Here is a 112921-nt window from a genome sequence, read left to right on the forward strand (position 1 = left end):
GGCGCTAAAAGTCAGGTAATCATCAGAGTCTGTGGGATTCATCTTCTGGGGATCATGATTTCATGACCATCCAATAATAGTTGAGATATTTCAGTCTGGACCAAAGTGGTGGACCAACGGACGGACCGACCGAATGTACATTATGGTGGATCATGAGCATCCACTCCATCTGCTTTCCATGCACATAAAGTAAAGAGATGAGTATGTCAGTTTTTGTCTCCTCTCCACTGATGGTAGTAGAGATGTGATTTTCAAGGTAGAGTCAGTTATTAGCACCAATTCAGAATGTGGTGTAAATGATCTGCCAATTTTATATATTAGCATCACGTTTGAAAAAAAAAACAAAAGACACACTGCTCAAGTTTGAATAAAAACAGTAACATTACCAGGATTACAGCATTATTTTATATGAGGTTTGAATGTACAGCATGCAATTATGAGACACTCAGTGGTGAAGCTGTAAATACTGTGCGATCATTGATCATTGCAATAATTGTGTGTGAAAATTCCATGTACTTTGGAGAGTGGTTTGAGGAAAACAAACCTGACCAAAGTTCTCAATGTGATGCACTGTAGGATAACAGCCAGTCCTTGAAAACTATATACATGTTGCTACAATAAAGTCAGTGCTGCATTACATAGATGTATTTCATATGGATCAACAGCAAAGACCTCACAAAGCAATCAGGCATTTAGAATTTGCAGCAAAGTGTTTAGGACCTCTCTGTTTTGCAAGAGAAAATGAAATAAATACCAATACTAACAAGAGGACACAACTGATATTGAATTACTGGGATAAACTTCAAGGATATTCAAAAGGTCACTCAGGAAAAAAATCTCAAACAATGCTGGAAATGAGACCCTGCTAGGAATGAGCGTTTTTATTTGGATAGGAAATGAGATGGGCAGGAGAGCAGGATTACATGAAAATAAATATGCTCCAACTGTCCCTTTATTGGTTGGTTATTCCCAGAAGTGTTTGTAGATTTGCAGCTTCCTGAATCGTGCACAGCTGAGAGGAGAAATGGATTAGGTAAGAATAGTTAAAAACAAGATATTCTACATACCAGTACTATCAGCTTACGCAGCTGGAACAAAAGTTTCAAATACAAATTGATGCTTGAAATTATTGCTATCCTAACTGCATTACAGTATGTGGAAGATATTCTGATAACGAATGTAATAATTGGCACACAGAGGATTTGCCAGGTAAGTATTGCAAGTGACTGAATGATTGCAATGGCTGCGTTGTCAGTACTGTATGTTGATATTTGGTAATATGAAATGAGCAAAGCAAAACACCAAACAGTTAAAAAGAAAGAAATACTTGATTCTTGCAGTCCTTTCAGGTGCTAGCTGGGTTAGGATTATCAATGAAATGCAAGAACCTCCCTTACCTGTTTATGTAAAGCATGAGACATAACACGAAACTCAAAGTTTGACATTGTTAAGAGGCTCATCCTAAGAGGAAGCTCTACTGGCACCTGTAATATGTACACTGAATTACCTCTAAGTAACTAAAGAAATTATTATGACACTGAGGTTTATTCATTTTCACATCACCTTAATTTCTAAAGTCACTCAGTTTGAGAGTGAAAGTTTTCCTTTGACACTTCTAAGCTCTTTTCTTTCACTTCTAAGAGTCTACTTTCTTATGTCCCTCGTCGTGTGTTTCCTTTCAAGGATAAGTACACCACAAATCTTGCACGACTGATTGCGAGTGACAACCACAGCAGATACCAGACACATAAACATTAGACGTACTTGAAAAAGGATGGGATGATTAGCGTGTGTCTGACGGCACTTGTTGCCTACTATACACCTGCAAATAAGACAGAGGACTGTCTGTGACATCACTTTGGTTTCTGAAAAGACTATCTGCCTGATCATATATTCATTATTTTAATAATATTAATAATGTAAGACCCATGATTTAGTAATAGCTTAATCATGGTTTTGCAATGTGTTTATGTTCACATAATAAGCCATTTCAAGGAATCAGATAATTGTTATGTTAGTAATAAGATGCCAATTATTACTTTTTGGAAAACAGCTTAACTAACTCCACAAATATTCCACTCTTCAGCTTTTAGCTTGAGAAAACCTAGATCTATTTTTTGTTGTATCACATTTAATACCATAATGCAGGAGTTGTTTGTAAAATTTCAGTTCAAAGGTTGATGTGTTTCTCCTACTGTTAAATATATTGATTAACATTTATAGAGCTTGTTTATTTCAGTAAATTTGGTTTATTACATTTTTGACAGTTTTGAGAAAGTGCTTTATAATCGTTATGATAAACAATGTTATGCAATTAGTATATTTCTAGAAAAGGAGCTCTTGATTATTTCGTCTCTCAACTTTCCTTTTTGTAGTCCTCTATGATATGCTAATCATTTCATATTCAAGGTTTGCATTATTCAAAAAGGGTCACAGAAGTTATGTTAATTTGGGTTTGCTTTAATACATTTGGCCCTTTCCTGCAGTATTTTCTGAGATGCACTAACAGGAACTACATGGTGGGGAATTGAGAGGTGGAAGGTGTTAGTGCTCCTCAATGCCCTGGAGAGCTGGCCTGACTTCTTTTATCTCAAATGAGCGGATCAGAGGACTGCTGATGGATTGCTGACTGCGTGTGAGAGATTTTCAGCTCTGCTGGCTGCACACCAGGTAACTCATGTTGTGGATTTGCACTTGCATATAAATAGGCCAGGATTTTTATGAACAAGTTGCGAGATGATGAACATACACTGAGCGAATAGAAGAGCAGTAAGTGGACTAGAATATTTTAATGTAGCATTCAGAATTTAATTTGCGGATGATGTGCAAAAGACTGACCTTTTTACCATATAGAGACTAATCCACAAGCTTACAGTGTCAGAAAACATTTACTTTGAAGTGCATCTGCTTTGCCAAAAAGGAAATAACCACTGCTAATTGCTTATTATCACTACTGCCACACGGTATACAGTTTTGACTTCTTGTAGATTTACATGGAAAACAAATCATCACAGCCATCACTTGCGCTAATTACATTATTATCTGCCACACAACAGTCTGTGCTCATTGTTCTCTTTTTGTCGCCCTTAATTGTACACAGAGATTTCCATTAATATTTCATGGGTTGACATGACATTGCTCAGTGTTTTGATGACTGGCACTGCTCTCTGCAGCATCGGCATCAGTAAACACGGGGTGAAACCCTGCAGTAGAAAACTCTAAAGCTCAGAGGAGGATGAATTAGGAAATGTCAAGACAAAAATAATAATAATAATAATAAAATCCAGCTGGCTGAAGCTGATTACAATCCAGATAGTGGCTGTCTATAATTGAAAGACATTTTAGAATTATTAACTTGGTTCAGCATTGGTGGGACTAAAGTCTAATATTGCTTATATTTCAGTCCTTGAAATGTGTCATAATTTCCTGTTGGCTGCTCTTGTTAACAGTCACACTGACATTAGCAGCTGCCAGAATGATTACAGGTCAACCTGTGATTGAAGTCTATTATGTGAGAGAATTCACTAGAGCGCAGGCCACAGAATTAGTTGTTTGGTATGCAGACAGACACACTGTATTCCAATTGAGGCATCACACTGTGATCCACAACCCCTAATCCGTGTTGTTCATGGTCACGACTGCGCAGGAATGTGCTCCTCATAGCAACCAAGTGATTAGGGTTTTTTGAAACATCTCAAAATTGTATTCTGTGTCACGGACAGACAAACCCTCCATTTTAATTACACTCTGACTCATGCCTTTTCTCTCACTTGTCAAATTCTGGTATGTTATCGCTACGTTGACACGGCTACCATAGTTGTGAGTATGTGTTCATTTCATTCACTGCTTATCTATCCATTTAGTTTCTGCTACGTCCCTTGTGCAGGCAAGCAAGGCAAAATTGTGCAAATCCATTTTGTAAAGGGATCACAAACAGATGCTCTGTGTCCTCATTGGAGACTATGTGTATCTCTCTGTAAACCTTGTGTCTATTGTCTGAAAGTTAATCTGTTCACAATGAGACACAGTACGACAGGACACTGTAAAGGAGCTATTCTCATTTTGAGGGATAAATTAAATAACATAACACAGTTTCTATTTTAAGTTATGATGCAGCTAAACATGCTTTTCCTGCTATGGCAAGTCAAAATCAATGCTATAAATGCTGTGGTATGTGGCACTGATCCATGCTATTTACTTATCCCCATGAAAAATAAATAAAATTATTCTAAAAGCAAAAACCCCAAATTTCCATTAAAAGGGTTCATTGCACTGCAGAGCCACTTCCTGGTATAAACTACCTAACCTTTACCATAGTTATGTGCACATGAAGTTTTGTTTATGGTAGTACAGTATGTTCACTTTGACAGGAACTACACATTATTTTAATGGTCTGGTGAATAAGTTAATAATAAGAGTCACTACAGCAGGTTTAGTTTAGGATTTTACTTGATGACTTACTGTAAATAAGCCGTAGCTCTGATGTTCTCATGTTCTATGACCTCAGTAGAGAAACCATTGTAAAGCTGTGACGTGAGTGTGAGTAAACTGTAACGATAACTCAAAGAAACGATGGCCAAATGCAAGAAAATAAGACCAAGATTGCTGGAAAGAAACCTGAATATTTTTTCCAACATTTTATAACTTCATATAATTTTAATAAATTATGTAAGAACTTTTTGTAACACCTGCATTGCATCTTGTGACTATTGTTGTTCTCTCAGTAATTGGACTGTAGATGTTTCCTCTCGTACAGTCGGCCTACATTGACATTCTCTCAGCATCTCACCATCTACCAGTTACTCTGCAGCTTCTACACCCTTCAAAAGAACACTTTCCTCAGTTGGGATGCATCCTTCAATGAGCTCCACAGTTTGATCAATTTCCTCTCTATTTTGTGTTTGTCAATGTTTGCACTCCTCCTCCATTTGTTACCATTGTCTCTGCATCTGCTTTCCTCTCTCAACCCTCCTCTCCCCTCTCCAGCACCTCATCAATCTCTATTCTGCAGCACTATCTCTAAATCTGCTACAGTGCTTTGCCTCTCTTCCACTGGCCTCTCTCCTCACTTTCACCTCAGTGCTCTTGTGTTCCCTTGAGGAAACCACTTAAAGTGATGTTTTATTACAACTTTCAACAGACAGACTTTTCCCACAGCTGCCTTACACCCTCTTTCCTAATGACATTGGCCCATTTAATGGCCCGTGCTGTATGGTTGTGTGGTGTTATCTTAGCATGTAAGTGTTAATGTTGTACAGTGGCACTTCAAATCTAGTGTAATTCCAATATCAAAAGTCTTTTTTTTCATCTACCATATAGCATGATTGTATATGTTATGTTAAAAAGAAACTGGATTGCTCTCTTAATAAAGTGAGCCACAAAGTGCAACATATTGTAACAAATATATAATCATAAAGCAAAGTATGTGATTACTTCACTGTTTGTTGAATTTAGTTAGAATCAACATTGATGAAAAACAGCCTTAAGGGTTGAGAGGATCAAGGTGACAGACTGACAGGGTGATAAACTTACTGACACTCGCTGTTATTATGAAACATCTGATTAATGGCTGTTATCTAGTCTATTCACAGCCCTTTTCACTTGTGACCCATTAATACAAAGCAATTTCTAATTGTAACCCCTTGACTGTTTCATTTGAGTAATTTTTAGAGGCTTGTAGAGATAAAACTACACAGTAGTGTATTTATGTAGGAAAATAAATGGGCAAAGATTAAAGAAAAATCCTAAAAGTGAACACAAATACATTTATGTAGACAAATATTGTTTTTACTCATTTCCCACCACAGTAATCCTCTCATGACCCCTTATATTCATTGTACAACCAGGTTAGGTAATAATCTAGATCATTTAGCATTTACTGTTCATAGCAACTCATATACTTACAAAGACCAGGATAGGAAAATGTACCAATATAAAATAAAAGTAACACTTTATTTTAAGGTTCTGTAAATTCCCAATAATTTCCAAGGAAATTTCAATTTAATTTCAATTAATTGCCAGTGTAACCTACAGTCTTTTCATCAGCTTAGCATAACATGCAAATGTTAAATTTTACTGCGTGGAAATCTAACAAAACTAAACTAATTAAACTAACTGTCTCTTTCTCTTTTACTTTGCGTATAGTTAGCACCAAATTAATTACATAGTTCTTTCCAGGAGACTGTCAGAAAATTATTAGGACATTTTTAGGAAATAACAGACCTGTAAAATAAAGCATTACTGAACCAAGAAAAAGGAATAATGTGGAAGTGGAATATTGAATTCAACCAAAGAGACCTAAATCTAAATGACATATTTTGCTGCCTGGTCAACAGTTTGCATAGACATGCCATTGTAAAGATCTGTGTAGAATGGCTACAGCATTCACATTACATATTCATCAAACATAAAGAGATTAGTTTCAGCCCTAAAGAAAAGCTGTACATACATGTTATCGTATCTATTTTTTTACCCATTACCGACCTCCATCTCATTCCTGTTCAACTTGAAAGGGCCATGATCCTATGTTTAATGTAAACAGAGGTCTTCTCGGGGGCAGGGAGGAGGAGGGTGTATCCTGCCCCTGCTGTGCAATGGATTAGTAGCAGTGGCAGGTCATTACATACCTGGAAGCTGAGGCTAATCAGAATGTTGGCAGAGCAGCAAGCCCTCTGAAACGATCGCCTCTTTTTTACCTTTCAACGCTCATCTGTACTAATGGTGTTGTCACAGCGCTAGCATTTTTATGGCCACCTATAGCACATTTCCAATGCAAACACTGCAAGAAGGTGGCCATAATTCATGGGTTGTAAGATTCTTGCATAAAAAGGGCATAAATTAAGCACACGAGGACAGGAAAAGCAAGAGCAAATCTTTCAAGCAAAAAGGATTTTGCTCCAGCAGGAAAACTGAGAGGTATATTGCTGATCCACGTGGCATTATGATGGGATGTACAGAATTTAGCAGTGCTTGGCATCCTCTAAAGCTGTTCTCTCAGTACACATGTCTGGATAAATCTGCACATACAGCATCCTATTAACATTTTAACATCAATAAATGTTGTATCATTATTTGATACTATACATGCAAATAGTCATATTTCTCATCGAACTGCTTGTATATTATACAATTGTAAATTATGCTGCTGTTTTTGCCTATTTTAATCTTCAGATATTTACTCACGGTAATATGTCCAAGGTCTAGGAACCTCTGTGAGGGTATGTTGATATAATTACTACTTGGTACTTGGAACATAACAGTATCATCTATTCCGAGGACATAGCTATTTTACTAACTCATCCCAATTTCACATAGACTTGTGTATGTTTATCTTATATGGGACTGGGAGTATTGTTCTTACTCACTGGATAAACAGTGATATATATGAATTTCTCCAAGCTGAATCTTCTGAAATGTATGTAGTTTTAAGTTCGATATGAGTGTGTGTGTATGCTATTTTCTACTAGGAGTTGGTTCCTATTTTTGACCAAAATAAAATATAGTAAAATTAGACTTTAAGATACTATTTTGCATGTAAAAAATACAAGCAAATGTTTTGATCTCATAATTAACAAATATACAAACAAGTAAGATTACGTAACCTCGGTATTAAACACCCATATGGATTTCAATTTATTAGTTCTTGCTCCACAACCTAACTTTCATTGTTTATACTTCTCTTGAGAGCTTTACGCAGAAGTGAAAACAGCTTGACAGGGAAGCAATTAACAAGATTTTGTTCAGAATCAGTTAGTATGATCGAGGATGATGAGAAAACAGGGTCCAGGTCAGAAATAGTGGGAGCTAAGCTTTCAGTATTTGCCTAATAAGTTCCCCTGGGCAAAGTTTACTTTCTACTAAGACATCTACTGTAGATAGAGTCTTTTTAAAGTTCTCTTAATGGATTAAAAACTGTCTTGATACATTAGTTACCATTTGGTGTCACTCCATGGGTACAAATTCTATACCTGCAAATGAAAACAAAGAGAGATTATACACCATAAAGCACTATGTTTTTTCCCCTCTGCTATCAAATTATGAGAATCCCACTGAAATCTCAACAAAATATTTTTCTGCATGCATTATGAAGTTGCCTGCTCACTGTTCTCCTTCTGCCTAGTCCCAATGGTTCCACTTAGCACATATTGCACCATTTATTTTCATTATACTCTGACACTGTGACTACAGCCTTAAACCAGCATCTCATCATCTCAGTGCTTTCTTTGTTTGAGCCCTCTACGGTCCACAAAATGTTGGTTATTTTATTTCATTCTCCACTTTATTGCACAAAAACATCTTTCTGGAGCTTTCATTTTATGATTCAGAACATGGCATTTTATTTATAGTAATATAATGAACATCTTTGGAATGTCAAAGGAATAATGACAGCGTCGAAAAACTTTGATTACAGACTTTATTAGTTTTAAACTACATTTTTCTGCAGCTGAGGTAAACAATGAAGACGATTGTCTTTATCCTTGAATAATTGTTGTTCTGCCAAATATCAGATCAAAGTTTGTACATTTGGTCTTTTATGATCAATGTATGCATGAAATGAGCTTAGTGTCCAACAAATCTTGCATCTCACAATAAATAATTCATATCTCCCCCAAGGCGTATATGTAATCCTGCATGTGTATGACTTCTTGCTCAGTCTGAATGAAGCTTAAGCTTTTCCATAAATGCACTCAGTAGTCTGCTGCTTTCATCCTGGAGAGCAGAGCCGAATCCCACAGAACCTCTGAAGGAGCAATTACAGGACCACAGAAATGCCAACTGTCATGCTCCTCTTAGGGATGATGGCCAGATGTGGACGAACAAGAGGCAACGACTGCGAGCTGGGATTCAAGAAGAATAGCACATTATGCACTCTCACAAATGTCAAAACACAAACCTCAAACACATTACAAAGTATCCTCAATGTGTATATATATATATATATATATATATATATATATATATATATATTATTGTCCAATCATAGTTTAGCAAACGTAAATAGGCACAGCAGGCCTGTCGATCTCAGGATTCTCCACACGTTGAACTCGTGTGTATAGGCACTAAAAGTAAGATACTGGTAAAATACTCTCCATTTAAAGACTTTGGAGGGTGATGTATTTCCACTGTGTATTTCCCCACTGTGTGGAAGCCAGTTCTAGATGCTATCAGAGTTAGCAGATTTGACATGCTCTTGGATTTGGGTTGGAAGTTTATACTCCATCAAACATTACCCAAGATAGTGTTACATTTGCCAATGATTTCACTTAGTCCTCATTCTAAAAGCCTTCTCTTTTTTAGGCTGCTGTTTTAAAATACATATGTTACTTGCATGTTAGCTAACAGGGTTATGTTAAAACAAAATATAACAAAAATAACAAGATTTTAGCACCATATAGTAGCCATCAAATACATATTCAAGATTTGTCCTTTTAAAATTAGTCAGCTGGAAACAACACAATTCATGTAACTGCTAGCTAACATTAGGTGAATTAACTAACTACTAACTAATAAAATCCACCAGCAGCAGTTGTTATTTCAGCCCAAAAAATCTTCAGTCACTGGCTATAAATGAAATTAAGCCCACTTTTGTCTACCTCTGCCTGAAATCAAGAACCCATTGTTTCAAAAATGACTACGAATTTAGTTTAGTTAAATCTGCCACAGTTATCATTGTAAACTGCATATGAACCGTGCTAGCATGGAAAGCTTGACATGCATAGCAACAGTAACTGGGGGGGGGCATAGCCACAGCAATTGCTTGTGATCAGTGTTTACATACAGACAACATACACAACTGAGACAGCTATTGTAAGTATGATATCACTGTCCCCAACCATATCTTTTATTCTAATAAAATATAATAATAAATTATGTTTTACCATGAGTGTTATGCACAATTCCAGGTGTATGAGACATCACAAACCTTTATGACAAACCTCTTTGTGGTCATGAAATGACCAAAATGAGTAGCGCTATCAATTAAGCAGCTCAGACACTTACGTTTCTGGGACAAAATACAAAACCATCAACTTTCAAACTTGGAACAGAACAGCTTGGCTGTCAACAACCCCCTTGCCTGTTTTGTGTTTTATCATCACTATAAAGTTGGAACCATACCGATCGCTTCTCTGCCCTGCTGTTAAGCTGATTTTTTAGAGCTTGGCACACTACACCAGAGCCCTTGTTGTTCATAAGACACATGAATTCGCCAGAGGGGCGGTTTGGAGCACATGCCAGTTTATTTGGTGAGCTTGGCACCGCTGCACATGAAACTGTAATAAAAACCCATCTGTTAGAAGACTGACGCTAAGCCAGGCCACTAGAACTGCAGTGTGTTTTTGTATAAGGTGTGTGTGTGTGTGTGTGTGTGTGTGTGGGGTGCATGTATGTGTACACTTGAGGATTTGGCTGACAATTTCAAAGAGCCCTCTTCTCTTTCTTAGGCTCTGATTAGGATTTTTAGATGTTTTTCTAAAATGTAGAAGTATGCTTTTTCAGTTTAAACAGATACATTACATATGCATTACACCAGTGCTGCTGCCAAAAATACAAGAGAATGTTTTCATGAAGATTTCATGTAAGACAGAAAATTCAAGCCATTGAACACACTGACATGGTCCACATTGTCCTCACACACTGTCAATCTACCCAGTGCATTTCAGCAACTGTGAATGCTCAATGTTGAACCTCCAATTTCCCTTTGAAGGCAATGTATAATAGTGTTGTCATGACAACAGGGTATAATGATGGAATTAAGTAGCTGCACACACAAGCAAATGCAAAAGTGATTGACTCTGCATAATGCGGCCTGAATCATGTGCTCTCTCTTTGGGAATGCTGATGAACACGGGACGAGTCTCATCAGTGAACAAACTCTCTCTGGAAATCCCATCATCTTGCAAATGACATAATGCATTTTTTAGCTGGCCATGTGCAGATGGAGCTCTGTCTTTCTTCGTGTGCTTCTTATTACGCACTACACCTTTATGTTTCTTTTATGGAGCAGGTAGGTGTCTTGAAACTGGAGATTTAATACAGGTACCCATTTGAATGTGTGATGGCAACAAAAGGTGTTGCCACAGTCCCTGGACTGATTTCTCCCAGTACTCTGACTGTGAGGCCTGTTGGGTAAGGGGGGATATTGAATGTGAGTGATCTGCAGGAGCATACATTTACATTTAAACCTTATCACTGTGAGATGTGGAGTGGGTTGTAATGAACTCTACATACAGCAAATGCATGGAGATAGGCAGGCAGTTCAACGTGTCAGTGTGGTAAAATGTTATTAAAATACTCACATTTCAGTGTGCTGCTGCAGAAGAGTTTGCTTTACAGTTACTAGCAGAATGGGACAGGAAACATCATCCCCCAGGGACATTTTCAAGTACAAGTTTAGTTTTAGAAATCTATTGTTTCATTTTTCTTGAAATATGAAGAGAGATAATAAGTACAAGTGACAACAAAGCTCCCAGAATTGTTTGAAATAAGGACTCACTCCATCAATATGTACAGACAACTATATAACCAGCAGCCCACTGTAGCCAAAACAAATAATTTCTCATAAGAAATGACTGTCTTCCAGACAACTTGCTTTATTAGGTTTTTCTCTATAGAAATACCTATAAAGAACTTACTACGTTATTTCTTGTAGCCTACTATTTTTTTATGAGTGTGCTGTTTTTAGTTACATTGGCCAGAAGCATGTTCAGGTTTGTTCAGACTCAATTGAAGATGCAATGATTTAAAACAAGATGATGAGTTAATAAATGTTCTAAGATAATGCTGAGGGCTTAACATGCGCCACATATGGGGCTGGATGTCTAGTCAGTGTTGCTTTCGCTGGGCTGACCAAAAGGTTGGTCACTTAGCTGGCCGGTAGGAAGCTGAATTAGACTTGGTAGAAGATTAAAAAGCAGTTGACTGCAATCTGCGCCCACTGTGTTAAAATGCCAAGGGCTGCTGAGAGTGAGAGTACAGAAGATTGCATCACCTCCTGTGATGAAGAGCTTGCTCTAATGAGGGCTTATTAACACTGCACTTTTCAATAGTCTTGCTTGTCCAGCTCCCCACAGACTAGCAGGCACTGTGAGTCCACAGAGGTGGCATTTATCGTAAGTGATCACAAAGCTACTGACTGCTGAGTCATTTGCTTATAAAGAGCAATTATTAAGTAGAAGGAAACTTTACATTATGTTCAGTTTTAATATGTTTGTAATCACTCAATAATGTTTTCATAAGTTAATAATTAATGATCACAACTCATTCCACTGCTCCATCATTTGACAACAATTCCATTTTTGCAAATTTGAATTTTCCCTTAATATTCAGCATCATGGCATCTACATGTGATGCACAATACACTGATCACCACCACACCCTGATCTATCTTTATTCATTGCATGTTTCTGTCAAGCCACATTAGCCTCAGGAGGAAAGCAGTAAACAGAAAGCTGGCTAATGTGCCGCACCTGCTGCTGCCGGGATGCTAGTTGACATCTTCGCTTCTCAGCGGCAGCCAGTTCAAATGTACCAGATATGAACAGCAAAGATTTACTGGAGCGCAGAGCCATATGCAGTGAACCAGGAAATGGTGGCGAGGTTTTTGCCATCATATAATTTTTCCTGAATGGTCAGTGAGATGACAGGTAGAGACAGAGGAGAGAGGCAGGCCAACGATCTGCCTGACTGGAAAGTGATGAATTCTGTGGAGTGTGAAAATACTTTACTCCTGTTGAGAACAAGTGTCATCGTGTAATGTTCATGAAGGGTCTTGTGCAGGCAAATGACATTGCATCAGTTGGTGCTACACAAGATGGGTTTGACAGTTTCCAGTCGGGTGATTCGGCAGATGTAAATGAAGAATCATTTTTCAACCACACACCCAGTTCTGTGTTGCATTTCATTTTCAAATCATTGTAAAAATGTTTTTCACTGCTGAACATCCTGCAATTTTAAAGCCAAGGCGGTTATTGTTGCATATAAAGTGCTGCATCAGGAGAGGGATTATTACAAGAATGCTTTATTTAAATGTCATCAAAATGAAAGCAAATCTTTTTTCCCTGAGTGACGCTTGTGACGTACTTTCGATGCACAGCGATTACTGAGGCTTGGCCTTATGAGGAAGGTAGAGTCTCACTCTGCTCAAGTCAGCTTTCTCCTCCACTTGACCCCCGAGAGGGACACTTTTCTCTGAGTGTAAGCCCTGCACGTCTTCACCAGGGTATGGCAACATTTTCCAACATTTGACTCACAAAATAGCCTTCCTTTTGGAGGTGATACTTGCGCCATCTACATGCTAAAAAGCTTGGCCATTGCAAAGAGAGTGAGAGAAGAACAGACACCTTAGGATGTACATGCTTTTTAGTTAAATCCCTAAGGATTCTGTAAAGGATCCAAAACAGCCTGAAAAAACCTGAAATGAGTGAGCATGCAAGTGACTGTGCACACATTTTAAGCCCTCACTTTGTACATTAAAGCTGTGGTTATATGACTCCCAAAGCTTGGCGCTCGGTTTAATATTCATGAAGTGCTGAACAGCCTGAGATCTCTGTGCACTCAAGAGCCAAAAGATATATTGTTATTTGATGTGGTAAACAGAGCATTGGAAAAAGGAGCAGAAAGGCCATTTGCCACACACACACACTGCCATTTTTCAACCATTTTAAAATAACAATAGATGTATCAGTTCAGGAGTTCAGGAAGCTAAGAGTTAATGAGCAGAGGTGAATTTCATAGACTGGTAAGGCAGAACTATGAGAACCCCCAAGGGTGTTAAGAAACATGTACCATGATTCTAACATGTAAAATGAATAGAACTTATTTTTTCAGTAGTGAAAAACTGACATTTTGTTTCACTTCATTAAAACTACCGGACATTGGGGATTTTCTGCCAAGGGACTCCAGGGTACAGTTACAGTTACTATACCTTGAGATAATCCACAAACCCATATTATAACAGTATAAGATAAAGACAAATCATTTTTCATTTGCCAGGCAAAAAACATGACTTTAATTCTAATGAATAGTACATTACTATTTAATTTATTGTGATGTTGAGAGTAACTATTGTGCATTACATTCTCTGCTGATTGTATCAATTTGCTCAGAAAGAGGAGCGTACTCTTCTCTTCTATCTGAAAACAGCAGGTAGAAGAAGCGGCTGAATGTGTCAAAGAGAACTCAATAAATAATGGATGTCATGAAGCTTCTGTGGAAGCTGTCGGCTTTGAAATCCACTCTTTGCTTGAGTTACACTCTCAGTTCGCCCCCTTCATTTTAGATTTTAACGGGCCCTGTGCTGTATAACCATCATCTACACACACACACACACACACACACACACACACACACGTATATACCTCATCTCTGGCTACTGGCTGTCTGAGGCAGTTAGTGCTGGGGAGGTGCTGAGCTCAGAGCTACCAGGCAGGTGTTGTGTCCGTCTTAGGGGCTCACGTCTGCATACATCAGCTTCAATTTCACCCTCAGTTCTTGGGGCTTGAGAGCCTGGTTGACACAGGGAGCAGACAGCAGCACCAACCAAGAGTAAGAATAAACAGCCTCTTTTGGGCCAGGCACATAGTGAAAATTGTAGGGTTTCTCAAAGACCTCTAAGGTTAACTGGTTTTCTTTTGTAGCTGTGAATTGATTTCTGAGCTCTTCAAATGGTGCTATCTGTTCATGTTCATATGTGGGGGGAGCAGGCTTTTAGCTGTGGATGTCCTAACTGTCTAAACCCCAAACAAATCATTTTCCAGTGTTGCTAACATCGACAGACGACAGCAGGTGCCTTGGAATTAAATACCTCATTAAAGTCAGAGCAAACAAATTGATTTTATGGCCCCACATGACACTAACACAATTCATATAAACCTGGGTGATCAAAATAACAGTTTAAATGTGTTCAAACTTTTATTTATTTATTTTTTATCTTCTGCCCCCCAGAAAATCTAAAATGCATGCTGTGAGCTGCACATGTCAGGCTCTTGCACAGATGGATCAAAGTCAGCAGGATAAATGGCTCTCTTCCCTTTGATAATAATTAATTACACACTCAAGCAAAAACAAATGCGTATGCAGGCGCCATAGCAAATGGGAGGGGATCATACCTCTCTTGATAAAACCCAGGGATATAGAGTATCACATCATCATTTTCTTACCATGTATTTTACATTGTTTGCCACCAAAAAACCCCAGCAGAATTGTCTTTTTACATCAGATTGAATGTCTGTTGGGATTTAGTTATTTTCAAAGTGAAAAACTGAGCCCACTTAAACATACAGTATAAGAATTTACAAATATTAAACAACAGAATTTCTATAAAAGTAAGAGAATTGCGTGAAATGATCCATGGTGAATAGTAGGTATGGAGATATAATTTGTGGTCATTGTGCAAAATGTAGGGTTTTTTTTTACAGAATACCAGAGAGACAAGGAGACAGCAGTGAATATTCTTCTTGTTTCCATGTCTACAATATGATACCACTGTCCGTCAGCTATAATGTGAATCTTCTGGCTGACACACTGGGAAAGAAGGAACACTGGCTAAAGGCCACTTGTCTTTTCACTGAGCGCAGACTGTGTATGCACTGTCAGCCCTGGACAGCTCAACACAGACCCATATCTCCCCACCCCCGTATCATGTGAAGGTGAAAGGAGAAATACTGATATGATCGGGCTTGGATCAGGGGCGTTTCTAGCCCAGACCATCTGGGCCTGAGGTCATGGTGTGTGTGCACGTGCACGTTTTTTTTTGGGTGGTCCCTGCTGTTCTTCCTGGAACACTACTGCCTAAATTTCATTTAATTTTACTACACTGTATGACTACTGCTGTTTGCTGTGTTGGCTGCCCATCCTCTCGTGTTGCTGGCTATTCTGAGAAGTTAAAACAGATAGTAACATTAATAATGAAATTTTATGTATACTAGCTACTTACTACTTTCTCAGGACAATTCTGCTACTTACTATTCTGCTACTTAATTTGCAGTATATTTTGTGGTGGTCAATGACAGAATGAAACATAAAACTTGTATTACTACACTTACCTAAAGACTACACACTACAGATAAGGTAATTACAGTACAGGGGAACTGTTACCAAAGATGACTCAGTTACCAATCAAAGCTATCTAAGTTTATCTGTTGACAAACAGGAGATGCATAAATAATGACAGACACCCAGTGCACCACAAAACTGGTATTCACCATGAAGCTATTAGTCGTATCTACGGAATTCGCAGAATCTCTAGTTTTAGGAGATGCCTCAAACTTCCCTCTAACAAACTCAACGGGTTAAGCCTCTGACAGACAGTAATATTTTTAATCCCTTTTTTACTCTACAACTTTTTTTACAAGTTTTAAAGTGTCCTTGAGTTTGTATATTTATTTCAAATGTATTATGATTATTGTAACACTCAAAGTATTATGAATATTTACCTTATAATCTTTAAAAAAAGTATCTTATATTCTATATTATATTACTAGTGCTCTTATTGCTGAGCTGACCTGTTTTCTTGTCCAACACATTTCATTGTACCACACACACAAAGAGCACAGAGGACAGGATGAAAAAAATCTTACACCTATTTTCCTTATTAAACAGAAAAATACAACTGTACACCTTCTGAAGTTTCTCTCTTTCACCGAACTAAGGGACTCCATGGAGCCACCACACTGAGCATCACACTGGCTCTTCAGAAACCTATGGGTGACGTTACAGAGACTGCATCCATATTATATACTGTCTGTGATAGTAACCCTATCAATTGAAGAATTGACATTGAGACCTGTCTCAATAAGACACGAGTATTTCCACGTATTTTCCTGTAAACCCTCTCTGATTGGTCTTGCCTCCATTCCGTTCACTTAAGATACAAAATTACAACACTGCCATCTTCTTTAATGACAAACCGCTCAAAGTGGAGAATTATTCAGGGCTAAAGGAAAAAACTTTGGGCCTACGCGAATGCCCAGGCCAGGCGATGCCTATGGTTTGGATTTTGATCACTCCCAGGTCTAAGCGGTACCACACCTGTTTTATACTCTGCTGTATCCAACTGCACCACAAATCCTGTAAGCCTTCATACCAGCGACCATTAAAAGGCAAGGATTAATTTCCATCTCTATGACCATTAAGAGGTTAAAAACCCTCTGCACGCCAACAGACCCTTTTCCGAGGAGATATTTTGCCTTGTCAAAGCAGGAAAAGCACAGGTGTAAATAATAACATTAACGATGGCTCCATTCCATTAAGTCTCCCAGTAAGCCATGTCAGTGAGGGAGCATGCACAATACCAAAGCCCTAGAGCTGGCTCACCTAAATGGAATGCAGCCATCGTTAGTGTAATAAATTCCACTTGTGCTTGCACCATGGCATGACCTGTCACTTAATTATAGTGGGAGACAGCAGTTTATTGGCACTGACATTGTAGATTTTCTCTCATACAGCAATTGTTTCTGAATTAGACTGTGTAATCATCTTTACTGTAATTGACGTATTTAAAAAAATAGTTAGGTGTTTTGGGGAAAGTGCTTATTCGGTTTCTTGCCATCTTCTTAGATGAGATGATTGACACCACGCACATATTCGTACGGCAATAGCAGGCACCAGCAGCGGGGGGAAAATAGCTAGCCGGGTTCTGTCCAAACATAACAAAATTTGCCTACCAGGACCTCTAAAGCTCACTAATTAACTTACTTGTAATAAAAGTGTAAAAATTAAGGCGGTGTATGGTGAGTTATGTGCCAGACTGTTTCTTGATCAGGAGCAGTGACTTCCTGGAATCTCCACTGGTTACCTGGCAACTGCTCCTGGAAACCACAACCTGATGTTTTTACACTTCAGTTTTTGTACAGATTAGCAAACTATATATAACATGTTAATTAAAGAGCTTTAGAGGTGCTGGTAGGTGGATTTTGTTACCTTTGGACAGAGCAAGGCTAGCTCTTTCGCCCTGTTTCCAGTTTTTATAAGCTGATGGCTCCAGCTTCATATTTAAAGTACAAACATGAGAGTGGCATCAGTCTTCTCATAGTTAAGATATAGAATGGGAGCATTTCCCAAAATGCAACTAGGTCTATTTCTTTCAACTTTCAACTTCAACTTTATTGTCCCCAAGGGGAAATTTGTCTGGCCGCCAGGTGAGGCACAGAACAGCGACTTTAACACAAAACATAAGTACATAAAACATTTAAAAAAATACTGTATTTAAAACGTATGAAACATACCTCACAAGCTCTCATGAAACAATGTACATACAACTTGTAGCATCCAGCCATCATCACCCAACCCAATCATCAATGGTTAAAACACCCCCACAGTCACCCACTAATGGACTCAAATTCATTGTACATAGTAATAACTTATGTCAACAGTGGGCTATAACTATAAATAACTATAACTATAAATAAACTTTAAATAAAATAGTCCCGCATTTTTACACAGCCTAAAGGTGTGAAAACAAACAGCAGTGACAGAGAAGTGTCTTCCCTCCTTCTATATATAGACCAATCAGAAAAACTCAGATAAACGTGTCTCCTGAGAGCCTGAACTTAAATATCATAAAGGAGATAAGTGGATTCGAATCTACTGCACAAATTAAATTCACACCGACACCAAGATCTCTGTGAGATCCCTCCGCCTAATTGACTCTCGGTGTGAGCCGCTGCACCTGTCTCCACGCTGCTTCTCCCTCCGCTGGCCGCATCATCTCCTCCCGCAGAGCCTAGTGGAGCAGCAGCGTCTCTCACCTCCACCTCCAGCTATATGCCTACGAGGGCTGCCCAGCGGCGGTGGGGATATTTTATCGATACTCTCTACCTAATGTGACAATTTTATACAACTGCTTGAAATACCGGCTGAAGCAATGGGAGCCTTTGGAGTGATAGTAGGGATTTTACAGTACGCGGGACTTTACATTCAACTTAACGCGGCTCTCAACGCCGGACACGGCGAGGTGGATAATCACATCTCTGGAAATGGTAAGTTGTTTTATGACCGTGTTTGTTGGTGGTAGCTTGACTGAAAGGAGAAGCTCCTAATATTATAATATTCACTCTAGAGGAGGACTGACTGGGTGGGGTTCAGTGAACATTGATTGTACTTGATTTGGTGGTGATTTTCTTTTCTTTTTTTTTAAAGTTTATTCTTGTTGTAATGAAAATATATGTCCATAATTTTTGCAGTCTTTCTGTTGTCTGTGATTGGCTTAAATACATAACGGTTGGGGGATTAAATAAAACTTATGACTGTAGCACTTTTATCATCTTTTAATGTGTCCACAAGAAAGTGGCTGAATAGGCCTATAGTGGTGATCTAACTGAATATGACAGATCACTTTTAATAACTTATTAAGAGCTGAGAAAGACAAGCCACATTCATACACCACATTCAAATTGATTAAGTTTCAGTACAACCAATTTTGTTTGACAAAATCATGGGCTACAGTGTAAAGGGCTTTTTAAACCTGTGTTTCAGCACACAGTTCACTGACCAAAATGTCTTCAATATTGTTGTGTTTAGTTGTTTCTGCATAAAATCCTTTATGAAAAATATCTGCTGTAATTCTGTGATAAATGTTAAGATAATTAAATAATCAGGTTCCCGTGGAAATAGTGATACAGTATCAAAGGGAGTATAGGACTAGCCTAGGCTATAATAACGTCACTACAAATTAAACAAATTATGCAGTACCCATCACATATTATAGTGTTTCTTTATAAGTTACAGTGTGATCAGGATGGAAATTAAAAAAAGCTGTTGGTTTACCTGTAAGAGTTGGTGAGGTTGCCCCTGATGTTAAAATAAGCTTTGTTAGTTACACTGCCATCCTGGCTTGGCACTCATCCTGGGAAATGTGCAGTGAAACTAATTTTTTTGTCTAATGCTACATTACACAAAGCTAGTCCTCTTGGAACAGCTCCATTTATGTATTTGAGTGTTTTGGCAGAGTTAACTCTCATAATCAGGGATTTGAACCACCAACCTTCCTGGTGCAAACATTCTTCTCTGACCTGAAGCTCCCAGAAACAGGAAAGATAAATGCTTTTCATTCATGGTTCACAGCAGGGACAGACAGTAGAGACCGGCAGGCAGGAAACCTGAGGAAAAAGCAAGGGGGGTGCTATGCAACACGCCAAGGGAAATTGTGACTATTGTGATTACATGGTATGTGCCTCAAACTGTCATCTAGAAAATACTATCTTCTATGCAAAACACATTTTGTATTTTTATGACACTTTGTAGAGAATTATGGAAAGCAGAAATCTTATCTCTGGGCACTGTATGTGAAATTATACATCATTACGTATGATAAATAGTGTGTTTGACACTAAAAACAAATACTAGTTCAAGTCACCTGTTTGAGGGTAGACGTGCAAGACCAACAGTGCAGTATGTCAACTGTCCAAACTAACACAGTGTTACCAGACTCATTTATGGTAAGAAGCATACAGCCCAGGTTTGGCTGAAGGTTTAGGCAGATGGACATGAAATGGAAACTTGCAAGCCAATGTGAACCATAAAAACAAAAACAGCCAAGGGTATGTGCCGTCTGTGTTCTCGAGACAAATTACAGCTCCTGTAGGCACCCAAAGGAGAGAGAGGATCTATGCTGCACTACAGCATGTGCTTTTTATGGAGGTGGGTGAAGGCGCGGGATGCGCTGTTACTGTAGCACCGTCACCATATTTTATATTCACAGCTGGGGGCCTCATGTTGGAACAAAAATCAGAGGGTGAGTTTATAATTGTTCAGTACTCCTCTGGGGTTGTTACTGGACCATAAACTACTTGTGCTCTTGACTTCTAGTGACTCTGATTTGTTTGCTATGATTAGGCAGATATATTGGTGGCTGATCTATCATTTCAAATTGCCTTTTATTTTTTTGACGAGGCAGTGTCATTCACCGCTGATGTAACTAAAAATAGTCTGTGAAACCTGCTGCAAGATAGTATTTTCTTTTAATTAAGGGAAGGGGGAACATATAAAAAAATGATAGGGAGTAGTCCTATCTTGATAAGAAATTAATGGGTGTACAGAGGTAACAACAGGAGGATTCAGACCCAATTACACAGCAGTAAAGCCTACTTCACATTTCTAATTAATGTCTAATTATGTTATCTTAGACTTTCCTGAAACCACTTATACCAGGGGTGTCCAAACTTTTTATAAAGAGGACCAGATTTAGTGAGGTGAAAATGTGTGGGGGCTGACCATTCAGCCTGACATTCTTTGAACCGTTAACATTAAATGCAAATTAACTATTTTATGAAATTTTCATTGCAAATGGCATACTTTTCATTTCTTCACACAGAACACAAATAAATCGAAACAAGTTTTTTACCAAAATCACTCTGCCTTTCATATTTGAAGACCACATAAAATGAAGAAAAAGTCTGTCTGGAAAAAAAACTTTCGGAAAGATTAAACATATATATGTTCATTTGAAACATTACATATTATTCACTATTAAATGCTCAATGTAAACTTATAAATTCAAAACAAGTGAACAGGAAAATAACACTAACAGTTATCTTATTCAGAAGTACAAAACATTGAGGGCCATATGAATCCATGTATCACTTGTTCTTTTGTTTTTCAATTGACCATCAAAAATCAAAAACCGAAAATATGTTATTTGATTTTGAATCAGATATCAAAAACGAAAAAGCCCGTGTTTTTCATTACTTCATATTATTGATTTTATGACAGAGGCTGCGGGCCGGTGGAAATTTGAACGCGGGCCGCAATTGGCCCCCCGGCCGGACTTTGGACATGCCTGACTTATACAGTATAAATATCACTCCAAATCTCTTGTTGAGTATATATTTTTTCCACAGTTACATGCTGTAGGTGATGGCATCGTCAAATACGTTTTTGTTAGGTAAGGTATAGCGTTCAGACAGCTGCTAAAACAACTTTATTACCGTTCCTTAAGTACATTAATTTTCAAACAGTACTAGTTTTTTCACCTCCTTTTTCAATTAAATTCTGTCATTTTTATCACTGTCAGCTCCTTTGAACATAATTGGCATTTTTACCTACTAGCAATCTTCTCCAGCAGCTCCAGACATAGATTTACTGTTATCTAATTAAATTGTGCGATAACCACTTCATCACAGTGTCTCACCAGTTGTCCCTTGAGCCCTCTCTGCTAAGCAAGCTAGCTTTAGCTCGCTCATTATAAATGAATGTGGTGTGCAATGGTTCCAAATGGATTGACTGTCTTGGACAGGTTAGAAAATCAATTAGTAGCATTTCTCCCAAAGGGAGTTAATTAAAATTGGCTATAATCATTGTGTTCTCTTTCCCACCCCATGTCTCAGACTGGCCATAAAGAAGAAATGCCTCAGGGTGTGGAGTCCTAACAAGAATGAAAACTCCTCTGGAAAAGAACTGTTCAGGTTTTTAAAACTTGATCCAGAAAACAATATAAAAGTCTTCTATTTTCATTTTTGAACAGCAGCAGCTCCAGCAACAGAAACGAGAGTTGCGGCATCCTTTGTGGTTAAGTAATCCTCTGGATTTTTTGTTTAGTTTTTTTTTAGTCTGCCTCTTTGATAAATTGCCCAAGCAGAGGGGAGCTGAGCCCTCGTGTAGAGCAGAGAGGCTGGATGCACTGTTCTGGAGAGTGCTTGTTAGATTCAACCCTGACTCATTTGTTTCAGATAAGTGCATCTGGCCAGGGCCCGGTCAGCCCATGCACCCCAGTTTCCACTTCAGCTGAAGTGTAGATTGAATGGCATGCGATGCAGAATTATATGTTCTGTGTGAAGACAAACGACCAGGTTACATGGATTAGTACCTTCACCTCATTGTGGGCCACATGTGTCAGAGTATGACTCTCACCTGCCATAGGCTCCTGGGGGTTAAGTCTCACCTGTAACAGAGGAGGAAGCTAAGAGTGAGTGTTATTTGTGCATGTGTCGTCTTGTGAGTTTTTGTTCTTGTAGACGATGTATAACACAAAGTGATGATGATGCCGCAGGTGGTTTCATCGTCACTTCTGAACCCTTCATTTCCAGTGCAAGACAAACGTTAGTGCTCTTTGGCAGCGCTCATCCTGTTATCCATCGTGAGCGTACCACTTTCACAGTGTGGGGGCGTGTACCAATTCATTAGGCTTCCAAAGTGTCTGGGATTCTCTGCCAGTCCTCTGCTTGGTGTCCTCTTAATGAGGACGGCCAGCCCAGGCAGTTTGCATTGGCTTTCAATTTAATGGAGCTCTGACTGTGCGAGGGCGTGGGGGGTGGGGTGGCAACAGATTGTACAGTCATGCTGTCATGGCGGAGGGTACTGGTGGAGGCTCGGTAGGAGAGGGGAGGAGAGAGTGAAAGGATGGTTGAAACAATGCTCACCTCAAGAGGATACTGCAGACAGGTGTAAATTTTAACATGTCACGACCTTAAGGGACAGCTGCTTCCTCTGGTGACGCAGTAGTCACTGGTGTGAAGTAGTTACGCTTGCCACAACCCATAGTTCCAATATTCGTCTGTTCCACTGATCTTTCTGTGAAATCTAAATTTTCTAAAGACAGAAATTGGGATTTTCTAAACATCTTGATTAAAATGGGTATTCAGACTTATTCACTGCTGATTATCATTAAACGGCAACTTTTGCATAAGGTTTATAGAATACAGACAAAACACTCATAAAAGAGCCAAATGCTTATTCCTGTCTTTGCTATAAAAAAAAAGCAGCATAACAACAAGGGCTGCAACAAACGACTGTTTTTATTATTGATTAATCTGCTGAATATTTTCGAATAATTGATTCATCCTTTGGTCAATAAATTTCTTTTTAAATGCCCATCACATTTTCTCTGAGCCCAAGGTGTTGTTTTGAAATTGCTTGTTTTGTCCGACCAACAGTCCAAAACCCAAAGATATTTAATTATCATAGAAGAGAAAAAAGCAAATATTCACATTTTAGAAGCTTGAATATTTGGCTTTGTCAATGTGGTGTTATTATGCTCATTTTCAGGCTCATAATTTTATTTTGGGGTTGTACCAGAATAGGTTTACATGGTTTAATTTTCAAAAAACACCATATTTTTTCTCATACTACACTTTGCTGCAGCACCTCTTTTCATCCTGTGTCTTGAATCCTCTGTTTTAGCTACCGAGTGAGGCATCTCACTCTTTATTGAGAGTTGCACATGCGCAGTACCTAGGTAAGGACTACTAGTCAATTGGAAGCAGAGTAGGGCGGGTCCTGACGAGCAAGGTAGTGTGATCCAAAACAAAGCTGCTTCAGCCGGTAACTATGGCTTCAGTTCAGCCGTACATGTTCGAACCCGAGTCTGATACTGAAACACAGGCAGAACACCCAGAACCAGCTTCACAACCTAGACTGGCGCAAGATGTTTCAGAGTGGTAAGTTATTAATTTGTAACTAATTTATCTTTAATACAACTTTTTAACTGTGCACTGTCTCTACATCACAGGAACAACTTTATGTCAATTGACTGCCTGGAGGGTATTTAATGTTATTTTAAATTCATATTTTAGTATGATTGTGAAAACTGCTCAGTTCGTGCATTATTACACGTGTTACATAATGACGTAGATACGTTACGGAAGTATAGGCTAGACTACAATTGAGCTGTTTTCAGGCAGTTCAGGGGCAGTGTTTTCTGTGGGGGAGGGTAACTCTTTGGGGTGGACTTTTTCAATTTGCAAACCTATTACATGCACAAAAATATATATAACACAATAAAGGAAAGGGAAAAATGCATAATATGACCACTTTAAAAAATGAAAAGTGTAATTGATTATCAAAATTGTTGCAGATTAATTTTCGTTTTGGCTATAACAACACCAGGATCAGCTCTTTAAATTTGTTCTGAACCACCAGAGAGAAGAAGATAGCATGGTTTTTGTCATAGGAGAAAGGTCTTAGTAAACTAAAATCACAGACACTAAAAAGGCAGGAAAGCGTGCCCAAACTGTGACACGCAGTGAGCATGAGAAATTTAGTTTTGCGTGGGCCTCTGTGTTATCACCTCTGGCTGAGATGGTCAGCTCTGCTCAGTTTAATGTGCAGTGATAGTAAACTACTCAGACACAAAAGGATAGAGAATATACTGTACATTTGTGATGAGGTCCTGATTGTATAAGCTCATTTAGACTCACTTTAATTAAAATATGTTAAGATTACATTTTATAGCACTTTGGATCGCTGCAGCCTGGACACATCGTGCCTAGCAGAGTGCTCTAAGCAGCTTGGTCACTGCTGCACTCAACTGTCCTCGCTCATGAAAACATACACACCATCACTTAAAGGTTCTCAAGGGCAACATACTCGAACACAACATAATGTTGTCAGTCATCCCTGGGGAGTCCAGATGGAGTACACTGCATTCTTGAAAATGGCTCAGAGCCCCAGTATGTGTTGTCAAACAACACGTGCTGCTTCGTGTTGCTACACACTGGGAGGAAACGCAGAAATAGCCTCTGAGTCTTGTGTCCCAAGGGCTATGAAAAATTCACTCTGCAGGTCCGGTGTATCCGCGGCAACAGGCAGACAGCTGCTTGCTTGATTACCGGCTCCATTCTTATTTCATTATTTTACCTTCCACCTTGAATGGAAGCTGAAGGTCTCGCAGCAAGCGATTATTTCCCCAAGGAGACTCCTGTCTGTTTGCCCCGCTGCAGATTCTGAATCAAATACAGCAGTATTGACTTTCTGGCAAATTACCAGAATACTTATTTTTGTTTATCAGTGCTATTGTGTTTCTTTTCCACATTTGGTCATAGGTTGTTAGCTTGCACAGTACAGTAAGTCAGGGTGATGGTAGTATTCACTGCAGGTATAACATTTGACTCATCTTTGGCTGTAAGTGGTGTAGCAACTCTATAAGAATACAATAACAATAAAACTGACTTAATCTGGCTGCTAAATACTATCTTTTTATTGGTATTGGGCAAAAACTATAGCCTCTAAACCAGTACAAAGTGCTGTAACCCCTGAAGGTTTTTCCCATATTCACTAACCAAACATTACTTCTTCCTTCAGTTGTTTATCGGCATTCAGGATTAAAGCTTTGTAAGATCAAGATAAATATCTGCAGCAGGACTCTTTATTACAGGAACTTCTTGTTGTTTCATCCATCGTTCCCTTGGGATTTCCCTGATTATTAAAGCCATTAATCAAGTTAGTGAAATACCTCTTCCAGTGTTTCCGTTATATACATTTGCAGCGGCGGGCTGCTTCCGAATTTTATGAAATGTCATGAAGTCGCAATTACATGACTCTGCGGAGCTGTCCACTCCACTCTACTCAAACGAACGGTCGTCTGCGCTCTCTCCACTTTGAGGAACAGTGACAGGATGTCAGAGTGACAAACAGGGCAGAGGATAGGATTACGTTACCAAAAAAGGAGAAAAAGGGTAGATTTAACTAGCTAACGTTAAGTTAGATAAATTTTACAGTTTAAATAAACATTCGCAATGTATTCTCTATTAATGTAGACCAACTAGTATTAATATTAATAATATATTGTGAAATAATGTTCCAGCTAACGTTAGCTAGGTGACGTAAACTTTAGCGAACTGAATTATAATACGTGTAACATTACTTCAATAAACGGTAAAGTAATTGCCAACAATGTTTCTATAAGCTATGTATTAAAATATTCCTGCAATATTATTGCATTTTCAGATGAGTTTGTTAAAATATTTCTCCAAGAAGAGAAAGGTGTCTGATGTTGATGAGGAAGATAGACCAGTAACGTTACTTTAGCTAGGAAGGGGCTCAAGGTTCTTAGCTATGCCGTAAAGTTTTGAAGGGAAAGAAATACCTTCTAGTTCTAAAATAGGGGAGACCCAGGATGGTTGTAACACTTTTTGACACAAAGTACTTCTCCAACTCTATGACAGAATTAATTAATTGATGTCAAATACAAGGAGTTCTTTTGTTACAACCTGCCCAACAAGTTGTAACACAACCTGGGGTAAGTTGTAACTATATGAGTGAAGAATAAAAAATTGAGACCACACCACAAAATATGAATCTGAAGAAATTTATTGCATGTGTCAACACTTCAACATCTTCCTGTGGTTCGCCACAGCCTGATGTCATAACATGGTTAGTTTTAACACTTTTTTAAAAGGCGCGCGCACCACCCAGGTACAACAAAACCCTTTCCCCCCACTGCTGTAAAAAATCCTAGAGGAAAGACTGTCTTACCACAGGGACTCTGTTCACGGGCTATTTACATTCACCTTGGTGGAAGTTATGGTGTTAAGCTGGATTTTTATGTCTTGGTATTTACTGTGTCTGATTTTTTCTTCTCAATGAATAATTTCTTCTCTTCAGTGCCCTACGGATGTGATTCAAATGGAAGCATTGAGTTAATGACCCTGATTTTAGTAGCTGTCCCCGTAAGGTGGCAGCTTTTCAGGTGAAAAATGATTGCACTTAACTCAGAGAAGGATTTTCTACAATTCTTCCAGCTACCAGGGCCTCATTACAAAATGCCTCTTTGTCTTATTCTTACACTACTTTTATATAACTGTAAAGTATGTGCCAACATTCTCCAATTCCCTGATTTCATGCATGGTAATACAAGCATGTGTTAAATACATTCTTCAATTATTTGTTTTTTCTTCCATAATATCAGAACACACATTTTTTACCACAATGCCAATTCTTTGTTAGAGGAGCATTTGATAAAACTCTGTATAATTTTCAACTAGTGGAATGCTGTTTTTAGCTCGCTTGCCACACTAGCTCTCACAGTTTATTCTTATAACCCTGCCCATGCTCTTTTCTTGTCCTGTTTGTTTTTTGCCTCAGCATACATTTTGCCAGGTGAAATCAATTCTGACTGTTCTGTTCATTTGAAGCCTCGCTTGAGTGACAAGCTAACGTTACTGTATGGCAGTTGCGTTTTAAGTCAGCAAACTGATGGACAGTGTATTTCAGGAACAGCCCCCACTGGAGTTCAAGGAGAATTTAGAATTTCAACAGATGATTACAAATCCAATATTTAACTTTTTTTCCCAGGTTCAAACTGTAGTTCAAAGTAGCCAAATGCCTGATATAGCTTATTCCTCTGTGCCATAGAGCTCCATTGTTGTCTAAAAACTATTAAAAACACATTGATGAGCCGCACTGTTGCAATGAATGACATTTCATAACCATGAACTCTCACATAGAGCATTCTGGTGCTGTATATACTTAACAAGCACACTAAATGTGTATAAATCTGCAGCTTAAAGTAGTCCCCAATACATGTACTATTTACTCCTGTTTAGTAACATTTACTAAAGACAACAGTGCCCAGCTGTTTTAGGAAATTATTTAGCCTTTAAAGAATGGAACCGATGTATATATTTATATATTTGTGATCTGTTAGTTAAGGTTTACATTTTCAGTAGGAATGATTGAGCTTGAGGAAAGTGTTGAGAGACAGACTAACACATTGTTGGTTTTTGTCTTTTCATGTGATATGTTAACAATAACGAAAAAAAAAAACATAAGCCTTATCCTTTAAGGGTTTGACAAAGAAAAACAGAAGCTTGCAGGGTTGCAGGAGACAAGCTTATCTCTCTCGCTCTCTCGCTCACACACATGGACAAGCAAAGATACGGGTGTCACACTTGCTTCTTGTCCATGCTAATAAGCCCTCTGTAATTTAGTCATCCTTAAACAGCTCAAGCTCCCTTCATAGCAGGGAGGGAGAGGGAGAGAGAGGATCGATGGATTGACCTCATACTGGCACTCAGGCTGGATTTATCCCTCTCATTTTGCCTTGGACCTGAAGTTAGAAAATATTTAAGAGTGGTCTCTTTGGGGCTTGAGCAGTGTACATGCATTTGTTTATATATTTATTTCCTCCACCGGATTGCTTTCTTTCATTATTTTCTCCCCTTTTCATTTTTAATGAGTCTTTGGTGGATAGCAAGCAGCCGCCTCTGTGTTCTCATGGCCTCATTTCTATCATTGCTTTCTGAGCAATATAGTTAAAAATGCCAAGGAGGACCATTTAAAAATGCATGTACTGTACTTGGGTCTTCAAACAAGGATCCTCTGCCTCTACTAGAAGACGTTCTGACAGTACTGCCTTTTTGAAAATCTATACTTAGAAAAGGCCAAGCAAAGCAAACTTTTTCTGTGCCAGCTATAAAGCATTATAAATGAGACAATCTAGTGTTCTTGAGATTTCCCTGCAAGTCAATATTCGCATCAGAAGTACATTTTCACTCTTCTCTCTGCCAGTTAGGGGCCATGGAAATTTACCATTGGAGTCAGCTTTTGTGTTGATTTAGCATTCTACCAAGGTTATGGGATTGATTTCTAGTGACGCTACTGTGATTAAAGTCAGGAAACAGTTGGATGTCTGCTGAGCAGGCTTGTCAGGTCCTGACGTCGGCACAGCACTCACCGGGAGACAGTCTGTTTGTCAACAAGTCGTGTTTCACAGGCAGGTTGAAGAGGGCGCCTGCATAGCAAACTGAAAGGCAATTTGACAACTGTCAGATCGATAAAGCCAAGAGGAGGAGGAGGAGGAAGGACAAGAGAGGCAGGAAGGTGCTGCATTTGTTTGGGCACAGCATGGTTTGGTGGTGCTAACGATTTGGGATATATGCATAGAGCTCTAGGAGTGTATCAGTCATACCTATCATAACATTTCTGCATTTGTGACATGAATACATTTTCTACTTAGCTTGATATTATTAGGGATCCTCCAATTAGCAGATTAGATGGATGGACGATGGCATCGTTCATTGGCCCAACCCTACTAACCGTACCTAGATAGATCATAGATCATAAACTTAATGTCGTTAGAATCAGACGATTCAACACAGATCACTGTTTGGTTCCTGTTCTAAATATTATATATGTATATAAAGCTTTCACGCAGAAGACCCTTTAAGCCGCCACTTGACCTCATGTTTTAGATGTAAATGAATATCACAGGTGAAATTTGAGATTCAGTTAGAAACAAGTTCATTCTCACATTTTAGTGCCACCTATAACGCAGTTTGCAATCACATTGCCAAATTTAGCTCCCAGGTGCCTCTCATGAACTACAGGCATCAGTTCACAAACACGCTTACACCACAGTGGGTGGTACCTACAAATGTTTTACATCTGTAGGTACCACAGCTAATGAAATGGAACAGGCAGACGTGATGGTGTGTGTTAGAACACTGTACAATGCTATAAAAACTATAGTTTAAAAAAGTGTATGTTACTGAAAGATAATCAACAGTCTGGGTAAGGTACACAAGTTTAAATGAAAAATTAAGAAACTGTCATATTGACACAGTTCCTTGGACTTTTGACTGCCTTGGTTTAAGCAAGAATGAAGGGAATTTTCATTTATGTGACGCTGATTCAGTCACCTCATATTTTCTCTTAATTCGTAACAAATTGTACTCACCTCCAGTTCTCTGCAGACATTGCAATCTTTGTTAGCAGACTCTCTCAACACTCATATCTAACAAATTTGGGATCTTCCCTCAGTTTCTTTACCTTTTCTGCAGTCAGCATGCACCAATATGGAGACATTTTTGGGATAATTAATGCCCATAATTGTCCCCGCCCTCCCAAAGGTAATGTTTCGTGGTGTTAGAGGATGCTGATCATTGCAGTTTACAGTAAAGGAGGTCCTCTTGCAACAGCTCAGAAAATTGCCTCCCGCAATAGAGTGAAGAGATAAAAGTGGAGTAAGTGCAAATGAGTGTGAAATCTGATTTTCTGTGTTATGTTTATTTGATTTTCACTTTAACAAGTTGTTTTAAAGTCAAAATAAGACAGATCATTTCCTTGTTTTCTGTTAGATAACACACATGCAGCATTTATCATTAAATGATAAAAAGATTTTCTGTTTTGTTACTTTCAGCTATTTTAACTGTAGTGAGTCAGTGTGGTTCTGCTGTAATGATTAGGAAATAAAGGGCTGTGCTTGCCTGACTACATGGGCCGTATGTGCTTCCCTTATCCCAAGACACCTGCAGGGTTGTAACACAAGCACAGACACTGGCAGGCCATATGGTCATTGTAGACTGTAATATAGCATAGGGGGTGGTAAGGTGTTTGATTGCACTTCTTGTCATGTTCAGTACGCAGTTAATAATGTACATTAGTGTTTAGTATAATATTCTAAGATATTTTACTTTATATAAAAATGTTTGACCACGTGGAAGGTGATTATGAGGTGACTGAGGATTGTTTTTTATTTATACGCCTCTTTTCCTTCATGTGGACCTTTGCCTTTACCAGCTTGGTCAAAATGTCACTAATAAAGTCTATTTTACAAGAGGGCTCTGTTTTTATTGCATTGATCTTTGTGTCCAACACTTGACCCACTGATTTTTGTGGATGTGCACACATTTACATTTGCTATTGTCTTTGCTCAACTACAATTTAGCAAATTTTGAAACTGTTGCATACTACAGATGAAGTATTACAATATTTGCATTGCATACTGTAATATATCACCAATATGTCTCTTGATCCTTCTCCTCTGTGTCTTTTTCTGTATCTGCATTTTGCCTTTTATTCCTAACACTGGTAATGAGGCTGTTTGCGTTAGGTTCAGCAGATTTTGGACCCAGAAGCAGACTTGAAGGCACACAGGTTTTGAATGATAAAAGAGTATTTATTGTAGAGGGAAGTGAGGAATGGAGCAGGAATGGAAGGGGGAAAAGTCCATGGCTGGTTGCTTGAATGAATCCAAAGCAGGTTGCAGGAGACGGCGTGGTGTGTCTGGAAAGAGCGGGCAAACAGGTGTGCGTGGTCCTGAGGCACAAAGAGAAACAGGATTAGACAGAGGCAAATTGCAGAGGGAACTCACGAAGCAACAGATACTCGTAACACAAGGAGGCCAGAGAGGTACTACCACGGTAGCTGATGAACCAATCTGGCGATCAGTGAGTGAAGCGCAGAGAAGGTAGAAGTACTGCAGAGTGATGAGGCTGATGAGGATCAGGTGCGCTTGATTGGCAGGCACCACAGGGAGGGAGAGAGAGAGGAGGATCGCCACCTCCAGACACAGAGACAGACAACACACAAGGAGAACAGGGGAGGGGGGGAAACACGGAAACTAGGCGTCACGCAGTAACCGTGACAGTCTACCCTTCACTGGAAACAAATCAGTGAACAAAGTTCATTATAGGATGGATTCAAAGAGCATAACAATTACATTTCATCTGTGTGATGAAAGAAAGTAGAAGGCACAGTTTGCAAAACTGCACATTTTTTTCTCAATGCTTTAAGCATAATGTGGGGAGTCACTCAAATGTATTTTCATTTGTAATTTTTCTGTCCTCCTCCTCCACCTGGTAAAGGAATTCTTACTTTGTCCTTTGATCTTTTTTGAATTGCTGTGATTTCCTGTGCTTTGGTTGTGTGGTTGGAAGACATGCATCTGTGTATGTTAGAGAGAGTTAAATGCTGCAAAATGATCAGTGGAGAGAGTGGCTCCTTTCTGCCTCATATGGCATTCTCCGTTTCCACCTCGTCCATTACTTTCTTGTATACGGACACCCTGTGCATTATGGCTTGCATAAACATGCAACAGAAACACACAGCCGCACCATTATTGTTCACTTGTGACAGGTAATTGTTACACATTACACCTTTTAATGCATTTCAAATCCTCACAGCTACATTTTACACACACACTGTATGCTGACAACAAGCCACAGGGCACCACACACAGTGAGACACACACACAGGGTAAGTCTCCCAGGATGCTGAACACCTGCCAGAGCCAGTGGGCAATGCTCCAGTAGATGTAGTGTGCTTCTCTGAGAGTTGGAAGCACCTCTTTATGCCAACAGACACAGACTGCACACTCAGCAAGAGGCACTGAGAGGAGGAGAAAGTATGGAGGGGAACCGAATTAAAGGAGGAAGGAAGGTAAGAGTACAGAAGAGGCTTGAGTGGGGAAAAAAGAGGTAGAAGGAACCTCTAATGGGTAGAAAGTAAGACTGAAAGGGCAACAGAAAAGGGAGAGAGAAGAGTAAAAATATAGAGTGTTTTCAACAAGCGGGGTAGATTTGTGGGAGATGTTACTGAGCTGGAGAAGGACAGCCGAAGAGAGAAAGAGCTAAGAATGGATTTAAACAAGAGAAAGAAAGAGGTGGAAAATTGAGGAAAATCTTGCGTTTGCAGAATTGGGCTCTTATTGGCTGGCTGGGGAAATGGGAAAGTGCAGGAATTACCTTGCAGCTATAAGCCTGTCTTACTGTAACTCTGGACTACCAAGTGTATTTGAGGACTCCCCGTGCAGCTCTCTCCTTGACTTGACTTTGACTTCATGTGGTTTCAAATGGCTGTGGAGACTCAGCTTCATTAATTCTTCACCAGTTCTTCTTTACACTCTATTTTGATTGTGAGTTGTAGAAAAGGACTGTTTCATATATTTAAAAAAAGTATCTAGGGTTGATTTTATGAGAACACTTACAAACACTGATATAAATATTGTGATATCACTGTCAGATTTGGTCTTGATAGTTAAGTCTATAAAACAAAGACAAATGGTGACATATAAGCAGCAGCCAAAAATATATTGCTTTTATATGAATCAAAGACAAGCATCATAATCTTAGTCGTTGTGAAACTAACTCCCCTTAGTTACAGTTGCTGCACCTGTCAAGCTTTTCGTACTTGCACAGCACATATGCAATGATAACAGTGGCAGACTTTCTGATAAAAATTCTTTGTAATTTTTGAAACAATGGGTCCTTGGTTTCAGACAGAGGAAGACAAAGGTTTCTCATTTTTAGCCAGCGACCATCAATTTTATTGGTATGAAATGATAACTGTCCTTAGCAGATTGTATCAGCTGTAGCTAGTTAGCTAAGTAAGCCTACTTTAGCTTCATGGTTGAAAACACTGTCTCCAGCTTGCTCATTTTAAAACGAGAACATTGTAAAAGGGGCTTTAAATATGCACTTGATCACTACATACATGATATCATGCTATGGGATTGAGGCTAAACTTCCCCAAATCCAATAGAGCAAGACAGAGCCGATAAGATTACCCTACGCACTGATATAGTAGCACCCAGGACCAGCTTCCACACAGTGGAGAAATAACATGAACGGGGCTTTTTCTTTTTGGTAGCCTGTAACCACACAGAAAAGAATAAATACACTTGGAAGTAATGCTGGGTTAGGTTACTATACTGTAGGTAGTAGAGCTCGACCCGCTATTAGCTTATTGCAGATATATCTGTATCGGTGACATCACACTGCACACAAATGAGTGCATGACAATCCACTCTGAGAACTATATCATTAAGTTCTCAGATGATACAGCCATCCCGGGCCTAATGCACAGAGAAATGGTGTGACACAAACCATCTTGTGTTGAATGTGAAGAAGACTGAGGAGATGTGTTTGACTTTGGGCTGTGGGTGATCTTAGGCTGGTGGTTATCCACAATGAATCCACCACTCAGGTCTGCTCTTATAAGTACCTCAGGGTCCATATCGATGATACACTTAGATGGAGGGCCCATATTGATAGTCTGCTCTAGACTGCAACACCGGATGTATTTTTTATGTAGACTTAGGGTCTATGGAGTTGAGCAGAATTTCATGTTACTGTTTTACCATGCAGTCTTAGTGAGTATTACAGCCTGGTATGGAAACTTGTCTGTACAGTTGAAATCACGAATTGCTCGTCTGGTACAGACTGCTATGAAAATTATGGGGGTTAAAAAATACTTGTTCTTCCAAACAATCTATGAGCAGTCAATTATCAGACAGGCACAGAAAATAGTGTATGATCCAACTCACATTCTCCACCCAGAGCGCCAGCTCTTACCTTCTGATAGAAGATTCAGGGTTCCCCAGAGCACAACATTCATTGCTGCCTGTGTCCATTAAGATTCTCAACACAAATAGGTAATGTAGGCTGTTGGCCATGGGAGTTGTGCAGTATGTCGCCATTGTCAGAAAGTGTGTGTGTATGTGTATGTGCAAACTGTTACATGGAAGCTATGTGTTGTTGAGATTTTGATGGGGGGGATTTTTTGTTTTTTTCTAAAAAGTACGTATGATTTTATTTTCTGTGGAACTGCAGGCCGGAGTCCAGAACAAATTTCCCTACGGGGACATTAAACGTATATCTTGTCTTATCTTATGTCTGCCAGTAACAAGAAATTGCAGTACAGAAATGTCAAACCAGGTTTGAGGTAATTTAGAAACAGTTTAGAAACCATTACATAGTTTGTCCACCAGAAACAAGTTTATTTTTCAACTTTCCTGCTCAGTATGTATCTAAGTCACAATTCTTTACAAAAACAAATCTAAGGGATCCTATCAAGACAGTTATTTGTGTTATGTTAAAAAAAGTACTATTAGCTGAGAAGTTGATATCAGATTTTTTTTTACACTCCCAAATATCAATAATAGCACTGGCATCAAAAATCCAGTATTGGTTGTGCTGACAGTAAGCTAGCTAGTTTGCACCTTATGTTAGAGCAGATAAGCATACTGTTTTTAATCCATTCCTTACACTTTTGCTCTTGTATTTTTGGTTTCCATCAAAACTCTTTAAATACAGAATATCACTCTTACTACACTCCCATGCACACCGTTTCAACATGTGGTTGCTTTGATTGCTAATTATGATTGGACAATCACTGTTTAAGGGAGGGGTTTAGCGAACCATCAGTTGATAATGGAATTATAATCCATTCATTTTCTCTTGGTCAACTAATCAAGTAATAAACTTCATCATTTCAGCATTGTTTTACTCAATTAAGTGTTTTTCAATTTTCTTCATCCTTTTTGTGCTCACTTGTTCTTGTGTCATCTTTTTGTTTGTGGGAACACAGCCTGTTCAAAGTGACAGATGCTGCTGTCTGTGCTCTGCCGCTAGCTGTTGATACTGTATCTTGAAGACAAAAAAAAGTGCCAGGCCCTGCATCGAATACTAAGAAAACTCAGATGATTGAAATGCCACCCTCTGTTGTTTTGCTCATATATTTTATGCAAAGTGAAGTTCTCTGCTATTCCAGGCTTCAGCTCTGGCACCATATGTTCAAAACACATTATTACAAGACATTGTTTGTAATAAGTTTCGTCATACCCTCTGTGCTCTTCATCAGGCATCCCAGAGAAGGAGTGCCAGTCTTGAATAATGATAAGAAAAAATAAGAATGTGACTGAATTAGGTGTGAGGTGAAAGAATTTTACTCATACAGCACCGTTTAAAACACTCTTACAAAGGGCTTTTTCAAACATAAAGTTAACACTGTTACAAAAACAAGAATCCTTGGCCTGAAACCATAAAGAAAATGTCTTCTCAGAAATATGTTTCAAGACACAAAGGCATCAAATCCACATTTTACCTCAACCTTGCTCACTTCACTTCAGTTTTCATTCTTTGTCCAATCAGAGTGAAAGGAATTTGTGGCAATCAGTTGATTAAGAGACATTTATCTTTTCTGTCACCAAGTATTGATTTAGCCTTACTATGTCAAATTCAAGAAATAATTAGCTGCAACATACAGTGTGTAGATACTTCTAAAATGGCTGCTACTGTGAGCTACTCTGGCATGTTTTTTCAAAGGTTATAGGTCTGGTTACATCACAGTTTAATTTCTGGATTTAACTTTAACTTTATAATAATCATCAGAACTTTCCCTCAGATGCTATTTCTTAATCTCTTGGGTTGCTTTGTTGTCCTGAAATATTTTGCTGCTATCAGGAAAGACATGCATCATCAGATGAAGGTGAATCAATATGCCAGCTGTGTTATTATTACAGTCTACAATTGCGTTGAAGGAACAGTTAGTGCTACAGGAAATTGTCCCAGAAAATACGTCCCACTGTGCAGCAAAATCACAAGAAATCAGCATTTAATGTTTTTGTCTCCTTTTGCTTTACACAGAGCTGCACAGAAATTAAAAATCTTACCCAGAAAAACATTTATTTGCCTTCTTCGATATTTTGTTATCTATCTGTCATTCTGTGAATCTGTTTTTCATATCTGTCTTAGTATGTAGTGATAATTTGACAGTTTGAAAACAGTCTGTCATATCTGTAAAATGCCAAGTTTCTATTTATTTTACCTAGTGGCATTTTATTTCACACTACAGTCGAAAAATCAAACAAGAAATCCCCGTAAGAACTACTTGTTATATATCTCTACTATTTTGCGCATCCACATAATTAAACTTGATTCAATGAAATAATTATATATTCCATTTTCAGCAATGTACATCTTTCTAATAAAAGATGGAAAGATGAATATATGAAGTTTTCTGCAGTGTTTCAAATTAAATACATTTAATTTTTGCTTCTAAATGTCATGCATGCCTGATCTAGCAATTTTAGGACCACAATTCTCAATTCTTTTTTAACGAAGTATTGTTAAAAATATTCTAATATTGCTCAGCCAATACTGTATTTTTGAGGCTGATTTTGATTTGGAGTTATGATAAATGGGCCAATAGTGTTTTTTAAAACGTAAAAACAAAACATAAACAAACAATCTTGATAATGATCCCTTAGAATTGTTTATTTGAAAAATTGTGACCAAGATACATACTGAGCAGGACATTTTACAGGCGTAAAATCAACTTATTAGTGCTCTCTGGTCGACAAACTATGAAATGCACCAGTAATACTGTTTCTAAATTAGCTCAAACCACAAATTAGTTTGGTATTTCTGTACAGCAATTTCTTATTACTTGCTAATATCGGCTGATATGTTGGCCTGGCTGATTTATCGGTCTAGCTCTATATTCTAATACCTGGGTTTTTTTTTAAATGTATTATTGTTACATACCATAGCTTTAGGCCATGTCTTGTATAGCACACCTCTCATTACCCACCTGTAGCTGACAGGTGTGAGAATTGTGCACTTTCTGTTTTACATGAAAGCCGCCCCCTAACATGAGCTTCAGAAACCAGGAAGAAAGTCTGTTCTCTGCCCTGTCTGTCATCATCTTAATAAGGACTCATATTGTAAGATGGAGATGGACTGGAGATGTAGACTGAGTTTGACAGAAATGTATCCTTATCTCACCTGGTATTTTTCAATCTCAGGAGAATTTGCATAACAGAGGAGAGCTAGACAGAAAAGTAAAAGAACAAGTTATTCTAGCACTAGAGTGTGCTGTGTTTTACCTTCAAGTGCTGCCTGCTCCTACATAATGGGCCGTCATGTTGCCATGACAAAACACGTGTTCAACAATTTAACACCTTACATAATGAGGGAAAGGTTCCAAGGATTTAAATCCTAAATATGGAGACATTTTGTTTTGGTCAGCTTGTTTATCTCTCAGCTGAAGAACTGAAGATATTTGTATTTGAGTGCTGTTGGCTTTAGTTAGTCCTAACTTTGGTTTTTGAATAAAGCTATAGCTTTCAGCAGAGCCAACAGTGGGAGAACAGTGCTGTGCACAAAGCTTTTGTCTCATTTTCACTGACAAATATTGATACTGACTATTTCCAGGGATGTTCATTTTGAAAATCTAAGTTAAAAAAAAATCATGAGTGAACATTTTGCAGTATGAATGTGTGGTTGATGCGTTGTTTGCATATAGGCCTAACGCATTGTGTAATGAAAAGGAAACTGTTGTTTTATTGCAGTAAAAAGGTATTGTTAAGTAGCAGGCTGGACAACAGCTGATCCTCACTGGATCAGCTTTGCATGTGAATGTCAATAACAGATACAGTGACTGACTTCTGTCTTTGCTCACCTGGTCTAAATATATTCAGTCTGTGTGTCTTCTGCAGGGTTTCTCTGAAAGAGGATTATTCTTTAGATTAGAGGTAGAATATTGCCTATAGCTGGAACAGACTGCTTATTCTCTTATCACACTTCATGTACAATGATATTTATATTTATGCTGAGTGTGACTAGGTGGGAGCTTTTAGGAGGTTGCTGATGTGTTTCGGGGAGCAGAGAGCATCAGAATAAATACTTGGATTAATACAATTCTTCAAATAGATACACTAAATTGTGAATTGCTGTGGACGTTGTTTGATGTGGAGCTGTTGCAACTTGCTGACAGTTTCTATACCTTTGGTTCAGTTTGTCACACTGAGATATATTGTTGCTGGCTAACAACATTTACATTATTGTAGTTACATTTTCCTTGAAAAATTAGTTTGCACTCTTAAAAGACCATATCTCAGTTCAACAACTTAAAAGCTGCAGTAATCAATACTTTTATATTAACAATGGATCAAACGATGTATGTGTATGTAAAAGGTGATGAACCCACAATTATCAACCGACTCTGCAGTCCCTTCAACTCTATGGACCATTTTAGCATATTTCAGCTCATTGTTTTGGTTTTACAGCCTCTCCCTAAACCCGTTTCTAGCAACAGCAGGCAGCTGTTTTAAGCACACAACTCTGACAAAAAAGTTAGCGATTAGCTGGTGAACATAGTGGAGCATCTAGCAACTAAAGAGCCATGAGTTCTCTCATGAGTTGGTGACCAAAACAGAGCAAAAAGGAGAGTGAATATTGGCGTCAGAGTTTTTGAATTTGATGTAGTTTGATTTACTTGTTCAGTGAATTTTCAGAAATACTATTTAAGCACACAAAAGATTATGTTAAAAGTGCCTTAAAAACAAAAACTTACGAAGATACAAGAGCTGCAAAATAACAAAATAAAATAAAGAAAGAAAAGAATACATTAGCTACAAAATAGCTACTCTTGTCTCCTCTTTTTTATATAGGCAAATGCCCACAACAGCACAACAGAACAAATAATTTGTTCAGCACTCCTTCCTGTAATATTTCTTTAATATGCTCATATTTAATCAATGCAATCAGTGAGACTGAGAGAGAGGATGTTAGAGACAAATGAGCGAGATGAGGAGGAAGTGTTTATTTGGTGGATGTGAAAACAAGGCTTAATGCGATGTGATACTGTAGATTTACTTTTAGTCAATACACGTCTCTTCCGATGGTTTATGTGCATTATACAGTACTTTCACTATACAGTATAATAACTATATTATAATTAGAATGGTAAATGCTATATGAATATTGCCTGCACAATATTAAACTGACTATAATGAAATTACACTTCATGGTATATAACCTTAATGTGGTGTTTGTATTGATTCTATGTGTACAAAGTACAAAATTAAATGTATAAAAAAGCAAAGCCGCCAAGTTAAATTTCATGTCATTTCTGACTGGTGCTGGGTTACAGCTGTTTCTTTTAATAAAAAAAAAAAACTCCAAGTTGTCCCTTTATTTAAGTACAGTATCATCCATTAACAACCTGATTCATGCTTTGCTTTTTTCTTGTTTTTCTGTTTTACACCCCCTCACACACATACACATACTGCATGCTGAGTCAGACATGTGATGGAAAATGTTGGCTTATTGACCATTACTGGACGCCAATCCAGAGAAAATGATGTTCTCTGTGTAGGTGGTTGGTCTTATGTGCGTAGGACTGAAGTGTAATGACACTTCCAAATTAGTATATCGGTACAATGTTCAGCTTGGGCTGCTGTACCATCGACACAAGGATTATATAACATTCTTGACTCTTTTCCAGCTCAGTTTCTATTCTGCTTCTTTTCAACTTCTCTTTAAACAAAGACAAAATATTGTTCAAATTGTGAAAGAGCTACAGTATCTGGAGAAATTTTGAGTTAAAAGTACAGAACTGAACATGTATACTGTAAATAATTGATTATGCATGATGGATTATTCCCAAAAATGGCCACCAAGTAACCTTAGCAACAGTTTCAACTAATAAGTAGCACTGGTTTGTTGAGTCAGTACCATCTCTCTGAATTTCTTATTGCTATATTTACTTGGCTACCAACACCTTAAGGTGTACCCGTGTGTCACAGTTTTTTTCTTGCTGAAGTGTGATGCACCAATGTCGCCAATGAAATATTGTCACTGAGCTCTCTGAGAAGTAAAAATCTTGAGGATTTGTGTTTCTGTCATTTTGGGGATGTCTTAAGCCCATCATTTTCCCTAAACGTATTTCTGTTTTTTTACTCTTGCAGCTCTCTTTACAGAGGTGCCACATGACATCACGACGCAGAGTGGTGAAGATGTAGAGATGGCTTGTTCCTTCCGTGGGGCAGGCTCTCCCTCCTACTCCCTGGAGATCCAGTGGTGGTACATGAAGGACCACAGAGACTGGCAAGAGAAGACTGCCCAGATGACTAATAATGTAAGCCGTGAGGGAAAACAGGTTTTTCTTGTTTTTTTGGATAATGTATAAGTGCAGTGATTCCCAACAGGGGGTACTTCTGCAGTTGCAAGGGGGTGCATGGAAAGCTCAACTAATTTACTCTAAAAATAGAAATTGAGATTTGAAAAAATATATCCACATATTTGTGTTAAAGGTGCAGTCAGCGATTCTAATCCTATACACTTTTTGTCAAATTCAGCAAACATCTCCTCACGGTCCGCTAGCTGTTCATTCGGTGTGCACGCTGAAAATAAATTCACACTATTCCAGCCAATCAGCAACAGGGGGAGTTCATGCTCGGCTACTCTCCCTCTTCCAAGTCCTCGCCTACGAGGAACGGAGCTACACCATGATAGTAATGAAACGTCAAATCTAAATAACGTCAAAGATACAACCCTGCCATGTTATTTTCTTCCTTGTTCTTTTAGAATTTGCAATGAACACTGTTGCTCCATGTATTACTGACAGTAGAGTATAAGTTGCTGTTACTGTTGTTACAGTTACTAGCGGTAATGTTACCGATACATAGGCTAAACTTAGACTAAGCTTAGACTAAGCTTAGACTTTATCATTGATAAGTATTTGGCTTCAACACCTATTTAAATTTTGACAGGCTTATTGTCACACTTGCTACAGTACTACAAAAAACATATGCCGTCTGTATTTTCATAGCGATAAAACTGCTTCCCCTTGTTGAGGCTTACCCTTGGGCAGCAGATGCTCTGGATTCCGCCATATTTCTCTTTTGGTCAGCTAACCCAGTTGTTAGTGTCTTTGCCTTGGCAACGCACGTCAATGCATTTGGGGAGCGGAGCTTCTGAAGGAACACTGAAGGGAGCGGTGTATTTGTTTGGCTGTTGAGTTCAAATATCAACAATCTTTCTCCAGAATCGCTGACTTTAAGGGTCAGTCAGTTGTAACTATCAGATGGGATTTATACTGGGATTTATACAGTGTATAAACATTTACGTAGTGTCCATGACATCACCCATAGGTTTCTGAAGAGCCGTTGTGAAGCTCAAAGTGGGCGGCTCCCAGCAGCTTCATTTTTCAGCCCCGGAGGTTGCTGGTTGTAACACATTAACACCACAGGATTCAATTGAGAGTACATGAAAACTAGTGAAGTTGAAATAGTTACCTTAAAGCAAGGTAACATATATGTATGTACAAAATTGTGCAGAAGAAAAAAATATACTATCTAATATTACAAACCCAACATTTATCCTCAAAAAAGTCGCCTTCGTCTCCCCTTTCCCAGGCTTTCTCCAAGTAACTGTGTAAATTAAATGTTTCATATGTGAATAGCCAATAGTGTATTGTCCATGTTTAAAAAATCTATTTCTATTTTTAGCTTACTAAAAAACGTATTTTGTTGTCTCCTGTAAAAAGGACAATAGAGATTGTCATTGAGATGCTTACGGTTAGTGCTTGAAAGCAGCCTTGATCATATCATATCATAAACTATGACAGAGCTATTTTCTCACACATGATATCTGTCAAGGCTTTTATTTTACACAGGAACCCGTATTTTTTCTTCGAGGTTAAACCTTTCTTTGTTTAATCTGTTAAGTAGAATTAAAAAGTCCATTTTCAGTTTCACTTTTTCAGTTTGTGCAGTTCAATTTATTTGGACAGAACTGCTCGGACTGAACCTAAAGCTTACTGTATATCAGGCTGAGGGAAATGCAATATTAGCCTCGGCAGAAACCCTCTGGCACGGAATGAAGGGATAATTGCTGATTAGCATTTGCCAGCATTGGGGGAACAGGTTGTCTCTCTCCCATCATGGGGGAACTCAGGCTCCCCTGTTGTGCCTCTAGACACTATAATTGGCACTGAGAAAGAAATAGATTTTCAAAATCTCTGTCTGCTCCATGCATAATTCATACCTATGCCCAAAAGAATACCTCTGTGCCTCTGCATACACATTCATACACACTCTCCTGCTCAGAGGCTTACATGATTGGTGCTGTAGAGTGTGTGCTCATAGACGCACATTTAAACATGCACATATAAGCATGCATACACACGCACACAAACATACATAAAGCTCAACCACCAGAGAAAATGGTAACTACACGGATCAGCAATCCAGGGAAGCTAAGTTTTGTTAAGAAAAGCTGCAGAAAGCATCAAACATGTTTGCCCACTGTAATGTTTTGCTGTTGTAAGTCAATTAAATCAGATATTTTTAGTGAGAGATGTTTTTAGAAAAGTGCAGCTACGGTCAGCCTTCTGTTGCTAACGTATCATCCATATTTCTGTGCAGGTTGTACCCCTGGAGGAAACGTCCAAAGATGCCACCAAAATTAGTGTGAGTATGATCTTGCATTACTGTCAACTAGCACAAAGCAAAAAATATCAAAGAAACTAGCTGTTTTGTTTTTTTTATAATGAATATGAAAGCCACCAAGCTTTTGCAAGATATATTTCCATTCATGGACAGGTGCTTCATTGATGACACCACAATAATGTTCAGAAAAAATGTAGTTTAGAATGATATAGAACATGTTTTAATTTATGTCATGTCCACTATATGGCTTTAAATAAGAATACATCATCTTTTGTCCCCATTAGGTGGTAAAAGTGGCCGGCAGCAACATCTCCCACAAGCTCCGTCTTTCCAGTGTCAAGCCGTCAGACGAGGGCACGTATGAGTGTCGTGTCATTGACTTCAGCGGCACCGTGGCGCAGCACCACCATGTTCGCGCCTACCTCCAGGTGGAGCCTGAGAGGAGTCAGGGGTCAGATGACGTCAAGCTGCAGGAGCCAGGACGACAGTCGCAGGGGAAACACCCACACCCCCACCACCAGACAGGGGGCAGGGAACTGAAGAGGAGATCTGCTGACAGCACCACTGACTGCAATGAGAGCTGTGTGCTTTAGAGTAGGCAGTCTGCCTGCCTGTCTGCATGTTCATGACTTATAAGAGGGACGGTCATCAACACACACGTCACCACAGAGTTGAGGCATCAGACATAACTGGACCCTTTGTGTTTCACGGTTTGTTTGTCTTTAATCTATAATATTGCTGTTTGGATGCCAATGCTCTTGAATGCCAATACAGGGCACGATTTTATTGACAGTACATATATGATTGTGTTCTTTTTGTTGTTTTGTTATTGTCTCTGTGCGTTTTCCTATTGCATTAAGTTTATGTTAATGGGACAGTAAGGCTGTTTTAAGAGAGAACTTTTATTTTGTTATTTTGTCTGAGCAGGACTCTTTCAGTGGACAAGCAGCTAGAGCTTTTCCTCACAAACTACAAGGCAGTTGAGAGTCAGAATTACCCTGGATACCGTAAATAATAATTAACTTATACAGACACAGAGCAGACCATTTCCTTTGCAATGTGCCAGTTCTACTGTCGTTTACCAAAACATGCCAGAAGCTACAGTATTTCAATGTAAATGCTTTCTAAGGAAAATAAAGAATAAATCAAGCTTTTTTCTTGCATCTGAAAACTTTTCAGTGCATTGATTTGATTTATGTAATTAAAGTTACAGTTTGAGAGAAAACTATCTGTATTTAGCTTTCTAAACCACGACTAGAATGTTTGTCAAAATAGAAATGTATGCCTTCATCACATCACGATAATATATAAATGCTTGTGTATATTCACACTTGGCACTGTAGACTTTTACTGTTATCATTAAAATAAAGTTTACTCTGTGCTACTTCACCAAATGACTAGAAACACAACTATAATGTTAATCACTCTAAACTTTTGTCATCATTTTCTCAACTACAATATAACTTTTTGTCTAAACTTTTATGGAGTTTGTCATCTGAATCTCGACTGTGTTTGTTCTAAGTGCTGCTGTTTGGTATCTGTTCTGTTAAATACATTCATTTAAAATGACTTTGGTCTTTTTTTCCCAGCGATTCTGCTATGTTGCAGTCAATGTGGCTGTGACATCAGTGTGAGCATATAATTAGTGTTTTTTACAAATTACCATAGGAAATAAATATTTCGAAGACTTGGAGCATTTCTCATGTGTTGGGTGAAAGGATCGATACTACTACAGTAGGCCTACATGATTTCAGCTTGAAGCAAACAAAATACTTAAAAACCTTTGTCACGTGCACATGTTACAAGAGTGTTGAGAGAAACTTAGTTTTGATTAGTTTGATCTATTTTTTTTTCATTTGATCCATGGTTCTGTAATATTTCATTTATCTTTACTGTGTATTGGAAGCAAAATGCAATACCTGTGAGAATGTGGGTAACCCCTGTTCTGGGTAGAGGAAATCTGTGGTTTTTAGATCTTTGTGTGTCCTTAATTTGAACTAAGTGGTAAAATAATCCATTTTATGGTGTTTAACCTAATACATGATGTGGATGGGAGGACACATTTTCTGCGTACCTGTCAAAAGTAGTTTAAAGCAGAAATGACCTTTTATCTACTATCGGATGATAAAATGGTGGGTGATTCAGTTTTGACTTTTTCTATATAATCCTAACAGTAGACAATTGTACTTGTGCAGTGTAGTCCTTTCACTCCACTACACGTCCTGTTCAACAGTTGAACGGCTGTGTGTTGCAGCCAGCTACTGTGCAACACAAAGAACGCCTTCTACAGAAGCTCTCCAGCCTTGTTTTTAACACTTGCAATTACTGTTTGTGGCCAGGAGAGAGCAGCACTGCCTGTAACTGTAGGAAAAGAAATCACCCACATGCATACTCCTGTGCCCACAGACACGCCTGTATTGATAGTATAAATATATTTTTACAAAACGTTGGTGATCTGTTTTACTCCATAGGACCAGCAGTACAAATTACACAGAGTGGCACTGTAGCTTGCCATGAACAAGAATGATTTTGCACTTTTACCTAGCCATATCTACAGGCTTTTCAAACAATATGATGTGTCTCAGGTACAAGTAGAGAACTTAGAGGTGGAAATAAGTTTGAACTGAAAACAGTATGTCGTTACTATGTCCATATGTATGGTAGAAGGTGGTGAAACACTAAGACCAGCACATTTGCTGTCAGTGGAGATACTCTCCATATTCTGCTACTGAAGAATTTTGATCAGGGTTGTTGGGTTGCAGCTCTCAGTGCTCTCTAACTTGATCTCTTCAGTAAATACTGAATTCATGATTATTTTACCTGATCTGCCGATGACTTATTCACTGTATACCGACCACATCAAAGTGAAACAACCTCACAAACACCAAGCCAGCTGCCTCATCACCTTTGCTGTAGATAGTGTGCAGAAGGTATATTGTCTCATCAAATTCAATGAAAGAAAAAATCTACACATTGCATTCATGCAACACATTTTGTCCAACAAGGTCAAAGATTGCGTGAACACAGTCTGACTGGTTGAAACAAATCACAAAAAATGAGACGTGTAACAACACTTTACTTAAAATACTAATCATCATTTCAGATTGTGAGTAGATAGTACATATTCTGTTTTGCATGCACAGATTTGATTAGCCTTAATAAGTACAAAGCGTTCTCAGGTCACATTTAACTATTTATGGCTCCGAATCATCACAGATACAGCAATCAGCAATATACAGTGAGCTTCCACTGTAGCTCACACTAAGTTGCAGTTAGCATTTGCTAATCTTTAGATAGTTCTGAAAAGAAGAGTAAGAATACTGCCGTCTAATGGACTGTAAAGGATGAAAAGCTTTATTTTCCAATAATGACATTTCTGTAGCCCTTGACATGACACAACTTGTTGCTGTCGAAGTCGACCACCAGCTTTCTCAGACCAGAATGGGTGGGAGTGAAGTAAATTTTCACCTTGGCATCTTCCCCAGGTCCCACTGAGGAGCCCAGCCTGTAGGGTAAATATTTAAATATTACATTTGTGACACTCACTAGGAGGACTTTATCACAATCCTCTGATTGCATAAATATTTAGACAATCGATTATCACTGACATAGAACACATGACAGTTCTGACTATTTATGGAGACTATGGAGTTTCAGTATTCAAACTGCTCAGCGGAAGAGTAGAATTTACCAAAAAGAAGTGTGCTTTAATAACAGTTTCATTCTTTGGGTTTTTTTTTTTTACACACCAGAGCCTATTGGCCAAACATTAGCACTGACAATGACAATGCATCACACAGACACATCATGCATCATTAATGCATCATTCATGCACTCAGAAATCCAATTGATGTAAAATAACTGATTGGCTTTACTCACTGAATAAGGTCAAAGTATTCATAGACAGGTTATTGTTGAGCAATAACAAGCCACCTCACTGGTATTTTATCATGAGCATTGTGTCTAAATCTCATGTCGGCTCCAGTAAACCGCTGTACTGTAGTTTTTCTTTACCAGTGGGCTCCTATCCTGACTAAACAGGGGCACAGCCAGCCAGACATCTGGACGCTGCACCAAGACCAAGGCAACAAATCATAAAACAATATAACACATATCTGAGTGTGGAAGTCAAACGGAGAAGAAACATTTCCATTACTGTACATAAAAAGGATGATTTTTAAAAAGGCCAAAAGAAGCGCATATGTTTCCATATTTTTTAAATGATTGACTATGTCTGCATGCATGTTTGTGTCTACATAGAAGACCATTTAAGTTGTGTTAAAGCTTCTAATTTATGACTTGTCAGTTGGTGCTCTGTGTGAGTAAAGAGTAATAACCTCCAGCTGGATAAGGAGGGACTCATACAACCTCTCAGAGACGACGCGGCCCCCAGTGAGGTTGGCCCCCTCGATGCTGAAGCAGCAGTTCTCCAGCGGTTCTTGCAGAGGGTTCTGGAGGGTGATCTCTGCAGCCACTTTCCGATTCTCCTTTGGTTCACCCAGGATCTGCAGAGCACAGCCACCTCTAGGTGTTAGTTGATGAAAGTCTCATAGTAATTACAATGCACTTTTGCTTGTACCAAGCTTTGTTTATACATACTGTAGGAACAGGTGTTGGTGCACCAATACTGTATACCTGTGCTGACATAACTGTGGTACGGTGGAGCTTGACAGTAGTCCTGACAAGATTTTACATACTGATGACTTTAAGTCTATAACTCTTGTTGGAGGTCTTTGTACTCACTCTGACTTTGATTTCAGGATTGTCCAACACAATGTTTCTCACTGCCAGTATTTGCTCTCTGGTGGTGTAGTCCAACAACAGAGCTCCCAGACGGATTAAGTTGTCCTCAGTGAGTAGGCCACCGTACTTAGAGTAGTTCAGCCTTAGTGGAACTCGCCTCTCTAGAAGAACACATACAATATATTTAACACTCACAGTGAAAAGTCAAGTGTATAAAGCATTCACATGAAAAAAACCACCCAGTGACTTGGCTCACCTGCTCCTGGTGAGAGTTCAACATTGAGCAGATCTTTAAAACCACAATTCCCTCCCAGGGACCCATTGTAGGACATGGTGCAGGATCCAAACACCAGGCGGCACTTCTTCTCGCTCTGCGTGTTGTTAGTAACCACAGCAAACACGTCGAAGTCGCAGCCCTTCTTCATCTCCGATGTGACCTTTATAGCGAGGTGTAGGCCATGATTTTGCTGCTGGTAGAGCAGCTTGTTTTGGTGGTTGGCCTTCTTGAAAGCCTCCCGCTCTTCATCAGAGCCTGGCAATATGGAAGCAACAAAATCATGCACTGAATAACAGAAGTCTTAAATTTGACAACTTCTATATATTTAACATGACAAATTGCCTGTATAAGTAAAGGAGCATACACCTGACCATCTTAAACAAAGGCAAGTAAGAGCTGACTTTGTGTACATTAAGAGTAGCACAAATACTGATGGGGAATGTAAGAATTTACACAGTAAGTGACCTGCTGGTATGCAGAGGAGGTTTGTATATAGTTAGCTGATAACATACACCATTTATGGGGAGGACCAACTGTAGTGATGTTTAGTTTGTACAGTAAATCCAGCAGTGCTCTCTACCTTCGGGGTACTTGTAGAGATAAGTGATGTCCTCTCGGGCGTCACTGCCCACACTCTTTGTGCTGATCTTCTGGCCCACCTGTGTAGTGCTAGTGACTTTCAAAGTGCTGCCGTCTTTTTTCTTCAGGATGGTGATGACATCGGCATTGACCTCAGCAAAGACAAAAGGGGCATCATACTTGAACATGAGCTCGCCCTCCTTGATGGCCCTGACAGGGACGGGGCCACAGCAGTACACTCCTAAGGGAAGGGGACGATGCAGAAACAAAGGTGATAGATCCACCAATGGTGAGGATTTTACTTTGATCAAAAATGGCCACATGGGTCATCGGTGAAGCGTGTTCATTACCTTCACTTTTCTCCTGAGGTGTAGGGTCACTGGCTTGCCAACCATTAAAATCAGATTTAAGATCAGGCCTGGTCATCCAGTTCTCCACCCAGCAGTGATAATTCCTACAGATAAAATACATACACTTGATACACTTTCTGTTTTGACACTTTAATAAAGACATCTCATAACTGGAATTGTTCTGATGTCATTACCAAAACTGCAGTAAACTGGTTGACTTCAGTTAAGTCACAACTAAACCTCTACTGTCTAAATCTCTACTGTCAGGGTTAGTGCAAAGATCATTTCCACTGCAAACTTTATGGTCAAATCGTAGTCAATAATCAAATCAAGAGGATGTTCCAAACTAATGGGAAGTGCATCTGATTAAATATTGTTCTGTTCTCTGTTTATTCCCTAAGAAATCTCTCATTTAATTTGACATCCCATTGCCATATTTGAGCTATAGCACAGAAATGAAAAACTCAAAGTCCCCAAATTAAGAAAATGTGTTGGTTTGCATGCAATTTTTTTTCTATGCCACATATCAAAGAGGAAGAGAATGCCTTACACTTTAAATAGCCTTCAGAGTTTCTTACTTTACAATTCAAAGAATTCACAGTAGTCCTGACAATCTCCTAATTTTACACAAATATCTCTCCTTGTGATATATTTTAATATACCTTTTCTCTTCAGAATATGTAATGTTACGACATTCCAAGTGTGTTGATACTACTCAACCCTACTGTAGTATTACATACATAAAATGTATAAGTTCTTACCAGATCATTTCTCCAGATTGAATGGGATCTCCATTTTCGTTGATGTAGCGTTCAATCACCAGGTTGCTGTTGTTGTCGTGGGCTGACACGTAGTTGGTGACAACTCTGCAGGGGATACCAAGGGCTCTGGAAACTAAGAGGGTATAAAAACAACTTACATGAGTATTTCAATACTAAGAGGAGCAAAATGTATATTGTAACTGTGTGTTTACATATATGGTGTTATGCTGTGTCTGTTTGAGACAAATCAAGTGTGTTTTCCAGTGATAGGCTACCAAGCTCCACTGCGTCCTATCTTACTTGAACAGGCGACTGCAGCAAACACCCAGCACTGTCCGTAGCGAACAGGTTGACAGGCTTGTGTGTCCCAGTTGCGCAGAATCTCCACACTGCCCTTCCAGAACATGGGGCTGACACCTCCTTCATAGCCATCTGTCCACTTTCCCAGCAACACCCCTTTGTCGTCATTACAATTCACCTAACAGGCAAAGGAAAGTGTGTAAAACAAATTTTTTTTACATATGAAATCCGAGCTTTTTTGTCATTAAGTCCTTGGTATCACACACACATACTGTAAAGCTATCTATGACAATAAAACAAGCAATAAGTATCTCTTTCTAAACCGAAAAGTGGACATACCATGGCGCTAAGCACTCTGGAAACATAGATGGGATTTCTCCTCCCTGAGCAGTCTTTGCCAGGATTATTCAGACATTTAGGATTCATATCCAGAATCCTCAGACAGACATCCAGGATTCCACTTTCAAACTGTACAGAAAAAAAGTATTGTTGGAAAAATAATCAAAAGTGAGATCCAATTAAACATGTCCTTTTTGAAAACATTTCAACAACAACAGGTGCAAACACACAGCAAATTAGATATATAATTCTGTCACGCTGTAAAACTCAATATCTGTACAAGTAATGCACTGCTAATGCAGGCGAATGAAAGTGTAGCAGATATCAAAGAAAAGGCTGGAATATCTCGGGATCAAATGTTCAGAAATTACTGCATGTTTGCAGTTATGTAACACATCATAAATCACTTGATAAGTGGATATTTTCCTGTTATCAGAATAAGCGTGATTCAAACTTCACCACTCTGGCGCATTGCTGGCTCGCCTGGTTGACTATGAGTGTAAGATGAAGGGAGGCTGACAGCATCAGTGTTGGTCTTGGTACCTGGCCAAAGTTCCAGGGAGTTGGTATGGGATGTTTGTCGCTGCCTCGAAAGATGATTCCATCCTGGGATAAGACATACTCTGCCAAACTCTGCTCATTGTCCATATATACTGCATCACCTGTTGCCAAGAGACATCACAAACAATTCAATGAATGTGCTAATACATGTCCTAAGTGGAACATGACTGGTATAGAAATAGTCTTAATTTCTTGGAAACTAAAAAAAACACATATATTCTCACCCTGCAGGTGATTATATTCATAGCATTTTAATAAAATGTGTAACTTCCACTTAACTTAAATGAATAGTTTGTCATTTTGGGAAATATGCTTATTTGCTTTCTTGCCGAGAGTTTGATGACAAGAAATATACAACTCTCATATCTGTCTGTTCAATATTAAGCTACAGTCGGAAGCTGGTTAGCTTAGCATACAGACTGGAAACAGGAGGAAACTTCTAGCCTGGCTCTGTCCAAAGCTAACAAAATCTACCTACCGACACCTGTAAGTTCACTAATTAACACGTTATATCTCATTTGCTGGTTCCCTGGCAACCTCACGGTGATGACAAGACTTCAGGAAGTGACTGCTACCAGCCAAGAAATAGTTTGACAAATAACCCCCCGTAAAACCACAATATTTTGTTTTTACTCTTCGGTTTTTGTTCGGATTAAACAAACGAAATATAACATGTTTATTAGTGAGCTTTAAAGGTGCTGGTAGGCAGATTTTATTACCTTTATTTCCCTATTTCCATTCTTTATGCTAAGCTAAATTGACTGGCTGCTTGCTGTAACCTTATATTTACCGGAAAGATATGAAAGTGGTACAGTAAAGATCTTCTCATCTAATGCGACTAATCATATTTCCCCAAAATGTTGTACTACTACCATTCCCCTATATCATGTCTTCAGCACTGCTCCTGAATAACTCTTGTCGTAAGCCCACTCTGGAATGAAACATGATCATCAAAGCATTCTGTAGCTTGTAGCTGTACAAGATACACTACACGACAGCTTGACGTATGGTCTGTTTACCCACCTGGGCACCAGGGGTTAAAGAGCAGGACAAACTCAATCCGCCCTGATCGCCCCAGGGTCAGGGTGTAGCGGCCTATAGGTGCGTCAGGGGCAGAGCAGATGGACAGGACCACCATGTCCCCGGGGGGACTGGTGACAGCAGCGCTCCAGCGGGAAGTGTCAATGTTGGCAGACAGACCAAAGGAGGCCCTGGTGCCATACTGCTCAGAGGGTTGAGGACCTGCATGTAAAAGTGAATATAGTTAGAGCCCTGAGACTACATGTGGGAAAAAGCCAAGAGGTCTTGGTAAAACATTTGTGTCTGGGGAATGGAAACTCACAGGGCACATTTTCACTGTTTTCCCAACCCTGCCTAAATTTAGTTCAAACATCTCTGGAATCTTGTCTCAAGCATGGACAGAGTAACGGCACCTAATTATGACAAAACTGATTGGGACCCAGAGCAACCTCAGAGTTCAGATTTGAATTGTGGTAAGTTACATAAACTTAAAATAATTTGTGTTCACTTCAGTACAAAGAATCAATTCCTTCACATCTTCCACCTAGTATAGCCAACAAAACCAAGGGCAGGTTGTGTGATAACTTCCTTCTCATTGGGTGAGATTAAGGTTCCTACTCAAATCCATTAAAACATACTTGACTTTCAAATGTTTAATATGCTATCTATGATTATACACATGCTTTCCTGTTGGCATGCAACACTTCCTGTTTAAACAGTTGGACTTGGAGGGCAAAAGCTAACAGCTGTCTTATCATACTCTACATGAGACGTTTATCCAAATATGAACAGAGGAGAAGAGACAGATAGTTTTCAGTGTTTGTGTTTTCTAGGGTATTCTGAAGGCAAATACATGTGAATACAGTATCTGGGGCTCGCAACAATAACAGTTAAGTCCTTTAAGACCTGCAGAACAATAAGGTAGGAGCTGAAGTTAACAATGGGAAAACCAACAGACCATCTTACAGCTACTGTAAGTGTGCTCATTGTAAAAGTCAGTAGAAGTATCACTGACCATTGGACAAGGGAAAATGACTTCCTTTTCCTTTCCAAAAACATTACCGCTCCTTTCCTCTCTCATATTTGAAATCACAATAGGTAGCAAAAAAATATCAGCAGAAACACACAGTGGATTCCAATGTGACCCAAACTTCCTGAATGAGAGGACACAACCACAGCTTTCCCTTCATTCTCTGTTCATTATAGGATCATTATGATACACATTTACCATATTGTGAGTTTTGTTCATTTACTTTTCCAAATGTTGTGATGAAATGCAAACGTCAGAAAACAGAAACAGAAAAGTACGTAAATATCTGAAAGAATACTGAAACTACTAAAATTACAGTATAATACAACAATTACTCATGGAAAAATTGTATTCACTTTCATTAAGTGCTGGTTAAGCAAATTAGTTGTTGTGTACGTGGTTATGAAAGATGTAAAAGAGGTAAAGAAGGCGTAGCACCTGTTTCTGCAACGCAGTCAAGAGAGCTGACTCCAGGTTGGTAGTTTCCGGAGCGAAGGTACAGGCTGATTGTGAACGGTTGGCCTCTCCTCACAATCAGACGATCCACGCCGTTGAGATCAGTACGATGGTCGGTGTTGTTGAATTCACACTCCAGGTTCCAGCGATCAATGTCCAGAGCTTAAAAGAAGAAAGGGCATTTAAAAAACACAGACAAACTGAAAATATAAACCCTATAAAAGAGTTGTTTATTACATATCTCTGAAATACACAACGTAGATGCTGAACAATCATCATCTTATGGATTGAGTATTTAAGTTATTGTCCTTTTAACATGACCGTACTTTGAGAAAAATGTGTGTTACTAGTCAATATGTTACAGTATTTTTCAGATGGTAGATACAAGATCAAGAGTTCTTCTAATTTTCTACAACAGATGCATAAAATGCTACATAGTAATTAAAGAGTGTTTCAGTATATTCATTAAAACGTGCAGAACATATACATCTATTTCTAGCACTCCAAACATATTCTTGGTTCTTATTTTAATTGAATAGGAGGATAGTGTATATGTTTATGTCACAACACTTCTTGATGAAGTGCAAGTTTATAGCTGTGTATAGGATATGGGTTATTTAATAGAATTACAACAGTTACAAATAACTTTTTTTATTGGCAGACTTGTGGTGAATTAACCAGAAAACTGTTGTTAACTAGAGTCTGCATTTCTTCATGTTGTGGCTATGAATGTGTTTTTTATATTTTCTAAAAGAGAACTGCATTCCTTGCTAGTTCCATCAAACTGACTGAACAAACTTTTATAATGACTTTATTTTTCGGTCAAATGTTTGTAAAGGTTAACTATTTGATCATCAAAGCAAATTCTGTGGACTTTGGAATAAAACTGTGGACTGCAGGACACCCGCAGTTGTTTATGGTAAGATAATTTTGTTTCACAGGGCTTTCTGTCTGGATTTAACAAGAGGTAAACACAGATAGAAAGTCACTCCCTGTGAAGTGCACAAACACAGAACCACTCCTTCTCTCCAGGGCGTGTTGTGACTAAGAGAATCCCACCCTCTGATTTCCTGTTTGTAGGGACAGTTTAGGGTCCTCCTATATAATTCGTCCACAGTCTTCCTGCTGCCTAACTACTGGCTGGGCTGTTCCATGACCTGTCAGGAGGTTAACCTCTCCCCCTATATTATTCCTGGCTGTTACAAAAAGCCTCTATGAAGTGGAGTGAGGTGGTAGCGTCAAGACTGGGCTTGACTTGAGCAAACAAAGACCTGCTGTTTTACATGACATTCATGGGGGATCATTCCTCAGTATTTCTCTGATGTTTTACTGATCTTGATCTTAGTTTAGTTCCTAATTGAAGCCATGTTAGCGTAATTAATTGGGGCAAATGCCTTAAAGAATGCAACACCACCTATTCTGGGACAGCTGGAGTTTGTAGACAGAGGATTATGAGGGCTATATGGTTCAGCTGAACATATTCTCCAGTCATTTAGCTCACATTTAATCTGTGCAAATATCAAATAAATATCAGCATTGCGTTGGAGCACATATGCTATTTAACACTTTATTGAGAAACCATCTGGAGAACGGTATATTTCACTTATGTCCAAGAAATTCTGATCTTTTTGTTTCACTTTTTCCTTTTGAAGAAAGAAGTTTTATTGTAATCGCACCTCAAGGCAAGAGAGTCCAATAAAACAGATCCTCGGTTTACAGTGTGCAAACAATTACATAGAATACTAACATATGAAAGTCTGCGACCCAAAACCTTCAGAAACAACAGACTAAAGGTGTGACAGGAAACTCATCCTTTCTGTAGTGATTTGGGGGTGTTTTTGCAGCTAAATAATTAATATAAAATTTATTTCGATTTTCTCCCGAACCGCAGTGCAACAGCATGTGCTGTTTAAGGTGAAGCAATTGTGGTATGGCAAATGGTATGCATGTGTGGTGTAAAGCCAAACTGAATCCATTTTAAAGCAGCCTGAAGTTTATTCTATAGAGTGACATAAGTTGTAGCAGCACAACGCTTTAATATGAAATGCATGGGCAGAGATTCCTCAGCCTTGACCCTGCCGTCTTCACTATCCTTTACATACTCTACTCGCTTCACTCCCACTTTACCAACCATGAACCCACACCACAGAGGGGCTGTCTCAGTACGCAGCCCTGAGGCCAGCATGAGCCTAATAAGGAAATTAAAACAAGATCTAGCTAGTGTTAACTGGGTTGTAGCTGGTACAGTAAACCCTATTTTAATCCTGGAAAAATAAATATGCAAACTCCCATCAGAAGTGAAAGGAGTTTTCAGTTAGTTTTGCAGGCAACACCCATGCTGACTTCAGTGCTCCATCAACAACACTTTTAATTTCTAACTAAATGCTTTGTAAATGTATCAATATGCTGTTTTTTCTACATGCAGAGTCTGCAGTAAGTTTTGCTCAAATTTGTATTCGTGTGTAGCGGGTAGCTGCTCCAACAGACATCTTACTAACATCCTGTGACTATGAAGATTAAATACACCAAATGGCAGAAGCATTTATTTTATGACTTCAGACTAGCCTGTCCCACTTCACAGGTTTCCTGTTAAATACACACTCTATAAGTGAAAACTGTATGCCTTTACCTTTACCACAGAATGTCCAACAGCCCTCCTCAGATATTTTTGGTATGCTACACATTTTGCCTACACACATAGGTCAACAAGAATTTCGACCTTTAGAGGTGATGTAGAGTTTTGAATGCCTCTGCAAGGGCTTTAAGCAAACTATTTGTAGGGTGGTGTGTATGTGCCTATAAAGATAGCTGCAGTTAACCAGGGGAGGCTCCAGCTGTTCTCAGCTGCTATTATGAGTGTTAAGGTCCCAGGGCAAAAATCATCTGCTCAACCATGAGGGTGAAACATTTTTTAGATGCATTGGTCTTCAGATCTCTGATGAACGCTACTCCTGCAGCTTTGAAACCAGCTAATACAGGGTGATGATATGTGCAGGCTGTGATAACTTTACATGTGTCCCCTTTGTTATTCTCAGACATCATTTCTACAGCATGTTTAGTGACAATCCTGTCCAAGACTTAGTGAAAGTTTGTCCTTACTGGTCATTAACTCCTCGGGCAGGGACTAAAAAAACTGTACACACCATCAAAATACACTGAGAGTGACTTACATTTAAAGTTACATAACACCCATATTAGGAAAAGGAGAGATGAAAACATCAAAGAAAATCCTTGGGGAGCTGACTTGTGGAATAACTAAATACAGATTGTCACTATGAATGGACATTTATGTATTTTTAACCATTTAGCTAGTTGTACAATATTACTCAATTATCCTATTAAATGGCAAATAGTTTACACTTATTATTAAAATATCACAGGCGGTGAAGTAGTCATTCAACTTACCTTGAGCCATGACTGCTGCTGTGTTCTTTGACTAAACTGTGTTTTCAGTGAATCTCCTGGTCAGAGGGGAATATTGTGTCACTCCGTTATCCCGGTCTTATTTGTAGCCCTCTTCTTGCTAGTCAGCCTGATGGTGGGCGTCACGCCCCCCCCTCCACACACACATACACAACTGAACACACCTCTTCCCGCGTGTAGGAGCCGCTGTAGGCTATCATCCAGTGATTCATTGCAGACTGCAAACTATGTCAGTGCAATTGCGTGGTTTCCAGAGAAACACTGATTTTTATCTTTGTGTGGTGCAGTCGTGCCAGAGAACTATTATATAGGTATAAAGTGCAGTACAATTTCTGTTTCCAGAAACTGTTGTTTTTTAATGATGAGACTTTTCAATGAAGATAAAACAACACATGTAGCTAATATGGTAGCAAGGGGATGATGGAAACCATAGGCAGGTAACGTTAGGCAAACTGGAAATGTACTGTTTTTATACTATTGTTGTATTGTTGGGTTCAGAAATAAGTTGACATGCAGTCAATACTGTTATAGTTTCACTGAGGTTTAGGAAGGTTATCCAACATAGTTAAAAGATAAGGTTGGTAGCATTCTGTAGGCTACTTTTCTTATTGTCAACAAATACCATGAAAAAACAAAAATTAATGGATCCTACTAACAAGTATGCCTATTGTTTGTGTATTCAAAGCCTGTAGCTTATTCTGCAGCGCCACAGACCTCCATTGTTGTCCAAAAACTAGTTAAAAACACATAAATGAGCCACACAGTCACACTGGGTGACATGTTCCTTTACCATGAAGATGGGAGCTGTAGTTTATTTTCAATCTTACACATCACAATCCGGCAGAAGTACTCACTAGCGCTTATTAGGCTGCTGCTGAAAATAGTCCCCAACAAATACACTATTTACTCCTGTTTGACTAACATCCCCAGCTGGGGAATTATTTACTCTTTTTGAGAAATATATCTATATATTTGTGATCCATTTTTAAAGATTTCCATCCTCAATAGGAATGAGTGGAGTTGGGGCTGAGTGTCACAGACAGAGCAGCGAAGTCGAAAACTATTGAGAGATGGACTAATGCATTGTTGGTTTTGGTCTTTTCATGGCATTTGTTGACAATGAAAAAATATATTATAATACCAAAATTTGACAAAAAATATGCACCAAGTATCTGAAGTAAACCCAACAATGCATTTGTAATTGTAACTATGTCAATAAAGGTAGAGGATGAAGCCAGCCATATGTTTTGAAGCACTCTGCGCAGACCAGTATTAACTACACACATGAGTCTTGGCTCCAGAGTCAGGCATTACGTCAGGAAATGGAATTCAGTGATTAACAGAGCTTTGTCCAAAGCCACACAGTGGAAATGACCTTTGGCTTGGCTACTTCAGAGAGACTGTGGCATCTATCACCCGAACTTACCTCCAGATAAAATAATTAATGTGTGTGCATAAAAAAAAGAATTGAATTGAAATGACAGCAAAATAACAGAACAGTGAAATACAGAGCAAACAGAATATTTATTATAAACTCCCCTTAAAATAGGCTAAAATAGGCCTTGTAAAAATAAAATAAAGACAATCATTAAGGCAGCACATTGCTGAATAATAATAAATACATCCTGTCAATTACCTTTGCTTCAGGCAAAGTCACTGACTCACAAGTTTGACCAAGTAGTTCCAAAGAAAGTTCCATGAAATGGTAAAAGGGAAGTGACTTTTTCCACATTGCAGAAATCATGGCCTGTGTCATAGAAGGAGGTACAGAGGTAAATGCTAGGTTAAAATCAGATTTCCTTGTAAATACTTTTGTTTGTAGTTACACTAAATGTCTGCAATACAGTGTCATGTGGCTACAATGTTTAATTTTCTTCACTGCACTTTTTATAAAGTTAGTATTGTGGCAGTAAGTGATTCTCTACATTTTGTGTAGTTTCTTATACACATGAAATACTCACGAAAAATATGGATGATATGATGTTCTGATGGCTCATTTGCTTTCATTTAATCAGGTAAATACATCAGTATAACATATTATAGCATATATTACATCTGTATTATATATTCATTTCTCAGCTATATTAGTACCTCATCTGATTAATAATGGAACTATTTGGCAATGCAAATTAAAGACAGATATTAGCCACCAATATTTGAGTTTAGAGATTTCAATCTCACTGTAAGTATGTTAAGCTTAGTTAAGTTTATTGCAAAAAAACACAGATAAAAGACAACATATTCATCATCACTGCAAATATTCTGTATTTCAAATAGAAAGCCATGCAACTGTTACATAGCTGAATATCTCCATACCAGTAACATATTAGTTCATACAAAACTGTTAATCAAAAGAAAGGACAGAGTGAATGCGTTTTATTTTCAGAGGAAATAAGTAAGACACATAAGTTGTAATTAAGTTTGATAAATCTGTACAAAAGGCATTACATTTAGGACATAAAAGATGCCATTATGGTGTTTACTGCCTTTATGATACAATTCATCACAGACCTTCACAAGATTTTATTGAACTCCTCTGTGATCAGGATGAGGCATGCTCATACAAGTCTGCACATTTTATTTCACCAGAATTATTTAGCCACATTCTTTGACTGCTGTAATGTTAAGCATTATGTTATGAATAATAGGCACAGACTCAAATACCATAGCAACTCTATGATCCTTTGCATGAGCTATGGAACTATATTGATTTACAGCAGACTATGCAAAGCCATGTCAGGTATGCAGCTCAAAATGTATCACCGTTCAAAATACAGTACATTTATAGACATTTTTCTGACCTATTGTTTTAGTGGTGAGATTAAAAAGGTTTATTTACAGAGTGGTAATGGATTACAGTAAGAGCTGGTATAAAAGTGTTTAAATAGTTCTTCAACACTGACACCAGCGACTGCTCTCTGCTTTTCTTGTGTTGCCTCCAAATCTGTAGGAAAAAAATGAAATCTTTAAACTAACTTTTCCTTTCCATAGTTTATTATTAATATGCACATAATAACTAACTGTTCAAAAATGTGTTGTATTATAATACTAGTGTATGAAAGATGGGTGATGTATGATTGTAATATAACATACCGTATCTCGCAGGTCAAACCTCAGTGGATTTTCCTACACTGGTGTTCTGAACCTGAGAGATTCATAAAAATGTTATTAATGTAATATTAATCACAACAAATCATTGACATAAGAAAATGCACCTAGCATGCAGAGAAAAATCAACAGACTTTTCAGTATAAGGAGGGCAGAGATTTAGTGAATGAGTGAAGAATGAATCTGTCAGTAATTTACTTTCATTTTGCATAAGATACTTTGCATTTCTAATGTTTTTAACCACATAAACAATTACTCAATTACTGGCTGTGAGCTTTGTACTGCACCTTGCTACAGGGCAGATCCTTGGCCTGGTATTGTGGTTTGGGCTTGGGTGCAACTGGTGGTTGGATTTTTTCTGGGGATCCTGCCAGAGCATTTGGTTTGTGGAAGACTGCAGAGGTCTCAGCTCCATGAGCCTCCTTAACAGTGATTGTGGAGGCACAGACCGAGGAGGTGTCCTCTCCTCCAATAGCAGACTGGTAGCTGTGACTGGAACTGCTGAAGCCACTCACACTTTCTCCTGACGACTCGGAGCTGTCCACTGGAACAAAGAGAAGACTTGATTATACACATGATCAATAGATGGATGGATGGATGGATGACTCAATCAGTTAAGCGACCCATGTGACTTAGTGCTAAGAGAAATTGGAAAGCCAAGGTTTAAACACTGTATCAGCAATCAACTTCCCCTTCTGAAATGTCATCAGATGCCTTTAAAAAAATAGACCTCTGACCTCGTTGGAAGGGAATAAAAGTACAAAAGGCTTGAAACATGATACGCAGCAGCCTCATGGCAGATTCCTGGGTGTACCATTGCATCTAATCCTCTTGTCCATTTGCAGTAAATCGTAAGCAGCATTCTGGACATATATGAGTTAAGAACATATTTGCTCAGTTGTACTGTACACACTAAACTCACACAATAAGTTCTGACTCCCACTCTCATGGTCCAGATCGTCCTCCTCCAGAGCTCCAGGAGGCGATACATATCCTCCAAGGCCCCCAGAAACCACCCTCCGCTTTGGCCCACACAGGTATCCCACAGGGGACAGGGAACCTCTTCCAGAAGAAGAGGAGGAAGATGAACTGCTTCCTGAACCAACAGATTTCGGGCGCCCCCCAGGAAGCCCGTCCTGTGAACCACATGATCCCACAGGGGATAGCACCTTGTTTTCTGCAGAGACCAGGTAAGAATAAGTTTTATGAGAGGAAGTGTGATAAACTGGGAAAAGCCAAAGAGTGATAGAAAACCATCACAATATCTACCGAGTAAAATGAAAGCAATGAATAACTAAGTAAACCTGATTTACCTCTTCCCATCAGTACATAGTTGACAGCTCTGTCATTGATAGCTGCATCACTGGGCTGGATGTCCATGAAAGGCTTGTTTCCAATACCCATGAACACTCTCTCCTGCATACGGACCTCTAAAAAATATGAATGAATACACATTGCCAATTTTAATGTTACTTTCACTGACTTTGAAATGTCAAAAAATACTTTTTGTACAACAGATTGTTGTCTCTATTCTGCAAATCAGATATGCTGTTTTTGTTTTCAGTTTTTTTAATCATATTTAATACATTCATCCAAAAATAATGAAAAGTAAGGACTGTTACTGACCATCCCATTATTACCAAGATTCACCCAAATATACTCACATCTGCACACAAAGGCAGCACAAATGTCAATATATTCTGAACATACCAGGTTCTATCAATGAGCCTATATTACATTAACCTGAAACCTGTTACCATATGACACTGTAATGTACAGAATGTATATTGACATATTTCTTTAACCTTATGAAATTTGCTATGCTGTAGCTTGAGGATACAACTTGTAACCAGCCTGTAATCAGAGTGTAACCAGTGTGTGTTTATGTGTTTGTGAGTATTTATACCTCTGTTGTGTACTGCCTGCTCCCACAGGATCCGCTCCAGGTCCTTGGTCCAGGTGTCCTTCACCTCCTGGCTAACTGCTTGAAGTGTGTATGTGTCCTGGGTTTTCCTCTTCCTGAACCAGATCTCAAAGCACAGGCCACTGTCCCCGCTGTTTTGGGTCAGTCCTATATCTGACGTCTAAATATAAACAAAGAAAATCTGATCATGTAAGATGGCACTTTAAAATATGGCAAGCAGCTTGACAAGTTTGCCAAAACACAGACAAGACTCCATGACAATGTAATTGGGCTTGTAGAGTGTTGCAATGCAATGTGTCAGAAGGGCTACTAAACTGCTGGAAATGACAGCACAATAAATGTTATGCAAGTGGTTGATTGACTGAAATTGATTAAATTACAAAGTGAAAATGATTCTGCAGCTGTTTCAAAATTATATTGCTACTTTTCCACTGTCTTTAAATATTTTAAAAACATTAATTCTAATGTGTGACACGTCCAGTCCTCCACTGCATCTAAGTGACTTGGAAGGTTTTCCAAGTTGTGACAAATAATGGAAAAGTAAATATTCCTCTTGTAAATGATGAGTAAATGTACTGTAAAACAAAAGTAATTGTTAGTTGCAGCATGCATATGTAGGAAGTAATCTTGTACTGACTAAATAAGGAAGTGGTAGCAATACTGAGGCCTTCTATTGCTGCATTTACTGTTACTTCTGGTACACATTTAACTGGAAATTGAATATGTGTAGCAATATGTGTACCTTGAATGACTGCTTGTAGATATATGTGTCATTTCCTACATCCGTCTTTCTGGTCTTGCTAAAGAGAATGAGTTCTTGAAAGAGAAAAATGTGGCGGAAACATTTTTTCTTCCTGAATGTTACCAAAAACTCATCCTGGCGTATCAGCTGCCCCTGCTCCTTCAGATTAACCTGCAGTACACAAAGGTAGAAGTGAATGAGGCTGGTAAGTGGTGTCAGCAATAATGCACCTCAGTCAAAAACAATCAAAAACAAGGTCAAAAGTGAATATATCAAGAAAAACAAAATCTTGAAACACTTGATTCAATAAACAGATTTTGTGCATGCCAGTACAGTGATCATATTATACAATATATAATATTCAATATATTATGAACTTCTTAATTTTGTCTTCAAGAGAGTTCAAGAGAGACCATGAAGTTCATTAAATAACCAGCAAAAATCCTATGAGTCCAACACCATTCCCGCTATCTCTGCTTTCCAGATAATGGAGCTCCAGACCATCATCCCACACACACAGCACCTCCCTTTACATTCCACTGAAAAGAATTATGCTTTTCCTGTGATGAAGCTCAGCACAAGTTCAGTCAGGAAGACTATTTTTATGCCTCATTTCATTCTCTTTCCCTCTCCCAGCTTCTTCTTAATACTGCACAAATATGCATGATAAATGTTTCCCCATCACAGGAGAGATTCCAGTGGTGTTACTCAATGCTGGATGAAGGTGAGGGTGATAAGTCAGTGTTATCACAGTACCATAGGCTACATACTGTATCTATACTGTGTGTATGTATGTATACTGTATATAAGACACTAAATCCTCCTTTCTAATATTCTTGCTTGATATTTCGGTTTATAAAATGACACAAAAGTTAAAAGAAACAAACTGTCTTACGTCACAGTGGTGGATGGCGTCCATGGCCAGCAGGTTGTTGCCGTGGCGGAGCTGGAAGTGGATGACCTCTAGGGCGGCCTTGACCTCAGCCATCTCTCTGGTTTGTCCTGGACCACACTCCCTCATCATGTCCTGCAGCAGCAGGCTGTACTTACTGATCCGCTGCACAGGCTTCAGCAGGTACGACCACAAGTCCATTTTATCCCCCAGCTTCAGTTGCTTTTGCTGGTGTATGAGGCGAGGAGACAGAGCGGTCAGTGAACCTGCAGCAGTGCTAGAAATTTTACTGCTAAAGCTATCAGGATAATGCTAAAGCTGAGTTGGAGAACATGCCAATGTTAATGGGCAGGCATCCATCAGGACTAAAATGGTGTAAAGAGGCACTGCACTTATTTGGAAAGAAACATAGAGAGAGAGAGAGTGATTTGACTAAACATCATTATTTGGTCATTTCTTTTTATTAGCCATGCTAGCAGCTGTGAGAGTTTGTCTGTCAGTCTGTTGGTCCACCACTTAGGTTCAGACTGAAATAAGTCAACTTCTTGCCATGAAACATATTTTTTCAGTGAAATGTCTTGACAACTATTATTGCCATGAAATTTGGTGCAGATATTCATGTTCCCCACAGGATGAATTGTATCCCCTGACTTTTTATCTAGCACCATCATCAGGTCAAAACTCTAATTTGTCCAATATTTTTGTTTATGACGAAATACCTGCAAAACTAATGACATTCAATCTCAGCTGTACTTTGTGTTAAGTGCTAATTAGCAAATGTTAGCATGCTTAACACCTGCGTATTGCGTATGCGTATTTAACACCTGTTAAACATCAGCATGTTAGCATTGTCATTGTGAGCATGTTAGCATGCTGACACTTGCATTTAGCTCAAAGCATTGCCCTGCCTAAGTACAGCCTCACAGAGCTGCCAGCATACACTCTGATTGTGTTGAAATACATCATTCTCTCTCCTCTTGTTTAAGAAAATTCATGATGTGGTTTTGAGAAGAGAAATGAGAAAAGGAAGAGCAAAGGGAGGCTGGCAGTGGTTCTCACCTTGAAGAAAGCCTGCCCATGATTGATGAGAAGATTATCCGACTGTGGTTTGTTCTTGCTGTAAAGGGCATACAAAGCAAAGCTCTCGCTCTAAAATAAAAGGAATAAATAAAGACCATTAGTCAGCATCATTATCACCACCAATAAAAATGCATGTGTCACACTGTTGCAGACTACGCAGTGTACCATAGCAGTTCACACCTATATGAGCTACATATCCTTATTTTCAATTAATGTGTTCAATGATATCAACACTTAAGCTGTTGATTCCTTGGAATTTGAAGACATAGTACCAGTGTCAAGACACATCTGCAAGGGCTTTTGTTAGCAATCAAATATGCTGAATTATTGCAGTTTTTGGTTCAAAACAGGAAACCATGGACCACTACTTGACATTACACAGACTCACATCTGCCAAAACCTGGCTGTGTTATGTAAGCAACAGTTACTCAGGTTTGAGAAACAGTGTACTTAAATATTTATAATACTATAAATACTATAATATTTTCTAATTAAGATATTAAAATATCATCATCAAAAATAGAACATAATCAATGTTTCAAATTTTGGATTTTTCCTAAACAAAGTGCACCACACCTGCAGAGCAAACTGTAATTCATATTCAATACTTTTGTGCACTGTCAATAATACACGTGGCACCTACATGTCGTAGGAAGCAACGTCCCACTCTGAAAGGTTCGCTCATACAGCTCTCCAACTCGTTCAGGAAATGATGTCGGTGGAAGTCGTGGAGTTTTTCTAAGTTACCGAAGATGCTCCCCCTCTGGCCCCTGAGGTCCTGAGGAACGTCAGCCCTCTCCAGCTCTGGGAAGTAGTGCTCTCGGACGTAACCCAGAGCCTTCACATACTCTCTCTCTGTGGACTGCAGCTCCTCCATGATCCTCCGCAGTTTCCTGTTCCACATTTAGGAAATGAAAAATGTAGAATAGTTGATTTTATTAAAGCTCATAACTAAACTCAGTTTTACAGAATTTATTTATTTGTATGACGGTATTGTTTAACACTGACATTCATGAATGTAACCTATGTAATCTCACTGAGCTTTAGATTACAGCTGAGGGAAGGGGGAGGTATTACTTACAAATCATTGCTGCCATTGTTTTCTGTTGGTGTGAGTAATGTCTCTGGGGTCTTTAAATCTTTCGGGCTCTGAGTGGAGGTTTTGCATCCTTCACCCTCTGCTTCATTACTGTCTCTTTTTGACTCGCAGCTCAGGTTTCCTGACCGTAAACTCTCGTTATGGGAAATGGGCAGATTTTGTTCCAGTGGCTGCGTCATGCTCTGACAGTGTTTGTGTCTTATATTCAGAGGTGAAAAGCCAGGGATGCTCGTCAAATGAGATCTCACACATGAGCCCTCGCTTCGGGACCGAACCAAAGGTTGGTGCGATGGAAAATCATCGCCCTTTTCAACTGAGTCTGCGCTCCTCAGATCAGTCTCGCTGTGGTGATCTCTTGGCCTCCATTTGCTTTCTGGTTGACAGTCATTTTGTGGAAAAACAGGAGTCATTTTCTCATTTTTAAGTGGTACTTTCGTGTCAGGTTTTAAATGGTGGTTGAAGCATGCAGCACTGGTGCTTTCTCCTTCACTTTCTGAGATTATGTCTACCTCTTTCCGAGAGGTTAGCTGCTGTGTCAGAAAGCATTCATCTTCTCCCACCTCACTCCTTTTCTCCTTCTTCTCCATTCCTCCGTCTTCCCCTTGGGGGCTTGCAGCTGTGGTCTGCTGGATCTGGTTCTTATCTACGTCTTTCTTCTTCTGCATCTCCTCAAGACACTGCCTGACTTCTTGGCACTGGACCCAGGCTGCATTCCACACACTCATCACCCCAGAGGCCCCTGATCCCACGGCACAGACCTTAGCTTTCAGAGCCTGGAAGTGTGAGGTGGAGAATTCTCCACCTAATCTCTCTTTATACATCTGGAGTGTGCTCAGGGTCTGAGTTGAGTAACACCCCTGGTCTACCTTCTCCAAATAATGACTGCATTCTTTGGCCAGGGCAGATGCCTAGAGAGAGAGAGAGAGAAAGAAAAGTGAATTTAAAGGTTAACACAAATCAGTCATAAATATATAGACAAAGGGCAAGTAAAGAAAGAAAGAGACCTAAATTAGAAACATCAGATGGGTGAAAAAACATGGTGCAACGACAAAACACAAACCTGTTCACAGAAGCGGTGCACATGCACCAGTGTGTCCAGTTCTTTGTACCTCTGCTCTGCCCGCAACATAAAATCATCCATATTGGATTTGAAAGTGCTGACCAGAGTCCGAAAAATATCTGTTGCAGGACTGGAATCACTCATGCCAACAATTCCCTCTGCCGCCGTCACTAGGGTCAGGGTGTACTGTTGTTTCTCCTGTGATAAACGATAAGCTGTCAAGTGGAACTTGTAGTTCCTCCTCTATGCAAGTCCCTGATCTACCATTTACTGTTAACAGTGCAGTAATTTAAACATTTTCATATTTTAGGAGAATGAGAGAAAACTGTTGGTATGTTAAAAGAAACATAGACAGCCAAATAAGGGCAACTTTTCCTGTTTCTAAACCCGTTTTGTTATTTTGCTGTAATACCTTAGACTGAGTGAGAAACAGATTAAAGTGCTGCAAGGCCTTTTCAGTGCACACCAGGGTATCATCAGTTGTGTAAGAGTCCTTGAGTCTCTGTTCGCCTTCTGTATTGAACCACATCCCAGCCTGCAAAATGTAATGTAGAATTATACAATGTTGGTTTATAGCATGGCAAACTGTGAGTGTAGTAATACATATCCTATTTTTCAGAAACAGTCACATTAATGGAAATGTACAAAAGGAGACCAACTTTCACTGCCACCATAATGAATTGCAGCTGTTTCAACACATATTGAGAACCAAACTGGTAGTACCATGCAAATTTTGGCCTCCATCTCTCTGAGCCTGAAGAGGAACTCCAAGTACTGCAGTGACTCATTTGATCTCATCACCAGAGTGTGGAGCTTCTCCTCCACCTGGTTATACAGACTTGTCACTGACTCCAGAGCATCTCTGCAAAAAAGGTGAAACATACATTAACAAAATCTGAGACAAACAACGGCTGACTTGAATTGCATTGTAACGTATCATTTGTAATGTCAAGTGTATAATGATTTGAGTTTTTGCAAATAGCTAAATATGTAAGTAAGTAATAAGTTAAGTGAGGCTGTGAAATAGAGCGCATAATAACTACACATGCCCTTCAGTTGCTTGTTGCCTTGATAAATTATGGTGCCATATTGCTGTAATTACAAAAAAAGTCTGGTATAAATAATATCTGTATATTATAATAATCTGTAAATGTTCTACAAATATTTAGGCATACACACATACATAATTCACTCAATATTAAAATAAAATTTTCTACAAAACCATATAGTTATGTATCAGTTGCTGATGATTTTCAGTAGGAACATTAATTTATGATAAATAATGTCTATTTGCTGCTGTGCATCTACTTGAACCACAGCTTTAATTGTGACTTACAGTAAAACAGAGCTGTGAAACAGATGGTGGGAGAAGTGTATGTCTCTCAGTGTATACTCTACTGATTGGGACGAGAAGCAGGACATAACTACACTTAAATATTATCTGATACCTGTAGTCCTCAGACTGTGGAAATCTGAACTCTTCTCTCCTCATTCTGGCCAGTATGGCCCCTCCTTCTCTTTGCAGAGTGACCAGTCGAGCGTCTTCCAGCACCTCTTTCATTGAGGCCCCCTGTTCCTGAATGCATTGCTGCACTTCCTGTAGCAGCCACAGCAAAAGCGAAGTCAACATGTTTGCCCTGGTCCAAAATGTGCGGCACACTAATTACATAACATCACACTATGAGCATGTATATTTTACCTGGGCAGTGTCTATCTTTTTGCTGCCATCCACTTTCTTGATGGCCTTCTGCAACAAGCAGTCTGCCCCTCGCAGGTTAGTCATGAAAGAAACCAGTCTCTGAAATGAATTAAATTTAACACTCAGTGGAAGTGAATGAAAATATGATGCATCGTAATGAACCCAAGAGCTTTGAGGTGAAGAGACACTATATATCTGTCATCAGTTGCCAACAGAGAGCACCACAGGCAGCGCCATCCTGAAACCATGAGCAGACATACTGAGGTGTCCTTATTAACTGGGCCTCACTACAAACAGGAGGCTGCCCTCAGTGTGCTACGGCAGATACATTATACAGTAATGCATGCTGTATAACTACTGCATGACGCCATTCCTCAGGACTTTCCATCTTCTACATCAGCGTTTCTGCTTCACAACCTTTTTGCATTGTGACCCCTTAATTGGAGCTTTATACTAGTTACCCTAATGACAGGTTGCATGCATATACCTTGCACCTTAACTGGGAAACTGTGTAGAGACAGAATGACCTGGTCTATTATGGAAAAATTTTGAGAGGAAGTTGACTTTTGGATGCTTTAGTTTTTAATTCCCCTGCATAAATACATCCACATTTCATTTGCAGTCATCATTTGCCCATTCACATTTAATTACGCTGAAATACTGCATATTTTATATGACCATTATAAACACAACACACAATCAGCTTCTGGTTGTGGACCTGAGCCAGCGAGGGTTGTACTGATCAGTGTTGCATGACCAGTGTAAAATATCTACCCCCTCTTAACGGTAAGTAATTTATGCTATAATGAATAATCTAATTAATCTTTCAGATAGGACTTTGCACTTTCTTCTTGTGACCACATCCTTCCTCCACTTAAAGACCAAAGCTAAATGTGGCATTAAAAAACAACAGAGAAGATGAATGTTTGGTGTGGGTGTGTGGGTAAACACTTATCCCCAGTGGGTGAACAGTGGTTGAACAGCAGTCTGAAACTCCACAGTTAATCAAAGTGCTTGTGGGATGTGATAACACAGCTGCAGTGGTTCTTTAAACTCAGAGTAAATATTCAGTACCTGATGAAACTGCAGCCAGTCAGTGTGACTGTACGTAAAGGTCCCTCCCAGGTCAGAGGTCAGCTGGGAAGCTTCAACTGTCTTGTTGAGGGCTTTCATAGAAGTCACCATGTCCATCTTATAGACAAAGACAAAGGCAAGGTCAGGCATGAAGGAAAAATACCACTCTTCTCTAGTGTCAAAGCTAATAATAAGAAAGAGATCGAGGGAGAACATGGAAGTTGTTTTAATTTCCGACCTGTAACCCTGGCTGTTTTTCAGGTCGAGGACAAGTGTCTTTATCCACCAGCATCACGATACTGTGAACAGCATGGAGAGCTTGCTCCTGTAGCAGGGAGTCAGTAAATTAAAATTAAAAATCCTGGCCGACTGTCATGTGTTATAATTTAACATAAGTTGCACTCATTGCTCTGATAATTTAGATATGAGATGAATTATTGTCACAGCAAAACAACAAGTCTACTCTATTATTAACCTTCCCTCTCAACTGACAAGAAACCTTAAAGGGAAAGTTCACCCCAAAATCAAAGATATCGAGATGTCTGCCTTTCTTGAATATAATGGAAATATATGGCACTCGGCTTGTGGTGCTCAAAGCGGCAAAAATACATTTGAAAAACTCAACAGCAATGTCTCTTTACAGAAATCATGACCCGGTTACTCAAGATAATCCACAGACCTTGTTGTGAGCGGTTTCATGTAGGAATAATTGGTTGAAAGAAAATAGTAATAATTCAAAAAATGCAGACGTCTCTACGTCCGATATCTCCAAAACTCAGCAACTCACACCAAAACAATCTAGATGAATAAAATAAAATAAAAAATATGTATTTTTGTGGGTGAACTGTCCCTTTAAGTACTATAGGCCTACAGGGTGTATTACAGTGTATTAGGCCATCTTTTACTGTAAAACCGGATTAAAATGAGGACTGTGCCCCCTAGTGCATTTCTTTACTACTAACAAATCGCAAACTTGCACAAACTTGAAATTAATTTGTCACTTAGTGTGTTTAGCATTTTCAGACACACAATGACTAATCCTGGCATCAGGTTCCTTATTTATGAATCAAGGAATGTGACAATTTGACATCTGTCAGCATCTGATGCGATGGTGTGTGAGTGTGTGTTTTTGGGTGAATGCAGGCATTGTTGGTTCTGGCGTGTGCATGCAGGTTTGTTGTTTTAACCTGGGCCATCAGCAGAGCTTTGTAGAGGTGAAGTGAAGGAGGCTTCTTCCTGGCATTGATGACCAAGGTCATTCCCAGTTCTCGAACTTCTTTCCTACCAAAATGTTGAATCGTGTTAGGGCACATTCAAACATGTTCACTTCATCACAGTGGTCTGTATGTGATAAATGCATCATTCAAAGCCTTTTAGGCTTATTTACTTATTCCACTTCTCAAATCTGTATTTATCTTTTTATCTCTCTCTGACACACACACACACACACTCTCTTCAAAACATATCCTATTCCACACGTTGATGCTTTCACACATACCCTCTTAATGGCCTCTTCTTGGGTTACTGTTGTGTGAACCTACATCAGACATGGCTGCTAATTCTAGCAAGGCACTGCATACCAGACAGTTGGCAGCCAGCCTGGCTAGAGACTGTTGTGGTATGGCTCTTTAGAGGGGACAGAGGAAGGCCAAGCTATCTAATAGAATGGCTTCAAAGACTTCAAAGACTCCATTAAACCCAGTGTAAACAAATAACACTGTTAAAGTGTTCACTAGTAGACCTTTGAGGGTGAGTTCTGCTCACTGGCTCATTTGGCAGAGGGTCAGCGCAGGTCAGTGTTACTGCCGGCTGATCTTAAAGTACTACATATTAGGCAGAATTATTCAGTTCATAATGTTGTGATTCTGCATAAAATATATTGTTTTACTAGTTGTAAACTACACATAAGGGGTCACTTAGTCTGGATGTAAGAGCATGCATCATATTATTCAAAGCCTCCTCAGGACACTGGAAATATTTAAAATGGTAATCTGCTGCCCTCTTGTGGTCTGACCTCTTATTACATACCAACACATACCAGCACACGTGAGAGCTATGCAATAAGCTAACAGCAACAGCTTTCCTTTGCTAGGCAAGTGAAGAGATCACCACCCATAGTGAGCATGGGTCAAGCTCTCCTCCAAATATGACTATAGATACATATATATTTTTTGATACAGAGATACCTTGTAGGCATTGCTTTCAGTACCTTGGTATGGAGTGTATGTAGAGCAGTAATTCACAGACATTCTGGGCTGACACAAGAGGGGACATCCACTCTTTTCTGCCACTGTAGACCTCCACCACTGCCCTGCCTGTCCTGTCTCTGCTGCCTGACGGTTTACAGGACAGAGAAAAAGTTAGTGACATATAATTGTTTTTCAAAACGTTTTTCAAGATAATCTCACCACTCGGAGACTTGGACCAGCAGCGACACAGTGAATGTTTCGCTGAATGCTGTAACTTTGCTTAAAATCCTGACATTTTAAGTCAAAGGCCACTGCATTTGATGTTTGGTCTTGAAGAGCTTTTGACTTTCACCTTAGAGGCTAAATTAGCTCCGTTAGATTTTACCATCTGGTCTTTCACTCCTTGATGTGACACGAGTGTCACAGGTGAGTCCATAATGTTGCGTGGCAATCAAAGTCAAATTTTAAATGAGTAATGTTATGACATACAGTATAAATAATTTTGATAGTGATATTTTGAGATACAGAAGTCATATAGAAGAGAATATTTAGGTGAATGCTCAGAAATTAATGTTATATATCATGTACCTGGCAAACAAATAATGCCCAGTTCAAGCAGACCAATGATGCCTCTGAAACTTGATTCCTCGGTTTGTGGAGACTGAGGAGTGTCAGAACTTGCAGAAGGAAGTCGAGCTTGTGAAGAAGATGGCTTTTCTATCTTTGAGTTATGGATTTTGGAGTCTTGTCCATCTGTGGTCGAGGGAGTTTCACTCCTACTTGACTGGGAGTCTGCATGTCAGAAAACACAAACATGATTGTTTCCCCACAAAAAAGCCAAGAAAACCAAATAAATCGAAGTATAATTGGAGTATTGCAGGAAAATGTTAGTGTGTGTGTATTTTGTTTCTCATAACTTGATTTTGTTTAATCCATCAGACTGTCTCTTGAGGACATTCTTCTAAAACAGCGCTAAGATTTGCTATAAACCACCAGCTTTCACCAACTTTATATTCTGTCCAGCAACCTTTGCCCTTTTATACTAACAGCAATTATTCAGTTCTTCATCCATGACTCTTAATAGTCCTCTATTAACATGGATGCAGCTGCACAGCTGTGTACAGGCAGCCTTTAAACACTGGACACAAAACACTGCGGTGGCCTGGCTACTAAGCCTGGCTTTGATTTCAGACATCCTAATTGGCCTGTTCTTAGAGCCAACAAAGCCTCGCCTGTGCTCTCTCTCTTTGCTACTTTAATAGTCCATGACATGCATGTCTCCAGTCAAGATCTCAACATGCTCCTCTGAGGGCATGAGGGTGCATGCCAGCGGGTGCAGGGGACACAGAAACCTCCCTCTTGCATGTTATGCTGTCTCTCTACATTAGAGTAATGCTCTGCTCTTTCTTTTTACCCAACGGGTTCAGGCCCTCCCTTTCATTGGTGTGCAGCATGCTATTTCCGTTTACTCCCTCAGTAATGGAAATAACATGTAGCCGTACTGCCAAACAACCCAGACAGCAGTGGGAGAATCCCTTGACGAAGATCATACTCAAGCCTGATCTTTGACCTTTGAACCCTCTTTCCAAAGAGCCCTTATGATCTGCGACCCTCAGTGGAGCACATTCCCTCAAGCACGCGAGGTCACGGTCAAGTTTCAATCAGTCTGTTTGGCGTGAATTTTCATTGGCCCTGCAAGCATTGAGCAACAGATCATAATAAATGGCTGTGTGTGCGGTAATAACGATGTACAAACTATGTGTGTGGGTGTTAAAAAGAAGAGAGAAAAGGAAAAGAGAAAGAAATATTGTATAAAAAAAGTAGCTTGAATGTTCAGCCTTAACTTGCCTACTCTCCTTACCTTTTTTAGGGGACTTCCGTCTTTCCAGCTTCTGAGTCACCTGATCTAACAGTTCATCTTCCTTACACTGCATGATGCTGGTGATTGTTTCAGGACAGATGTCACTGTGACTCCTGCTGTTAAGTTTATAGAGAAGTGGACTCCCTTTAGATGTCTCTGACACAGTGGACAGAGACCTAACCTTAACTTTGTGTTTTCCTGATGTTTTCACAACCTCCACCTTCTGATGTGGTTTCATGTCACCATCACAGTTCTCCAACAACACACCTGATCCTGGATGCATACTAGCATTATGCCCTGATTGGTGGGAAATAAGTTTCATCTGAACTTTCTGACTATGGCCCAAACCAGGGGTTGATTTCAAAACCATGGGTGGTTCCTTCATAAGGTTTTCTGATTCAAAACTTGTAGGAAGGTCTTTGAGGTGAGATGCAATGTTTCCTGGTGTTGGTTCACACCAGTGTCTGTATTGGCAGAGCTCATCACTTATCACGGGTTTACTACAGTGGTTACACAAGTTTCCAAGTTCGTCTCTTTGAGCTTCAGATGTACCCTTGGATCTTAACTCTCCCTCTTCACAAAGGCTGACCTCCGCATCCAGGAGGTCTACACTCCCCCTCTCAAAAGGGACCGGGTTTCTCAGTGCTGCCACGTATGAGTCTCTGTACCTACACTTCAAGTCTTGATCAGTGGGCTCGTGCCCCAGCCTTCCCTGGCTGCAAGGCGTACAAGGTTCCTCTGCATACTGAAGGGTGCGTCCACAGGGAACACTATTCCCATGCGGTACAGGTGGAGGTGGTCTGACAGGTTTGAACAAAACCGAATTGGGTGGATATGGATGGCTGTCTCTCTGTTTATCCAGAAACTCCTTCCCTTTGCCGATATCCACCAGGTCTACATAATCACCCTCAATCTCTCGATAGTTACGACTGTCCCAGGTATTAGGAGAAACCCAGCCCACAGGTTTGATCAAAGGTTTGGAGTATGATTTGGGGGTTCGTCTTTCATGTTCCATTTTGACAAGTTTGGAAGAACAGTCCACAGGTCTCAAAGATGCTGACATCCTGTCTTTTGCAGAAAGAAAAATTACTTCCATTGGGAGGGTGGCGGAGTTAAAATGGGAGGGAACTGAGATCTGTCTTGGCTCAGGAGGAGCTTCCCGATAAGTGGGCATGATCTTAGGCTTGTCTAAAAACTCTGGGATGGCGATTTTAGCCCAGGGCAACTTGATTACTCCTTGATCTGTGCAAAGCAAGCAGCGTGACAGAGGAGTTCCATGGCGTCCTTCATTGATGTCCTGCAGCCATTCCTCAGTGAAGATGCAGGGGTAGGAAGTCTCAGGGACGGGGGTCTCCTCCACTTCTCGACAGCCCTCCTCCAGAAGACTTTTGAGGACGATGCGAGCCGCTTGGTCCCCGAAAGGTTCTACCTGTAGATAGAAGTCTCCAGGACGCAGCAGCAAAGGGTTCACAGGTGCTAACTGGATGACGGTTTTGTCATGGAGACACAGAGGCCAGCCCTCATAGCAGAAAACCACATCACAGTATCCAGCCTAAAAAAATCAAATTTTCATCGTTTCAGTTTTAATTTAATTTTAATTTGCTGGACAAGTGCACCCTCCACCACTCCAAACTATATATGAATGGATAGAGGAGAGTCAGTGTCAATGTTCCAGGAATATAAGAACAATGCAGATGGGACATTCTGACATGGAAAAAGTTAATATTAATGTATTTTTACTTATCTATTAGCTGTTCTTTTTTTAGATGTACCCATGGATGTATCTTGGAAGTGAACACGCTGAATCTAAAAATATGTGTATCATGTAAGTGTACTGGGTGGCCTTTATACATTTGACAGTTCTAACTGTTACCACCCCAACCACCTCCTTTTTCAACTTTTAAGCTTTTTGTATTGTTAACTATGCAAATATCTAATGTTCATGTATATTTAATTACAGCTATCTTTAAATTTTATATGCTATAAATAATGAGTTTAATATACTAAGGGATTCTCAAAGCTGAATCTCAGTGCTCCCTCAAAGGGCAGAGCCTTTTCTGCTAATTCTAACTCAAACAAAGTGCAATAAATCTTAACATACAGCAAGTGTCTCTAAACTGAACTGCTTTCTGTACTAGTACATCTTATGGAAATAAAAAAGATGTGTGCATATGCAACATACTCTAAGAGAGAGGAGTAAATGAGATTTATGCATACGCACACATGCTGCCTGTTGGACACTCTCCAGCAAGTGTTTGGAGGGGATGAGGAAGTCCAGCAGGCACTGTAATGCATCACCGTGGTAACATTCCTCAATGGTGCGAAACAGCTGGCTGAGGACGATGGGCGCTGTAGCCTCGAAAGGTGGGAAGAGGGCCGAGAGGGCACTCTGGATGGACGAGTCCAGAGATTCTGGGTTCTGGAGGACAAGAGGAGATGGTGATTAGTGAGACAGGGTTTGTGAAATAACATACATACACTGTGAGACATGTCAAGAACACCAGCAACAACAAAACATTAAAAAAAGAGAATAAATGAATGGAAACTATATGTAGAAGATACATATTTACTTAATTACAAACTATTCCTCTCTGAGGAAGAAATCAATTTTATTTTTAAGCATTATTTTTGTGATTTTTGTATCTTTGTACCTCATTTCATCAAGTGCTAGGGTGTCAAAGCCACAGAAAGTCCACCAAATCCTAAAACTAGGATTACAGAGATCAAATTAAATACAGCTGCTGTGCATATAATGAAGGCTTAACAGAACATCAATGTCGGTGTATAAAGGAGTGGTGTGATCTGCACATTCTTTTGAAATGAGTATTGTATTGAGCTTTCAACCAAGGCTCATGAACAATAAAATATTTAATTTAGGCAGAATAAATCTTCCATTACAGACTATCTTGTCTCATATATTTAAAACAGCTGCCCTCAAACTGAAATCTTGATATTGCAGTTATTTAATAGTATTGAACATAGTTTACATCTTTATTGAATGGTCTTTTTATGGCCTCCATAATTTCCAGCAACATGAATTTTCATTTGACTAGAAATATGAATGTGTATATGGAAAGGTGAACCAATATGGCAGCAATCTATTGTGATTGGAAATAGATGACCATAGTTGCAGGAGTGGAGGGGAAAACCCCTTAAATAGTTTGCCAAATTTCATAGAGGCTATGGAATCACACCACCTGCCCTCACTGGGGTCCATTCATGATCTGCTTTTTATGTTTATGTTATATTTAAACCTGTACTTGTGGTTGAAACCGTGTTTCAGCTATGGTCAACCTTGGCTTTTCATAGTGACCTGGACTGTTCAAGTTCGGGTCACATGTGTGAAAATTGGAACCCTGAGAGGGTAATGTCGACCATGGATTTCAAAGGTAAATGTCTATTTGGACTTGGCTTGTTTTTACACTGATTTATTTTGAAGAAGGTCCACATGGCCAAGATATGTTGAGAACAAATGCTCTGCAAATGCAAAATGACAGGACAGATATTTTTCTTGGCCTTTTACCTTGACCCATTTGGAATCCCTCAAAGAGTTTTCGGTTTTAGAGTCAGGAACAAAGAGAAAAAGTGATATACTTTTCTGCATGAGCGCACTTTTGGATCAGTGAGTTATTACTGGGCCTACCTCTAGCTTTAAAGCCAATATCATCTCTAACAAACTAAAACCTGGAACAAACGATCTTATTCACCAAAATCTAAATGATGAACAATTCCACAGATCCACTCAACATAAGGCTTTGAGGAAAATTACAAACTGTCATGTTTAGGGGATCAAGATGGAGATTTTGGGTGAGCCTAACCAAAAGCTTTTCAATTTTATCTGGAGATGATTACGTCTGTAATGAGTATATGCAACTTGTTTCATGTCTGGCCAGGATATGCTTAATTTAAACTGGTATATTTGTAGCAGACCAGGGTCAGTATCTGATCTTATTCAAAGTGACAAGAAGAAGCAAAGCAGACAAAAGAAATGCACAGTCCCATCAAAAATGCCAATAAAGATACAACTGAGTAAAATGACACACACTTGGTGCTTGTGTTTACTGAATGTACAAATCTGGAAAAGCTACTAGCACCAGCTGTGCCATGGGTGAAGTCGAGCTAAGCACACGGAAACTTTTCAGATGAAAAGAGGACATCTTTAAAGTATTTTTGGTGGACCAGCCCAACAGAATGACTAAGAGGTGGTGATGTTTTGAGATGTGAGGGCTGTCAACATAGCATTTTAATGCAATACTGAGCACTGCAAATACTGCATTTTTGATTTAATTGTGCAATATAGGAGCTACAGTAAAATTAAAAATACTTTTGGGCTTTGCCTGTCAGTCGGTTGTAAATTGTCATATGAATCATTATAATACAATAAGAGTAATATGCTGGCGCACAAAATTAAAATATAAAGCATGTGCCTTTGGGTATCGGGTGCGAAAAAAAAAGTAGAAGCATACTATACCCATATGCAAAGTATAAAAATCAATGTCAAAGTATGTACCTTTGTACAGACTCTTTTAACGAAGCTAGAGCTAAATGCTAACATCAACAGGCCAGCATGCGAACATGAACACAGTGGCAATGTTTAGCAGGTATAATTATTAATTGATTAATTAATTAATAATTATTATGATTTGCTTTAGTTTTTCTCATTTAGCACCTATGGAGCATATTGAAATATAGTTTAGTTATTTTATTCACATACAGTATAGTCAAATAAATGTCTCTTTGTAATGAAAAGAAAAGGAATAATATTCATGTTGAGTTGACAGTTGAAAATAAAGACTTGACACTTATTTTGGATCTCGACAGGTCTTAGCTGCTAACCACAGCAGGCGTGCTATTCATACAATCAGTTCACAGTGGCCTGCTGTGTTAATCTCCCAGCCCCACAAAGGAGTCTGTTTTTAGCCCCTTCCTCATTTAGCTTGATGGCCTAACCAAGACCAGAGACCTGCCCTGGGTAAACACAAGTCCAGCAGCTTCAAAGACCTCACACTGGTTAGCACTGGGACTGTGCTGACGGATGCTTATGTGAGAACCTTGGACAGTCATGAAACATTGGGAACAAAGGTCATAAAGTTGTTTCAGTAAATCATTCAGCTTTGTTTGTACCACTCAGTTTAGTCTTTACATTCACGGTTAGCTAAAACGTTGGTATTGTGCATTTGGATACAAGGTGGTTTTGTCCAAATTAAGTGTCTGAAATGTCTGTGAAATAAGCTAACATTAATCAATCAATAGCAGTTAATGTGGGATGTTGGATGTAAATCAATATCAATATTTGACCGCTTATGCTGAGTCTTTGTATCTCTTGTAGACATTGCATGTCCTCAGTGGAAAAGAATGCTTCCTTTTTCTGATTGTGCACATCTGTCACAATAGATTAAGAAATGGAGAACAGAATGCCTTCGAGGCCGGCTCTTGAGTGGTAATGCATCACAGCTGTTTTAGATTGACTGCAGCCATTCAACTTTGGGTTCTACTGTATTTCTCAAAGATAAACCTGAGGTCATATCTAATACAACACAGCTCTGTGAAGTTACTGTACAGGCCTGAGACATTCAATTTCCCTGTGTGTAAGTTTTGTTTGAATAAGTGTAGTTTGGTGTTGTTACAGATGTAGACTTGCAGATTTCATTGATGATTCCATAAAATTATGAGAGCGTGTCTACTCTTCCATAGGCTAACTTTAATTCAATTCTTCACAGAAATTCAACCTTAAACTAAACTTTTAGTGACTTATTATCATAACATTACATCAAAATCATTTGAGATTTAAACCTCTTTTTGTTAACACTCTGGCTAAAATAACAAACGCTTATGCCTGGATACATTTCTTCTCAAAACAAAGAAGGTTAAAAGCATTAGACGTTTTCCCCTGGAACTCCTCTCTGTGGGTGGTTTGGCTAGTGACATTCATATGAGTGAGACCCTCTTGAGATATTACTAAGCATAGCTCAGCTGGACCCAGTTCAGACAGGCTAGCCAGCCAGGCAAATGAACTGAGGGTAGGGAGGGTAGCTGCTGGTGTTGTGGGTTCTTCTGTATCTCATTACATCTGACAAACTGCCAGACAACACACTAAACAGGCCTGAACAGTTAACGATTCAGCATGAATTCTTCTGAGACAAAGCCAAATTGTGTCCTGAATAGGTACTGTTGGTTTGGTATTTGAAAACATAAATTTGAATCATAATCATAGTCATAATTATAATAATAGATTTTGGGCTATGGCCATAGGTAAACTGGTTAAAACATGTGTTAGCTAAGTACTTGCACAATTCAGTAAGCAAGTTATTTTGCATCTGAAAAAGTACATATCAAGAGCCTTATGAACTTTATACACAACCTCTCTGGACAATACAGGGTAAGCATGTGACACCCTGACCAGCAAACATATAAACATTCAACATCTGCAACTGGAACATTAAAACCCCTCATGGAAAACTCAGTTACTTCATCTTCTCTAGCCCTCATGATTTTGATTTCTCTCATTCTGCATGTTGTCTGGATCTATTGTATTGATTCCCATGGCCTTTAATTTTTCAAGATATTTGTTTTTCCTTCTAATATCACAGCTCTCCCACTTTATAGAAGCAATAGAGGGCTAGTTTGGGCACTGAGTGGAGGTGAAGAGGTTTTACACCACATGAAAATATACAAATCCCAGGAATACACCTGAAGTTCTGAGATGTATGCTGGAGTTTCCTGGTCTTTTCATGCAGTCTCCCTTTGACTGAAGTCAAGGATGGAGCATCCCTTTAGTGAATATTGATGCAAGATATAGTGAAAATAACAAATATGTTACAGCTTAAAGAGGGTTAAAATATGAAGTATGATCCAAATACAAATAGCACAGCTGTTAAGCTACAGAAAATGCAATACTAGTTCCAAGTGGTCTGTCAAAACAGCATCATAATCTAGGTGACTTGGGTTTATTTTATTTAATTTCTCCATGCACTCTAAATACAAGGTACATATATTGTGTGTTAGCAAGTTATGTAACATTACTGTCATGTCTTTCTTTTGGCTAGAAATGTATTTTAATCGCCGCTTCACCTGGAAGAAAACATGAATGCTTTTAGTCCTATTTAGAGCATGAGGTAGTGGTGCACTTCAGTATCTTGTGGCATTGAATATTACAACAACAATGATCTTGACAATGACAAAATTAAGGAACAGCTTATCCTGGCAAAACCTTTTTTCATCTGTTCTTGATTCATAAACACAGGAGAGAAAACAATTTAGATCCAAATTAGAAAATGGATGGATAATGGAAGTTTTTTTTTCACTTGCCTCTCAGGGCTTCCGCAATAATATAAAATAAACCAAAAAAACTCTAGGCACTAGAGTTAAGTATCCGCTGTTTTGGCTGCACCGCAGCCATTCCTTTTGTATTTTTAACAGTTCCTCCCATTACAAAAGCTCCTGGTTAACAGCAATTCGTTCAGTCCCATGTGAGCACCCCGAAACAATCACTTCCTTACATCGCTATGATAATCCAATTTTTTACTGTATATCAGTGTACAGTATCTGGCTCTCATTTCCTTATGTTGACAGAAACAGAGTTGCTACTTCTTTTTCCAAGGTATTTTACTCCCACAATCAGCCAGTGAGGAGGCGCTTTCAATCAATCTTAAATACTGAACCTTTATCTTGGCCTGCAAAGACAGTGGGGTTTGAACAATGTTCAGCTGACGACCACATTCCACCGCCGCCTCCTCTACACATTCAACACAAGGGGATTCCCTCTCTGCCCACTAATGTCCAGTTCAGCCCATGATTTAACTCTAAAAAGAGCTCCAGTTTCCAACAAAGACCATTGTTTGATCTGAATTGGCATGCTAGTGTGGAACAGGCATTTGTTATAAAGGTTCACTCTCTCTTTGTCTTGTCCACCATTCAGGCCCCCTGGGAGGTTTTGCAGTGCTGAGTATTAAGCAGATAATTACAGGTTTCTCCATGTTGCCTTGGGCTTTGGTCAAATGGTAGTATAAACAAGCTGTCAAGGTGTGTACTACACAATGTGTACCTGTGTCATCAGCCACAAAGGCTCAAAAGATTACAATAGGTAAGCTGACGAGAATGTGATTGTAAAGAAGATTAACTTCAACTAAATGGACACAGCTCCTGATGCGACATGCTGAAAGGATTTGCTGATGTCTCTGTCTTGACTGGTCATCACATTTTCTTGAAATCCTCATAAGAAATGGATTGCCACTGTGCCTCCGGGGCTAAAACCAAAACATAAGCACATGTGACAGTAAATCCTGAGGCCTGCCTGAATTCTGCATGTATAGACATGCCGATATGTCCAAGAGTCACACCACCAACTCAGCCATAACCACAGCAAGTCACAGCATGGACGCAGAGGGGCTGATGGGATATGGCACCTAACCATAAGAAATATTATCATGGGAAGAAGAGAGTGTGTAAAATGTCAAGTGAGTCGTGTCTATGTGCAGATTTCACCTTTCTTTCTCTTCATATGTGGTTTTAAAAAATACACATATTGGCAGCTTATACATTACTATTACTGGTTTCACACACAAAACTCAAAAGATGTCGGGAAGATGTTGAGTCTTGGCGCAATCATAATCATAATCAAGATCACATTCAAAATCAAAAACATGTTACCATTATCTCTTATCCCCCATCCTCCTCCACTTTCGGTATCTCCTGTTTAGTGGTGAGACAGTGCTTTCTTTGTGTATGATCCACTCTTGTTAAACTCAGCAGAGGGGCACTCCATTCAGCTAAGCCATCTTAAATCCTTTTAACTAATATAAAGGCCTCTAAGAGACAAAAATCCTACATCGTTTCTTAGAGTCACTGCTGCCAGGAGTAAACACAATGTGTGTTCGCTAACAGACCTTTAGTCTGGCAGGGTTCTTATTATTCATTCATTCATTCACTCATTTTGCTGTTTATACGAACTCAAACTATGTTTGTTAAGTGAAGAGGCCACATAAATAGTGTGTCAGGTTTCTGGTTTGGCCTTTTGTTCTCAAATCGCACGAGATCCAAGAATTTAAAACTGGCCAGTTTCTACAGTACTGTATGAGGCTGAGCTTGAGATTTGATTTCACAAGTGACTCATTAATCTACCCTGAATCTGTAAATAATGAACAATGAATGTCTGGCTTGTAATATTCCACCATGTAACTTGGAAGTCTCAACACTGCTGAAAATGTGTCTTTTACCATATTGTAGGACAATCAATCAAGTGTGTCTGAATCCGACATTAATCTCTGCTGCCATCTCTTTTGAAATCAAAAAACACTGACTCAAAGCTGCACAGACTACATGTTGTGAAATGTAAACAGTGCTCTGAAACAATGTCTGTATCATTCTCTGAGCTGAGGATACTACTGTTTTGGATACACTTAACAAAAACACTGACTGTCTTTTTTGCTGTCATGCCAGGTCAGCATATTTTAAATAGTACCACTGGTTCAGACAGGTGTATGCTGTAGTTTAGCAAAGTTGCCCAGTGCCTGATGAGGTGATTGGCAAGGAAGATGTGGCTTTAAAACAGAAAATATCAAAGACCTCGAAGGCTTCCCCAGAAGATATAAATGGCCACAATGTACATTAAAAACAAAAACTAATATGTAAAAATTGAAAAGTTTACATGTTGAGGTTTTTCTCTGGAATGTCTCCATGACTGATTCATATTGAACCGCTCCCATTTAACATGACAAAACAAAATCTCCTGGATCTCAGCTTGTTTCCCAAAGCTTGCATTATGACACACTATGGGGAACCAAAATTCTAACTGGTTTGTTTTTGTAGACTGCTACACACCATGATAGCTCCCATAGTTCAACTCATAATGTTAAAATGGCCAAGAAATTTAAAAAGATTAGTAATACAAGTAAAGGAAGGCCTTGTGAAATCCATTAAGCCCCAGCACAAGGGATTTGTTAGTTGGTCGAACACGGACATCTGCTGCTCTTCGTTCTTGAGCTTTGCAACTTTTTCTGTAAGTCCAAACAAATGCACAATTCAGAGCTAGAGCAGTCAACATGGCATATACATATAAGACGTAGAAGAATGATGGAAAGTTACTGGTGAGTTTTTTGACCCATTGCATTGTCAAACAAAGTTCAAACATCCGTCAGTAAATGCTGCCTTGTCACACAGGGTGCCACCTCATGCTCTGCCCAACAGATCTGACTGAAGTCGTTCAGCTGGTTTTGAATTCAGGCAAGCAAAAACTTATATGACTGGAGACTGATGTGTCATGATCCCTGAACTAGCTATAATACAACTGTTATCCTCCTAAAAAAGCAACCAGAGGAGCCACAATAACAGTAACTTTCAAACACAGTCTGGGATGGAAATGACAAGTTGCAGTAACAGTGTTTCTACAGACAATGCATGCTGAAAACTGACTCACAGTCAGCCTATAGCAATACAGAAATTTTCCGCAGAACGCTTGGCAATGGCTCTATTTTCAAAATACACTGCACAAACTCCGTTGAGTTTGACCCACTTGTGTGATACAGAGATAATAAACACCCTGAAAATATGGCTCACAGCTCCATGACAACTCTGAGAACCTTGGCCTGCTGACTGAAGCAAAATAGAAATAATTCGACTCATACAGCTCTACAAGGCAGATGTGTGCAATTATACATATTTTCTCTACAAATCACATCAGTTTATTGTGTAGATTTTCCCTGTCTGCCTTTGTAGAAATTTGGCAAAATCAGAGCAAGTGAAGCAGTGGGCAGGAAGTATCATTTGTCTGCCAAAGGGAGCACAGACGATAGTATTGTAAAGACGTAATGACGTGTTACAGACAGGGGAGGGAGCCACTGATGACTGTTCCATGGCTGTTAAAGAAAGAAACACACAGCTGTGACCCTTTAAAGCCAGGTCAGTACGTATACTGTCAGCCAGTCAAAATCTGGATGCTCTCACACAGTGTGTCCACAGTGTTTCGAACAGTTAATAGATTAACATACAGTATGTGTATGTATACTCTAAGCTGAGCAGTTGAAAAATGCACTGTGACTGATGAGCATGTCTGTGACCCGAAAATCTGACTGATGATATGGAGCAGGTCTGTGACTGTTGCTGTCAGTTATCAAGAGACTTAAAGCTGTTCTAATCTATATTTTTCAGCAATGGGTCAAATGACTACATGTATGTGAAAGGTGGTTGCTTGTTAAGACAAACCCACAGAGAAATATCACCCGACTCTGCGGTTCTCCTCAGCTCTACTGAGCATTTTAGCATCTTTCAGCTCATTGTTTTGGTTTTACCGCCTGCAACATTACTGTTTTTGTTCAGTCTCACTGCTCTCATTAGCATAATTTCTAGACACAGCTAGCAGGTAGTTTTAGCAAAAAAGCTCTGATAAACCCACTGTATGTTCCCAGCCCAGCACCAAACAGCAGACACACAAAGTTAGCAGCTAGCTGGTGAACTTGGTGGAGCAATATTTTTCCCAGGAGTTAGTGGAGGGCAAAGAGAGTGAGTATTGGACTTACATTTATCAGGTGAACACAAATACAACACCAAATAAATGCTAACGTCGCTCCATGTCTGCTGGATGTGTAAACAGGCAACTGTTTGCTAACACATTCACAATTTAAACTTTATAAGGTGATAATATGTAAATGTTTTGTTTACTGCTTGCGGCGCTGCTCCCAAGTAGCCCCAAAACCAATTAATGAAGGCTTAAAAAGATCAGTCTCTTCATTAGGAATTGAGAAAAACATAATCTAAAATACATGTTTTGCCATGTAAAAGCTAAATCTACCATTGTTCACTTGTTCCTCTAAAATAACTTTTGCAAATGACAGTTTGAATCACAGAAAAACCCGCTAAGCTCAAACTAAACATGTTTTGGCAAGACGAGAACACATCCAAAACCCAAGCACAACTCTCATACACGCTTTAAAGATTTGCAATAACTTTGAATAGACTTTGAATACTGCAACAGGCTGTGACACTGCAAATACTATCTGCACTGCACCAGATCACCATGTGCACTGTACAATGAATGAAAAAACACATGCTGTTGTAAGGCCTTAAGAAGTAAGCGCTTAACCTTGCTGGTTAATGAATGACTCTTGGTTGTCTTTGTCACACAGTAACTAAATGCAAATACAATGCAAACCAGCAAGCCAGGTCTCTAGGTATTGTAATTTTGCTGAGTGTTAACACAAGATAGAAACTCCTGGACATGCACAGTGAGCAGTAATCTAATAATTTAGACTCTACAGGCTCATGACTATAAGTTGGAGGGTGGTCACAGAAGACAACATCAGTAATGCAATAAGTAAAATAAACAGTTGGGGCTGTAAAAGCTGGTCAAACAAGTGCTGCAGGGTATGTGAATGCAGCACAAAGTACAGTGGTGGCCACGATGAGCAGCCAAGCCAAGACTTCTTTAAATATTTCTTGCTTTCTGTAAATTTATCTGACACGTTTGGACAGATGTTATGGGTCTGACTGATTTCTATATAAAGAAGAAAGGTGCATTGAATAAATAGAAAGCTGAATACTGTGGCGATTGCATGAATTTATTTCAGTTTCCCAAAAATGTGTGCTTCTAGCCAGTCTTAAGAGTGGAAGCAAAATATGCAAACCCTTTATCTGCCTTTTTTTGGACAATGTTCGTAACAGCAACAACCAGTAAATAAAAGACTCTAAGAAGCCACATCCTCCCACAAACCAGTCGTCACAGTCTATCATGTTCCCATCTTGTGGCTCACTCACTGTCATTAATTAGTTTCTGTTATGATCGGGATGAGACTAGTCCTCTCCAGTTGTTAAAAAGCCCTGTGGTTTAAACTTTTTAAAGTGCCGAACATTGAACTGGAGAATTCCATTATGTGCACATGCAAAGTAGTCAAATAATTTATACACCAAAACACTCTCCACTCACTGAAGTATGTGTGCCATCCACATTAATTAAAGGACTTAAAGATGCAAAACAAAAGACATTGTGCCTGTCTCTGTCACTCTCTCTTTGTCACACACTTAAAAACTTGAGATGCTGTGGGCTGTTGATGTGAAACAATCCTACCAACTGTGCTCAGGATAACAAAAAGGTTTGAAGAGTGCAGTAACGTTAGCTTTGTGCTGCCTTTGTATGTCACAAAGGTAAGGTTTCATAAAAAGGGAACAAAGGATGTGCATCAATACTGTGCAAATAACTGTGTATCATGCAGCTGAAAAAAAAATGTTTTTTCTTTGTGCAAACAAGGCTTACAACATATCAGGCTTCTAAAACTTCAGTCACACATGACTGGCAAAGCCACAGAGAGAAACAAAGTCACTTGTCCAAACCAGAGGCTCACGCTCTCAGTTACTGGGTCACTGGAGCACTTTAACTCTTAAACCAGACAAGAATGACACACAGGAGTTTAAAAACTTAGATGTTACTTTACCATCTTGGCAGGAGTATGACCTCTATCAGGCAGAAAGTTTTTTCATTTTTGGTCCTGATAATCCTCTCCAGAGAGCCTCCCTGGGCTCTGTGCTGAGAGATTTGCCATGTTTAATGCATCAACAACAGAATTCGACTGAAGTACATCCACATGACAGTGAGTTGTCTTGATTGAAAAGTAACTTAAGTCATTTCCATTCTTTATAGACTTTCCACAAGTCTGAGTGTGTATCGCAAAAAGCAGCAAATTGTTAGGCCGCCTGTTGATCCTCTAGCTCCTCTTTCACTTCTCTTTCGCGTCTCTGGCTACTCTGAGTGTTTGGAGGTGAGAGCGAGAGGGAAGGAGGGAAGGAGAGAGTGTCTGAGAGGGGGAGGAGAAAAGCTTTCCTTTTCAGAGGAAATCCCCCTCGAGGCTTTTCAGAGTTTCTTCGCTCTCTCTCTAACACACACAGGCTTTATCACATACCCAAGCACACCCACAGACACAATCTGCCACAAATGGATGCACAAAAGCATGCCAGTCTGCACAAAGACACTCACTGAATATGTGTGTGTCACTCTATGTAATGTAAAAATTTAAACATTCCCACATCCTACTTTCTCATGCATGTAAACACACACATGCACACGAATGCATATGCACTCTGGCCCAGGATCAGAGAGCTGCAGAAATCCAGCCCCTTGTTTGTGGCCCCTTTCTTTCTATTTTAATCACTGGAAGCTTTTAGAAGGCTAAGTCAGTGTTTCTGCTCTCTCCTATCCCTCATAGACTTCCACTGTCTGCTCCGGGCTTTCTCATTTCCTTTCTTCAGCAATTGTCTTCCGGCAGACTGCCCAGTCTTTGACTCATATCAAAGGGAAAGACAGCAGAGGGGGCTTCCCTGCAGAGGTCCGAGCCAAACAGCAGGCATTTGGAGAGTGCTGCTATACCTCCACATTAGGCCTGAGGAATGTAGGGTTACACCCTCTGTACTGCATTTTACATCTGGAGTTGGAAGATGTATAGAATATGAAACCCAAGACCTGCTGCTGCAAGAAGCAAGGATCATCACTGAGACATTCCTTGAGGAAAAAGATTGACAGGCGATCGTTTATTTCTGTCGGCTGAAGGCCAGAGAATGAGTGTGAGTGAGGTGGTTTAGGCAAGCACCTCACAGCTGGCCTCAACCTCTGTCTGTTTGTTCATTCAAATTCCAGAAAATACATCAGTGTCTATGAATATTTTCATCCCGAGGAGAAAGGGCAGAATACACTTCTTTTAATCAAAAGTTTCTCTTAATTCAGCAGGTGAATTTGCAGCTGGAAATATGAAATACTAGCTTCAACCTCTCTCTCTCTCTCTCTCTCTCTCTCGATCTCTCTCTCTCTCTCTCTGAATCTGTGGTTTCCCGCTCTGCAGAAACTGCAGCCTCTTGAGCATTCCTCACATGTTTTTCTTTCACGGAAAGAAAGCCATGCTAATTTGTCTTTCGCCCTAAACCACAACAACATGTAGGTGACGTTCTTGAAAATGTGGTACACTATTCCATTCCCCGATTATCCTCTTTGTTTCATTCTCTCCTTCTCAATATTCTTTCTTTACCTTCTTACTTTCTTGACAAAGGACCACAACTCAACGTGTCTTAGATTTTCCACACGAATATCTCTATTTACTCCCCGATAAAAATGAAAAGTCATGCAACAGAGGGTACTTGAAAGATGTTAGCCAAATTTGCTAGCTGATACTAATTTAACACTGATCTGTCTACTTAACAGTGATATTTGTGACTACAGACTGACGGATACTGGATTTTTACAATTTTTTACAAATTTACACTGACCACTGCCACTTGGAGGCAGCTGGAAACAAGCTGACATATCACAACACTGACATATCATTACCTTATACAGTAAAGTAAATATGGCAAACATGTTAGCAAAAAGTTGCTTATTCGCACACCCAGGAGATATGAAGCAACATTAGCATTGTTTTAGAGTTGTGTTTCTGGCCACTTGGCAAATGTAAGTGCAATATTCACTCTCCTGTTAGCTCTGTTTTTGGTCTCCTCCAACTCTCGAGAAAAATATCTGGCTCTTTATTTACTAAGTACTTGACTGGCTTTGTCTAGAAATTATGCTAAAAAGTTTTGAGAGTAAACCAAAACAGTAAAGTTGCACACTGTAAAACCAAAACAATGAGCTTAAAGACACTAAAAAGCTCCACAGAGCTGTGGGGAATTGCAGAGTGGGGTAGTCATTTGAGTCAATATTGATAATAGCAGCTTTTAGAGTTTAAAAAATCTGTTAGCAATCTATCAGCCAATATTTGTGTATCAACATAAACCCACCTGATATGTACTAAGTGGTACATTTAACAGTTGAAACTTTGTAATGATATCATTGTTTCTAAGTGACTTCAAACATATCTTTGGCAATTTATTGTTACTTATCCACCGACATATTCGGCAATACAAAATATCTGTGATAGGCTAAAATCTGTCAATAATATCAGGTCTGCCTATATATCTGTGGTTCTATCTGTGACTCTGATTTATGAGAAAGAGAGGCAGCTTTTGTTTTTGTTTTACTCATTGTCAAGGTCCAGACCAGTCCAGGCTGTCTCTCCAGCAGAAACGTGACGGTAAAGCTGAGGGCGGGGAGGATGAAAGCGGGCCACAGTGGGCTGACACTCAGTTTGGATCCCTCCTTCATGAAAACCAGATGGGCTGTCCATCTAAACCAACACATAGACGGTGGAGGGGACTGCTCTGTGCTCTGTGATTCAGTGAACATGGAGATTTGATAAGGTGCTCTTAAAAATGCAGACATAAACACAGATAGGTAAACACAGAGAGAACCAGACAAAACTAGATGAAGAAATGTACACAGAGATAAAGAGCAAGAGTTCCGGAGATACTGCTAAAGCCGGGAAGTTCGGAGCACACACCCACAAGGGTTCATTAAGCAACCATATAAACATGTGCATGTACTGCAAAGTATAGACATAAACACACACATTCACACAAACCTGCATGCAAACACAGCAGGATGAGACCCTGAGCACTCTGTCTTCTCTTCCTCCCTCCATGTCTAATTCCTTACTAGTGAGTCGGAGACCTGTGAGGCAAGTGAGCAGGACCCCTTCAGTGATTTACAAACCAACACTCGCTCACATAACCTCCCAAGTACACTTAGACACAGCAGCCTACGGTCTTGACAGTTTATAAAGCATGACTCACAGTGAGTGTACAGACTAATATCATCATTAAAGGATGGGAAAATGCCAACTCTCCTCTTGGCAATCCACCCCCTGCATCACTTCTTGGATCAATTACCTGACTCCATTTGCTCTCCAAGCTAATATTCATTAACTTTATGTGTCGCGGGTTGTTTTCATTTAACACAAGGGGAAAAGAGCAACCTCAGCCTTGATAATTCATCCAGGGTATCCTGCTCTTGGATCAGACCCAAACACTTTTAGCATGTCTCAGTGACATTATTATGAAGCGTACTGTCTCATTGACGAATGTCTGAATAGCTTTTGGCTGTAATCACTCTTGTCTTGATGGGACAAGATGAAAGGAGGAAAGAGAAGACAAGGGGGTTATCTGTCTCTCTCTTGTTTCGCTTTCCAAGGGAAAGCAACCTTATCAGCGTCTGGAGATCTGCTGCTGTGACTGTGACATCATTTCCTGCCCGACCCTAGCCTGTCAAGATTAGGGGCCCGGGCTTGTGATTTAGACATTTGGCTGTTCTTTCAACAAACAGAAGGGATTGAAGTCCAGGCTTCTTCCCATTCGATATCGGTCTACACCACAGTTGTGTTTTTGTGGAAAGTATTTCTGGGTCTTTTAAGAGAGGATTTAAGGTATGTTTTGAGTAGCATGTCACTCTGTGTGGTACTAAAGAGAAAATAAGGGTCTATTGAAGGAAAGATGTACATTCAAGGACATTCCAGCAGTGTCAGTGGGACTCTCTGCATGTGTGTGCATGCGTGCGTGTCTTTTATTGTTCGTTCAGGTGCCGACAAGTGATACATCGTGACATTAAATGTTCCCAAATGTTCGTTTCCCTTGTAATTGTAAATCCATCAGTCTACATATCACTCTCCATTTTTATGGCTAATAAAGGACAGGACAGAGACGCCTCCAACACTTTAAATTGCTTTCCATCTGTCCTACTTTAGCAGCTTTGTTCCCACTGAGATTTTATAACGAGACAATGAGAAGGTCTCGCTGGGATACAAATACATCCTTTTGTCAGAGTAGCCAGCTCTCATTTTTCAAAGATATCTTGCTTCTTACAAAATACTAAAAAGACAATAGACTTAAAAGACTTTTTGAATGTTCAAAAATAACATATAATACAGAAAGTCTTTTTAAAAATAGCTACTTATTCATTGTAGAAAAGTATGTAAGGCTAGTGTAATTTACAAAAAGATGGCAAAAAATTAGCAAACTGTCCAACGGGCTATGTAAAATCAGTATAGTAAGATTCATTATAACCCTTTGTTGATGCCTGTAGCACAGCAGCTCAGATATCCTCTTGGTCATGCTCTCCACATCCCAGATGATACTGTCCTCACGTTATTATGTCACAAAATCCTGTTTATAGCAAATAGGATATAGCTTGAATCTATCTGTGTGAGAGCTTAGCATGTCAAATGCTGAGAATAATGTGGAATGAGACATTAAAGACTTCCCAAACTGGAAACATCTTCATGGCTGAAAAGAACAAAGCATATTTGTTCCATTTTCTTTCCATAGGCTTTGACTGGACATTCAAGTGGGTAATTGCATGTGAAGTGTTTGGGGTTTAGTGATATCACATCAGTTTACAGTATGGTTATTGAGGACTGCACAATGAGCTTCTAAAGAGTAATTGTTTCTCCAGAGACAGTTTTCAGTTTAGATGCAACAATGATTATTATCATATGTGAAAGGCTCATGCTGTATGGTAGACCCACTGAGCAGCTCCACATGTTTTAGTTGGTCCCTGTCTGTCCTGAAGTGTTTTCCTGAGAGCCACAGCACTGAGACGCTTTAACCTCAGCTGGCCACTGCTGGGTGCTGGTCCAGTGTAGGAAGCAGGTGTTAAATTCACAACAGCAGACAAGCCAGAGAAAAAACAGCTGCAAGCTGAAAAACAAGAATGTGTGTCCCTTTTTTAACAAGTGATTCCAAATAAAACAAGAGTGAAAGTTTAGAGGCACGCTAGCAGCCTCATGAGGATGTAATGCTCATTGCACACAAGAAAACAACATTGTAACAGTAGATGGATGAAAAAATGACTTCACTATTCTTAGATACCACCAGTGGAGCAAAAATTGTAAATTTTACCTGAGGTTTAAAAGGAAAGCCATGAAATGCCATTTTAGGACATCTCAGACTCGTCTTGTCAGGCCCAGCTGTACATTGTCATTCCTGACTCAAATTCATCAGTCTGTTGCTGCATTCACACAATGTCAGCAGAATGGAAAGAACAGGAAAATGTCCTGCTATTCCGAATGTTCACAATATGGTTACCCCCGGCTCTTACACTACAGCCATTAGTTTACTGTGGTATGTAGTATTCAGTGCTATCTTACCTGATGGCTGGGTGCAGCAGTGCTCTTCAGCATTTGTCTATAGTTGAACATAATCTTCAGAAAAATGAACACTGCAAACATGGAGTCGTCTCAATCGTACCGATGAAGTGTTGATGTCTATATTCAGTGTAACTAGGAAGGCCAGTATCATACAACACAACACGGTGAAATATGTATGGTGATCTAGACACTTGTTTGCTTGAACAGCCCAGAAAAACACAAGCACGCACCATCTTTGAAATATTTAGAAAAAATTGATTGTAGTCTTATCCAGCAACAGCACTTTCTTACCAGCAGCACAGCTGATTTACGAGCGGCGTTATACAGTGCGCTGCAAAGGAATACTGAAGTCTCATGGTTGAGATAAAGTAGTGCCAAAGGAAAGGGCTGTCTGACAGCACAGTAAAGCGGTGAGAATTTTACTTTTATAGCATACACTTAGACTGATATTGATTTTTTAGGTCAAACTTTTTTTGGCGGTTAAAATAAATATTACTGTTGATCCCCATTCACAACAATAAAGAGCTGAGCGTCTGTTGCAGAGCAGCTGTCTGCTTCTCTAAACCGGCCACGCGCTGACCCCCATCTACTGCAGGTAATACACTGACTATCGATAAGTAGCTCATACAACCCCACTTCAAAAAACCCAAACTATCCCTTTAAGGTTTAGTATGCTGCATGCTATGTTAGCTTTAATCTAAATGCACAACTGAGGCTGAGGTATTTTTTAAAGATATTGTCAAGTGTTCATAGATAAGAGGACATTTTCACATTCAGTATTGGTGGCACTAGATGAAGTTAGGGCATCACTAAACTCATTGAGATTCATCTTCTAGAAAACATGAATTTCTGTACCAAATTCCCAGTAATATATTTGTCAATATATTTCCTGCCGGACTAATGTGTTGCACCAACCAACTGACCAACCTTGCCATCTTACAATTGTGCTGATGTGGCTAAAAATGAGTCACAACATGAAGGTACTGAGTATAAGTGGTCATTATTAACTTCATCTAAAATAACCAGGTGCTCACAACACATTCCACATGCTGCTAAGCAACAACTCTATCTACTGGAATAATCCTATGAGCTTTCAAGTCTTTCTCACTGATACAGAGTACAGCTTTTTTTGGGAAGTCATTGGACTGAAGTAGTCATTAGGACACCGGTGAAGACTGCACCAAGACAGTATTTAATGGTTAACTCTCAACTCTAGTTGCCTGTGTAAGCAAAGCTGTCGACACAATGGTGTTTTGGGAGAGCAGTATATGAAAACAACGCCTGCTGCCTGGCCATGGGAAACAGGGAGACCCAAACACGCCGCTGAGTCAGAGATAGACTGCTGTACATACAAACAATGTTGTTTCAGGTGAAACTGAGGACAACAGGTGTGTGTGTGTGTGAGAGAGAGAGAGAGAGAGAGAGAGAGAGAGAGAGAGAGAGAAAAGAGCAGCTTGGAAGAGATATCTCCTTGCTTCTCCTATCCTCCTCCAAACACATGACCAGACCAAGAGCGAACATATAGCAGTATACTGAGATTGTAATGTTTGGTTCTCACTAGATCCACTAATAAACAGAGGAAACCGCCTAGTAGAAGACAGCCAAAAGCTTTATTTGAAAAGGCCTCTTTTCAGATGAAGTGGAATGCATAGCGCCCAATATCAACAACAGATTTATGGTGTGATTCACAGAGCTTGACATATGAGTAAACAGGAGTGTCAATTTTGTTGGGAAAGCCCAAGACAATAACATAATAATATGTGAGCTTTATTAAAACACCACTGAGTCACCACAAGTCTGTCCAAATGTGATCTGCCAACTATCCACACCCCTTTTTCTCCCCCGTCTTTCCCAGTATCTGTCTCATCAACTGTCTCCCCAGTGTCTCCTGGGATGATTTCTCTCTTTCTATCTGACTGTCTCTAACAGCTTTACCTTCTCTAACACTGATCTCTCTGTGCTCTTCTGTGTCAGCTATTTCCCTTTTTCTCCATTTTCCCCAAAGGTGTCTTGTCTTCTTGCATTAATTCCTCCTGCCACTCTCCCCTCTTTTTTCTCACACTCAACTTATTTCTTATCACAGCTGAATTCACCGTTTTTAGCTCTTCTCACACTCTTCTCCTCCCTCTTGCATTTTTTTTATTTACAGCAGTCCAGAAGCAGCTGTTGGGATGTGGCTGCCTCTGAATGGAGCTAATCTGTCTGATTTATCACTTGGTAACTGGAACTTGAACTGGACAAGGTTGATAATCCTTTACTGAGACACTGAGCATAAACAATTGTCATATGAGCATAATTACTTCACCCTTTCCCCCTGTTTTTCAGTCTCTGTTTGGTCATTTCTGCTCTCTTTGTACTCCAAAACCACTCCTTTCTACTTTATTTCTTTTCCCCAAATAATTTATTTCTCTGGTTTAGACAATCACATTCTTTCAGTTTTTCCTTCCTCTTGTCTTCTTTGATACTATTCCTATTTTTATTGAGGAGTGTCTGCTTACGTAAAACTGTGTTTACAGTAGTTGCATCCGGTTTCTCTAAGTCGCAGCTGTGCCTGCTTCCCTTGCTTTCTTTGGGTTGAGGTTGTGATTGCGGCAGATGTTTTGGCTAACCATAAAACCATGCCACACAGCGGTGACTTGACATTGTACAGGACCAACCCAATGCACAACAGGAGCAAGATTTACTGTTCCTGTGACAGAGATCAGGGAATGAAAGCCAATGGTAAGGGACTGTACAAAAATTATTAGGAGGGGGAAACGGTCAGTAAAGGGAGAGGGTATTGAAATTTTTCTTTTGGCTGAAGGTGGAGTAGTATTGTATTTTAGGTAGGTAAGGTAAATTGTATTTTCTTTTTAATCTTACTAAATGTATTTTATTTCATCCTTCCTTTGCAATATAGCTGATAGTTACATAAATAGTTACATTAAAAACACAAGTTTCACATGCACCATGGTTCATAAAAGTGCACTTTGCCAAATGCAGAGGACATCAGTTCTGTCTCTGTCTTGGGGTTTTATTAATGAATACATAGGTGGTGCGCATTAGCCATTCCATTAAGATATTAAGGTTTAAATTGGGGTATACCATTTAACAAGTTGTACCAATTAAATTGTTATTTTATTTTGATATGTTGTCAAGACAAAGGTTCAAAGAAAACATTGATAACCCTGGGGAGGGTGAAGCATAAAGTTCAGCCCCCCTCACCACCCTAATAATTTTTGTACAGTCCCTAAATTGAGAGTGGGAAAAATCGCAATAATTTTACTAATACACATTAAAACTCAATTGTTAATATAGAATATGGTGAAAATATACACCTACATACTTGGACCATCGGTGAGCCTACGTCCCTGCCTTGTATGGGCTTCCTTCACTGAACTTGCAGTGTAAATGTTAGACCACTAGGTGTCATGTTTCATCAACTGTCCCAATTGTGTTGTGACTGTAATTTGAGAAGCACAGCAGCGTCTGCCTCTCAACAAGACCACAGAAAGAGAAGGCTGTATATGCTCTCAGCACTCTGTTTTGCATCTATATATCATCTCTTGACTTCAAGGCATCTGTAATAAAAAAGACTTGAACATGTAGTACAAGTGCAGGAACAGCCTCTCCTAAAAAGGACAAGATGATCCACTGAAACGAGCACAAACCAAACAAGGACTAATGATAAGTGTTTCCTCCCTGCTGCAAGGTGAAGGCAGTCATTTCCACTGGCAGGATAAATTGATCCAGATGGCATGTGGACTCAACGTTACAAGCATTAAGACCCTCTCCTCACCTGCCTCTTTGTAAGGTATTATTTTCACAAGACCATAAAAACATCTGGCTGGCAGAGTTGTGTGATGCAGGGTTCACACACACAAGCATACTTCAAGGTTTTCACATCTGTCCTGGTTTGATGAGATGTTGTCTGGCTTTAAATCTGGATTTACTCCAACTTCTCTGGTGGTAGTGGACAAAAGTGGAACTCAATGTGTTGTATTGTTAATCATCTAAGTATAAAGACACAGCAGACTTGTTGATATACACAAGCTACTGTAGTAAAGTGATACAGTGTATGAGCTTCACAGTATTTCAGCCAAACAGATTAAGTTATGTAGATATAAATGCACCTCAAACACACACAAGTTGTCTAACATAGGGTGTGTCTAAAGCATTGTGCGCAAAATCAACCACCAGTGTATATGTGAGAGAGAGAGAGAGTGTGTGTGTGTGTGTGTGTGTGTGTGTGTGTGTGTGTGTGTGTGTGTGTGTGTGTGTGTGTGTGTGGATACTCAAGTGTGCAGCTGTTTAAGCAATCGACCTGACAGGGACATTAGTAGCATAGAGCCTGGTCTTTAAATAATGTTTACCTAGGTACACGCGCACACACACACACACACAAAGGATGTGAAACGGGGCCACAAGATACATGCTACTAATGCTAAGTAGCTTGAATATTATGTCACCAAACACATTATGCTGCATAGATCTAACCTTTTAACATATTGATTGAAAGTTCAATTCCCTAAATGCCAAGAACAACCACCTACTGGATAACAGAAGGGGGGGGGATTTTAAATGCTTAAGAGACTTAAGAACACACACACCTAGTTTCTGTGCATGTGTGTGTGTGTGTGTTTCATGTTCTTATATCCCGGGGGGGACTTTAACCTGAATGCACACTAACCGATGGGGACTTGTGTCACTGTGGGGACAAAAATTGAGTTCCCCACAGGTAGAGACTGCTTTTTGAGAGTTAAGACTTGGTTTTAGGGTACAGGTTACAGTTAGGTTAAGAATAGGGTCAGGGTATGGGTTAAGGTTAGTTTAGTTGTGGTGGTTAAGGTTAGGGTAAGGGGCTAAGGAAAGCATTATGTCAATTACTATACCCCACGGGGACAGTGAAACAAACCTGTGTGTGTGTGTGTGTTCTCGTTTTTTGATGGGTTTACTGACACACCTGTCTGTTTGTGCTTGTGTTTACCCAGGATTGTAAGGCTTTCCGTTCTAGGAAACATTAAAAGGGAAATGTGACTGTGCATCTGTTGGAAATGAAAAAAACGAAACAACTAATAATAGAAAAGCCAGGATTAATATAGCCACTGCCTCAAAAACAAGGCAAAATATACACAGTGGGTTAAATTCATCCAAGGGACTGGTAAAGGTTTAGATTTTGTATTTCATGATTTCTGTTGTATTGGTTAAAATCTGATGGAAACTATTTTCAAGGAAATAACATGTATCTCTGTTGAGTTTAAAATAATAGTAATTCAGGAACATTAACGAGTGAAAGCTTAATTACAAAAGCGACATTGTTCATGTGAATACTGAATAGATAGGGTCATATTGCTCAAGTTGTAAAAGCCTAATGACAGCTCAGCTCATTACAAAAGTACTAAAATAAAGACCCAGGCATCTTCATGCACAACAGAGGCAGCTGGCCCAGAGACAGGCCGCAGGACACTATTAAGAGGTCATGACCTTTAGTCTCCATGACTCAACATATCCCACAAGTCTAGAAAGAAATTAACACTCACACACATACACAAATCAACGTATGTGACCAGCTGGTGTGATTCCTTGATGGAAGGAAATGGTGACCTCCAGGATCAAATGAATGGCTTTTACCACCTTGAAAAATACATCGACCTACTTTAGGCAACAGAAACAGCTATGTCCTGTCTTACTGCTAGGCCTTTAAAATGACAGTTTGTATCACCTTTCTGCCCCATTATTTCTGACACAATATTTTGAAGCTTTAAATTACATATTTACATATCTGTTTTTCTTAGAGGATGTGAAACTTTTTGTGGACCTCCAAAGCTCCAGACGCACAAAAAAAGAAAGAAAAAATAAAAGTAAAAATAAAAACCTGCTTGCTGTAATTCCTCCACGGGAAACTGAAAAGATCTGAAACCTGCAAACAGACAGCTGAGCTGAGACAAGCTTCAAAGCAAAGCCTTGGAAAGAGCATTTCTCTCACAGAACATGCTATTTAAGAGTAGCCAGAAAACTTGCTGTAATTGGCCTGCCAACTGTAAAAAGACGCTGTATTGTTTGAGTGCCAATTTGGTTACAGCTCAGCTTCAATTAGATGTTGCGTCCCAATTAGTTTCACCAGCCAACCCTCACTGCCACTTAAAGACAAACTAAAACTTCCATAAAATCCAATATTCCCAAATGTTGATAATATTTGATATTTTGACCAGTTGGGAAGCTTTAGTTCTATGTCAGATAAACAACAATAGTAAAATAATGTTGCAGTGGCACTTACATTAGCTGAATTTGCTGAAGATGTAATATGTTTTCATTGGCACTTTATAGACTGTAAATAATGCATATTTAATCCTCAAAAAAGCTAATCATCATTGATCATGAACATGATGAGGAACATGTTGCTTCGTAGGGCACTTTTTCAACAATGCCCCATGTTAAGGGACTTTATGTCAAGATGTTGCAGTTTATGGCTTTGAATTTCGGCTTCATGCTCATAGAAACTGTTCGTATGTTTCCTGTTTGCAAAACTGCAAATTTATTGTGACCCTAACAACACTACACTACTGAGATGTGTATCAAATATTAACGCTCCCCTCTTAACCTGTGTGAGCTTCATCGGTTCAGACAAGCCCGGAGGCAGAGTGTTTCATACTCTCCCACGTTGTTCCCTTGCATGCCTGGAGGCCAAAATGTACTTCTCCCAGTTGATCTTAACTATTTAGGAAACCCCAAACGACCACTCATTCTCAGCTCTTCACTAATTTGAACAATGTAGCAACATCATAAAAGCTTGATTGTAATATCTGAGCCACAAAATATTAAAAAACAGCAAAGAGCAATAACCACAGAGAGAAAGATAAATAAAAAAAGTTAACATACCTTCTAATGTAATGAAAGCTATCCACCTTTATGTCAACCTACCAAAGGAGCTTCACCCTTGTGCTGTGTGAAATCAGCTCATTTTTAGGCATGGAGGGCAAGCTGTAACAACATGGCATATCCCATGCGACAGGTGTAGCCTTGGAGGAAGGGTGGAGGAAAAGAAAGAAGGAGGGCTGGAGTTTATTTGGGGAGGAGGCTACACATGGGCTTGTTTTGGCGAGAACCTGTGGTCATGCTACAGCAAGCCTATTTTTCATGATCCATTTATTCAAAGGCTTTCATTCTCTCTGTCTCTTTTTCAGTGTGTATAGCTATAAATTGAACAAACCGCACAGTTGCTGTCACTAGAGGGTAGTTTTTGAAGGCCATGGTCCCAAAAACGAATACTCTATGTCCTAAATTCCACAATGAAACATTTTGTGACTATTTTTGAAGTACCACAATTTATACACTATTTTTATGTTACTGACTACAACCCTGACTGACTTGAGGATAAAAGGAAGCTACAGATCCTGTAAGTAAAGATGAGTGTAGATTGTATTTATCTCTGAAAAGACTCCTCTGGAATGATTCAATAAAGGAACATGTTAACACAAACTTTAATCTGTGTGTAAGACTAAAACCAAAGTAACTCTGCCCTCGTTGAAGACTCCACAGAGAACACACTGGCCTTCATAAGCGATCAGCTGGTGATAGAGGTTGCTGGAGGTAACCTCTTTTGAATAAATATAGCGGTGTACTATCTCGTGCACAGCCCGACCCCGTTCTCGCTGTGCCCAGTGTGCCTGCCTTCCACCAGTCATATAAAATGGAGCTCTGAATTTGGGTCAAGCAGCCCCAGGAGTTACAAGGCTGTCTTGTTCAGGCTGCAGCATCATTGCATAGATTATAGTATGTCTTCTGCAACATTTATCAGAATCACAGGCTTCCATTTTACCCCTATGCTCACATGCTTTGATAACAACATTACTAAAAATGTCACGTGGGGTGGTGGGTTAGTACAGCTGATAGAGTACGTATAAGCATGACCTGCTCCTGATCATTTAAAACTGCAATTTAAGTGCATTTATCCAAACAAAGATGACACTTTGCCTCCACATGCATTGTTAGTCTAATTTTGGTCCAATGCTGCACAACACTTCTAACTGAGGTTAGCCCATTCAGTATTTTGTTATCCTGAAGACTCAGGAAGAACTGTTTCAACTCAAAAAAGAAAAAGACATCCTTGCCTTCACATCACTGTTTGCAATATGCTGTCTTTCACTTAACTTAAATCTGCTTAATTTGCTATCTCACAAAAGCTTAAGGATGTTACATCCTATTTAAAGCTTGAAAGGGTCAAATTTTAGTCAAATACTGACAAGACAGTTCTGATGAATTCTTTGATACATGACAGCACACAAATACGTAGAAACATTACTTTACCTTCAGATCTAATGTAACCTTTTTGCTTTATTTTCCTTTTATTTATTATTTTCTATTGTACATGCATCAAATTATAACAAGGAAGCTTTGAGGTTTTCAAACAGGACATATTCTGTCTGGCCACATGTGGTGAAGTGACACTGGTTAGTCAAAAAGTTTTACTAAATCAATATTTTGACTCATTATACTTATTATTATTTATTTTATATATTATGTTGTCATAATTAACCTATGGATTAAAATCTGAGAATAATGGCATATTTAACATTCAATCTATATTAAAATAATGTTAATAATATTACATTATTATTAATTCTCTCTCTCACATTATATTATATAAATAATATTTATATTTATAAATATTTTTCAGCATTTCAAATGTCATAATTTTGACACAGTAAGTAAGTTTGACTTAGACTGTCATAATTTATATTTACCATAAGAATTGTTATTTATTTATGGTGGAAATGAGTTTCCACATACACGTAATTTTCATCCAGTGAAAACACAGATGGCATGTTTTTAGACAATGAGAAATGTGGGTTTACCGACTGCTGCTTCATGTGCTTGACTCTGCTGACTACTCATTACTGTTACTTACTCACAATACTGATTGCTGCCAACTTCCAAGACGGTCTCAGCGTGACTATGCCTCCTCCTATAGAGAAGATGTTATCACCCTGCTGCGTTGTTCATGCAGAGATGTAGGTCAGCACCAATCCTTCACTCTATAAGTCTCTAATTACTATTCAATTTTAATTCTATTTATATAGTGGGAATTCATAACAGAAGTTATCTCATTGTACTTTTCCTGAGCAGGTCTAGACCGTACTCTTTATAATATTATTTACAGAGACCCAATGATTCCCACCAAGAACAAGCACTTTGGCGACAGTGGCAAGGAAAAACCTCGAGCAGAACCAGACTCAGGATAGGCAGCCATCTGCCGCTGCTGGTTGGGTTGAGAGAGAGAGAGCGAGGGAGAGAGAGAGAAAATACAGTAGCACAATTCCACATAGGATATTTTATAATAATAATGGAATGGTAGTGGTAAAATTAATAAAATAATAATAGTAATAATAATGACAGGAATAATAATGATAATAATAGTAATAAGATTAATACTAATTGTAGTAGTGGTTGTCAAGTAGGAACATGGGAGCAGTAGGAGGCCCGCAATCATAAATCCAGACTCTGCAGCTCCAGAGGCAGAAATACCTGCTGAAAGCGACAGAAGGAGAGAGGAGAGAGCAAAAATCCAATAATCGCAATAATCCAGCCTAGAAGTAACAAATGCATGCACTACGTTTTCGGCATCATTTTGAGACAAGATGTGTCTGATTTTTGCAATGTTACGTAGGTGAAAGAGGGCAGTCTTTGAAGTTTGTTTTATGTGGGAGTTGAAGGACAAATCCTGATCCTGATCTGAGATTCCTTACAGTGGTGCTGGAGGCCAGGGCAATGCCATCTAAAGTAACTATATCTTTAGGTAACGTGCCTCGGAGGTGTTTGGGGCCAAATACAGTAACTTAAGTTTTGTCAGAGTTTAACATAAAAACATTGCAGGTCATCCATCCATCAGCTACATGATATATGCCATCAGAATGAGAGAAAGAGAGTTTGCTTGCTTGTTATAGTGAGGAAACTTAATTGTCATAACAAAATGCTGTAATTATGAGACTTTCAGAAATCGCTGTACACAGAAGTACAGACAAAAATGAATAATGAATGCCACTTCATGGCATTTTGTAGTAGCCCAATGTTCAGCAGAGAGAATTAACTCTCCAATAAAGTTGCAGTGTAAACAAAATAATATCAAGTGTCCTCATATAAATTAAAATGTCATAAAAGAATGTTTTCTAAAATTAAATTCCAGTTTAATATATCCCCTAAATCACTAGTTTGTACCACTGGGCTTTCCAGCACACAACACAGTCTATCCTTACATCCTTATTTTGGATGACCTCTAGAGACAGAAGGGACACAGAGGAGGGATCCGTCTTTCAGGACAGACCGGCACGCAATACATGTCAAATAAACAGAATAAACAGAAGTTGTAGAATTACAGTATACAACCACAAACTACAAAGTAGCAAGGAAGTGTTTCTCATAATGAGATACTTTGTTGTAATGGCAATGAGAATTTTCATGATAATAACAAACATCAATTTTCAATTATTTATTTATATAGCGCCAATTCATTTTCCTATAGAGCAGGTCCAGACCTGACCATTCTTTATAATATTATTTACAGAAACCCATCAAATCCCACCATGTGCGAGCACTTGGTGACAGTGGCAAGGAAAAACCTCCTTTAAGAGGCAGAAACCTCGAGCAGAACCAGACCCAGGTTGGGCGGCCATCCGCCGCTGCCGGTTGGGTTGAGAGAGGGGGGGAGGCAGAGAGAAAGAAGGGGGGAGAACATATGCCTCTCCTCATTCAAGTGCATAAATTAGTTGTTATGTGTTTCACAACAACTGCTTTGCTTCCAGTTTAATGAGATGAGGTTTCACATTGTAAAAAAAAGTGGTAAGCAGTTGTTTACACAGATAATCTATCTGACAATTCAGTGTTCACAGCTAAGTTTACTCTTGTTACCTTTTGCTCCCGGATATGGAAGAACTTGCTGCAGGCATTCAGCTTTTTCCAGCAAAACTACTAATGAAAGCGCTTGATATGCAGTGCTGAAAGAAAGTGTGTTGATTCAAAACTGCGTGTAACACAAACAGAAACCCTAATGAGTTGGGTTTTGATCTGCCGTAGGAGCTGCAGGTCTGAGACCAAAGCAAAATATTAGGAATTCAGCATTTGTTTGTGTTGCTTTTCAGATCTTATTGATGAGATATGCGGTGTGCGCTTACCCACCCATGACTACACTCCTCCGTAGGAATACTACTCATCCTTAGGCTAACTCTGACTTCAAAGATGTGTATTTTTGGCAAATATGACTCATTTCCTCCTGTCAACACGGGGACATACATTCAAACAGTCATGTTATTTGGGGTAGAAATACTTTTATGTGCTGTATGAATGAAAAATGAATCCTGGACCCACCTTACAGAGGAAAACCAATTACAAATTATTGTTCTGCGTGCAGTAAAACCAAACTGATAATATTATGTTACAATTTACTGCATTTGCTGTTGTAAAAAAGAAAACTAGCCTCTGTGTGTTCGAACCTGTCTGCAAACCTTCAGCTTAACCTTTGAACAGCATCTCATGAGAGATATTTGTGTTTGCATGGAGTTCAACTTCACTTCTGTCTCAGATGTTAATAAAAGCCTCACCACAGGCCCAATCAATGGAGACAATCCTGCTGTGCACTGTGCCACTGTTGAGGGTAATGTCTGGTACATATGAAGCGCTGGGTAATCAAATTAGTACAGTCGGCTCACTGATCTCCTGATGCCAAACACGTACAAATACAAATTATTCAAGTGAAAACAAGCTTATCAGTAATAACATGCTTGCCTTGATACTTTATACAACTTACCAATAATTAATTTAACATCTTCAACAATGGATAAAGCCTGCATACAACAGATCAAACCAGAACCAGATTTATTTGTATGATTAAAGAGAACATTAAATTAATCTTGCAGTTTAATGAAGCACTTCCACATCCTCCAGCGCCTCTGCCCTGAAAAACAACCACATCAGGAGCAGTAACTTGCAGCCCTACAGCCGGACTAAAACTACTACTACAGAAATTTCAGACAAGCAGAGTCATGAAGGTCGTAATGAAAATATCAAAGTCTCTCTCCTTCCAGCACCACAAATATGCTTGCCTAAATGGCAAGCACAAACATTGTATGTGCTATTTGGTTCTTAGTCATGTAACATAATGCATCTGGACATGGAGTATCTCTTTATGTGTCAAGTCAAGTCAATTTGCCTCAAGGGGCTTTATAATCTGTACAACCAACAACACCCTCCATCCTTGGAATCTCAATTTGGATAAGGAGAGACAAAAAAAGATCTCTAACGGTTGAAGGGATAAATTTAAAATCAGATAACTTTCATGAGAAAAAGAATTGCATTCAAAGTTTTGCTCACATGGTCAGTAAAACTAATTATTGATCATTCTCCAAGTTATGCCAGATGTTAGTTAATAGTTTTAGGACCAAATCATTTAATGTCTTATTTCATTTTCCAAACCAGCTCTATTATATACCAAAATGAAACTCTTTGGTCTTGCTGATGTTACGTCATTTGGGTAAGATATGCAAATGAAAAAGCTGATTTGGCTCTTACTAAAAGAATTGAGCAAACTTCAATACTCAGTTGCACATAAGTACTCTCACTGCAAACTGAAAGAGTTGATCCTAAGCTTCTAAAATACACACATTACACAACATACACACATCTTCTCAGACACACTCTGATGCAACCCTGGATGACCCTGCCTGTCTGTATTTATATCACTTCATAACCATTACCCAAATAATAACAGGAAGTTTTAAATGGAAGCCTGTTTTTATTTTAAGGCACTGCACTGCTGCCTGGCTGTCAGATATTATGGCTAAACATTGTTCTGTAGAAAGCTTTAAAAAGTGATGAAAAGTTTAATGTTTTTAGGGTAATATCAAACTCATGTAATTGCACAGGAGGAAGTAGGGCCATTAAAACTGCACAAGCTAAAAGAAAAAGCAGGTGCTGAGTAAGAGACAGAGAGGATGCTAGCCTACTATTTGCAAGTGAAATCTAGGACACTGCAAAGGTGTATAATGCATGAGCAATAGCAACCTCTAGTGGATCACAAGGTCTGGGTGGGTGGGCGGCCGCTTGGTGGTGGAAACACTGTGATAGGGAGGTTGTTGGTGTGTGTGTGTGTGTGTGTGTGAGTGAGTGAGTAAGTGAGTAAGTGAGAGATAGAGAAAAGAGAGAGAGTATGGGGGTGCTCAGACATCAATTTTATTGTGAAGTCTGCAGATACTGTAAAAGTGTGGGTGTGTGCCTGCAGAGCTCAGAAAGTTGTTAAACACCAGAACTGTGGCTGCAAGCAAAAGACACCGTGTGTGTGTGTGTGTGTGTGCGTGGGCTCGAGGTGGGGATATTCAGCTTGTCTTGCTGTGAGTCTGAATAAAATTTTAATGTATTTGATTTCCGTTTACACTCATCGAAAAGAGGATGTCGATGCATGATGGTAACAAAGCGCTGCACTGTAGTTGCACAGTATCGTAGAGAAGCAGCACTGTTGACGCCTACCAAACATCAGAACATACCTGCCAAGTTTCATATGTGGGAGCCAGGATATAGCTGTTTGTGAGGCCTTCTCGGCAGATGCTGTGTTAACTGCTGTCCATGGCATTTACACATGCACATGTCTGATGTTTTAGGAGAACGTTTAATATGCTCATATCGCCCAACATGTAAATGTGTTAATATACTGTATGTTACATGTGTGTGTTTGATTATTATACCTCTGCAGCAGAGACAGTGGAGTATTGAATGATCTCATCTACAGAGACTGCCAGCTGCAATGCTGTGTAGAGGGATGAATGATGCCCTGAGATTTTACTTCTATCAGATGTCTGCTCCCTTTTTCATCTTTTATTTAATCTTTCTCCAGACAGGTGGAAGATATAGAAGGAGGCAAAAAGGAAGGGCGGGTGTAAGGCAAGGCAAGGCAATTTTAGGTATATGGCACATTTCATTACAAGTAAGCTCAACGTTCTTTACATTAACATTCATACAGCAACAAGTAACATGCACAGAAAACAGTACTAATTAAAATGCAACAATAACAAAAAAGGAAAAATACAATAAAAAATAACCACCCACCTCCACATCTACCCTGCATATATGCACAAATACACACAGACAAACACAATACAGTAACTAATCATAAGCCTGAGGAAACACAAACGTTTTCAGTTTTCTTTTGAATGTGGACATGTGTGACAGATCGCAGGTCCTCATTTTCTAAAATTCTCTTAATTTTTTCAGACTTTACTGTATTTTTTGCTTTCTGTTAAAATACTGAGTACATTTACCTGTTCAGGCCTGTAAAATTCCTTCAAATGAAACAATGTGAGAAGTAAATATCCCTCTTTGGTTGCTCACAACTACAATGCACAATGGTAAAACTTATAAACTGTGATTAGAGACACAAGTTGATATTGCTTTATTTCACGGGGTCGTAGGTTAAAAAGATAGTTTGGGTTTCCACTTCTGCATCCTGAGAAAAGGGCTGACAAACAAATAAAAAGACAATGATAAAACTGATGCTATACAGACGGATACTGTACTTTAAAACATGACTGGGGACTAGGACTTTCAGGTTTATGAACACTTGGCTTTACAAGTGAACACAGAGTTGTTGAGCAGTGTCAAGTCATTACTGGTGTTGCAGCAAAGCCATTTTTAACCCAAGCAAAAATTATTTTTTAAGACCACACCCATGATGAATGTCATTTCTCTCTGATCAAATCACAAGATCATAAAGATTTATGATGGGGTATGTAATTTCACTTTCATTTGGATTTCTAATCACCATATGCCATTTTAAAATGAAGAACTGAGGTCTGAGGATGACCTAATGACAAGAAAAACAGATAGAATGACATGAATAATTGAATCCCTGGGTAGCAGGGGGCTAAATACAGACACCAAGTCATCAATATCTGCGCCTCTTAATTAGACACTACCAGAGATGATCACAAGCTAATTGTCGGAAATGATCTTCACAGACAGTGACACCCACCTGCCTGCATCTGAAGGCACTGTGAAGAAGAAAATTATTTTTCCTGTTATGCAAGCAGGTTAGTTGTGTCAGCTTTTGTTATTTTAGCTTCCTCAAAAATCTTTCTTGCTTTTACAGTACAGTACTTAAACTAGTGACTACACATGCACACACACATATACGCGCACACACACATGTTGTCCATGAATGTCTCTTGGGTTAACATGACAGTGAAGGACACAGAGAAGACAGAGAGTGGGTTGTGGTTAATGTCTTGGGTGTGAGCTGTGTGTGTGTGTGTGTTTTTATCAGTGGTTAGGTAAAAACCACTAGGGCAAGGGCAAATGTTCATTAATAACCTAAAAAAACTTTTGAGTTAAGCTAGCCTAAATATTAACTGTTAATATTAATAAGTCTCTTCTGAATTACGCAAACATGAACTAAAAAGTTATTATTGTAGTTAATGAACAGAAATAGCTTATTGGTGTTGGAAAACCGATATGAATTTACATTTTGAAATAACCTTTATCCGGCCTCATATAGCACTTCTAAATTTAAATTTAAATTTTAAAAAACAAGGGCCAGAAAGAGCCAACTGTTCTCCTCAACACAGCTGCTAAATGACCCCTGTAAAACAACTAACACTCATAAAATATACACAAGAATACAAACAATGACAGACAAATGATCCTGATGTAATAAATGTTGGTTAACACATACAACGAAAACACTACCCGTGATCTGTGTGTCATTTACGTGCTGCTAAAGGTGTCCTGAAAAGTGTTTGGCTGTTAAATCACTGATCTATAAATCTGGATAACTACACTTCTTACTTCCTGGTTTTTAGTTCTTACCCTGGTGGAACTGACTGTGCCATTGTTCACTGTGTTTTAAAACACCTGCATTCAAAGAGATACAGAAAAAAAAACGAGCTTAACAGTAGCTCATTCTACTAGCTAACAATTACCTAATAATTACTGTTGCTAATAATTAGCTAACAATGCTAACAAACAGAACAGATCAGAGATCAGCAACCATTATGCTTAAAGATAAATCCCATCTTTAAAAGACCAGGCTGTTAAACAAATGCTCTTTTGATGTATTTCCAGAGTCCTACATAACTCTTTTGCTGGATAAAAGATATTCGCTCCACTGCACAACGAAAACAATTTTTAACCCGCTTTCCAAATTCCAAAGTTCTTTTCCCAAATCCAAACAAAGATGGAAGCTGAAAATGTACGGAGCCCCCTGAAGGTCACAGCAAGAAGGACTACTTTTGCATTCCCTTGCAATATCTTTTGCGTTCTCTCGCAATGAATTTTGCCTTACCTCGCAATACATTTCTTCTTCCATTCCTTCTGAGCCATATGTCTATCTCTGCTCAACATAACACCCCAGTGTATCAGCTCATTGTATTTTACTTTGAACTGGACATTAAGTATGCAGATATAGTACTACTGCTCAATAGGCCTGCATGGCTATGGTAATTAGTGAAAGTAAACTTGAACAAATTCTTAGATCAAGAGGTCTCTCCAGAAGAAAGCAGTACGGTAATCTGCAGGATGCTGTCGGTTTCATTTGTGAACAGTTACTGTACTCTGTACTGTACTGAGGAAAAGGAGATGTCTCCAGAGGTGGAATTACAGATGTGCAGTTGAATCTACCGCATAAAGCTAATGTGCTGTATTTGTATGAGTCATTTAAGGTGAGGTGTCCATAAACAATGCTAAATGCATTAACTTGAGAATCTCCACACTACCTTCCCTTCCAAATAGACATACGGCTCAGAAGGAATGGAAGAAGAACGCAAAATTTATTGCGAGGGAACGCAAAAAATAGTGCAAGGGAACGCAAAAGTAATCCTCAAAGAAGTTTTATTATCAGTTCTATTTGTCTATATATTATGTTACTTTCTATTTTTTCTTACACACTAAATTATTTACATTTTTATTGTGTTGTACAAAACGACAGTTCATGAAACCGGAAAAGGAGAAGTAACTGACGAGAAAGAGACTCTAAAAGATAATTTATGCAAAGGAGAAATATTTTCATGAGTTAATAGACCTTTTTCACAGCAGACATTTTGGCATGTCACAGCAGGAAAAGCACAGGTGTAATAAAAACTTGAGCTTGTTCCAGGGTCATGATATTGTGCATGCTGGCTCGATGTAACTAAGCCATTGTTAATGAAATTTGTTTCATGTGTGCTTTTCCAGCTGTAATAAATCAAAAAGCCTACCATGAAAAAGGTCTATTGTGTGTGGCAAGTGAACAAAATTTGTAAAGTGAAAATCACAATAAGATATGATAGACAAACATTTTATGAAGACATTATGATATTTAGAAATATTATAACATATTTAGATCATATCATAACAGTATGAGCATGATATTGATTTTTCATTGTTTTCAGGTTGTAGCACAATCAGGGACAATGTTCTTTTAGAGCAGAAAAACTCATAACACACCAAGACAGTTTGCAGATTTTAGCATTATAAAAGTTTTATAATTTTAAATGTAACAGCTGTTAGAGTATAAAGCGACAGAAGTAATCGTGTCTTTAGAGTTTTGATTTACTGTTAATGCTGTTATCTCACTTTAACTGGATTTGGCTCATTTGCATTAGATGCACAACTGGGAATCCCTTAGGGATATAGCAGTTTTCAACATCTTGTAAAAACAGAGGAAAAGAGGCCTGAAGAGAGATGGAAAGATAAAGATACAGGGAGCTACACAAGCATAAATAAATGCACCTACACACACACACACACACACACACACACATACAGTATATACACACACAAACACTTATCACAGATTCTCAGATTCTCTGTACATTAACATTAAAGGACACCAAATTGGCACAAACATAAAAAGCATAAATCTCTGAAGCAAATCCAACACAGACATGTTTTATAACAAGTATCTTTAAAACCTCTGTTAGGATACCACACAGGCTCAAAGAAACAATCCCACCAAGCTTATTATCATTAATAATTGCCATCACATGTGCTGCAGTTATTATTGCAATTACAGGACTGTAAGATTCTGAAGACTATCTAGTTTGGTATCAGTAGAAATCTGGAGTTCTTGTGGTTTATTTTCCCTTTTCCTTTTGAGCCACATGCAGATCATAGGAACTCTTTATGCTAGTTCACAGTTCTTCCATATGTTATGGTAAATTTGTGATTTTTCTCAGCAAAAACAACTTCACATAAAAGTGATAACTCCAATTGCAGCCAAATGTTGTATAGCAAGCTTGAAAGTGCTATAAGTAGGCACACAGTTCCATTACATTAAGGTTAAATTCATGCTTAGGTTAAAGGTTAGGGATGTACCAGTTATTGCATTACATTTATTTGGCAGATGCTGTTGTCCAAAGCGCCTTACATTTTTTACTTTTATACTGTTTCTGAATTTCAGTGTTGTGCGCAAGGCTACTTGTGGACAGGAGGAGATGGAGATTGAGCCACCAATCCTACAATTAACGACCACCTGAGCTACAGCCTGCAGAGATTGACTGTAAGTCAATATAATGTCCTCGGGAGTACAGAAGTACAAGATTGTGTGTGTGTGGGTGATTAAGCGTAGCTGAACATACAAGGTCGTGCATGATGTCAGTGACATGGTTACCAACATGTCATGTCATACTTTAGCACAGGTAACTGTGTAGCGCTGTTGTTGAACAGTACATTCTTTAGATACCCAGCAGCACATTCGCTTTCAATCTGTTATTTATGTTGTTTTACTACCATTAATCATTAACAATACCATTAGGAGTGTCGACATATTGAGAATCACTTGAATTAAAATGACTGTAATGTCCAGGTACAATAAATATCTGGTATTTAGAGTAGGTGGTTCAGAGATAAATTTTAGATATTTAAGGTGTACACACAAGCTAAAACATTTCAGTGCACAAAAGGCAGTGAACAAAAATAGAGACTTCATGTCATCTTCATCTACACCTGCTGTAGCTTTCCTGTATGTTTAACATTCAGCAGTGTCGCTGCTTCAGTACTGTTTAATGTAGTATTTCCATAAAGGCATAGAAACACTTTGCATGAATGCACCAAGTGTTTCCAGTGCCTTGTAGGCCTGAATAATGTATTAATGCACTAGTGCAGAACAGAAGCATAGTAGCCTATGTATTTATAATACATAACAGACCGTTCATAGAATGAAATGGCAGCTGGTGCTGGTTTTCCCAGCTGATCATGACTGGCAATCCCACATTCATGTGGATCTTCTACACTTTGTACCCAAACATAGTAGTATTGTGTATTTTGTATTATGCTGTGTGTTTAATTCCAAATTGGGCATAAGAATGTCTTAATAGTTTGATTTTGTTACAGTTTGATAGTTTTCTAAATCTAGTTGCAAACTGCAACTGAAAAGCATTTCCAGTCTTTTTGTCAGATCTTCTAGAAAGGTTCAGTCACTGTTTGGCAATCATTTTTATCACAGAACACACATATGATCTTTAGTTTGAGATATGCCATTGCCACAATTAGTTAATGGCCACCATGCTGGGCAGAATTATCCTCATCTGGTCAAAAATCAGATTAGTAGCACAGCTACAGTGTTAAAGAACAGAAATTTCTTGTCACTGATCTTTATAGGGGTCAAAAAAGCATTCTGGCTTTGTTAGCTTTGCACTAGCAGTCATGCTAATCCCTCAGTCTCTACCTTTGTCGCAAAGCTGCTTCTGCTCCCATTTGGCTGATTTCACCCCCCCACATCTCTAAATGTCCATGCTAGCATTAAGGAACCATCTGTGGCTGTGTTTCATTGGCCACTGGCTCAAGGCTCTGGTTTTTAAATAGAAGCAATGGAAGGGTTAGCCCCAAATGGAGCTTGGTCAGGCTTTGGAAATGTTTGTGCGTGTGTAAACATGAAGGTTTGAGTGTATTAGAGGATAAATATTTGTATAAATAAAATAATAAAAAA

General features: G+C 39.1%; 3 protein-coding genes across 3 annotated transcripts; 1 reads left to right on the plus strand and 2 right to left on the minus strand.

The window, feature by feature from the left end:
* The first annotated feature begins 18680 nt into the window (after positions 1-18680).
* vstm2l (V-set and transmembrane domain containing 2 like) lies at positions 18681-45016 on the plus strand. The gene is made up of 4 exons (XM_044180684.1): positions 18681-18977; positions 40964-41133; positions 43424-43468; positions 43732-45016. Exons 1-4 carry the CDS (start codon positions 18863-18865, stop codon positions 44038-44040), a joined length of 639 nt encoding a protein of 212 aa, XP_044036619.1. The 5' UTR covers positions 18681-18862; the 3' UTR covers positions 44041-45016.
* Positions 45017-46780: 1764 nt separating this feature from the next.
* Positions 46781-57419, minus strand: tgm2b (transglutaminase 2b). Its single transcript, XM_044180671.1, has 13 exons — positions 57269-57419; positions 53846-54025; positions 52381-52599; positions 51340-51458; positions 50797-50925; positions 50458-50635; positions 50158-50290; positions 49397-49500; positions 49048-49287; positions 48447-48722; positions 48191-48351; positions 47816-47952; positions 46781-46952 (listed from the first exon to the last, which is right to left on the minus strand). Exons 1-13 carry the CDS (start codon positions 57276-57278, stop codon positions 46802-46804), a joined length of 2037 nt encoding a protein of 678 aa, XP_044036606.1. The 5' UTR covers positions 57279-57419; the 3' UTR covers positions 46781-46801.
* Positions 57420-58791: 1372 nt separating this feature from the next.
* On the minus strand, positions 58792-87765 carry LOC122868595 (uncharacterized protein KIAA1755 homolog). Its single transcript, XM_044180697.1, has 24 exons — positions 87436-87765; positions 76236-76433; positions 74015-75566; positions 72742-72945; positions 72174-72297; positions 71152-71245; positions 70203-70289; positions 69965-70081; positions 68891-68989; positions 68640-68788; positions 67915-68053; positions 67604-67726; positions 67192-67389; positions 66114-67039; positions 65676-65925; positions 65012-65101; positions 63956-64180; positions 63061-63231; positions 62301-62478; positions 61708-61824; positions 61317-61571; positions 60682-60938; positions 60380-60431; positions 58792-60230 (listed from the first exon to the last, which is right to left on the minus strand). Exons 1-23 carry the CDS (start codon positions 87436-87438, stop codon positions 60393-60395), a joined length of 5595 nt encoding a protein of 1864 aa, XP_044036632.1. The 5' UTR covers positions 87439-87765; the 3' UTR covers positions 58792-60230; positions 60380-60392.
* Between the last annotated feature and the right edge of the window lie 25156 nt (positions 87766-112921).

This window comes from Siniperca chuatsi, linkage group LG2, assembly GCF_020085105.1.
Source record: "Siniperca chuatsi isolate FFG_IHB_CAS linkage group LG2, ASM2008510v1, whole genome shotgun sequence".
Lineage (NCBI taxonomy): Eukaryota > Metazoa > Chordata > Actinopteri > Centrarchiformes > Sinipercidae > Siniperca > Siniperca chuatsi.

Bases quoted from the DNA above. Each gene is read 5' to 3' on its own strand.
- vstm2l (XM_044180684.1), top strand. From the start codon at position 18,863: ATGGGAGCCTTTGGAGTGATAGTAGGGATTTTACAGTACGCGGGACTT. The intron at 18,978-40,963 runs GTAAGTTGTTTT...TTACTCTTGCAG, and splicing joins TAATCACATCTCTGGAAATG to CTCTCTTTACAGAGGTGCCA. The intron at 41,134-43,423 runs GTAAGCCGTGAG...ATTTCTGTGCAG, and splicing joins CTGCCCAGATGACTAATAAT to GTTGTACCCCTGGAGGAAAC.
- tgm2b (XM_044180671.1), bottom strand. The intron at 52,600-53,845 runs GTGCTACGCCTT...TTTTACATGCAG, and splicing joins TGACTGCGTTGCAGAAACAG to GTCCTCAACCCTCTGAGCAG. The intron at 49,501-50,157 runs GTAAGAACTTAT...TTTTATCTGTAG, and splicing joins CAATCTGGAGAAATGATCTG to GAATTATCACTGCTGGGTGG.
- LOC122868595 (XM_044180697.1), bottom strand. The intron at 70,290-71,151 runs GTTAAAACAACA...TCCCTGCTACAG, and splicing joins AAGCTCTGCTGATGGCCCAG to GAGCAAGCTCTCCATGCTGT. The intron at 60,432-60,681 runs GTGCAGTACAAA...TGAATCTCTCAG, and splicing joins AGGATCTGCCCTGTAGCAAG to GTTCAGAACACCAGTGTAGG.